This window comes from Rhinolophus hipposideros (assembly GCF_964194185.1).
Source record: "Rhinolophus hipposideros genome assembly, chromosome: 13".
Taxonomy (NCBI): domain Eukaryota; kingdom Metazoa; phylum Chordata; class Mammalia; order Chiroptera; family Rhinolophidae; genus Rhinolophus; species Rhinolophus hipposideros.
The window spans coordinates 66540697-66681782 of NC_138059.1; the positions used below are offsets into that span (position 1 = coordinate 66540697).

The following is a 141086-nucleotide window of genomic DNA, read 5'->3' on the forward strand; positions in this document are numbered from 1 at the left end:
GGAAATTTCCCCACATTGCATTTGTTTGCTCTGTATCCTTAGTCTCTTATAATCTACTACAGTTTCTCCAACATCAACACACACACACACACACACACACACACACACACACACACCATTTTTCCCCCATGCCATTGACTTGTTGAAAAACATGAGTCTGGCAATAGTGTAGAAGGTCCTACATTCTGGATTCCTCCACTGGCTTCTTCATGGTGTTCCCTAGCTCTTCTATTCCTTGTATCTCCTGTAAACTGGAAGTTAGGTCTGAAGGCTTGGTTATTCTGGGTTCAAACATTTTGGCAAGAATACTTGATCATGATGCAGTGGATTCGTGATGCAGGACGTTGGACACACATCTTATCCTCTCACTTTTAGTGAGATGAAAATTGATCAGTGGGTTCAGGGGAGGGCAACTTTATCCCTTTTCTGTAAAGATATACTTCTTCATATACGATCAGCAACCTATTCATGTGTTGATACAAAATGCTATCAACTATCAGAGAGCGCTACCTCTGCTGTGACTGGCAGAAGCTTGAGTTTCTGTACCGTCGCAGGTGGGATGTTATTTCTTGTCCCTGCCCTTCCCAAACACATATTTCTGAATGTGTTTGGAATATTTCTGAATGGATTCCAGCCTCCAGCCCCTATGTGCCTCCAGGAACTATGACAGATATCGAGATTTCTGGACAGGCCTGGGTACCTTTTGCTTTGGTATGAATTAAGTTTCTGCAACGTGCTACGGAAGCCTCTAGTTCTCTTCCTCAGGAATACAGACCCTGGTAAATCTTGCAAAGATTGGTGATGCCGGATGTTTGTTTTTTGTTTGTTTTGTTTTCCACAAAGCAATGCTAGTTGGTAGGAGTTCAATATTTATCGAGTTTTCTTTTTATTTCATCATTACGATATTTGCTTTCTTTTTTATCTCTTTCTCTTTTCCTCCCCTGTAGAACTTCTGAGTATTTTTTTTTCCTTTGCTTGCAGGTAAACATTATCTGCATGGCAAACCATTTATTATGTGAGCTCTGCTCCCCCATAGCTTGCAGACTGATAGACGATACAGTGAGGAGGTTTGAAAGACCCGAGTTTTGATCCTTTTTTACTGCAGACCTTGGGCAGAGACAATTTATGTTTTGCTGGCGGTAGTCACTCCATCTGAAGTAGTTAACTTTCTTTTGGAATTCTAAAAACGGGCCCTTTCAATTTTAGAGAAGAAGATACCTCAATACGAAGAATCCTCAGAAATTATGGCTTTCAATTGTGTTATCAAAAAAGAATTTAAATAACTAAGAAAATCAGAAATTTTGAGCTTACGTTAAACACAAATAATAGTGCTGCTTATCAGTCTCTGAGAAACAAGTTTACCATCAATTTTTAATAATTTCTGAAGTTTTCTACATACCTAAGTATTATGGCATTTCAGAGTTTTGAGGCATCTTAAGTCATCGAGTCTAATGATCCATCTTATCCAAGACCCTCACCTTCCTCCCAATAAAGAGTCAAGGACCCTCTTCTCTACCCCTTCCCAAAAGCAAGACCTCCCCGTCCTGTGCATTCCCTATTCACTGATACTGAGCATATGCAGGGTGCCAGCTGCTGTGCTCGGTACCCAGTGACCTCAAGAGACACCTTTGTGGGGACAGAGGATAGGAGGAGCACAGATAAGAAAAAAGAGATCCCTTGAAGAAAGTGAGATGGTTCTGGATTCTAAGAGTCAAACAAAAGAACACATACTGCATCCCATAACACAAGCCAGGTATTCTTATTTCCCCAAGCCCCCTCCCTGCCCCCAAACCTGGCCATCCTGGCAGTTGTTCCAGCGCACTCACATAATTGGTCTTACTTTATGTTCTGAAAAGTAGCAGTTCACCATTCAGGCAGTGTTACATTGGCCCACGTTCTCTGTGGAAAGTTGACATAATCTAAGTCCTGTAATAGATAGGATGACACTGAGAGAGATGGGAAGGGTTGTTTTCCCAGTTTCTGTTTTCTCGGGTCTTTATCGGATCTTACCCAGAATAATGCTGGGGACTTTGTGGGGTTCCTGAGAGCCAAGTGATGGTCAGTGTGTCCGTGTCGTTGCCTTCTCCCACTGGGACCCTGAGTATGGGCTGTGGACAGCACAAGGTAACCTGCAGACATGGTTGTCTCACATCCTCTCTGTCAGAGAAAGAAGGGGCAGAGGGGAGCGGAAAGAGGTGACAACTGCTGTCCTTAATGCTAACCACTCTGGGACACTCCACACTTCTCTCAGGTTTAAGATGATGGGTTTTTATCTTTTTTTAATTAAGTTTACTGGGGTGACAGTTGTTAGTAAAGTTACATAGGTTTCAGGTGTACAATTCTGTATTACATCATCTATATATCACATTGTGTGCTCACCACCCAGAGTCAGTTCTCCTTCCATCACCATATATTGGATCTCCTTTACCCTCATCTACCACCCCCCGCCCCCCTTACCCTCTGGTAACCACTAAACTATTGTCTGTGTCTACGAGTTTTTGTTTCTTCATTTGTTTGTCTTGTTCTTTTGTTTTCAGTTTTATATCCCACATATCAGTGAAATCATATGGGACTCGACTTTTTCTGTCTGACTTATTTCACTCAGCATAATAATCTCAAGATCCATCCATGTTGTCTCAAATGGCACTATTTCATTTTTTCTTACGGCAAGATGATGTTTTTGTCCCACGGGAACCAGACTATTAATCCTATTCTCTGACATGCTCAGTTATGGTTCCCAATTGTCCTTCAGGGGCTTCAGGGTCTACTTCCTTTTTCCTTTCTTTCTTTTTCTCTTCCTTTCCTTAGCCTTTCCTGTTTTCTGTTTCCTTCCTCTCCTTCATGCCTTTTGTTCTCTCTGTCTGTTTTTCTCTCTGTCTGTCCCTCTCTCAGTCTTTCTCTCTGTCTGTCTCTCTCTCTCTCTCTCTCTCTCTCTCTCTCTCTCTCTCTCTCTCTCTCTCTCTCTCTCTCCTTCTCTCCCTCCCTCCCATCCTCCTTCCCATACGTGAAAAAGCATCCTGGGCATGGATCTAGGGACTGTGATAAAAATGTTGAGGCAGCATAAGGAGGACAGAACATGGGACGAAGGTTCAGGAAACGTGGATTGTCTTCCCGGCTTTGTCATTAATATTTGCAACAGATGGGATGAGATAAGAGGTGTGACTGCTCTTTGAAAAATGACACAGAGTACAACTGTCTATTCTTCCCAAGCTACCATTCTCAGCGTCAGGTGGAAGATGCCCAGTGACAATAAGAAATCTGGTCAGTCACCTGTGGGTGTGCCTGGCCTTGGGCCAGAGACCCCATTCAGCATATAGAAATCTTTTGAGTTGAAAAAGGCCCACTTAGAGCAAGAAAACCTGAAGAATTTGTGCAATTTCCCAGACATGCAGTGAAACCTGAGAACACAGTAATTCCTGAGCTGGGTTTAAAATCAAGAGCACGGCTATCCTCTGAAGCCACTGCTCCATTTAACTCCATGCCGAGGGTAACTGCCAGGCTGAGTGATGGGCAGGCTGTTGATCCAGCTCGTACCATGGAAACCGTAACCCAGACACATGTTGTTATCTCTCATTACGTTCTCGAATGGCCCACTACCGATCTTTCTGATACGGGTCTGTCCCAAACATGCTATAGGGGATAAGAGGGGCTTTTACAAACTGCCGTGTGCATCGGGGTGATAATTGCTTTCTTAGGCACATACATTCAAGTCCTCTTTCACTCCTGGAATTCTCAAGGCAACAATACCAAGAAGGGCCAGATAAATATAACAGGACTCTTTAGAAGCTAAATGACCTACTGCAGTTAAGGGCTTAAAAAAAGAGAAGCATGCATGGTCGGAGTGGGGTTCCCAGTCCGGCGGCATCAACGTCTTCTGGGAACTTGGCAGAAATGCAAATTCTCAGGCCTACAGAGTCGGAAACTACTCGAAACCCTCATTGTTCCCATTGCGTAGAAGTCAGCATTTCTCAGTTGGCGTTTAGTCCCAACTTAGTGCTAGAGAGGCTCGATGAACTGAACCAGGTCCCACAGATTGGGAAAGCCTGGAAAGCTAGGGCTGGCACCTGGAATGTTCAATTTCCACTCCAGCACACTTTGCAGAACATCACGGGATAGCAGGGGTTCTCCAGGGGGATTATGGGAGTGGGGCCAGGTGGGGCATTTGAGGAAGAAAGACAATTGGTAATCGTTGGGTAGGGAGCAGTGTTTTCATGAAAGCTCTACGCCTCTACCAGAATGCATGTCAATGTGGAAATGCTCTTTCGGAAAAGGTCATATTTTTTGCTTCTCTAATGATAGGTTTTTCCATCCAGCCGTTGATAAGATATTCTGCACAAAAGATTGAGAACCACGGCCCTAATGGCCACCCAGGGAGAACAGTGCTGGATCCAAATGGTCAGTTTTTAGGAGTTTACCCATTCCTGAAATAGGCATAATACGGCAGCCAAGTGTCAGCTTAATGCAGAGTAAATTTTGAAGTGACAAATTCCTTTGAAAATGTGAGTCCAAAATTGAAATACTCACTGTGACCCTGAGATTACAGGAGATGTTAGAGCTCAATATAGGAGAAAAAGGACATTAGAAAAGACAAAAGAAAGTACAGGACTTTCCTCTTCCATGTGGATTTTTGTTTCATTTTGATTTGATTTTGGATCCAAACAGTATTCTTTACTGGAGGGCAGGTGTTCAGTAGGAACTGGGAATGGTTAAGTTCTACAGAGGGCATCACTCGCTTTGTGCTCAACACAGAGTCAAAACAAACGAACACACACACACACAAGGCCTCCCGAGAGCCTCTCTTTTGTGACTGCTCTCTCCAGGTGACACGGAATGAACATAGCCTCCCACACCCACCAAGTGCTATGTCTGGCGGAGGCAGCTCCAGAACATTCTGCAAAGCGTGGGCTGCAAGCATCCGGACTCTGCCAGGCAGGGACAATACCAGAGAGAAGGGTGGCGGAGCACTGCATTAACTTTTACAAGACTTTTACAAGACGTGAGGGCCTCTTTACAGGAAGTCATTTATGAAGGAACTCAATTCCAATGGAAATCCATCAAGCTTCAAATTTCTTTTTAAGAAGAACCCTCTAACAAGTCTATTTACCTCGTTTTCCAAAAAGCCTGTGGCAAAGCTTCCTGGATTTCTGTGTGTTTCTTCCGTTGGGCTTTTTCTTATATCACCAAGGGAGTAGACAGATCTCCTTCAGAAGGCTGGTGTGTGTAACGGATGAACAGGAAGTTTATGATGACACCCCTGGAGAGTTCCGAAGAGAAACAGAGCAGCCAGAATGCTTTCTTCTGAGAATCACTAAAAAGTGCCTGAAAAGGCCTCTCGTATCAGAAGTCCAGATGAGAGCTTTGGCCCAGCTTGCCTAGAGCAAACCGTCTCAACTCTCTAACCCTGTCTCCTGCTGATGAAATCTTTTTGGAAAGCAAATTGGATTTGGTCACGGATAAGTCAGGAACCGTGAAGGTGCTGAGATTTTCCCCTACTTCATGGGCTTTTCTTTCTGGGATGGTTCTGAAAGTTAGATACAAATTTTCTGCATTGCAATCTTTAACCTCAGAGCAGGTAAAACAGTGATGGTTCAATCTACAGAATATACTTGTTTTAGGGACTGGCATTTGCTCACTTAAATTGTAAATTAACTGTTAATCTGATTCACCATAATATAAATTGTATGGAATTATTTGTTCATTAGAGAAAATTATTCAGTCACCTGGGTCTAGTTTTTCTCTTCACCAATTTTGCAGTGCACAAGAAAAACAGGAAAGGTTTATAGCCAGCTCAAACCCAAACACTGTGCGAAGACTATCTTGAAAGCATATTATCCCTTTTACAAACACACACTATTATCATGCATCCAGGCGTCCAAAAAACACAGCCGATACTCCAGTCTTTCTGGTCCCTGGATGGAAATTTCTTTCAAAATCTTACGGATTTCACTTAATTTTGAACATTTTTAATGTAAACAATAATACAAATATTTTCTACTTTGCCATCATTTGAATTTCCCAAATATTGGGAATAATTTGAAGCTGTTCTACTATTTTTTTTTCCATTTCAGTAATATTTTCCCCTTTCCTCTTAGGGAAGAGACTAAAATTATTTTCCATTTCATGACTTGGCTGCTAGTAACACAGTGTTTAAGAACAGACACCAGAGAAAAGCTATAGGGCCAGGGCTAGGAGACCCCCTATGTGGAGAGCAGGTCCACATTCACTGTCTAATTATATAGTCATGTACCCAAAATGAAATCCCTTCATTCCAAGAAGCAAGTGACAGTCCAGTTACGAGAGGAACAAGTTAAAGGAGACACCTAAGTGCTGGTCTCAGAGGCCTGTGCAAAGGAAGACTGATTCTGTGGAAGGTTCAGTAGGTGTGTGGCATGGCTCATCTGTGCTACCCGGCCCACTGAGGTACCAGCAGGCTAAGGTCAGTGGGTGGGCTTCTTGCTGTGTTCATATCCATTAGATGAATGGCCACCGTTACACCAATGACAGGCTATTCCATTGGAAGTGACCTTAGGAAAAACAAACAAAAACCAGCTGCCTTTCTCACATCTCAGCTCTTTTGTGGAAAGGAAGGCTTAGTCTCCTCATTCTCTTCTGAAATTAGTAGATTTTCAAGATGTCTTTGATGTATCTCTTGGAGTAAGAATAATGACACTATTTGCTGAAGGTATCAGTCACTTACTACATGCTACATACTTTACATTTATTTTCTCAGCCAGTATTACTGTTCCTTTTTTATTATTATTTTTTTTACCAGGAGGTAAGGTTACACAACTAAGAAATGGCAGATCCAAGATCTGAACGCCCAGTCTGTGAGAATCCAAGCCCTAAGCCTCAGCACAACCTGTGCATTTGCCAGATGTTAAGCCAAGTAGAAGACAAGTGCATCTGCTGAGGGGGGAGGTGCTTCAGGCTGGGCAGCCATGGAAATAAGCCACCACTCGTACCACAGCACATGCCAGCATTCCCAAATGCCGGCCACCAAGCCTGCCGCTGCACCTGTTGGCATTCCCTTATTTGGTTCACACCGTGCTTGCTCTAGGAAGTATCTCTAAAAGTGGGTGCCAGGAGCAGGATGACATCTCATGCCACCTGTGTCCTCTAAGAGGCAGACAGCCTGATGGGATGACAAATACCAGAGATTTATGGGGGAAACGATCAGACCCCAATGCCAGCATCTCAAACACTGCACATGGGTCAGCAGATGGCCTCTGTGCTCCCCCAAACACCAGCCAAAGCCTTTCCTATGTCATATGCTGTTTGTTCACCTGTGTCTCTTCTCCAGGGGTCAACAAGCTCTTCGAGGTCGAGGCCAGTTTTTTGTCTCTGTTTTCCTAGCATCTGAAATATGTCCACCCACTTGGCCAACTGAGGGTAGTTTCAGGGAAGCGGTAGGGATGGGATTCTGGTTGAAATAGGTTGAGGAATTTAAAATGTGGCTGAATTTCAATTAGCGAAGTGGAGGGAACACAACAGAAATGTGGGAGAAACAAACAGAAAGAGATAAGCCCACAAGTTACATTTGACTTTGAACGTATGAGAAATCTGTATTCTTTCATAGATCCAGGCGTCCCTCCCCCAGCCGTGGCCCTCCTCTGATGTGGCTGGCCTTAATGTCTGCAGTTAAGACTCCCAGGAAAAGAAGACAGAGAGTAAACCCCCAAAGGGGATGAGCTCCACGATTAAGTGAGAACCGACTAAGATGGAAGGGACCTAACAGAACGAAGCTTCTTGTGAGTAAAACTGTCTGCGGCTGCAAATATCAGATAATCACAAGGTATACCCTCCTTATTCTTGTGATAAACAGAAGGTCTGAATGTTTGCAAGCCAATAAAACATTTTCAAGCCTGGAAGATTAGTATACTTTAAGATTTTGGAAGAGTGCCATTCAGAAAGTGTTTCCTTTATGAAGGTGTCATTATAATAATGAATGTTTTGCGTTTGGGGGAGCGGTGTAATATTTGGAATGTTCCGACAAAGGGAAAAAGATTAGTAGCTGATTTTAATGACTTCTGGAGAACATGAGAGTCTTGAGTCCTCCTTTTTTTTTTAACCCCAAAGTCAAATGAAGGGTGGAATGAGAAAAAAATGAAAACAGAAACAAGTAATTTGGCTCCGTCAAATGAAGGGTCAAATGAAGGGTGGAATGAGAAAAAAATGAAAACAGATGAAGGGTGGAAAACAGAAACAAGTAATTTGGCTCCGTCTCGATTACAAAAGTACTTCATATACCTAACTGTTGGTTTATAAAGTACAGTGACAAGCATTGTCTGATTTGATGTATATTTCTAAACATACAAACCAAAATTAATGCAAGTTAGCTGTGATAATCCCCATCACAGAGAGAGGAAACAGATCAGATACAGATTCATCCTTAGCAGCACCAGCCTTTCGAGAAAATGTGCGATCCTCAGTCCCTCCCTTCATTCCTTCCTATGGTCGGTGTGGGAAAAAGACTCACATTTGGTGTCAGAAGTAGTAGAGGGAGAAAAATGCAGTTTTGTTTTTAGCGATGTACTGTACATGGCACCACAGCGAATAAATACCTTATTATATAAACTGGGTTCTTCAAATAGACCTTCTTCCTGGACTTCTGTACGTCAGGAAGATGAGAGCGTGTGCGGTGGCTCAGGACATGGGTCCTGGGTCCACTTACAAGCCCTTTGACCTAGGGCCAGTTAATTCAACCTTGTGTGCCTCAGTTTCCTCACTGGTAAAGTAGCACCTCCCTCAGAGGGTTGTTGTAAGTATTAAGTGAATTAGTATTTGCAAAGTCCCTACTTGGCACTCAATAAACATTATTTTAAGTGTGTGTTTAATAAATAAATGAGCTGGGTTAGCTCAACGTCCCTTTGTGAGAGAAGAACTACTTTTGATTCCTTACCACCCAGCAACTTATTATAGCCAACACAGTTAGAGCCAATCTCCAAATACATGGGAGCGAGACATTTCTCTTTCTTGCTTCTCTTCTTTCCACCATCCAGAAGAAATTCCAGAAATGAAAGAGTTTATGAGAACCAAATACATAGCACCAAAGGGCTCGGCTCCAATGCCTACTTAAGGAAGAAGAGGGCTGCCCCTTCGGAGGGTGTACCCTTTATTCAAGTCCCAGGGGGCATTCCACAGCTGAAAGATACGGGGTAATGATTCCCAGAGACCACTTCTTGAGACTGTTGAGCTGATTGCGTCAGTGTGTGCCATTCGTGGGTGGGTGGGAAGATTTCACAGTCTGTTACCAATTCTTTCCAACTGCTGGAGAAGAGGAATATTCACTCATGGTTGCTTCCACGAAGGTCATGCGGTCACGGCATGATTTTTTTTTTCTCTTGTCCTTACAAGGAAATCTTGAAAACTTTCTTTAGACAGGGAACCAAAAATAGTGACGAGGAGAAAGGGTTGCCAAAGATGTGGGCCTTCCCTCCACCTTTATTTCATTTATAGTAAAATCTTAAATCTATGAGAGCGGTTTTGCACATTCCTCTCACTAGACACTGTTTATTTCAAGTGGTAATTCATGCTGCATTTACTGCATAGCTCTCAGGATATCTTATGTTTCAACGTCTACAGCAACTACTACTCCTTTCCGTTCATTTTTACTTACCAACAATTTTTCAGAATGCTCAACTCACCTCATTCGGTCTCAGCCAAATGTCCCAGGACGGCCATAGCCTCTGAGCGATGGCAGCAGTGTTGGTAAAGCACACGGGCTCTGGGGGAAGAAGACACGGGTTCAAGTTCTGGACCCACTATTGGCTGTGAACCTTGGGCAAGTCACGTGCCCTGTTTTCTCACTTCTGAAAAGTGAGATGAAACTGAAGGCTCTCCTTCCTTCCTCACAGTGCTATAGAGAAAATCAAGTTAAACAATGATATAGAAGCTCTCGCAAGCTCTATTTAAAAGTAAGTTACATTTAGGCTTTATGTATTTTTTCTATATTTATATGTCCCAATAAATAAGGTTAAAATTCTTGAATCTGAAAACTGTAACTCTGATAATTGTAAATAATTGTCAAATCTGCAAAACAAAAGGTGCCTATTCAGGCATTAGTTGGTACCCCACCTATTGAAATAAACATATACAGAGGATGCCAAAAAAAATGTATACACATTTTAAGAAAGGAAAAACACTGAATTAAAATTACACAGATGGTAACCACTTTGAGCACCTCTTATAATTGCAGAAGTCAAACGTGATTTGTAGTCATCTTTTGTTATGTTGGGTATATTTGGTATATATTGAGCATTACAATTTTAATACAGTTTTTTCGTTTCTTAAAATGCATATACATTTTTCTGGCCCCTTCTGTGTATATATATATGATAGAGTACTAGATACGTCTGCCTTCTCCCTAGGGCTACAAACTTCTGTTTTAGCACCTCTGAAATAGAAGGACCTGGGATTCTGAACACAGATTGTATTTTTTCCCACGGGTGACATTTTTGTATGTCTCTTCCATTCTTTTGGATCATTGCTTTGCTTCTGAAATGAGTCGAAGATAACGATGATGCAGTCAAGTTTGTGGCAGAGATCATTAGTTGCCCATCAAACATGCATCTTCCCCTACTCTTTCAAATGACCCGCGGCCTGGTTTTTAGCTGGGCACTGCGAGCCCAGCTACAGGACGACATTTCCCATTTTCCCTTCCAGTTCGGTGTGGCCTTCCACCGAGACATAAGCAGAGTGTTGTGTGGGATTTCTAGAGAGTTCTGTAACACAGGGAGAAGTTGCACTTTCTCCCATCCCTTCCTCCATCCTGCTGTTTGGCAAGTGGCTGAGACAAGGGCTGAAACTGCCAAACGCCACAGGAATCTTGGACGCAAAGAAACCGGTCACATCTGAGGGAAGGATTCGGGTGAGACGAGAAGGGCTTTGTATCTCTGGTGACAATGGAGTCACCCTACAAACCCTGGACTCCATTGTTCCAGATTTCTTATATGTGCAAAAAAATTAAACTACTATCTTGTTTAAATGTGTTTAAATTTAAACTATCTTGTTTAAATGGGGGGGGGGAGGTCTGTTATTCACAGCTGAACCTCATTTTAACTGAAAAACATCACTCCACGACCCATCCAATGCAAAGACAAGTTTGAATCTCTTACCTAAAGTCAGATGCTGAGGGGCAAAATATATTGCCTGACATGGTTACTTGGCAATTCACTGATGCTTTTGTGAGAAACCCTTCAACTCCTGATTCTTGGTCTTTGACAAACGATATGACTTCTACACGAATGTCAGCCCGAACAGAAGGGACAGAGTGGCTTTAAAAATATCTGTCTGGGGGAACAGTGAATTAAGCAGAAGGACACCTCCGAGTTGCATGTCACTTGCGCGTGGAAGCTGACCTGACAGGGCAGAGCCAAATTCCCCATCCCCGGTCTGCTGAAGCGTGGGCATGTGGAGGGAGGGGGATGGAGCATGCACCTGTAATGTCAGCCACAGCACAAGGAAATCTAGCTAAACAGTATTTATATCTATATTTGGAAAATGATGAGGTGCTAAGACACTGCATTCACATTTATTGGTAATGTGACATTTTTGCACCGACAAAATTGGCAGTCCCTTTGGGAAGGCACCTTGGGCTGTCTTGTTCTCAGAACGCGTGGTCCTGCACTGGCTTGTTTACTCACTCACTGACAAGTGTCATGGAGTCCCTACCGTATACCAGAGGACATAGTCACACCCTGGACCACCTTTGCTGACACAGTTCCCCTTTCTGGGATAACATCTCTTTATTCTCCTCTGGTCTAAGGCCAACATCTCTCAGAGGCCCAGGTCTGTTCCCAGAAGGCTTCCCTGACCTCCACGGCCCTCTGGGATGGCCCCCAGCTCTGCTCCGAGTTCCCACAGTGCTTTGTATCTGCACAACCAACCAGGCACTTAGCAACTGCTACCTCGAATCTTTTAAAAAATTATTTGTTCTACTGTAGCGTGAGCATCTTGAGTTTAGAGACACATTCCTGGTGCTTCATAAATGCTCATGGATGGTATCGTGTTCATTTAGCACTTTACATTCCATCAGTCAACATTGATTGGGCACCTTCTGCATGCCATGTGCTCTACTAAGCACCAGTGGTGAGAAAAGATAAAAAAGAAAACTCACACTCACAGGCTCCTGGAAGAACAGAAGTGTGAACAAATCGTTCTAATTCAGCATTATACACACCAGGAAAGAGCTTGGAGAAAGTGTTCGAGTAAAGGCTACTGATTTATCCTCGGCAGGTCAAAACAGACTTCACAGAAGAAGCAGCGTCCCACCTAGCTCTTAGAGGAGAAAAAGCCATGTGGGTGAGGGGACCACTCACATACATGCCATCAGTGGCTCTTCATCACCTAGCACGAAGCAGGCAGGGCACTTACTAAATCTCCACTTTACATGAAGAACTGGGAGCAAAGCGTCTCAGGAGCCCCTGGCTGTAAAGAGAAATGAAGTGGGCCCAGGCGCAAGCTGGCCCCTAATTCAGTTCCCTTTCCATCATGCCTCCCGACTTCCTGCCTGTGTAACATCAGTGACCATGAGTTTGGCCCTGGAGGAAGTCAGGTGTTTCTTATTTTCTCAGTTAAATTGAGTCAAGCAACCCAATTCATTTAATTTATTGCGTTTTCCCCTTCCATTTTTCATAATTCTCTCATTTATGAGGCCAGAGTTCCCCTTCCAGGAATCTTCCCTAAGGAAATAATCAGAGGCAGACATAGATTTATGTACAAAAACTTTCCTTGCAGAGCTATTTATAATAATAGAAAATAGGAAACAACCTAAATTTCCAACAAAAACAGACCAGTGGACAGGCCCTAAACATCTCTCCATATATTTTAATGACACTTTTAAAATGCTTACCATTAATGTTATTTTTTTTAAAAAAAAAAGAAAGACAGGATAAAGACTCGTGATTCTAATTTTGTTGGGTGCACATGCCAATATGTGCATAGAAAAAAAGGAGGTTCGGCAAGTTGCTGACAGTGACCATCTGGGTATTATGTTTAATATTTTCTACGTTTTCCACAGTATTGTCAGAAAAAAATTGTTTACTAAAATGCCAAAGTCATCAAGAGGGCAATAAAACAGAGACTGGATTTTGGCGTTAGTTAGGATGCTCGTGGAGGCTGGCATGTCCACACTCTACATGGTAAGCCAGCAGGCTGGAGATGCAGAGAAGAGCTGATGTGCAGTTTGAGTCCAAAGGCCGTCTACTGGCAGAATTCTGTCTTACTTAGAGGTCACTCCTTTTTTTATTAAAGCCATCCACTGATTGGATGAGGCCCACCCACACACATTTCGGAGGGTAATCTGCTTTACTCAAAGTCTACTGATTTAAACATTAATCTTATCTTTAAAAATAAAGCCTTCCTAGAAACATAATAATATTGGACCCAATACCTGGCTCCTGTAGCCTAGCCAATTTGTCACATAAAATCATCATCACCATTCCAGTAGACCTCACTATTTGAAGAAAGGCTTCATCTCCTCTCCATGTCCTTGTCAGCACCGGTCAGACTCATAGTAGATGTTCATCAGGTGTTGGAATGAGTGTGTGGGTGAGGGAGGGAATTGCGAAGAGGATAAGCAACAATACTACAAAACTATCAAGTTAAAATGCCACAAATTTATAGCTAGCATCCCTTAGCCTGGGACGTGGCCAGCCAACTCAAAAGAAGCCACATCACAATATAATCACGGCCACCGTGACGACCTCAAACGCTACACCACTCACCTGTCTAGACCTACCAAAAACTTGCCTTGAGCCCACAGACTAGTGAGGACATACAGTCCACCCCCGTGGGTTGCCCTGCCAAGAGCAATGGTCAGTGGGAGGCCTTTAGGACACAGTGTGGACTCCCAGGGGGCTGCCTTAACATCAGGTCCCCACTGGATGCCTCCGTCCAGGCAGGTGGCTTTGGGAGCAGCTCTTCACTGCGGACTACAGGTGGACAGTGGCCCCCGCTGCCCCAGCCCCTGGTGAGAGCAGACAGCTTCTCCAGCCACTGTTTGATGTGGGGCTTTGCCCCTCTGGGTTTCTTGTTCACTGAAGAGCTCCACCATGCCTGGGGCTAGAATCTCTCCTGAAGCGGCCAAGCCCCATATCCTTTGACCCTCTGCTGTCCCTCCCTCTGGAGCCTGAGTGTTTTGTCAGTTCGGAACAGCGTACAATAGTTATAATCACCAAAGGACAAATACCAAGAAGTCTGGGACCCGTGTGAGGTCATTTGAAAGAAGAGACAAGGAGCAAAGTTGGTTTCCTTATACTGTGGATGAATAAAAATCTTCTATTCAATGTGGCAAGCTTGTTCTACTCCGGCAAAAAGTATTTTTTATAAAAAAATATCTACTATGAGGAATTAGTTCTAAGATCTTACATATTTCATGGGGTAATTCAGACACGAGAGTCCTTACTGAGAGAAGGAGACTTTTCATCTAGGGGTTAGAAGCTGGGGTGGGTAGACATCTGAACAAGTCAACCCCTATCAGAGGCAGGTTTGAGGTGGGGTGAAGAGACTGGACAGCCCCGCCTAACGGTCCCCCTGGGCCCCCACAGAGGAGTGGGTCTGTTAGGTGAACTTGTCCTTCGTGTGCTCAATAGTGCTGGCATGCAATCTGGATGGGAGGGTGTTAGCTCTGTGTACAGCAGGTGAGAAGCATACCTGGTGGGCAGGAGTCCCAGAAAATCAACAGCCTGAGAAGTATGGGTCATAGATATTGTCGGATGTGATAACAGCTCACTTTTACGGGGCTCTTACCAACTGCCAGGCACTGCTCCAAGGGCTTTGCATAGATAAGCTCCCTGAATCCTCACAATATCCCCTATGAAGTTACTATTAAAAGTCCCCGTACTTTATAACTAAGGAATCTGAGATGTGGCATGACTTGATTTGCCCAGAGTGCACAACTAGTAAGGGATGAAGCTGGGCCTGGAGCCCAGCAGCCTAATTCCACAACTGTCACTCTTAAACTGTATGCTACACACAGACACACAGATTTCTTGGGATGCTAAAGTCAGATGCCTTTTCTTCTCTTAGACAAAAACGGCACACACACTCACTTTCTTACCTCCCCAGTCCTAGCCTGAAGCAAGTTTCTGATTTATCCCTGTTGCACCAGACTCCAACATTCCCAAAGAGCTAGGTTTTGGTCTCCACTCTTCTTCTTTATCTTCCCTGCTGTGACAGCTGCAGGCCAAGGAGTCACCACTACTGGCACTCTGAGCCCATTTGATGGCTGTTCCTGGACTCTTGTCTTTGGTCTTGGCAGTTGTGGGGCAGAGTGGAGGAGAAGCAGGCGAGCCCTGGATCAGGACTCAGGCGACTCCAACCCTACCTCCAACCAACAAGGCGGCCCCCAGGCACAGGTTTGTTATCTCCAAACTGAAGGAATTTGTCTCAGGGGTCCCTAACACACTAACACACTGTGTCTCTGTGGGCTCTTTCTAGGGATGCAGAACGGGTCGTTCTTCCTTTTGTAGCCACCATGCTTTCCCAGGGGGCTTGCTGGTCTACCTTCGGGCAACATAGTGGATTTATTCTAGGAAACTGGCCACACACACACATACACACACGCGCACACACACATGTTCTTGGTGTCCTTTGGGGCATAAGAAAGAAAACACGAACACTGACAGCCAATGTATCTTTACCAAGTCTTGGCAGTGGAGCTTTCTGATTTTCAGGTTCAAATTCATTCCTCAATTTAGAACAACTTCTTTCTCTCTCAGGATAACTGCAGAGGAGAACTCTAGGACTACTCACAGTCATTCCAGGAGCACGGAAATGGCATGAGACTAAATGACTAACCTTTTTAAATCAATAAGAGTTTCCTGGGACCTAGCTTTGAGAAAGATAAATATTTGCAGTCTATGCATTCTGTGCATTAAACAGAGCATTAGGAAAGCACCAAAGAACAAAAATGGCTTCTGGGAGGCAGGCAGGTGCCCAGGGGCATTGAGAAAGCTCTGTTGGAGCCAGGGGGCCTGTGTAGTTAGGCAAGCCAAGCCTCCCAGGGCTGGGGACAGCTGGTTTCACTTTGATGCACCACCCTGGCCTTTGGAATTCGCTGATCCTTCCTGAGAATGTCGGGATTAATGCTGTGAATCTAATCCTCTTTCATACTCTGCTGGGCCCACCCAAACCAAGAGAGAAAATAAATATGGTTAGTGGCTTGGCCGCCAGTGAGGTGGGAGGGGTGCTGATATTCTGTCATTCCTGACTGGCTGGTTTCTTGCTTTATGAAGCCCTTTTTCCAAGGTAGAAGCTCCCAAAATGACATTTCCCCGTTTCGCTTGGACCTAAAGTGTAGGCATTAACCAGAGCCAGCTACATAATTTGTGCGGCCCAGTGAAACATGAAAATGTGGGGTCTCTTATTCAAAACACAGCGAGGAAAACTGCAGTTAAAGGTTCTAAACTATAATCCATTTATTTTAAAATATTTTATTACTCATCAAATATACTACACAGTAATAGTAATATATTAATAACAACATAAATTTACAAGTGCAAAAAAAATGGGTCATAATTTTAAATAATATAAGGAACAATACTAATGTGGTATCTTGACTGATCTTCAGATTTTTCTAACTTCTTTTTCTGAAAATTCATTTATTCAGCCCTCAAAATTTATGCTTTTAGCAACATGATTGTCAGTCAATATAATCCAAATGATGGCAGTTAGCAAATGGAAGATTACCAATGATTTTTCCATAATTTTTAATTTTGAGAAGGACTTTTCTAATGCCACTCTCACTGGAGTTGTTAAGAGTATCTCATCGTCTATGACAACATTGGGATCAATTTTTGCTCAATTATTTTGAAACACAAATTTTAGTATATCTACAGCTGGTGATTCTTGCAGAACAAATTTTCTGCAAAGATTTAAGTCCTCATACAAATCAGTTCTGTGTAAGGCTGAATGAAATTTTAAGTGCAAATTCCTACAATGGCATGTTGATGTTTCTTCTGACACTTCCTGTAATTTGCTGCGGTCGTAAAGAAAAGGGAAAGTGGCCTCATGATTTGCACATAATTCAGAGCACTGATTTTTACATTCTGCCACTGGGTCTTCAGTTACAAAGAAAAATTAGTCATGAAATTATCTTCCTCGGTAATAACCGATTCATCCAAAGCTTCATCTGAAAACAGTGTTCTTTTCCGTCAAACGTGGCAATCTTAAATTTTAACTTCTGTTTCTCTCCCTGTGGATGTTTGCTTCGCAATGTTGCAGCGGTTGTCAAAACCAGAGGGTCTAAACTCTGTGAACAATTCTAACCATTCCCTGCTACACTCTCTTGCAATGGCTACATGTATGTCTTTATTTTATCGCTTTACTGCCACGTTTATGTGTATGTGATCAGAGTCCACTTTAAAGGAAAAGCACCATCAGTTCCTATCCTACCTCTCGGGCTGGAGAATCTAAATTAGGTTAGAGTCACTGCATTAATATTTGTACAGATACTGCAAAGAGGCACAGACCACCTGGCTGCCCACCACGGTCCCTGCCCCATCCCCACCCCATGGGGCCCTTTCTCTGCGTCCACCACCAATCGAAGCCCAGGTCCTGCCCAGCCACCACCTGGGTACCTCATGGTGCCCTGGACTGTCCCAAGTGAGGATGTGGGCATTGGCAGTGGAGACGACAGCTCGGTGCACACACTTCCCTCACCCCTGCAGGCCTGAGCCCATGGGTGCACGTGGGACGCCCAGTGCGTCTTCCCTGCACTCACACACACACTCCATTGTCCCATCAGACTTTGTATAAAAGCACAAGTTCAAGGATAAGATGGTTCAGAAGTTTAAGACAGCCACAGCGGCAGACCATCAAACAAGGCATGCCCCCCCATCCCATAGAGCAGAGCCCTACACGTGTGTGTGCTACGAAGCCAGCGTGCATTCAGTGTGGTTCCAGTGATCAGACACGCCCCTGAGAGAGGGGGGTTCAGAGTGAGCTGTGCGAGAATCAGGTGTGGCAGGGAACGTCTGTCGGTCAGCCTGGTGGCCAGTGGGGACGGCAGGTTTCTGGAGTTGACAGCAGGGCCAGTGTCCACACCAGTGCAGCTAGAATTGGGGGAGGGAGGTGGCAGCTCCTATCGGGCCAGTGGGCCAGAATGGCTCAGGGAATTACTCCTGGGATTGTACCCCAGAGTCCATTTCTCTAGATGCTCTGGGGGCCCTCGAGCCACCAACTCTCTCTCGATAAATCTCTTTCTGCTTGAACTAGGTAGAGTGCATTCTTATTTGCAACTAAGACCGTTGATAATACGGTAAGTAGTATTTTCTCCATTTTTGCAGATGAAAAAACTTGGGTTTGGAGAGAACTTGCCTATGACCACAGACTAATGAATGGGCCAGTCAGGGTTGAGAGCCAACACCTGGGCCCTTAGCCACCACACTGCACCAATTCTTCATTTGCCATCGGAGAGCTCACCAAACCACCCTCGGTACTGCGTTATCTCTTTGTACTGAGTATCTGCTAAGTTTTCCTTGAATAACTTCTTTTCCTTGGGGGAACGGCCTCTTCTACACCGGGTAGGACTGTCAATCACCTGCCTTGATTCCCCAGTGAATGGGGTGGGTCACACAGGCTGGATGTCAGAGAATCCCATCTTCTTAAACACAACGATGGGCCCAGTGGTGGACGTTTGACCCAAGCGAGGTCATGCAGAGTCTGCTCTGGAAGACCAATATGCATGCTGGGAAAGAGGGTATCTCCTTCTGAGAGGGTAATCCTCATGTACACTAATAAGGACCATTTTTCTATCCAAGTAGAGAGACAGGGTTTGAGTAAGAAGCTAACGTAGAAAAAAGCAGAGCTGAGGGACACTTCTAATGATGTCATTTGAGCCCCTGGATCTAGCCACTCAGGAAGCCAGTAAATTCTTCTTTTTACTTATGCTAGTGCGAGTTGGTTTTCTGTCTCTAAACATTAAAACAAGAACAAAGCACTACAATGATACTTCATATACAGAAGGGGCAGAAGACTTGAGTCCTGCTTCCTGGCCACCATCTTTGGCTGCCTCTGTAACTGCTTCTGGAGACTTCCACTGGAGACTTCCACTTCAACCCAAACAGCTCTCCTGAGGCTCATCTCTGTCCCATTATTTATTTTCCATTTCTGTTCACAACGGAGCTCCCACTGAGTAGGAATTACTGCTCCAACCGTCCATGCTATGTATCTATCACTCAGGCATTCTTCGTTCTCTTTGCCCTCTCTCCTTGGCCATGCGTGACTCTCAAATAAAAGTTATTGTCGACCCTTGCCAGAGACAGAGGGAGGCATGAAGGAAGAGCTTCCCTTTAAATTCTAGGCTGCCTGTACAATATCTGATCGCACTAGAAACAACAGGAAATACCGCAGATGATGTGACTTATTACAGATAATGTGGTTTGGTTAATACCAGTGTCTGGATTTCTTCAGAACCATAAACGAAAAGGTACTAAACAGAATTATGGAGATGATCTCATTCAGTGTCAGTCACTGAATGAGTGACCTACAGGTGGCCCTCGCTGTTACACAAGAGACGATTTCAGAGGAACACGGACATGACATTAAATAGCACTGAATCAGAAGCATGCCAGTCTTTCCTGGCTCTACTCTACATACCAGAAATTGAGGGTTGGTCTATAAAGTAACTAGCCTGCATTCTTCAAAAATGCCAAAGTCGTGAAATACAAAGAAAAGACGAAGAAGGTTTCCAAATTAAATAAAACCAAAGAGACATAACCACTAAATGCAATACATGATCTGAACTGTTTCCTGTACTGGGAGGGAAAAAATGGCTATAAATGACATTATCGGGTCAACTGACAAAATTGAGTATTTTGTCACTTGCCCCGATGGGCACAGAAGTATTGCACCAACACTAAATTTCCTTACTATCATTATCCTGTGGTTATAAAAAAAGAATCTCCTTAAGCTTAGGAAAGACATTCTGAGGTTTTCGGGGCATGGTGTATGCAAGCTACTCAGTGGTTCAGAAAAAAATTATAAGTGTATATAGAGAAAGAGAGAAAATGATAAAGTGGATATGGCCAATGTTCAAAAGTGGTTAAGTCTCGACAAAGGATCTACTGGAGTTTTTCTGTACTATTCTTACACCTTTTCAGTAAGTTGGAAATTATTTCCAAGTAAAAAGTTTGCTTACAAAAGAGTAAGCCAGTCTTTCAAGTTTCTTTCAACTCTCATGATTATGTCAAAAAGAAAGTATCAGTTTGGGGCTAATATATCTTTAACACTTTTCTAACACTTGCTAATCTGCCTTTTTAATAAAGAGAGAGCAAGCCCCAGGCACAGATTTTGGCAAGCAGCACTTAACCCGCTAGAATTTAATAATGTAGTTTTGTTTTCATTGTATTCCCTTTTGCATTGACTTACTATTTATGGCTAGTGGGGTAGCTTTCCTGATTGGTAAGACATAAAATCACCTTTTAAAGACATTTATATAATGAAAAAGGAGTTCATGTAAAGAAAAATATTAATAGAAAAGGATAAGTAGGGTACAGATGGGATGTTGAATCCCAAACTGCCTGACATTTAGGAAACACCGATCTACTCTAACAGCCTCGTTTTAAAGAAAGGAAACTGGAACTCTGAAAGTTGAGTGGCTTGTCTAAGATCACAGTGCCTGGTGATGAGATCGGGTCAGGAACCCATAAGAAGGAGACCTCCCATCCCACCACAGCCCGTGGTCGTGGGATTCAGGACCAGGAGTGCCACGGGCCATCCCGACAGTAAGAAACCCAGCTCAGAGCAGCAGCCGTTATTACTTACACAACATGCAAACCAGGTGCCCATTTTGCAAATCAGGCAATTCGTAGCAAAGGTACCCCTTTGACCTAAACCTCTGACATTGAAACAGTCTCGTTTCTTCTCATTTCCCAAGTGGTCAATGGAAGGGAATGTGTCGCTCCTACTGTTTCCCCCAAAATAAGACCTAGCCAGACCATCAACTCTAATGCATCTTTTGGAGCAAAAATTAATGTAAGATCTCGTATATATTATATTATATTATATCATATTATATTTTATATTATATTATATTATACCCAGTCTTAAAGTAAAATAAGACCCAGTCTTATATTAATTTTTGCTCCAAAAGACACATTAGAGCTGATGGTCCAGCTAAGTCTTATCTTTGGGGAAAAATAAGTCGTTTTTAGACAAATTCAAAGTATCATTTTTTAAAAGCAGTGACGGGACCCTAGGACCCTGGAAGCTCGAGAGCACAGCTAGCTCCATCTTCACAATAGTTTTGGAACTCGTTGAGGGGAGCAGAGCTGGGGTGGGCTGTCATACATCTGATGCACTGGCCCTGTACCCCAGCTCTCGCACTTCAAACTTCTGGAGTTGACAATTTAAATATTTCTCTTTTTCTCTTGTGCTCTTATTAGTGCTCAACGCTGGTTTTCGTAATTCTGCAGGTGGATTTTATTTGGCCTCCAGTGAAAAATTAGAGTTGCAGTGCTAACGTGTAGGTCTGATCTAGTCCCTCTATTCCTGTCAGGGAATTCAACCTCACTAGCAAGAGACGAATTCTCTCTGCTTCCAAGGTCATGAGAGGAAGGCAGGAGACTGCTTCCTCAGACCCAATCCGAGCTTGCAGGCCAGCCTTCCTCCCGCTACCTGAATATACCTGAGCAGGAGTGTGTGCCTGCATCTCCTTGTGCCGTCCTCCCTGGATAGCAAACAGCCTCCAGTCTTTGTAAAAGAACCTTTATGTGTTTGAGGATGAGGACCATTCCTCTCCTTGACAATCTCTCCCCAAAGTGAGCTCACCCCGTTTTTCCATCATCATGCCTAAAATAACATTTCCAACTCATTCATCAAATTCATGGCTCCGCTCTAAGCTTTTGTGTTGGTTGTTCCCTTTCATTCTGAAGTTGCTGAGTCTAGAACAGAGCACAGTACTTGGAGGGTGTGTGGAGTCGGTGCAAAAAGGCCCAACATTCCTGCGTCCTTGGGAGGGCCAAACCTCCCAGGTAAGCCAGGACCTCACGGACACTCCAAGCCCAAGCACACCTGTTTGGGGCCACTGGAGTCCTAGACGTGCCTTTGGTTGTTCAAGTTCCACCCACACAATATCTCAGGTAAGAGGTGTACCCGTAACTTCAGCGAATTACCTTATAACTTCGTGAGTGGAAAGTCCAGTTTAGTCCTAGGTCACTTGGTGGTCTAGAGAACTACTAAAATGTTGCCCAGGTTCTCAAGCCCCCTGAGAGAACCAAATTAACTATTAGGGGAAATCAGGCATACAAGTCTTTCCGGGACTTGTCAGACACCTACCGGACTAAACTACTTCTCCGACGTTATTATGTGGAATGATTTTTGGGACACTAAGAGATCACGGAGAATGTTTCTCTCCTTAGTAAAGTGAGAGAAATTCTACACTGTGCCCAAAAATGTCAATTTACCTAATACATTTGAGCTTCGTTTAGCAATTCTGTGTAAGACTCTTGCTCTGCCCACCTTGCGGAAGTGTGAGAACACAATAACACCTGGTGACACTCCAAAAACTAGAAAAACAGAGAACGGACGGAGGGAGGTAGGGGGTAGAGGGTCTTAGGAGTACTTGTTTGCACAGCGTGTGTCCGAGACCATCTCAGAACTGTCCCAGCCCCTGATTGTCATGAAGCTGGTTCAGGACTTCAATGACCCACCTCTCAGGTGCAAGGAGTCAGCCCCAAATTTCCCAGATTCCCTCAGGGGTGAAACTGGGGCTCATCCAACGGCTGCATCTTGGGCAAATCCACCTAAATGGCAGGAAACTTACTCTCTAAACAGTTTTATGCTGATGGTTGGAAGCTAGTGAGTCTAGGCTTCTCATTTGACACATGAGGAAGCTGAGCCCAGAGAGGGTGATTGTCCAAGGTCAGGCAACAAGCAGTGGCAGAACCCAGGCTAAAACTGGCTTCTCTTTTCTTGGCCATCTTGACCCTCTTTGAAACAGCTAGAGTGTTGAACCACTAAGGAGAACAGGAGAAATTCCTTCATCTCTCTATCTAGACCTTCGTGATAGATGGGGGGCACGTCAACAGCCATTTTCTGGTTCAGCTCAGATGGCAAATGCAGGGTGGGTAAGTGGGAGGCAGGGCTGAACAGTGAGTATGTGTACATTTCAACTTCTCTCTTTGCATGTTGGTTACATTTAACAATGTGTTACCTCTTCACAGAGTAGTTTATATCATCGTAGGATGCCAAGAATGACATCAACATCTATTAAAACCTAACGTTTCACATTCTCAACTGTAAACATTAACATTGCTTAGTTTCCAGATATAAACTCAAAGTCATTCTGAAGTTGGATGGTTTCTTTCCAAGAAAGTTGGTGTTGCTGTAATGAAATTTACCTAATTAATCTCCTTAAGGAGGGAAGGAATCCACTGATGACGGTTAATAAAGACCTCAACCTTCTTCTTGTAATCAAAGCAAGGCAATCTGTGGATTCATTTTGGGAGAGACCACAACTTTCCAAATAAATCTCAGCAAAGCTTTGCAGACAGGGCCCTTGAGCTATTTCCCCAGTTGGCTGGCTTGCTTTCAGACTTAACTGGTCCACAGTAAACTTCTCTACAACCTCGGGGTGTATTTATATTCACCTGCGACCTTGGACCCCATTGTCCAGGGTCACAGCTCCAGAGGCCAAGACCTCATATAAAAAGTAAATTTGAACGAATCATGGCTGGAAACTGTTGGTCTGCTATATGTGAAAGCCATCCCTTCCCCCTGCATTGTCTCCATGCTGCATGCATGGAACACCTCTCGATAACAGCACATTTCAGTTGCACCGAGTAGTGAGTATGGAGAAAAGTTCAGTCATCCTCTGCCGGGGTCTTCCCTGAACCCCAATAGAGCTGTCTACATATACTTGTATGTAACCAGGATTTCTTCTTTTCAAGGAGCATAGGGCTCATACCAGAGTACAAGAGGCCACACTGGAGTAAGAACATCTCCCCATTTCCTGGCCCTGAGTTCCAGAGGGCTGGAGAAGTGGCACCCACAGGAGGAGTCTTCTGAGAGACAATCTCCTGTGAAGATGTTGAAGGAGCGGTGGCGTTTATTGACCCTGGAACGGGCAGCCCAACAAATATAAATGGAGTCCCTGGTGGGAAGTTGGGTCACAGCAGTATAGGCAGGAGGACATGAAAAGTTTGGAAGCTTAGAGAGAAAGCCCTGGAATGTGGCAGGGACCTGGTTTTCAAAATTGGGACAGATGGTCATGGAGAGACAATTAGCCAAGGGTAACTGGATCCTCAGCCCTAAATGCAGAGCGGGATCAGTTCAAGCCTTTACTGATTCAGGACATGATCAGACTGGGAAGCCCAATGGGGCTGGGTTTTCAGGTGGCAGGTGAGATAAAGGATGTCAAGGCAGATAATATGCCAGGCCTAACATTTTCTCAGCAAAGAAGGCCCTAATGAGTCCCCGGATGCCGGTGACCCAAGTAGGATTTTCAAGAACAGAATCTCTCTACCAATCCCCACCTCATCCATGGAAAATTGCAGTTTAGGCCTTAACATGGTAACATTCTGGAGTAACTCATCCCTAAAACCTCACGGCAGCCATCCTATGCTCTGCAACCTCCTTGCCCAGTGTGAAGGGTCTGAAATCTAGGACTGGGTTCACTCAACCTTTATTAAGGTAATTGCTGGTTTCATCATTTATGTCCCACACTGGATTGCAAGCTCCACGAGGGCAAGGAACAGGTTTACTTCTGTTCCTATAGATTAATATCCAGCACAATGGCACTCAATAAATATGTGATAAATGAAGGAGTAACTGTGGCAGAAAGTGTTACTGTGCTCAAGGATTCACTTCCTCCTTCCCTGTAACACATTCCTTTGGGCTTGGCCATGTGACCTGCTTTGGCCAATGGAACACAAGGAGACATGCTGTAGCCATTCCTGAGCAGCAGGGAAATGAGACAGCTGGGCATGGCTCAGCCTCTTATGCTTCCGCTTTCTGCCACAGGCTGCGCGTTGCAGGTGGGGAACGCTCTTGAGGCCTGAGTTCCAGAGCAAGAAGGTAGGCGAAGCCAACACCGAGTCAGCCCACAGCCTAGAGCAGAACCGTGGCCAATCCATTGCTCTCATGTAGCGTTATGGAGAAATAAATGTTTGCTGCCGTAAGCCACTTGGATTTGGGACTTGTTTGCTATTGTGGCAAAAGCCCCAAGATTGGAGGAATAAGGTCTCTCCCACTGAATTTCACCCACATGCTGGCACAGCTGCCTTCAGTGCCTCCATCATGCCAAAGCTGGAGCCGATAGCAAATCCATTTGCCCTGCCTCCTGTCTTCTCCAAAAGGATGCTCAGAGCTTCCTCCACCCCGGAGAAACAGAGTGGTTAACTGTCAAGGCTGCTTACAGTGAAAAGGGGCCTGAAAGCGAGTTTATGTATCATAGTTTAAACATTTACACCGTTTTAAACTAAGTAGAAGGCTGAAGCTGACTCTAGTCCCCTCCCTTACTTCACCTACCAGTGAAGCATGTTCTCTCCAGTCCTCCAAAATTCCAGAGTGTTACTCAAGTGCTGGAGGTGCCGCATTGTCTAGAATCTGCAAAGGATCTGACCGAATCTCAAGGTCGTCTCCCTCCTCACCAGTGTTCGATTGATCTTGGGAAGAACTTTTAGTATATAATGTGCCTGGGACTTTGGGCATAAGCAAAGGCAGACCAAAAGAAACCTGGAGACACTGTATTCTTTGTTCAGTTCTGTCATTGCTCCCAAAAGCTGTCTGTATGACATTTCAACTTTTGATGAAAGGTGAAAAAAATGCAGACGGATCTATGAGATTCTAAAGAGCCAAACATTTGGAAAGAACTAAACGGTTTGTATTTTTATCTGAGTCTGTAATGACATCCACTCTCATGGTCTTGGCCTCAACCAATAGGCTGCTAATTCCAAATTCTGCATTCCAACCAAGGGCCAGATCCTTGCAGCCACTCAATGGTCCACAACACTTGCCACGCCACGGGTTTCAAATTAAACATTGGGTCCCTGCAAGAGCCAGAGCTCCCTTCCTTTTGTGCCCCATACTGATTAATGGCACCCTGCCCATCCAGCAGTCCAAACCCAAGGATGGGAACCTTCCCAGATGCTCTCCTGTCCCTCAGGTCCTGTATTCGTCTGATTAGCAAATCCTGAGTTTTGCTATCTCAGTTTTGTTATCTCAGTTCACCCGCACAATTGCAAGGACCTCCAGACTGGGCCCCACATCCCGTCCAGCCATTGCCCCCTGAGCTGTAACCCATCCTTTGGACCAGAGTCCTCTTCCTAAAACACAAATCGGATGACATCCTTTCCTTCCAGGCAAGCCCACTGTGGCTTCCCATTGGCTACGGAAGAAAGCTCCAACTTTGACTGAGAACTTCGTGGCTTGACCTCTGGGAATTTTCCAGGCTCATCTCCCAAAGTGTCCACACTCTGAGCATTTTGAACAGTCTGCATTCTTTACTGGGAAAACACTGTGTTTGCCTAGGGGACCCCTCTCATCTTTCATGACTCAGTCCACAAAGATCCTGTCCTCTGTGATGGCTGTCCTGACACTCCCCTGCCCCCCAATGCCCAAAGCTCTGTTATAGCCCCAACAGCTTCCCATAGTGTGTTTATATGTTTCTCACGTCTCCCAAGCTGTGAGTGACGTGAAGGCGGCAACGTGGCCTGAGTTATCGCTCCAACCTCATGACCAGGTACGTTGTATATGTTCTGTTAACATCACTAAATACGTGGAAGAATGAATATCAGGATAGATTCTCTAGCCATAGCCTACACATCCTTAAGTGGAGAAACGACTTAGCTCAGTAATTTTTTTTTATCTGTAAATGAAAAGTCAGAATGAGAATCAGCAGGCAGATTTATTTCTTTAAAAGCAATGTTCTTCTAAATAGAAAGACAAAGAAATTATGCTATCCCAGCATCATTTCTGTAAGACGATGACATTTGCTATAGAACCCAAACATGAGAATATTGGTACACTGTTGTAGAGCACTGATGTCCTAAGGTAGCAATGGTAAAGGGCAGGGGGCAGGAAGGGAGGTGTTTAGAACCTAAGCTTTTCCCTTTGCAATGAGAAAGCACAGAAGCTCATTTTGCAGAGCTCCTCAGACTTCTCTTTGTGGATAGCACAGTCACTAAGAGATGGACTTTGGAGGCAAAACGCAAGGTTTGAGTCTCAGCTCCAGCACTAGTTAGCTCTGTGACTGTAAGAAAATAACTTAATCTCTCCATGCCTCGTTTTTCCTGTCTGCAAATTCAGTATGCTGTAAGGATTAAATTAATTAATGCAGATAAAGCACGTAAGACAATACCTGGCGTAACATAACGGTTAGATAAGCCGTATATTTTACCCAAAATATTAGGATATATTTTCTAAGTATCAGAGAAGGTTTGATCCACTTTAAATGGTATTTCTCCTATATAATCAAGCATGTGTGTATTTCTCTGGATCCTTCTCATTAATTATTGTCCAGAGTTTTTTTTACAAAAGCCACACAATTTTCACAATGTGTACAATGAAAGATTTGAAGAAATGGATCCAAGATATAGAGTTTTAGGAAGATTACCCCAACTCCCAGCTTAACCTATCCTCCAGCTTTTGTGCAGGGACCATCATGCCAGGAAGGGTGAGTGCCAGAGACCCGGAGGCACCCCGTGATGTGTGTGCCCAGTGTCACTGTGCCATCTAGTGGACGCAGAGCTCAGCGCGGTCTGAAGCCCTCTCAGAAGAGCCGGATCCCAGGGCAGGGTTTAGCCGCCAGTGTTCTGGCCTGTCTGGCCAGCTCCCGGGTGACCTCCTAACACCACCCCTCATGTGTATCCCCAGCACTAATTGTCTGGGACGCCACGACCCCTTCTCATAAGCAGACAGCTCTACTGATGGACTCAGCTTGTCCATCCTCCATCACAGCCATCTTTGCGAGACCGGGCAGAGAAGCAAAGGATAAAAATGTGCACGGCAGTATTTATAAAAGCGAGAAAGAAGCTAGCCAACATTCACCTATGTTGTAATAAGAATATACCAAACAAACCAGCCAACAAGACGTGCCAACGCTGAATAACTTTTTGACCTCCATTTCTGATTTTAAAGCATCTTGGCACAAGCAAACCTGGGGCTGACAAGGGCTAAGCCAACTGAGGGCTGAATCCCACTTTACTGAAGTGTTTTCAGGGCAAGCCAACTGCGCTTGGTAGGTGATTAAAAGCTTATCCCCAGAAGGCGAGTAAACACTCCCCCTGCCAATAACCCAGCTCTGGCATGCAGGATAAGGGGTATTGAACACCATAATGGGGAGAGAGTATCCACATAAAACCCAGTCAAAGGCAAGGTTTGCCTTGGAGGGGCGTTTGGAGGCCAATAATCCACCTTGTCTTTATTTTCTATTCAAAGTTCTTGGCCACAGTGACCAGGCAGACCACTATTAAACTTGAAAGACAATGGGTTTGGAATCAACGACTAACTGAAATTACTTGCTTGGACCTAAGTTCAACACATTCTGGCCAACAGACATATTCACCAGTAAGATGGCAATGAGTTTAGCTGCGTCTTGTCCAAAACACAGACTCTTTGGGTGATCCATTTATTTCACGATCCTACGAAAATTTCATACTATTATTAGAAAGAATAAAGTCACTGGGACACCATTTGTCCCCAAACACTTCGTATTTGATGAAAAGAACAATTTCAAATCAAGAAGAGAATTCAAGTAGAAAAGATCTAAAAAGTTTTCAAAATAAAAGTTTTTAAAAGGAGTAGGGAGTAAAAAAGAGAATGGAGAGTTATAGTATGGGGAGACATGTAGGCAGATTCTTATTTCTTTCCCTTTTTGCTACTCCCCAATCCACAGCATTCAAGCCTTGTTCTTTTGAAAGACCAATTAGAGAAAAATAAATTGAGTCAAGACACCATTTCAAAAAAAAACAACACTAAGAAGCAACAGCTACCAAACAGACCCGTTTATACTGCAGAGGTTTTCTAGAAGGAGAAATGTATTGTTCCGTGTCTTTGGTGACAAGCTGTTCTGAGCCAGGAAGCTCTGTTTACATCCTCAGATGGCCTTATGTGGACCCAGGTCCTTGAGAGTCCAGAGCTAAGAGAACAGGACTGCAGGCCACACACTGCCCAACCCCTAACTCCTCGCCACACCCGACAAATAATGCAGGTCCCAGAAAGGTCAAGGTCACTTGGCTATTGAGTGGCAGAGCTGAAATTCAAGATTTTAAAGCTCATATTCTTTACTTCATCTCATTGCTTTTGCAACAGGCACCCATTTTGGAGGAAGTCCACTCAGTCATTCATTTTTTTCTTTCACTTCATTCAAAAAAATGTGTGAGCTCCCACAAAATGTGAAGATACCACAGTAAATAAAATACAGTCCCTGCCCCCAGTGAATTTGTCACCCAGTAATAAAAAACAAGTTACATCAACAGTTCCAAAGCAGTGGGGTGAGTTGCTCTAGATGGGGTTATATGTTACGAGTACATGACTGAGGACATCTAAGACAGTTCTGGAGGATAGTGGAAGATTTCGTTAAGAGACTTTACATTGGATCCCAAAGAGTGACAAGGAGTTAATCAGAAGGGAGAAGGAAAGGTGTTCTAGAAAGGCCTCCAGATAGGGGAGAATCTGATCATTCAGGGGACTGCAAAATTTGGATATAGTTAAAGCAAAGGGGATCTATATGCACATAGTGTGTGTGGGGGGGGGTTGGGGGGTATGTGAAGTGGAAGACAAGGTGTGAGTCCAGTGAGACGTCTGCAGCCAGATTTGAAAGACATACTAAAGAGTTAAGATTTCAGCCTGAAGGTGATGGAAAGCCACTGAAATATTTTATCTTGATGTAATTTAATATGCATTTAAAAAGAGAACCTTAGCAGTAGTGTGGAGCTTGAATTGAAGGGGAAAGGGGTAAAATTCAGGGTGGTTTCAAATAAGAATTAGCTTGTTTCCCCAACTAAAATAGTTTCTGTAGAGATTTCAGGTCAAGATGGTGAAGTAGGTAAACACGGTGCTCACCTCCTCTCAGGGCCACATCAATTACAACTAAACCACAGAGCAACCATCACTGAGAATCACCTGAAGTCCAGCTGAACCGAAGCCTTACAACTATGGACATGCAAAAGAAGCCACCTCGAGACTGGTAGGAGGGGCAGAGACGCGGAACGGGCTGGTCCCACACCCGTGTGTGACCATTAAAAATCAAGAGGGATACCTCAGCTGCGGAGGTCCCCCACACACCAAGCTCCCCAGCCCAGGGTTCCAACGCCGGGGAGAGAAGTCCTCATAATTTCTGCGTGTGAAAACCCGCAGAGATTGTGGTTGAGTGAGACAGAGGGCAACTGCACTCCCAGTCGCTCCTCTTAAAAAGACCACATACAAACTTATACATTGACAGACTCATTCACTCTGAGCTCCAGCGCTGGGCAGCAGCTCAAAAGGTGCCAGGGACATACAGGGAGGAGAGGAATTGTCTGGCTTCACAGCCAAGGCTAGAGGGGCAGCTTTCTCCCAGGTGGAGGAGCTGGCAGAAGCCATTGTTTCTTTGTTGAGCCCGCCCCCTCCCTGTGTGCAGCGCAGATGGATACTATATCCAATTCTCCATCAAACTGGCTACTGCCCTTCATTCGCCTCGCCCTGGTGATTCCGAGATCCTGCCCCACTGGTGATTCCGAGATCCTGCCCCACCCAACATTCAGGTACACCCAGCTTCCAGTGGTTTTTCAGTTAAACAGAAAAGCCTTGTCTCATGCTGTAGACTTTCCTAAAAACTCTCAAAGGTTCGCAAAATCCAAACAAGCAGCATCTGGCTTTGGTGTGTCCCATATCTCTGGCTGAGCAGCCCTAAACCCGACATTAGCAACAGCGGGCCTTGGGTCACAGCTTGGCTTCTCAGGGCACCTCCAAGCCAAGCAAAGAGAGCTTCCCAGACAAAAGAAAGCTAAAGGAGCTCCTCACCACCAAACCAGTATTTCAACAAATGTTAGAGGGACTTTAAGACAAAAAAGAAATAAAAGATAAAAAGTCTGAGTAATAAAATGGCAATAACTACATATCTATCAACAATTACTTTCAAAGTAAATGGATTAAAAGCTCCAGTCAAAAGATAGGTGGCTGGTGGATAAGAAAACAAGACCCTTACATATGTTGCCTACGAGAGACTTACTTCAGATTGAAAGGCACCCACAGACTGAAAGTAAAGGGATGGGAAAAAGATATTTCATGAAAATGGAAACAAACAAAAAAGCTATGGTAGCAATACTTATACCAGACAAAATAGACTTTAAAACAAAGGCTATAACAAGTGACAAAGAAGGACCCAGTAATCCCACTTCTAGGTATTTATCTGAAGAGACCCAAAATGCTAATTCAAGAGGACATATACATACATATGTTCATTGCAGCATTTTTTACAATGGCAAAGAAGTGGAGTCAGCCTGGGTATCCATCAATGGATGAGTGGATAAAGAGGTGGCACATATATACAATGGAATATTGCTCAGCCATGGAAGGGAATGGGTTCTTGCCATCTACAGCACATGGATGGACCTGGAGGGTATTATGCTGAGCGGAGTATGTCAGTCAGGGAAAGACAGATACAATGTGATTTTGCTTCTATGTGGAAGCTCAAGAATAAAATAAACAAAGAAAACAGAAACAAACTCATAGATACAGAGAACATTTTGATGGTTGCCAGATGGGTGGGGGTTGGAATGGGTGAAAAAGGTAAACGCATTACAAATTGGTAGTTACAAAATAGTCACAGGGATTTAAAGTAAAGCATAGGGAATATAATCAATAATATGGTAATAACTATGTATAGAGCCAGGTGGGGACTCGACTAGTCAGGGAGATCACTTCCTAAACGATATAAATGGCTAACCACTGTGCTGTACACCTGAAATTAATATAATATTAAACGTCAACTATAATTGAAAAATTAAAAGGGGGGGGAAGGTGAAGGGGAATAAGGTTCAAATTTCCAGATATAAAACAAATAAGTCATGGGGATGTAACGTACAGCACAGGGAATATAGTCAATAATATTGTGATAGCATGGTACGCTGTCAGATGGTTGCTGGACTTATTATGGTTGTCATTTCTTTAGTGAGTTGAACATAAATGTTGAATAACTACGGTGTACATCTGAAACCAACATAATATTGTATGTCAGATACATTTGAATAAAAATCTTTAAAAAGTAAAATAGTTTCTATAAATGTTGACTATTATTAGACATCTTTTATGGGAAGAAGGAGAAGCAAGGTGAATGGAGCCAGCTGAACTCTCCTGAGATGCACACAGTCTCAGTGATTCCAGAGGGTCTTCCCCATGATGGGGAGGAAGGGGCTGTCAATGCCTATGACCATCACCCTGGCCACAGCTTATTGGACCAGAGTGGCCATCTGATCTGAGGCCACCTACCCATGACCTACAGTGTCACCTAGGGTGGGGTTTGCTGCAAAACTGCACATCAGAAATGACATTGTACATGAATCAAATTCTACACTGAGGAGTTTGAACAGGAGACATAGAAAGAGGGTTGAACAGTGGTTGAAGGAGCAGAAGTCGAAAAAATGTGTTAAAACCAAGAGACTACCCGGACATGGTAACGGGCTGGTCGTGCTGCCCAAGGGACACCAGGATAACCTCGTCAGGAGGTCTTTCCATTCCCAAGGCACACGCATTCTGGGTGAGCCCCAGGTCTTTCTGGGCGCTCACAAGGCTGGGCCCTAAGGTGAGGACTCCTTCTTTCATCCTGGTCTCTGTGGTATCCTGACAACAACACCTGGTAAGTAAGTGAGTGGCTTCCACTCCCGATCATCAAGAAGGTTCCTAGGGAGACTGGTTCCTAGGGAGACGGAGCAAAGTCTAGGCTTGTTGACGCAAACTCAGGCTTGCCAGCATTTCCTGACTCTTATTGAATCTTCCACTGTGCAGTTTCCTAGTCCTGTCTCGGGGAAAAGAGTTAAGGGTCCATTAGTCCTCAGCCTGGGGTAACAAGTCAACAGAAGGTGTCACGGAAGCACCCTGAGCGGGGTCAGGAAAACTTGGAGCCCATTATAAGTGCCAGGGAGACAGCCTGTATGTACCAGAAACAAAAGGCTCCACTGGGGGCCTCCCCTGGGGCTGTGAAGAGCCAAGCACACGGGCAGTGACCTGTTTCGAGGCCACAGAGCCGGGCCCTGCCTCTCCTAAGGGCCAGTCTCACCATTTTTCAGTTTCATTACACAAGCCTCACTGAGTGTGTCTGGGTGTAGATAAGAGAGAAAGCCAGGGAACATTCTCAAGAAACGTGGGGTTTCTTTGTGGACATGATGCAGATTCAGGCATCAGTGCCAACGTGTAAGGTACAAACAAGCATCTGTTAGGCTCCCCCACTTTGCCAGGCCCTACTCCAGGCATTCTGTGGACATTACCACTCACCCCCACCACAGCCCTACAAGGCTGATGTTATTGCACCATTTACACCAAAGTACAAGATTCAGAGCAGTGAATTGATTTTCCCAGGAATAAAAAACAATGGGGAACCAGAGTAGATTCCCAGGAGAAGAGTAATTAATATACTAGCCATGGCACTTTGGGAAGATTAATTAGGAGATGGTACTCAGAGCTGTCCTAAGGGAGAAGAAAACACACATTTTATACTAATCTATGCAGAATATGAGACAGGAAGTTTTGCGGGGATAAGGGGAAGAGAAGGTTTAGAAAGAGAGATGCAGGATCACCAAGGAGCCAGAGAAAAGATCCTGTAAGAGCTGACCCAGTTTAAGTCCTGAAGAATGTTCACTAATGTCTAATTGTACATAGACACGCATACATACACCCTAGTAAAAGTCCCACATCTTCTATCGATAGTAAAAGGAAATAGACAAAGTGAACAAATGCCTGATAACGTTTAGAGGGGCAATGTCATTATATGAGACAAGTGGAAGTGTCCTCCCCAGCCCAGCCCCTACTCGGCCCCCATCTAGGGCCTCTGCTGAAGACAGCTCAGGTGGTCGCATTTGTACATGACCCATCTCCAACACGTGCCTATCAGCCAGGCATGGAAGTCGGGTCCACTGGCCAGCAACTAATCAATGCCCTCTCAAGACTCTTCTGTATTTCTGTTTTGTTTCTTTCTATTTTGTTGGTTCGTTGATTTTGTTTTTTAGAGTGGAAGCCAGGGCAGCTGGGCAGAGATAAGCTGGTAGCCAGTACTTGGAAGGTTACAGCAAAGGTGAGCCCTGAAAACAGAAATCTGTATAGGGAAGGATAACTTGAGGTGGCCGTGGTTAGCCAGCTGATAGACGTGCCAAGAGCATAACTCAGACACAGGCGACTTAGGAGCACCCAGTCCAGCTGCAGTGAAAGCAGCATTTCAATTGATTGTATTGTAACGGGTCTGAAGAAAGAAAGTGACCACAGAGGGGCTGGAGAGATTGCCAGGTATCCTGAAAGGGGCGGAGAGCGAGAGTCACGTGGGCTGTTTCCAGCCAATGGGTCCCGAAGAGGGAGCGGTCCTGGCCTGACCACTGGGCATCAGGTGTGCAAACAGTGACATTCAGGACACTCAGCTGAGTTCATGGACCGGCATGTTTTCTTCTTGGCTCTGAACCTCCAACTGCCTAAAGTATTTTATCCTATGTAAGGTGCACCATTGTTTTATGTACCGCAAGGGAAAAAACAATGATGACAATTACACTGTAACACAAGGCTTTCTTACCACTTTACCTTTTAATCACTTAGATGATTTTCAACTTAGTTAGGTATAGATTTTTATCGTACGTCAAGTCTGTGCATACCTGAAAAGAAAAATGTGAGGGAAATAAAACGGCTGAAGTAATCCCTAAAACGCCTTCACATTTGGTGTCTGATTCTGCTGACTCACTTTTAGACTTAGAGTCTTTGATGTCTGTGTTTTTTCCAACGTAATATGACCTTCTGCCTTCAACAATGTGGGTGATGCAGCATTTCTTAAAACAGAATACACTGATATCTATTTGAATATAGGTTGCATATCCGATAATATTAGGATATGAATGCTAATTTGGGGGTGACAATGGTATGTCGTTATCTAGAATAATGTCTTCGTTTTTAAAAGATAAGTACATGCTGAAGTATTTAGGAGTGAAACATCAAGTTTGCACATCACTTTCAAAATGATCCAGCAAGCAAACAAACAAAAACACCCAAAAGAACAGAGGGAAGAAAGGACGGCAAATGTCTCAAAATAACATGAACAAGAAAATCTAGGTATTCGTTGAACTACTTTTTAACTTTCCTGTAAGTTTAAATTTTTTTTTTAAATAAAATGTAATGGGGGGGGACTGTGCTCTACTAAGAAATCCACCCAGATTTTCTTCCAAGTTTTTCTCAGGCTGCCAACACTGATTCTGAAGGTTCTGATTCTAGTGCTTTCTTGATCTTACCAGATGGATGTCAACAGGTTTGAGACAAGAATCACAGTTCAGGCCGGCCCGGTAGCTCAGGAGGTTAGAGCTCCGTGCTCCTAACTCCGAAGGCTGCCAGTTCAATTCCCACATGGGCCAGTGGGCTCTCAACCACAAGGTTGCCAGTTCAATTCGACTCCTGCAAGGGATGGTGGGCTGTGCCGCCTGCAACTAACAACGGCAACTGGACCTGGAGCTGAGCTGCGCCCTCCACAACTAAGACTGAAAGGACAACAACTTGAAGCTGAACAGCACCCTCCACAACTAAGATTGAAAGGACAACAACTTGACTTGGAAAAAAGGCCTGGAAGTACACTGTTCCCCAATAAAGTCCTGTTCCCCTTCCCCAATAAAATCTTTAATAAAAAAAAAAAAGAATCACAATTCATATTCCTCCCCCCAAGTGGTCCTCACTGGTTTGTTGATGAAAGCATCAATGGTTGAAGCTTTCCAGACATGTCACAAGAAATAACAACCCAATTCATCTGTTTGCAGGCAATGTCAACTCTGTCAGAGCTGCTGTCTGGCTGACAGTTGCAAAATTAATCCCTGTGTCAGGGATCTTAAAACATGAGGGGGAAAGTGCATCTTAAAATTGGACAATTGAGACGAGTCTATGCCACTTGGCAGTTATGGGTCTCATTGTGGGCTAAGAGGTTGGAAATCTGGTTTCTATGTCAGACCTCGCAGGCGTGGTGGGCAGGAGTTACTCTCCTCAGCTTGACCAGTTTTGGGAATGGCACATCTGGGCTGTGTGACCCTTCCCAAGGAACCGCTGGTTTGTGAAACCCTTCCCGAGTACTAGCGGCTTTTTCTCCTGCTGGCATGTGTGTCTACTGTCTCTGCGGGTGGCAGGGACCATCACTGTCTAAACAGAGACAGTGGGCTTGCTACGAGGGATTTCATACCACATTTATCCCTAGTACTACGATGGTAACAAGGCACAGGTCTCATCCCATTTCTGGTTACACCATAACTGATCTGGTATCTGAGAGTGACGGTGACTGCATTGCCTCCTCTCGTCTGCAGTCAATGTTAAGTTGCTGCCTACACCTCATGGGATTATTGTGAGCAATCAAAGATGAAATGCCCCTCCCCCCCAAAAAAGTATGAAGTACTATTATTATAAAAACAAAGGCCTTTGAAAGGACTGATAGGAATAATGACCCCAAAATATAACTGAGGACACTTTCTTCTTTCACGAAGTTATTTCCTCTCATTCCTCTGGTGTTTGAAGGAAAGATAATCTTGGTAGCTTGTTTTCCTAGGCTGTCCTTTTATTTGCCCCTTTGGATACAAAACGCCTGTTCTCAATTACCCAAATATGCCTCGAACTCAAAAGCATGTTTGCGAGCATGTCTTTTACACATTTAATGTGGAAAAACCTCACTAACGAGAAATCAGGACGGCTCAGAGATACTGAGCCTCCTTCCCCCTGTGGTTTTGATGTATGTGTGTGTCACTCCCACTTCTGCAGCCCAGCTACCCCACAGTCCCTCTGAGGTGCCACCCCTGCAGCCAGCAGCCTGCCCCGTGGGGTACTTCTGCCCACACTGGCAGAGCCACCCGTGGAAGGCAGCCCCTGGGTTTGCTGACATTTACTCTATCTACAAAGGGAGGAAATGTAAGCAAGTCAAGCAAACAGAAGTGACTCAACAGCTCTAACAGCTTCTAGTTCATGACTTGGACGCCGCGAAGAAGCAGACGCAGGAGATGAAGCACTTTGCCCCAGGCCACGCCACTCCCACTCCTGGCACAGCACCCACCGTTTTGATCGTCTCCTCTTCACCCTATTGGTGAAGGAGGGGGTCCCACCCTAGGGCTTGGGGGATGGCCAAGGACTCAACGGCGACACTAGACAGATGCGATTGGCAGCAACTTATTAGTCACAGGGCTAGCAACTCCTAGCCCAGGGGAGGAGGTCGCCACCACTACACAAAGCCACATGGGGTTGCGCTCAGGAACAGACTGAACCAGCAGGGGCTGTGGAGGCAGGCTGTGTAGTTCCAGGAGGGTGAGATGCCCTCTGGTTCCCAGGGGAGGATGTGGCTGGCTTGTTTGAATAATTCTGTGGGCTAGCAGGGAAGCGAAGCCGAGAGTTAGGGAGAAGCAAGACGTGTGCCTGGTCCCCGTGATGTGGAGAGTTGTTTGGCTAAGTGTCCTTCGCAGGGACTCAGATCCTCTTGGATGCAAATCCCAGCTTCAGGATCAGACAGCTTGTGAACAGTCGTCAAACCTCCATTTCCTCATCTGTAAAATGAAGCTGCTAAGCGTACCTGATAAGGGTGATTTATAAAGATGAAGTGAGAGAAGGCATGTGCTGTGTTAATACAGGGCCCTGGCACAAAGCAGACCCTCAAAGAAATAGCTACTACCATCTCTTAATGAATACAGTTGGCCCTAGAGCAACATGAGTTTGAACTACGTGGGTCCACATACACGCAGTTTTTTCTACAAATGCCTGTACTGTTTTCCATCTGTGATTGGTAATCCGGGGCTGCAGAGAGCTGACTGTATGTATCGATCTAGGCCACTTTATGCAGGGGACTTGAGAACCCATAGATTTGGGTATCTGCAGGGGGTCTTGGAACCAATCTCCCGCAGATACCAAGAGACAACGAACTTTGGGGGAAGTCAAAAGTTATACGTAGATTTTCCACTGCACAAGGGTCAGTGCCCCAACCCTATGTTGTTCAAGGGTCAACTGTACATGCTAATTATGATAAGAACTAATCATAGAAAAATATCTCTGCCTCTAAGTAATTACTGTTTTCTGCCACTCTTGGGTTGGCCAGGAATGAGTATTTCCAGCTGTGGGCATGAGGCAGAGCTGACCCAGGACAGAAGCAAAGTACAGTAGGGCCTCCCAGCTTTCTAGGAGGCAGGTTAGGAAGTCTCACTTTAGTTGTGCAAACTTTAATTGTGTTCACCTTTCATTATCAATGCATCCTGACAGATTGCCAGGGAATCAAACTTTATACACAATCGTATTTTAAACACACAAGGGACTTTTCTTTTTGAATTGGTCCTCTGTAATTAGTCGTTTTATAATATCAGTTATTATAATTTGATTAAATACAAGTGACAGTTCTGTTTCTTGAAAACAGGACATTGTGAAATCATTTCAAATTGCTGTGACGTTGACAGCATTTTCAGAGATGTAACAGAGTGGAAGAAATGATCGGCAGGTCCCGGTGCTCTTAGGGCGGAAACTACTTGTTCAGGAAAACACGTTGATGTGCCATTTTGGAATGGAAGCTGAGACCCTGAAGATTCAACCCAATGCGAGAAGGAGCCAACTTCACAGTGTTGGAAACAAGCAGGCGTGGGGGGTGGGGGAGGAGCAGGGATGTCGGGACAGTGAGCCCCTCAGTGCAGTAGGACAAGACTTGTGAAAACTGGGGTAATGGCTAATTGTATGTGTGCCATGGGGTGCCTAGATAGGTGGCCAAACATCATTCCAGATGTGTCTGTGAGGGTGTTTTTGGATCAATTAACATGTAAATCAGTGGACTCTGAATAAAGCAGATTGCCCTCCATAATGTGATGGCCTCATTCAACGACCGCACCCCCAATGCCACCCCAACCCACAGCAAGAGGGAATTCTGCCAGCAGTGGCCTTTGAACTTGAACTGCTCCTTCCTGGGTCTCCAGGCTGAGGGCCTTCAGAGTAGAACTACAAACTTTTTTACTTGCCAGCCTCCAAAATCACGTGAGCCAATTCCTTAAACTCTCTCTCTCTCTCTCTCTCTCAAGATTCCATAAGAAAGGGCTTTCCTTCTGTGTCCCCAGGAATTTGCACACCTTTGGGGAGAGCAGTAGATTTTTATGACTTTCCAGCCAAACTAAAGGAACTCTTAAGAGATGGAGACGGAGCAGGGAAAGGCCCCCCACCTCTCCCCACCCCCATCAATATGGACATCTGAGTTCCACAAAAACCACAACATTTTTTTCTTTTAAGTTCACACTACCTTCATAGTAACCATCTTCATCTAACATGCTTAGATGCAGAGCCAGGTAATAAAACTTGGCTGGTGATCACAGCTTGCTTCTAATTATACATACTCCTCTTGGAGATTCGGGGTGGTGGGGGGGGGGGGTCACCAAACAAACCAAAACAAATAAAATACTAAGCGAGGCGGCGGCCAAAAAGAATGAGTCAGCATCTTGATTGTGTAGAAGGGAGAAGACGGAAAATGCCTCCCAGTGTGGTCACAGGTGCACCAATACACGTTGCATTGCTGGGCAGGGATGGAAGGATGGAGCAGGGAGAAGAAAGGCCATCTGGGATGTTGCTGGTGTGGAGTCCACCTACCACTGCGCGGGCCTGGTGGCCCATTCCCTGGGGTAAGCAGAGAGGACCAAGGTCCTTAAGCTGCTACGAGATGACAGAAATGCCCAAACTAACTAAAAATAATTATCAGGAAAAAATTACATTCTAGGTCCCAAGGGGAGGGATAAAGAGCAAGATGAATTTCAAATTTATGTGTCTTAAGGGAGACAAAAGAAAGACCACTTGGGACCCAAGCAGTGTCCTGCAGTCCAGCAGAATTCATGTCTAAAACATTTCTCAACAGGCACTTGGGTCAGGTTGCGGTGTGCTGCTGCCTGGGCGGGATGGTGGCCTTTTAAAATTGCTAGGAAACAAGTGGAATTTGTGCTTGCAGACAAAAACTTGCCCTCCTCCAGTCAGCTTGTCTCATCCTTCTCTCAGTCAGAAAGTTTGAGAGGGGCTTAATCTTGTTCATCCCTACTTGAAAAAAAAAAATCCAAACACACTAATATTTCATATTTTCTAAACCCTGCTACATAGTGTTCGTATGTGATTCAGGGACCAAAGAAATGTGAGGTTTCTGATTCATTTTTAAACCTCAAACAGCACCGTCTCAAAGTTAAGTGGAAAGGTTACACCAATAAAAGCATCTAATCAGCCTCATTAGTATGTTCCCTTAGCCACATTTCTCTTACTCAACAGAGCATATCTCCTCTGAAGAACCAGTAGATTTCACAACAACACATGCAAACACCAAAGAAAGAATCTGTGTGATGCAGCCAGGACCCATCTGACCAGGGAGCATAAGCCTCAGAGGGAGAAGGAGAGGCAAACATTGGCAAAGGCGCATCAAGCCTCTGACATGTGCATGTATCTGCAAAGCTTAGTAAATTTTCAGTAAAATACTCCTGCACGCAACTGCAAGAAACCCTGGTACTGAGCTCCAGGTGAAGGGTTCATTCTGATGCTGCGGGATTTGGAGCAAAGTTTCTTTTGAGAACCTATTAGACTTTTTCTGCAGTTGTTCTTGGAAAGAGATATTCTTGCCCACCTCGTACCGCCCCCAGCAAGCAATGGCCGACGTACGTTGGTATCGATGAAAGATCTGAGCCCAAGATTCCAGAAGCAATTGACAGTTTTATTTACCTAATAACCAAAATAATTTATAGTGTTATCTTAAGTTTCTCTTGAATGAAATACAGTGTTTTTGTGACTTACTGATTCCTACCAAATCTAGGTTAAAATCTTCCTTCAAGGAAGGAAGTCTTCCCTGAGTGTGATTGACCACCGCTTCTCTGTCTTGCTTATGCCCCTTCTCTCTCCTCCATCTTATGTCAAATGGGTGACCTTTGCTATCTATATCCTTTTGCTAGGTAACCCCATCCAGTCCCAAGACTTTAAATATCAACTCTACACAGATAACTCTCACAGGTAAATCGTCAGACCAGAGCTTTACTCTGAGCTCTGGACTTGAGTATCCAACTTCTGACTTGATACCTTCACTTGATCTAAAACTTTACATGTCAACATAGAACTCTGGACTTTTCCTCAGGTCTGTTTTCCTATCAGTAATAGCACCGATATTCATTCCATTATTCAAACTACGCCAAGGCCTCATCCTTCAACCCTCTCCATTTCTGACTGCCCCCATTCAGTCTGCCAAGAAATCCACTTAATTTACCTCTAACATATGTCCCGAACCCCTCCTTCTCCTCTTGCACCACCCCAGTCTAGGCCACCATTCTCTCATGCCAAAGTGCCTTGCTAGTGTCCTCCACGGTCTCCCCACTTCTACTCTTAGCCCTTTAAAATTCGTTCTCCACAAAGCAGCCACAGGAAGCTATTAAAAATGTAAATAAGATCATATCAGTCTGCTACTTAAAACCCCCCAGGAACCTTCAGCTTCACTTAGGATGCAGAAAGTCACAAGAGAATCTACCTCCCCCCACAATGAGAAAATGGCAGATAATCTACAAAACCACCATTTTTCTGGAACCCATCAAGGAGTTGAGGTCACAAAGCAACCAAGGAAACTGAATTACAAAGAGTGACAAGTCCTAGCAGAGATGGGACACAGATATTGTTTCACCTTTGATAGAGCAAGGAAAAAAGAGGCGGCTGCCAGAGAAGTGGGTAGAAATAAATTATCTAAAATTTGGACATCTTAAAAGCCAGTGGGGGCTAGCATGTCAGTTTGGAAAAGGTAGGATCACAAGACATAAGCGGAGATTAGACTCACTTGCTAGCTCTTTACCACTGGCCTCTCGCTGGTGCTCGTGAGAAAGACTGGGGAAAGGGCAACAGACCAGAGAGAGACCCTCTTAGTGGTACAAGTGGAGCTGAAACCTCCCAAAATACCAAAGCTCCACAACTTCTACGCCAAGGATCAAACCCTGAAGAGTAACTTCGTTAGGAAGCAGCACTCTTATATCTTGGTAGACCATGGCCACAAAGTAAACTGAATGTTAATAAAATTGTCGACACTTTCAAAAAAAAAAAAAGAGGCTGAGATTGTCAGACTGGATTAAAAAACAAGAGCCAGTTATACGCTGTCTATAAGAAACCTACTTTAAAAATAGGAAAACACAAACTGGTTAAAAGTGAAAGGATGGAAAAAATATATACCATGAAATTACTACTGAAAATAAAGCAGAAGTGGTTACATTAGTATTTGACAAATTAGATTTCATGGGGGGGAAAAAAGGAATATTACTAAAGAGACAGGGGACATTGCATGATAACAAAGTGGTCCATTCATCAGAAAGACATCACAATTCTGCCTGCACAAGCACCAAACAGCTTCAAAACACATGAAGCATAAATTGGACAAAAAGAAAAAAATTGATAAACATGCAATTATAATTGAAGATTTCAACACTCCTCTCTTAATAATTGATAGAACAAATAGAAAAATCAGTAAATAGTGACCAAAACTAATACACAAATTGACTGAGTTGATATTTAGAGAACACTACTTAACCAACAACAGCTGAATACATATTCACTTGACATGCTTATGAAACATTTGCCAAGATAAACCATGTTCTGAGTCATAAAAAAGCCTCCACAAGTTTTTTTTAAAATTAAAATCATGTAAAAGTCTGTTCTCTGAGCATAATAAATTAAAACTAGAAGTCAATAACTTATCTACAAAAACTTATCTAGAAAAACCACTAATTACTTTATATTAAACAATGTCCTTTTAAATAATCTTGGTTGAATGGGGAATTCACAAGAGGTATGAGAAAATATTTTAATAGGATGAAAAAGAAAACATAACATCAAAATTTGAGGGATGCAGTTCGTAGAGGGAAATTTATAACATAAATGCTTATGTTAGAAAATAAAAAAGATCTCAGAAAAATAATGGAAGCTTCAATTAAGAAACTAGAGAAAGAAGAGCAAAGCAAACTCAAGGGAGCAGAAGGAAGGACGGAATAATAGGAAAAGCAAGAAAACTGAACATCGATAGAGATCATCAAGGAAAACAATAGCTGGGTTTTTGAGATCGACCAAACTGATACACCTTGAGTCAGTCTGATAAAGAAAAGAGAGAAGACACAAACTACCAATATCAGGAAAAATCCCTTCACTGTAACCTCTAGATTTGGTTTGATTGACGAACTGAGAGAGAGAGAGAGAGAGAGAGAGAGAGAGAGAGAGAGAGAGAGAGAGAGAGAGAGAGAAAGAGAGAGATACAAAAGGCTATTGTTTCCCTTTTATTCTCCAACTCTCTAGAGAGATCATCTCTTGTAAACCACTCTATCTAGAAACACAGTAAGAAAGGAATTCTACATACAGCTGAAATTTAGCCCAACATATTTCACACACCAAAGAGCTACTATCACAATGGCTAAGAAAAAAACATGGAAGGAAAGAAAGAAGGCAGTGAGCTAATATTTATACATACACAGCAATCACCAATAGGCAGCACAGTATAGTTATCAAAATACCAGCACTTGGGACCAGGTTGCCTGGATTTGAAACTCAACTTGCCAATGATATTAGTCTTGGCAAATGAATTAACCTCTTTTTGTCTCACTTGCTTCTTCCATAAAAGGAAGGTGATAAAATAGCACCTAACTCACAGAGTGGATCAGAAGAGTCAACTGAAAAATCGTGTGGATTAAGATTAAATGGCATGTCTGGTACAGAATAAGCATTCACTATTATTACTGTGTGCTAGATATTTTGCATATTTTTTCCTCATTAAATAACTCACTTCATCATTGAACATCTACTGCACAGCCTGGGAACAGAACAAAAGACAACAACCAAAGCTCCTACCCTCACTGAACTTACAAATAAGTGGAGAAAAAACAAGAAGTCCTAACACAATGGGATAAGCGTTATAAAACTCACCATAACCCAAAGGGCTAGGTGAGTTATCATTCTTCTATAGATGAGTGAACCCAAACTTATAGATATTAAAGAACTACCTCCGAATTATATAGTGTATTGGTTTGCTAGGGCTGCTCTAACAAAATACCACAAACTGGGTGACAGAAACAATAGAGATTTGTCCCACAGTTCCGGAGGCTAGAAGTCCAAGGTCAGGGTGTACGCTGGGTTGGTTCCTTCTGAGGCTGTGAGGGAGAACCTGTTCCATGTCTCTCTCCGAGCTTCCGATTTGCTGGAAATCTCTGCAGTCCTTGGCTTGTAGAAGCATCATGCCGATCTCTGCCTTCATCTTCACACAGTGTTCTGGCTGTGTCCAAATTCCCCTTTTCATAAGGAAACCAGCCATATTGGATTAGGGACACACCCTACTCCAGCGTGACCTCATCTTAAAGAACTATATCTGCAATGACTATTTCTCAATAAGAGCACATTCTGAGGTCGGGGGGCTATGCCTGCAACATATGAATTTTGGGGAAGACACAATTCCGCCCATAGCATACAGATCCAAGTGGCAAAGTCAGGACCCAAACCCAAGTCTCTAACGTCTGCCTCAGAGAATGACATATGTGGGTCCTCAATAAATCTGTGGAGAATTGAACTGAATCCCCCTTATCTTTATGTGTGGAATGTATGTGAAGGTGAAAGAACAGGTTAAAATCAATTAAAATTCATGTATTAAGGATTGCTCCCCTGAAACCTTTTTAGAAAGAACTGAAGTATGCATCTAAAAAAACGAGTAAGTATAACGAATAAAATGTTTGTACTTCTATTTTTGTACTTTTATTTGCAACATTAATTATCATTTTAAAGTCTTCTGACTTCTACAAAAGTATGAATAACAACGGCTAAGTCTTTCAGTCAACATTTTCCCATTCCAACAAAAGCAATCTGGGGGCTTGTTTTACGCAAGAAGATCAAAATTGGATTCACAGATTTGCTAGCAGCTAGTCTTTTCTGTTGCAGACATTACCTTTGCTTTGGTCTTAACCTTGACTCTTCATTCGTTCTAAAATCCACAAGGGCAGGGCAAGTGTTTGCTGGATGGCTGCATGGAGGCCAGGCTTTGCAGAACACTAAAAATCCCACCGATTCAGACACAGGGGGGACGAGTTGAACCATACCACCAAAGCAATACATCGCAGTGGTTAAAAAGCCTGGGTTTGAAATCAGGAGGATTTGAGTTTGAATTGCAGCTCTCCACTCGCTGTGTGACCTGAGGCAAGTTACTTAACCTCTCTGAATCTCATCTGTAATATCAGGATCATATTTATCCTTACACGGGAAACATTAAGTCACATGATGCGTATAAAGCATGTACCCTCCTCATAAAATAAGGGTTTGACAAATGATAGCTATTATTAAATATTTAACAAGGGAAAAGTTTGAATTGTAGAATTTTTATTATAGATTTATTACTTTACATATTTAGTACCTAAAGACACATGATGACTTATTATCATGATCTTCAACATAATTACCAACAAACATTTCTGAAAACCAATTTAATTTAGAGTCCTCAGTGCCCTCGGCTAGAGAATAGAAGGGGGTAAGTAATGGTTTAGTTGAAGAAACAGATCTTAACCTAGTAAAGGTCTTGAAAGAGACCACTTAAATGACTGTTAAAATGACTTGAATTAGAATTTCAGTTGTTTGTACATTAGCTAGAGCATGTAAGTACTTGGAAAAACTATTTTCCTGAGTATTTTACTTACAATCTCCATTGTCCCACTAAAGGTCTATGAAAAGTCATTTTATCACAGAGAGTACAAAATGCTGAGTGGTATCTATGGGAGTGGCACAAAATTTAAAATGAGCAGGGTCTGAATTGATGTGGGCTTTCTCTGTGTGCGTCTGTATGTGTGTAGCACGACTTTTACAGAGAGCACACACAGACATAAGCACACCATTCATAGAAGACCCAAACATCTTGTGATCAGTCACTTTTAATCAAATTACCCCACTGGGTAAAGGCATGTGGTAAAGGCCGGTGACCTAGGCTACTGGGCTTAGAAACACCCTTCATCCACGTTACAACTAGAAACACCCTTTATCCACGTTATGACTGGCAGCTTCTAAATTCTCGGTTACTCGATGTCCTGGAAGGACTCTGTTTTTGCTTCCCTCCTGACAATTCTAGCTATGTCTCTCGCAAGGGGGCTTATTCTCCTGTAAGGTTCCCTGGTTGGCAGGTGGGAACATAGCCCTTGAGACATGTCTCTTATTTAAGGCTTAGGAAGTGGATCTTTCAGAATTCTGGATTAACATGGACTCCGCAGAGCCCCAGGACGGATAATAATACCATGCCCAGACGAAGCAGTTTACTTTGGCAATCCCGTGGCATGGTCCTTCCTTTGGATGGAGTGAGGAATTGGGAATCCAAGTCAGGGCACAAGTCCGCATTCATCAGGACCGAGCAGGCAGTGGCGCAGTACTCAGGGATTTCCACACATTCTCATGACTGAGACACTTTGAGGGAGCCTGGCTGACTAATAGAGAACAGCCTTGACCTTGCAACTCTACAAATTCAAATGCCATTTGTCATCCAATGTAAAATGAATCTGGCCGCGTATGAGCCTACATGATGGGGAAAAAGAAAAATTCAAGAACATAAAAGGGGGGCATTCAAAAATAAAAGTCTACAAAATGGTTGAGAAGACCCATTGATATGCTAATAACAAATTCCTTTTACACAATAATGGACAGCCCTGTGATTCCAGGGCAGGACAGATTCCCTTAACACAAAGGGGATTAAAGTGGGAAATTACTGCTCATTTTCTTCTCTCCTTGGAATTTGAAACATGTTTTTATATTTACTTCTCACTATCTCCTTTTGTCATTTAAAATCAAGCCGGTTTGTTATGATTATTGTGTTCCACGTCTCTTTGTGATCACCAAAGAAGAAAGGTTGAATTGCAACAGTCTTCTCTTGTTCCAGAAACTTCTTTCGCTGGGGACTTTTCTAAGTGGGTCAGGAGCCAGGACTGGACACAACTCATCCTGTGGAGGAGACTCAGAGAAACAAACCTGAAATTAAAGCACTAAGTCGCTCAAACGCCATGAGGATATATCTGGGGGTTCCAGCACCTCCCCTGTGTCTTCCACCCAGGAGTTCTGACGGCCTTCGCATCAAAGAGCATTCTTAAAGTAAACCTCCCTGTCTGTGTACTTTCTAACTTACCTAAGTTACCATCAATTTGGTAGCAGATGTGAAGCCTGGACCGTGTGACAGCCCTATCGGTTCTTTTGGACATTTGAAGTTTCTTATGAATGTCCATTTGAAAGTTTACAATTATGAACTAGAGCAACCATGTAAATACCTACAAATAATTTTCCAGTGGATTCTTTTTGCAGCACACACGTATCTCTGGAAGTTACTTGGATGATAAGAATAAAGAAACAAAAACTTCTGTGGATTTACTCTTTGTCCTATCTATTTTTTCTTGACGTGTTTTTAAAAATTTCTTCCCTTGAAAAATCAAGAAAATATTCAGAAGTCCCTCACCAATCTGCCAGAGAGACTTCTTAAGCCACCGTAAGTTATCAACGGCCTTGTCCTCTCATTGTAGAAGGACTGTCTCTAGAGTTCTACTTTCTTGGTAATCCAGTGGCTGAAAATTGACCATGACCCAAAGGAGTTATTTTGCTCTTGAATATTTGGACATGTGAACCTTTCTCTAAAAGGAATGGTGATGAACAGTACACTGCAGCGATCTCTTTCCCACTTGTATTGTTAGGAAACAGGAGGAGATTTGCTGCATATCTTTGTCATAAAGCCTATTTATGGGGACCCCCTCCACACACCTTCCTACCTGCCCCATATACATCTCCCGCTCCAGCCCCAAATTTCTCACTATTCCGCAATAATGACATACACATTCATACCTGTACCCCATCGAAAATGGTGTTTCCTTGACTCGAGATGACCTTTTTTCTCTTCTCTGCTTAGCAAATCCTGTAAGCAAATCCTGTCCTGTAAGCCTCAGCAGCGCATTAGCCTGTCCAATTCTGTGCTCACACAGACCCTGCCACTCGCTTCCATTTCTGCACTTGGACCTCGGTGTTAGAAGTGGTCCTGTGGGTTTGCCTTTCCCTCCACGAAGAGCCAAAGAGACAAATGACTTCTGCGTTCCTAGTTTCTATCCCAGTTCGTACCCTGTTACCTTCCATGACGCGGCGAGAGGTCAGTCATTCCCTGATGGGATATCTGCAATAACTGGCCAACCCATCCCTCTGTCACACACTGGGCCCACGACTGCCACCCCTCGAGAACACCATACTCTTCGTTCAATGACACATTGGGGTGTGTCTGCAACATCTCACAAGCCAAATGGCTCGCTCATGCCCAGCCCACCCTGTGCCAGGCCTCCCCCTCGCAGGGTGGAACTGGATCGAGTTCGTCCTTCGTGCTTACAGAATAGACAGTCACGTCTCCATGTAGCCGCCTTTGGGGAGAGTGAGTCTAAGCCACACACGGGGGTGTGAATCTGCGGCGTGATTCTTCCCGCCCATGACAAAATCAGTCGCTACGTATGTTCTGTTTCGTAAACAAATAGTGAAGGTGCAGCATCGAGATGCAATGACACACATTCCAGTTCCTTCGAAACAAGAGGCTGCGGGAAAGGGCAGCCTGTCTTTTCTGTAACCCCACGGAGGGTCCCCTGCCTCGAGGGCAGCATAGTGGTTCAGGGCACGGGCTCAAATTTCAGTTCTGCCGTGAGCTAGCTATGAGACCTCAAGAAAGGTACCTAATCTCTCTGAGCCTCATCGCAAAATGGGGTTAATCATGATCAAAATAGCACCTCGCTCATGGGGCCACTGTGAGAAATAAACGAAATAATGTTGGTTAACTTAGTGCCTGACACAGATTGGTGGTGGCTCACCTGTGTGTCCTCTAAATGTCACCTGCTTTGGCCCTAGCCTCATCTCTTTGGTCTCCATGGAAATGTCACACTCCTGCTTAGTGATCTAACTACTCCGATGGTTCACTGGTCTCAGACTTCTATTCCCTTGACAACTGGGTGGTGCGGGGATGGGGGACAGACAGTGAAAGTTGCTGTTTTCAAGTTTGAGCCAAATACACAAGTCACTCACTGACTGATGCTTTCGAGTGCACGCCCCATATGTGTCTTTCGAGTTCAGCATTGGGCAACAGGGCTCTGAATAGAGCGAGAAAACACTGGAAGGGAGGAGACAATCACCATGGGGCTGGCAGAAGGAGCTGACAGACTTAAAGGCTATGTTTACACAGTGCTGTTTGGGCAACAAGAACAAAAAGACTGATGACAGCTCTGCCTCATGACAAGTCAATTTCATTTAATGTAAATGTATTTTAGCAGATTGAAAATATTCACCAGTTGATCTACCCATTAGAAGATTTGGCACATACACTTGGAACAATTTCTGAAGACTGTCCCTTACCCCAACTGCAGGTCTTGTTTGTACAGTCTTTCTGTGTGTGTGGTAAAATACACGTACAGTTTACCATCGTAACCATCTCTAAGTGGACGATTCAGTGGCGTTAAGTACATTCTCTTGGATAATCTTGAGTTCTGTTGGTGTTTTGTTTCAGACTGACTTCCTTTCTTCTCCGCGATGGCATTATTTCACCAGATCCAGTTTGTGGAAGAGAGATTTTTGGTCTCTCTTCATGTTCCCGTTATCTCAGATGGTACTCAGGTTTATAGAGTTGTAGAAAAATGACAGACTGACACCTCTTTAGTTTCAGATAAAAACAAGGCACAAGCAAAACACTGTCAATGAATCCAAAGCACCCTTCTCCCCCCACATTTACTTTGTGTAGATGACCACTTGCATTCCAGGGAAAGTCAGCTATGCCTGTAACTCTGAACTCACACATTTTCTGTGTTTAGCTGAATACTGTGGTGGAATCACCAGGCACTGGTGGCGATCTCTATACTTCTTTAAACATGAGCATCAATCAGGCTACACACCATAAGCATTTTGCAAAAGCCATACATTAAGAGGCAAGGCCTGCTCAAGGAATCACAAATATTTATTCTAAAGCAGGTCTTGGTTCAGCTTTCTTCTGACGTGGGGCTGTCAGCCAACATCAGATCTTTATTCAACACCTCAAACCCGTTCAAATAGGAGCCAGCTCTTCATAATTCCAGTTGGCAGTCTTCCCTTATTTCCAAAGGAGAAGAATCCAGATAGAAAAACCAAATAAACGTAAAGCCCTTGAAATTATATGGTTGATTATATAAGTCTACGATGGATCTCAAGGAGGTGTATAAAAGTATTCCCGGTGACGGGGTGCTGTGGGGAGCTGCCTCTCCATAACCATGTGTGGCACCGAGGGACCCACTTGACTTGGGGATCCTCTGTTGTCCTCATCCATGAAATAAATCATCCGCAGGTAACATTCCTGTCTAACCTTGTCTTCCAAGGATCAAATGAAATCGTGAGAGTGAAAGGGCTTGGTAACCCATACATCACTGTAGAGATGTCGATTATTATAAAAAATTCAAACTATTACTTAGGGCTCCATAATATTTCTATTTGTTTTCTGAAGTGGGACCGTTTCCTCCCCCTGAAGCTTCAGGCCCTAAATGAGGTGAAGAAGGAGGAATTAATGACAATCGACTTTGTATCCACAGTCCTAACCCAATGACCCGTCAATTAAATGTTGTTGATGGATGAGTCCGAGTGGGGCCAGGAACACAGAAGGGCACTTTTTGAACTGGAAGGACATTAGCGTGACATTGTAATGTGATGGAATGCACAGGGACTCAGGGTTCAGGCAAGCCCAAGTTCAAATCGCAATCTCTTTGTCTACAAAATGGGAAAACAGTACCTTCACCTTGCTGGGCATAGTGAGGATTAGAAATAATGCATGGAGGGCATCTGTGTAGATTCCTGGGACCACCAAAAGAATCACCAGAAACTGGGTTGTTGAAAACAACAGGAAATTGTTCTCTCACAGTTCCAAGGGCCAGGAGACTAAAATCGAGGTGTCAGCAGGGCCATCTTGCCTGCCTAGGCTCTCGGGGAGAACCACCCCTCGCCTCTCCCAACTTCTGGTGGCTCCAGCCAATCTGGCTTTGCAGCTGCCTTGCTCCAATCTCTGCTCCGATTTTCACATCATCTTCTCTTCTCCGGTGTCACTCTGTGTGTCTTTTATGAGGGCACTTGTCATTGGACTTAGGGCCCACCCCCATGATCTCATCTTGAGATCCTTAACTCAATGGCATCTACAATGACCCTTTTTCCAAATAAGGTCCCATTCCCAGGTTCCAGGGATTCGGATCTACCTTTGGGGGTGGGGGCGGCCACCATTTAACCTGCTACAGCATCTAATATCTACCTGACATAGAGCAGCCATTCAGTTTATGAGCTACTGCTCAATAATTAGCCCCTAGAATAGTAGTTATTATGACTATTTTCAGTGTGGAAGGATGGGGCTTTTCATCTCCCTCGTCCCTTCCTTCCTTCCTTCCTTCCTTCCTCCCCGGCCTCACTCCTGGTGGAAGGGAACTTTCCCTGGATGACACATCAAAGCAGCTAAGGGAGTGGTCGCATTTACCAAGAGGGAGGTGTGTCTGGCAGGTACTCCTCTGTGAAAAGTCTAAAAGGCCCAGCCTGTCTCTAAAGAGGAGGAGGGTTTACAAGCTGCCGTCTTCTCATCGTCTCGGGAAGAATGCTCTCCAGAGCCTCGGCCTCCCAGCCCCAGGAGTGAGCCAAGACAGAGATGTGGCGGAGGTCAGCTACGGGGACTACAAACAAAGAGAGAAGATCAGGGAGGAGACAGGCATTCCTGGATGCCTGATTCAAGCCAACTGTATGGGAACAGGAACAAATACTGGCCACCACCATGTGAACTCTGTGTGTGCAGTGTCAGACGCTGGTGATTTTTAGGGGATGGACTAAGGCGGCACAACCTTGCATCATCTCCATCCAATTCAACCCCCTCGCTTTAAACGTTTCCTGCTCCCTCCTTTCCCTCCCGACGTCTCAGATTTTTCAGGCTGCATGGTGCACTCAAGCTGCCCTCCTCAGGTTCAGTCACTCAAATGCCACTGGAAGGCAGATCTGGTCCTTCCTTCGATCCCTGTGTTGGAGACCTCAGCGGGAACCAAACACAAACCAGCAGGGCTCGGTGGGAGTGGACGCGAGGTCAGAAGGCCCCTGAATTCTGGGGGGGTTGGTGGATTTCTTGCTTTCTTGGGCTTCACATTAGCCGAATTCTCCTATGTCACTCCGGTCCTTCCCTCTGGGACCATTTGTCCCCATCTTCTGCTCCACATTGTCCCTGTACTTTGGGTCCAAGCCTCACATTGGTGACCTCCCCAAAATTCAGTTCCATTCCAGACTCTAGGTCAGCCTCAGTCTTTGTCAGTAGAAACGTCTGGAAGGCAGAGCAGAGCAGCACCTCACCCTTCGCCCTGAGTTCTAATCCCTGGACTGTTTTGGACTTGTACTCTTTGCTGGTTGTTCTCCATTTGCTCACCCCAAGTCCATCCTCTGTTCACTCTGCTCTGAGCCAAGATACAGACACCAGAATTGCCTCACCCAGGCTCTGTTACCAAGTGGCTTTCAACTGGTTGGCCGATGAGAGGCATTGGTGGGAGGTGGAGAGTCAGGGACTTAGTGGCTCCCCTGCTGCACCTCCTTGTGACTACAGCTCCTACCAGGCAGTCCTTCGTCCCCAGCTCCTGCCCTCGCTGGGCTCGGCTGGCACTGTTTTCATCCCTCAGCCCCTCAGCCCCATGCATGGTAAGCGCCTTCCCCTGCTGGTGGTCCCAGGTACCTCAGCAACCCGTCTGCTTCCCTGACCACGCCCACAAAATCTCCCCACTTGAACCGCTTCCTACCAGGCACCTTCCCAGGGTATGGTCAAGCCATCTTCTTCCTCCACTCTTGAGGGCTTGTCCTCACGTCCTACCTGATACTTGGGTTTCTCTGGGGAGAGGGTGGTGGGTTCTGTCATGTGCCCCCCAGATCTCCCTTGTGGGACTGCAGTACTCGCCCCCCAGTGGCTGGGGTATTTGTGCTCTCAGCTGAGTCCTCCTTCCGGAATTTCCCACAGAGAAGACAGCCACCTTGTCCAGGTCTCAGCCGTCCCCACCTGCAGTTCACATCCAATGACTGGTCAGCAGGACAAAGGGCGTAGCTTATAAAGGTAAAGTCTCCTTGCTTCAGGGTTTCACAACCCTGAGGGGGCTTTTCCAGCATCACAGCTCCGTGCAGGACTGGCTGAAGCTCTCACCGAGACTGCACTGCCCCTTCCTTCTGCCAGCTCTCCCTCAGGAGGGCCGCTCCTGACAGCGTCCCCAGTAAACTTACTGTGCACATATCTCCATCTCAGTGTCTGTGTCCCAGGGACTTGTCCTGAGATGATGGGCTCCTGACTGCAGACTAGGAAATGCTGCTAGCCGCTGAAGACACTGCCTGCCAGACTAGACCCAATTTCCTTCTGTCAGGGCCTAACCAAAGTTTGCCACTTACCTGTGCCCACTTCTCAGAAATTCCATTCCTTGGTCGTGTCTCCCCCTTTTGATGAAAAACTCCAGTGTCTCTGGTCTCAATTATCTCATCACCAACTGACCTCTAGCTCTGCATTCTTTCTCACAAAATCATAAAGAGGCTTCTCACGGAAAACAGGAAAAAAAAAGAAAAGAAAAGGGAAGAGGCTTCCCAGTTCACACTACATGCTGAGCACAGGACCAGGTACGAGGGACGTAGAAACGGATAAGCAGTAGTGTCCACCTTTGAAGGTTCAAATCCCAGATATGCCACTTCACGAGCTGTATGACGTTGTGAAGGAGACTGAGAAGAAGGAAACACATAAAGCGGTAGATCGTAAGAGGGTAAATGTTTGTATGTTTGTTTAAGACAGGAGATTTCTGCAGCAAGTGGTGTAACGATCGTGTCAGGGAAAATGTTGATGATTTGGAGAGACAATTGCTGGGGTGAGAGGAGAGCGAGATGCGTGGAAGTGAGGAAGTGAGCGGCTGCTCTCAGGAGCATGGACAGCGAATGTTAGAGCAACGAGCAGTTTCCTGGAGGAGTGAGTGCAAGTTCTCTTCTGATTGCTCCTACGTTCTCAGCGAAATAAGGGCAGAGGTCATACGCTAAGAGTGAGAGGTTGGGGAAAGGCACTAGTGATGTGAAGAGAAAAGAGAAGGCGTACAATAGTCACCCGGGGAATGGAGTGAGGATGACTTTACTGGAGCTTGTAAAACTAGGGCGTTGGGATGATTCAATAAGATAGATGAAAAGCGTTTAGCACAATGACCTGTAATGGTGAACATGGAAAAAAATTTAGTTATTATTGTCATCGCTTTTTGGTGACTGTATTTACTCAGGAGTACAGATTACGCAGTAGAGGGTTGCTTGATGAGCTTAGAATTAGAGAAAAGGCAGCGAGTCTTAGGAAACGCCTTTGGAATTATCATTGACTAATCACTGGTCCCTTGCTGAAGTAATTATTCTTTGTAAAGAACCGTTTTCTCATGCAAAAATCAGGACTGTGTTTCCACCCTAAATATTTGTCATAAGGTACAGACTCCCAAGATTCTGACTCTGTGGAAAACAGTATGGAGGTATCTCAGGAATCTGAAAATGGAACTACCCTATGATCCAGTAATTCCACTCCTAGGCATCTACCCGGAGAAATCCAAAACTCCAATTCAAAAATCTGTATGCACTCCTATGTTTATTGCAGCACTTTACACAATAGCCAAGATATGGAAACAACCGAAATGCCCATCGGTAGATGACTGGATTAAGAAGCTGTGGTACATTTATACAATGGAGTATTACGCAGCCATAAAGAAGAAAGAAATCTTATCATTTGCAGCAACATGGATGGATCTAGAGAACATTATGTTAAGTGAAATAAGTCAGAAAGAGAAAGACAAGTACCATATGATCTCACTTATATATGGAATCTAAAGAAAAGACTATGTGAATGAACTAATCAGAAACAGTTTTGGGGACACAAAGAACAAACCGAGAGTTGTTAGATGGGTGTGGGGGGTGGGTTGGGGATAAGGGGAAAGGTGAAGGGATTTGGAAGCAGCTGGTAACCACAAGATGGCCTCAGGGTTTTTTTTGAAAATTAATTTGGGGAAGGTATTCAATAATGTTGTAAAGATTTTGTTGGGTATCCGATGGACATGCGTCCTATTTGGGAGACCACCTCAGGGATACTGTGGATACCTGATCATGGCATTGTACACCAGAAGCTAAACATTAATGAATGCCAACTATAATTTTATATATATAATGTGATGGTTCAGTGTGAGGTCGGAGGGATAGTGGATGGGGGGAGGGGGGTTCACAGTGTGAGGGATATAAATGATGAACGTCTAAGTATTACCTTGTCTCGTACACCTGAAACTAATCAATAAATAAATAAAATTAAAAAAAAAAAAGATTCTGACCGATATGGCTTACACTGGAGGAACTTCCAAATCACAGATACACAATGGTCATTTCCGGCAAGACTGTCTTCAACCCCAAACATAAATTTAACGTCCATAGTTGTAGCTACAAAATCAGAGGTTGGCATCTCATCCTTATCTCTTAATTGTGGGTGTATCTTACTTGGGGGTGATTTGGGCACTACTTCTGTGTACTACATACATGCTGGTTTTTCCAAAAAGCTCACAAGGAACAAAAAGAGCAAATGCAATGTAAGGAAGTAGAGCCTGCGGGTTTAAAAAAAAAAAGATTTAATGAAAAACATGAGTTAAATTAAATTCAACCCAAGGCTAAAAAGGTGATTAATTATTGTCAGGATATCTCATTTATTAAAAAGAAATAAACATTCCATTGCTTTCTTGAATTGACTTGAGTTGAACTCTTTCATGGGGGAGAGGGGGGTGAGGGGGGTGTCTTTCTACTCTACTGGTGTAAATGCTCCAAGATGTGTTCGTGTCATAAGTCAGAAACTCAGCTCAATATTATGAGATATTTTTCTATCTTGCAAGTACTATCTTCCCCTAAATGTTAAAAAACCAAGATGTATCAACTAAATTTAAGGTTTTTAAAAATCAGTATTCCATTAAGTTTATGTATATGGGCTTTGGAACCTAGTAGGTTAGAATTTAGTTCTCCTATTTTCTCGCTAGAGACCCAGTGTAAAACAAAGGCCTTTTATCTACTTCATTTATACTAAAAAAAAAACAACAAAAAAAAAAAAACAGGAATACTGTCACCCACCTACTTTTTAGGGTTTTCATAAGATTGACAAATAATATTAAATGTGTAGAGTATATAATAGGAGCTGAATTAATGAAATCCATTTGATAACCAAAGGTGCTTAGTAGTGCTCACCCAAAGAGAGTTCGTCAAATTTTTGTTTGAGAGTATCTTTTCTCCCGTTTCCCATTTCTTAAATCGTTGACCACACTTGGAGAGGATTATCAGAAGATAGAAAAGGTACAGGTTAATATCTAAATCATTCTCAATCGAAATTCGAATGTAATCATAAACATATGCATTTAAGTTTATTTAATTATCCCCATAGGAACTAATGCATTGTGACAATGCATACAAACACATAATAGTATATTTTATACATTAATATAAAGTCTTCAAGGACATGGAATATGTTCATTCTCCTACATCTGTGATGCTTTTTTTTCCCCTTCTATTGTTGTCTTCTTCCTATTCCCTCCCATCCCTTATGAATCTGGGCTCTCTTCTCTCTCTACTTTTTTAGCAGGAAAACTCAGCCTTTGCTATGCAGGTGTTTCTCCGAGTTCTAACTCTAGTCAGTATCTTTTTTCCAGAATTACACACCTGCTTTCACCTACCTGTTTGGATTTCTGTGTGGATGTCCTGATAGTACCTTAAACTCAATACTCCCAAAGTTGTATTCACCCTGTTATTCCCCAAAACCCGCACAGCCTCCTGAAAAACCTTATGTCTAAAAGTGGAAATGAGCCGGTTTTGATTCTTCCTTTCTTGAGACCCTAGACCCAATCGTTGATCTTAATTCCTTGCCTTGATGTCCTAATAATCTAATCTGTCATTCCCATTCCTGTTTCTACCTTTCTCCTGAGAGCTTCTTCCTTTAATTTTGATAAACATTTCCTTGCTGGTTTTCCCACCTCCAGCGTCCAACCATCACAATCTAGCCTACCAATTATACCTGAGTGAATCTTCCTACAGCACAAAAGCAATAATTCACTTTCACTCTGAAAATCTCCCATAGTGACACAGAGGAAATACAAACTCATGCTCAGGGCCTGAGTCTCTCCACCAGATATCATCCAATTATCTCAAGCCCTATCACCCTCGATGCCTTTGACCCAGAGGCTCCGTAAATAAATGGTCCCTCAAAGCCAGATCGAGCTCGCACGTGTAACTTTCTTTGGCCCACACGAGGGCTTTACAAATTTTGAATTAGCTTCTAATTTTGAATCCATTGGTAACATTTACACATTGGAAGATTTCACACAAAAATCCAGAGTCTGGCTTCTCGTGAAAAGTTGGAACAGCTGGCCACTTTGGGCCTACATTCCCCGCTGACACCAAGGGCGGAAGCTGGCAGTAAGCGCCCCAGTGCCCACAGACTTCATCTGCTCAGTGTCACGCAGCGTGGTGCTGGCGTGTGGTTTCTGCCGCCTGCCCTATCCTACCACACGCATCCAGCCACATACATCACTCCCAAGTGTACAGCGCATCTTTGCTTATGTTATTCCGTCTCTAGAAAGGCCCTCTCCCTCCATCTTTCCTGTCTTTAAGGCCCATTTCTAATACTGCATCTTCCATGAAACTTACCTGCTGGGTGTTACTGCCCCGTTTCGGAACCTCTCTAATCCTCTGTGGTCTCTTATGGCCCGATCCCACTCTCCACTGTATCAGTCATTGGGGCCCAGTATTTCTCCTGGTTTCTTGGGAGGTGCACTGACATACACTTCTCCCCCACTCCTCAGGCTTTCTTGAGGAAGGGTTTTCCTCCTGACCTAGACCTTCCTCCTCCTCCTCCCCGTCTCTCCCCACTTCTTGCCCCCTCAGGGATCTGTCTATCTACACACTGCAGAAGCCTTGTTCTGCTTGGCGGTGAAGACCCTGACTCCGCACATGAGCCTGAGGTCGTCAGCACCACTTGGGTGCCTGCATGGGCTCAATTCTGACGCTCAGCGTTTGCAGGCTGCCACACATCTAAGCTAGGATTTCCCTTCCAGGTTTTATCTGCAAATGAAGCCAATATTTTCATCTTCATCTGCTTGAATACTTAGCTCACAACTGTTTCAGACTCCAGCAGGGTAAAGGAGGGGTTTTATTTGGGCGCCTTCTAACAACAAGAACTCACTTTTTCTTGAATCTTCTACAGCTCCTAGCAAAGGTCATTGTACAGATAGGCACTCAAAGAACATTTATCAAACTGAATCAAAAAAATAGAATCACATTATGTTAAGTGAAATAAGTCAGACAGAGAAAGACAAGTACCATATGATCTCACTTATATGCGGAATCTAAAGAAGAGAATAAGTGAATGAACTAATCAGAAACAGTTTTGGAGACAAAGGAAAAACTGAGGGTTGTTAGATGAGGGAGGGTGGGGGATAAGGGGGAAGGTGAGGGGATTAGAAAACAGTTGGTAACCACAAGATTGCCACGGGGTTTCCAACTATAATTTTATATATATATATAAAAAAGTAGTTATGGGGATGTTGGGTATAGCATAAAGAATATAATCAATAATACTGTAATAAATATGTATGGTGTCAAAAAATAGAATCAATGTGCATAAAATGCATGGAATATAATTTTTTTATGCTTATGTCCCCATAAACCATAACTTAAATGTCCTTTTATAATGTTGACAAAATACAAATTATTCTGTATGTAACATAAAATATTTATTTCCTATTTACATTCCCATTTTAATGTAAATCATTGCACATCATAGCACATATCAAAAAAAAAAAAGAAAAGAAAAAGCAAAGGGAAGTGAAAAAGTTTCAACCTTAAAAGTCAGTGAAGAAAGTATCCATATGAGAGTTAGCAGTCGCGTAGCTCTTGTTTCTTACCCTTTTTTGATTTTCTGGTTGTTTCTTGACAAATGGTATCATACTCCAGTATGGCCATTTGGGAAAGTCTTTGTAAGTATTCAGATGATGCTCCGTTGAGAGGATCGCTGAAGCCAGAACCTGTGAAGAAAAACGTCAGTCTTTAAAATTAAATTAAGCGCACATTATTGATATTCTCTATAGTGTCAGCAAAATATCTGTTCCTCAGATCACCATCAACACGATTAGTTCTTCATATAACACATTCCTTGAAGTAGAAATGCCACGACTGACGTCCTAAAGTGACTGTGATAGCAAGTCATCTCAAAAAAAAATTTAATTTAAAAAACCCTGCAATGCTTGCATTTAATGATAGAAAACTAGTTCTGTGTCTACCTTGTGCTTCTTAAAACATGGGATGGCTGAGGAATTTATTCTTAAGTGAAAGGCACAATCTCTAGAAATAATTAGCTCATCTAACACTTTACATGCTTATCAAGTTATTGTCTCCAAATAAAATTGTTTCTCATAAATGTTAAGTGAAGTAAAATAAAATTGTAAAGCAGAATGAGTCATTCACTAACTGAAACAATATTAATCCAGCCTCTATTATAGGGTGGTAGTGATACTAACAATAATAGATAACGTATCTCTCTAGTCTCTCTTTTCATCTATTTCATCCATACAACATTATGAAGTAGGGAAATAGTGCTAGCTTGGATTACAGATTTAACCAAAAAAAAGATTTAGTGAAGTGAAAATACTTGCCCAAGAGCACACACCTACTAACTGTGACGGACAGGATTTCAACCTAGATCCACCAAAGTCCAAGTTCCCATATCATCACTACGCATTGCCCTAAATATGTAAATGTGGATAAATACTTCTACTTAGAAACATACAAGTCTTTGAAAATAACATACGGATCCACACAGCTTTGAAATATTATTATTTAACTTCAGTTTCAAGTGTCAGAAAAGCTGTTTTCAATTTTCCAATGTGGTTGGGTTTTTTTGTTTTGTTTTAGTTGAGTATATATCATGCGTGAGAAGTTCAGAGAGAGAGTAGAGGGTAAAAATATGATCAGGATTCTTTTTCTGAGCAATACAATGGACTTGACACTTAGAAAGACCCTCGGGCTGCAAAATCACTAGATTCCAGGCATTAAACAATAATGCAATACTAGAAAAATTTCAAAGAATTGTTATCGTACAGACCAATCCAATTAACTTGGAAGTTGTTCACAATAAGTAAAAATTCTCAAATATTTAGAAATTTATATACACATTCTAAATTATTCATCAATCAAAAAACAAATCACACAAAAAACATTTAACTAGATGGTAAAAGAAACATTACAAAACTTGGGTGTGCAGCAAAAGTTGTACACACCCTGGAGGCTCATAGAGAGGGTTATAGCCTAAAATTCCTATGTTAGAAAAGAAAGCTGAAAATGAATAAGCTAGGTATGTGATATACATGAGGGAAAGAATAAATCAAAAGAATATGGAAGAAAAAAAGATAATACAGAAAAGAGGAGAAACTGATGAAATAGAAAACAAACTTACAATAAGAAAGATTTTTAAAGAATCAAGAGTTCTTCACTGAAAAGACTAATAAAAAAAGAAAGGTCTTATTTTCAGGGAAACACGGTATTAAAATAGATGATAGTTTCCACAATGATCCTTTAAAAACGTAAATCAGATCACAGTGAAAGCACTCTTTTGTTAAAATCATTCAATGGCTCCTGACTTCAACCAGAATTAATTTAAATACACATCCCTTCCAAGGCCCTACATGGTCGGGGGTACTCCATCACCTCTCTGACCTCGTCTTCCACACTCTGAGACAAGCCACGCTCGACTCCTGACACTCTTCCAACAAGTTTGGTACTGTCCTGCCTTGGGACCTTTGCTAGCTCCAAGAGAATAACTGTTTCCCCAGGGTTTAACTCCCTCACCTCTTTCAAGTCTTTGCTCAAATATTACCCTCTCGATTCAACCTATTCTGATCATTCTATTAAAAACTATAAATTGTCCTTCTCGCCCCAGATCACCTGACCTACCTTACCCAGTTCTACTTGTTTGTTGTGGTTTGCATTGCATTTCCACCTTCTAATATACTAGGTCATGGACTACTTTACTAGATTTAATATTGAGTGGCTGTATTTTCCCACTAGGACGTAAGCTCCACAGGTGAAGGAACTGCCACCTTGCATGACTCTGAAGGAAAATCAGCAAGTATTTACTGAACACTCAGTTTGTTGCAGAAACTGGCGTAGGCACTGCAGGACACAAAGGCAGGTAAGCATAGCACCCGGCCCGACAGAACCATAAAATGGGCCTGTTGGAAAATAGGTCGGCAAATGTTAATTTGGGCCAAAATGCGAAACAAATGCCTCTTGTTGAAATGAACACTTATATTTTTATTTTATGCTGCCCGTTGATTACAGAACTTGTTTATAGTATATGGAAATTCACAGAAAGAAAATACCCAAGGAGAAGTTCACGGACATTTAACCTTATGAACATCTAGAGACAGAACTTGCAAAGCTGCTAAGAAGTCAGTTCTGACTGCTACCAAAGATGTCAATAAAGGTTTTACTTAGTAATTTTGTGTCTGTGGTTTGTTTGGAGGTGCTCTATTTACTCCATTATTCCATCAGTACAAAGTCATGGAAGTGACGAATGCACTAGAAGAAGACAACTATGATAATAATAAAAAGAAGGTTTAAAAAAAAGCTTAAATTGGTAAGGAAATAATTGTTACACATAGGTAAAGAAGGAAACACTTGAAAGTCTGAAGAACAAATAGTAAATAACGTAAAGATGTTATATTTAATCCAGGGATTCTCGACTGGGAATGACTTTGCCATGCTAAGGACATTTGGCAACGTCTGGAGCCATTTCTGAAAACCACACTTGGGGTGGTGGTGCCAGTGAGTAAAGGCCGTCACTGCACAGGACAGACCCCCACAAGAAGGAATGATCTGGTCCAAAATGTTAACACTGTTGCCGTTGAAAACCCTGGCTTGGATAATAACCAACAAAAGTCAGGAAAATATTGTGGCAAAATGGAAAACTTTTGACTGTGTGGCTGAAGAATATTTACCATTAACTTTGGGTAAAATTATTTCAAGAAATGGTTAAGAATTTATTGGAGAATTTAAACGCTAGACATATGCATTATGTCATATGCCGTATATTGTTCCCTTGGCATAAAATGCCCAGGAATCTGTAATAGATGAAAGCTACAAAAAGGGATAAAGCAGTAAGTCTAGATACCAGAGCTGCCAAGAAATTCTCTTATAGACATCATTAAAAGTGTAATTACCTGGCTCAAGAGATTTTTCAGTGTCTGTTTTTGAAAACCAAAATTCTGATCAAACATATCAGAAATGTAGAGGTGAGAATTCCTGATTTTAAAGACTCAAAGAACAAACTCATACTTCAAGTAGGTGGAAATACACCTTGGTGCTGCTATAAACCCTTTTTGTCACTATGGACTTAGGACTAAACCAATCTAAGAGTAGTTTTTATGAATCCAAAACTGATGGCGTATAGATAATAAGTTTCTGTAGTTGGTATTATAGATACACAGGATTCATGAAAAAAATTCATTAGAAGGTAAGGCCAGAAAGGAAAGTTAGGGGAAGATGGTAAAGGGTTCAACACCAAGCTATGGGGTTTATACTTTAGTCTGTGGGTAATGAGGAGTCACTGTTTTTGAATAAGGGAGTGATGTGATTAGAAGGCAAGGTTTTAGGCTTTTGTTGCAGTGTTGAGGATTTCAAAGGTCAGAAATTCAAAGCCAGCCTACATTGCACCACCCATGGGAGGTGATGAGGGCCTATCCCAAGTCCTGAGATAATAAAGATATATGCATATTGAACACAACATGTACTAAGTTTATAAAATAAACAAAGATTTAAAAAAGCATTAAAAAGACAAAGACAATTAAATTAGTGGAAGTAAAGGAAGTTAAAAAAAAAAAAGACCTGCGGTAGGAGAAAAAGATTTACCTTTTGATTTCTCATGACGTGGTACCACAGAGCATGTCCCCTTAATTTTCTTCATCCTAAAATTATACATTATCATAAAATCAATTCTCTAGAAATCCAGAGCGTATTCATTCTTAAAACTAGAATAAGAGACAAGAAGCATGCTTTCGGTGAAACTTACTTGTTGAAAGATATTACATGGAAATTAAATCAACATTAAAGAAACAAAATTCCTTCCACTATGACTAATCTAATCAGAAGCAGATATGAACCAACTTAATATGTCTGTTTTTGCTAATACATTTCACCAGTGGATGAGTGTTATGTCTAACTTTTCCCATCTTTATCTCAATTTACCTCTCACTGATCATCATTCGGGGAATGCTAAGAGGAAGGGAATCAAGATTAGATTCACTGGGTATCTGGATATGCCAGTTACCAGCTCACGTATTAGTGTACTTTTTACCTATCCATCACCATAATCCGATTTTTGTCATAATTAAGTTTTGTTCCTTCTGGAATAGACCCAGTTAGTAAGTAGGTTATTAGAGGAAGTACATCATGATTGAATCTGCTGTGGGTGAGATAGTCCACAAAAATTTTTGTAACTATATTAAACGTTAGAAGTCAGCTAAACTTTTAAATACTCTTTACCTCTAGAATTATTTTAAATACTCTTTACCTCTAGAATTATTGTAGCACATTACTACCAGAATGTGCCTTGAGATTCACTGAAAATTTCTGATTATCATTAATCTGAAAAAACGTTAGACTTTTATCAGCATTTTAAAATCAAATATTTATATCGGGAGGGAGCAAAAAGAGGGTAAGAGGTTGCAAAAAAAAAAAAAAGAAAGAAAAGAACAAAAATAAGTACTTCCCTGCTTTGCCTGGTTTCCTCCTGGGTAATATGCAGAGGAGAATAAAACACTTGTAGGCAACTCACCAAGTTCTCACTAGAATGGTTAAAATAAAGACAAGCAAGAGAATTAACATCTATTTACACTTGCCAAGCACTTCGTAAACATTATGGCACTTTGCCACTTTGCATATAAAGAACACTTATCATAACCCGAATGTAATATAGTCAAATTATACTTCGTTGAGTTAAATAAATTCACACTCAAGTCAATGCAAAATATAAAGGGATCATCACACAAACTGCAAATGAAATTGCAAATGAAAAAAATAAAAAATAAACTAAAATAGAGTGTAAACAGTAGGAAGCAAAATAAAGACTGAACATTTAGAGGCAGGATGGACTCATTCAGGGGGTGCTTTCCAGGCTTCCAGTTTCTTTAAGATGATCATGTGCATTGAAAGATGGGTAACAAGACCGGTCTGTACTGAGACAAGTCCATTGCCGTAGGCAGCCCTCCACACTCTTAACCTGCCCCGGCCCCACCGCCATCAAAGGGCTGTGACTCCTGGTGAAATGACACGAGCGAGCTGAGTGTCAGGGATACAGGTGTCTTGGTAACCATGGAAATTGTCCTTAAGTAGATTTTATACCCATGTTTCCAACGGTCCTTCTTCTTTCTACATCCCTTCCAGCCCTCCTCTTTTAACTCTTACCTTCTATTCTACTAGCAACTCACTCTCTCTCTTCTATCATCTCTGATTCTTACTTCACTGTAATCTCATTTCAGAAAGAGTAATTTTGCTTTTCATATTTTTAGAGGTTGGCAACCTATCCTCAGATATATTTAAAAAAACGATGGGAAAGACTTGATGTGTGCTATTGTTCCTCGGAGTGTTATTTACAAAACCGAAAAAGTCCAAGCACCTTAAGAGTCCAACGATAGGGACTATTAAATAAACTGTTATTAAACACAGTTAAATAAGCTATGGACCCATCAATGAAATATAATGTGGACAGTAAAGACCATTTGAAGATTATGTAGTGACATGAAAAAAGATAGTAAAAAGGCAGAATAGAAAAGTTGTAAGTACACCAAAACCACAATTAAAATTAAAATCCATGACAATGAAGGACAGAAGAGAACACCCAACAATAAAAATCGATAAGTTAGGATGGGTAAATTATCAAATAATTGTTTTTCTTTTTTTCCCCAAATTTTCTTCAAAATTGAGATATAAACTAACCACAACTTTTCATTTTTAGTATGTTCTAGTTTTCTATTTATATTACCAGGATTTATTTCAAGAGTTAATTAACAAGAACAATAATACTAGTGGAAAACTCAAGAAATAGATTCTGAAATTCCAATTCTTGTGTGCTATGCATAACTGGATGACTTTCAAAGCTCATTATGGCAGGAGATAATATGAAAATAAAAACCTGCCCTAAAGAGAGTTGCAAGTCAGACTGCTATAAATGCTTCATCTTTTTTTGTTTTTTTTTAGGCTGCCACATTCAATTGATACCTGATAAAAAATGCAATAAACCAAATAAAATAGGAGACTTACTAATTTATAAATCCCTTTGAAGAAAGGGGTTTCTTTTCATGGTAAGTCAGTCTGATTTGCAGTAGGAAAGGTATTTATAATAATATTTTTAAATGCCAGTATGCAAAGTCAGTGGGACATGACCGCCTGACAAACTCATTTCTGATGTAGTAGATGCAGGGTTTTCATTCGGCTGACATCTCATTCAGAATCTCCCCTTACACCACTTCAGTCAAACGAGAAATGAAACACAAAAGTTCTGTAGTCAGGGTAATGAAATCTGTTAATATTGCAGAGAGTTCGTTTGTTTTTATTGCTAAAAATTCCAATATTCTCATGAGCAATCTACACTCGGGCCATAAAGATTTTTACGAGAAAGCCCTTAAATCCTTTCTGGCAATGTCACTTGAAAACCGAGAAAAACACCTACTGGTCAAACTGAATAACATCGCTAACTTGGATTTAAAAAATTAATTCCTTCATGGAAAGAAATATATTAGTAGGCAAGAAAGAATTAGATTCACTGGCCAGAAAGACCTTTATATTCAGCAGTATTACTACAACTAGATATTCAACAAAAGAGGAGTGAATAGACGACCTACCTGGCTCGAGGCATCTCAGTATCAGGACCCAGCAGTCTACCACGAAACGCCAGGGGAGATGAGCTCACACTGTTTTGGCAACTTTGCAGTCCTGGTAAATATGGCATTTTGACACGTTTTCTGAGCTCTTCCAGACCAAATGTTGTGGTGTAGTCTAATTAAAAATAGTATCATAATTTTGTTCATTATTTCTTAAGTAAATGTATATACCTTCTTTGACTACATACTACTACAATGCATAATAAAATATACTAACTCAGTCATTAAGGAAAGAAAATGAAGCTACTATGATTTATCTAGCATCTTTCCCATGAGGATACCTTAGAATCCCTAGTATAGGGACTATGGAGAAGAGTGATTAAGGGGATGATTAAGAATTAGAATAAGGAATAAAGGACAGTTTCACAGATCACCCACCGTCATCACTGTCCTTTGCCTTCATTATTTTATACAATTATAATTTTCTGAATATTAGGTGCATTCACACTGAAAGACTTTAAGAGCACTTTCAAGAGTCTTGTATTATCTGCTACTTTAAATCTTTCCACCTTCTGGGTTTTAATGCAAAAACTCAAAATGTGTAAATACATGATCATCTGAACTAGCAATGAGAGATAAAAGAAATCTATTTCAGGGATTGATTTTAATTATCTCCCTGCAAAATTCCACACCTAATCTATAAACAACAACATTGAAGCCTTAAGACTGCCTCTTCTACTGAGCTCACATGATTACTGGACATAGAGCTTGTCAAATTGTTATTGTTTTTAATTCAAAATGGAGGCCATACATGGAAAAAGCAGATTAAGAGGTCTGGGTGATCATTAAACTAAACATAGAGAATTGCGTTTTAAGCTTTTTCTACTAAGCAAGTCTAGCACAACAATAACAAAGGTATTTAATGGGACTGGAATTATGTTAAATACTCAAAATATCATTTTGCAACCTCTTATTTTTTTTCTCTTTTGCAAAAAAACAATAGTTTTTCTTGATCAAAAAAATATATAGCTTCTCTTTTCAGCAACTAGATTTAGGAGTAGGAGGGTAGATAAACTGGTGTCTTCTGAGTATCTTTAATGGGAATCTAGTGAAAACCTTGAAAAACTATAGCAACACATTCAAAATCAGAAGTGATGAAATGTTTGGGGAGTTTGAGCTTTGCTATTTTCAAGAATTATATCTCCATTAATAAAGCTAAAGGCAGAATTCAGGATAAATAAAAAATACAATTATAATTTGAAATTAAGGGAGGAAGCTATTAATATACTCATTTACATGTCAAAAGTGTCAAACTAGTCTTTACTAAGCAACTATAGAATACAAAATACTTTCCACATAGCTCACTCAAAAAGTAACATTTTGGTTAGAATTACTAAAAAGGTACTGTGAAAGATCTGGGGTTTTTTAAATATAAAAACCAACTTGAGCTATTTAAAAATAAACACTATGTATGAAAAGTAGTATGATCCAACAGAAAGTACTACACTGATATCACAATAAATAGTTCTTTAAAATTTGTTTCTATCATGAGTTACAGAATTACATTAAGTAAATTAATTTTAATTTGCTTCCATTTTCTTTTCCATAAGCTTAAGATATTATCCTTACTGAAAAGTGGCAGAAATTGTAGTCTCGTTGCTTAAAAATACACAAGTAAATACATATTCACTATTTCTATATTTTCTTAAGTAAAATAAGAGTAAAATTGAAGTCACCTTTCCTCATCTTTTGTGTTTCTAAAACTGCTTTCCTCCAACTACTCTCAAAAAGAAAACAGCCGTCAAGGGAATTTCTGGTGACATAAGACGTCTTAAATTTGATTTCAGGAGACAGCACCGGCATTTTTCCTTCTTCCAACAGTGCTGATGAAAGTGAGATGCTAACCCAGGTTCAGAACACAGAATACAAAAAAAAAAAAAAAAAAAAAAGTGTTTCAGAAATACACACTTTTCTAATTTGTTTTCCATCGTACACATTAAATACTAACATAGATTTAAATGAAAAGCTCACTTGTAACATGTCAGTACATATTCTTGGGATTTTAAAGCAAGAGGTCTTTAAGAATATAGCTAAAATATACAGTAAGAATTTTTTTCTTTTATGGATTTTAATGAATACTTTCAAATTTCAGGTAAGATACTTGGCAACATAAACAAAAAAAAAATTGAAGTCCAACAGCAAGTTAATCATGTATAAGAGAATGCTTAGGAGTCTCTCAAAAGTATTGCCATTATTCACCACGACAAAGTGGGATTTATCTCTGGGATGCAAGGATGGTTCAACTCACAAAAATCAATGAATGGGGTACACCACATTAACAGAATGAAGAATAAAAAAAAAATCACATGATCATCTCAATAGATGTAGAAAAAGCGTTTGATAAAATTCAACATCCTTTCATGATAAAAAAAAAAACTTTCAACAAACTAGGAACAGAGTGAAATTATCTCAACATAATAAAGGCTATATATGAAAAGCCCACGGCTCACCTCATAGTCAATGGTGAAAACCTGACAGCTCTTCCTCTAAAATCAGGAGCAAGGCAAGGATGCCTACTCTCAACACTTATATTCAATGTAGTACGGGAAGTCCCAGCCAATTAGGAAAGAAAGGGAACAGAAGTCAGCCAGATAGGATAGGAAGAACCGAACTGTCCCTCTTGACACTGACATGACTTTATATATATATATATATATATATATATATATATACACACACACACACATACATATACAGAATACATAATACCTTACGACCTTACGACTCTACCCCAAAAATGTTAGAACTAATAAAGGAATTCAGTAAAGTTGTGGGATACAAAATCAACAAAGAAAAATCACTTGCGTTTCTATACACTAATAAACTGAAAAGGGAAAACGATCTAATTACAATAGCATCAAAAATAATAAAATACTTAGGAATAAACTAAGGGAGTAAAAAACTTATATACTGAAAAACTACAAAACATTGATGAAAGAAATTAAGAATACACAAAAATATGGAAGGATATTCCATGCTCAAAGACTGGAAAACTTAATATTGTCAAACTATCCATACTATGCAAAATGATCTACAGATTCAATGTAATCCCTATCAAACTCCCAATGGAATTTTTTACAAAAATAGTAAAAATAATTCAAAAATTTATATGGAACCAGAAATGACCCCAGATAGCCAAAACAATCTTGAGAAAGAAGATCAAAGCTGGAGGCATCAAATTTCCTGATATATTACAAATCTTAAGTAATTAAAACAATATGACAGACATATGGCATAAAGACAGACATATAAGCCAATGGAACAGAACAAGGTCCAGAAATAAATCCAACATATACAGTCAAATGATCCTTGACAAGAGTGCCAAGAATACACAATAGAACAAGGACAGTCTCTTCAACAAATAGTGTTGGGAGAACTGAACGTACACATGCAAAAGAATGAAATTGAACCCTTTCTTCTCTTACGCCACACACAAAAATAAACTCAAAGGGGATTAAAGACTTAAGCCTAAGACATGAAACTATAAAACTCCTAGAAATAAACATAGTGGAAAAGCTTCATGACATTACTTTTTTGTTTGTTTGTTTTGTTTTGTTTTTCTTTTTTTTTTCATGACATTACTTTTGGCAATGAATTGATGGATATGACACCAAAAGCACAGGAAACAAAATAAAAAATAGACAAGTGGGACTACATCAAACTACAAAGCTTCTGCACAGCAAAGGAAACAATCAAAGAGTAAAAAGACAACCTACAGAACGGAAGAAAATATTTCCAAAGCATATATCTGATACGGGGTTAATATCCAAAATATATAAGAAACTCCTACAACACCCTAGCCAAAATAATAATAATAATAATAATAACCCTATTAAAAATGGGCTAAGGACTTGGATAGACATTTCTCCAGAGAAGACATACAAATGGCTAACAGGTATACGAGAAGATTCTCAACATCACTAATCATGAGGGAAATGCAAATCAAAATCACAGTGAGCTATCACTTCACACCTGTTAGGATGGCTATTATAAATTTTTTTTTTTTAAAGACAAGTATTGGTGAGGAGTAGAGAGACTGGAACCTTTGCACACTATTGGTGGAAATGCAAAATGGTGCAGCCACTATGGAAAACAGTATGGAGGTTCCTCAAACACTTACAAGTAGAACTGCCCTACCAGCCAGCAATCCTACTTGTGGGTATTTATCCAAAAGAATTGAAATCAGGATCTCAAAGAGATACTAGCACTCCCACATTCTTTGTAGCACTATCACAATGGCCAAGATATGGAAACAACCTAAGTGTCCATAACCAGGTGAATGGATAAAGAAAAGGTGGCATAGATATTCAGTGGGATGTTATTCTCCCATAAAAATAGAAGGAAATCTGCAACAGCATGGATGAACCTTAAAGACATTATGCTAAGTGACAAATACTGCATGACTCCACTTATACGAGGTGTCTAAAGTAGTCTGTCTCATAAAAGCACATAATGGTGGCTGCCAGGGGCTGGGGGTTGGAGGAAAAGGGTAGTTGCTTGTCATGGGGTATAAAGTTTCAGTGAAGCAAGATGAGTAAGTTCTAGAGATCTGTGTACAACATTGTACTTACAGATAACAATACGGTGTTGTACACTTGATGTTAAGAGGATAAATCTCAAGTTAAGTGTTCTTACCACAATAAAAACAATTGTTTAAATTATTACCATTATAAAATGCATTTGTGCCTGAAGAAAAGATCATTTCTATGCTCCGTGAAAAACACGTCCTCAAGATAGCCATTACTTTTATTTTAAAATGGACACCGAAGAACAATTAATCATATATCCAGGTTACTTACTACATGTATATTCAACTCAGTCATATATATTAAGTGTTGATTATGTACAAGGTATTACTACACTCTGAAGAGAGTACAACTCTCCTCAGACGTGGCCCCTACTTAGGACAATGAAACCACCACAGTGACAATTAACTAGAAGCGTATTCATTCGTGCTCCTGGCTGGTCATCTTAAATTCATTTTCTTCAATCTTCACAACATAAGGATTACAGACACCCAGAGTCAGCTGTGCTCGTTCCTTCATACAAAATGGTATTTACTGAGGGTTGATTCTATACTGAGGATAGCACCAGGCGTTGGAGAAACAAGATAAACAAAATAGTTCCTGCCCTTGAGGAGCTTAGAGTCCAGTAAAGGAAACACAGACAAGAAAACGGATAATGCGGCGTAGTAAGTGCTAAAAGCAATACAGGCTCCTAGTACAGGAAAAGCATGTAAAAAGACTGAAATAAACAAAACAATAACAGACTCGTAGAAATAGGGACCAAAGGGATGGTTATCGGAAGGAAGGAGGTGGGAGGGTGGGAGAAAAGGGGAGGGAGAATACAGTCAATAATATTGTGGTACGTTTACATGGTGACAGATGGTTACTAGAATTAGTGGGGTGATCACATTGCAAGGTATAACAATGTCAAATCACTTATACTGTTCACCTGAAACTAATATACCCAATACAAGATTGCATGCCAACTATACTTAAATAAAAATAATTTTTAAAAAGGCTATGCAGTGAGAGGCAACATGGCACGTGTACATCCTTATGCATGGGTACACGCCAGCAAGCAAGGAGAGGGAACGAGGAGGACGTGGGAAGTGAAGGGAAAGGAAAGGCGAGAGAGGGAAGAGAGGAGGAAGAGGGAGAAGGAGAGGAAAGAGGAAAGGAGCGGAGACACAAAAGTGGCCTCAGAGACAGAGGAGTGGTGAGCAGTTAGCACCTCCTAGGTAGGCCAGCCCTAAAGAGCCAGCTGTGTCATATCCTAGAGAGGTTATTTATTGTAATATGAGAAAATGGGTAAGAATACAGGGGGACAGTCTGGATTTGGTGATGAGGTCTTCGGTCTGCTTTGAAATGGCAGTGCTGAGAGTTAAAGGTGAGGGTGGAAAGCAGACAGGAAATGGGCTACAGATGGGGGTGAAAAGCAGTAGGAAACGCAGCCAGAGACAGAAAGAGAGGGGCGAGTGACAACCTCAGTACCACGCCAAGGGCCCGCGTGGGCATCTCCAACCGACCTGCCAAGTCCTCTGGCTTTGAGCCACCCTCTTTCCCTGCAACAGGGCTCAGAGGCTCCCACTGCTTCCCAATACTCTCCACTGCTACCACCACCCTCTCTCTCTGGACTTGGGCTTCATTCCCCTTCCAAGCAACAAGAAGAATGACTCATTCTGTCTTTGATGCTCTTGAACTCTCTGGATTTTTATAGGGCTTATTGCTAACGACTTGAGGAAACAAGACCACCATAACAGCAATAGCAATAATGAAAATGACAACAAATCTAAACTAAAATATGGAGTAAATTAAATTTCCAAAGTCTTAAAAGACTCTCAGAATGACGATCCAGACTCCCTTCTAAGAACTTCTTTTTCCTTTTACTTGTGAAGGTGAAGATGACCTGACAACTTTCTTGCAGCTCCAAGGCAGACCCTTCTCTCTACCAGCAGAAGAAACAATCAGGGACTAACAATAAATGCCTCTGCGGCATTTGATCAAACCGGGTCAAGAGAAACACTTCTGAAAACTGAATACTTGGGGGAGGGGGAGGAAGGGAAAGCCCAGAGTTGCAAGAATGTACCACTTAAGGAATGTGCTGAAATAATTTTTAAAAAACAAATGTTTTTGATCTGATGTTTCCTGACATCATGGTCACCACCGAATTCTAGTGGAAAGAGAAAAATTAAGGATATGTTATAGGACTAAAAAAAAAAAAAATGACAAAAAAACACATGTAGAAAGAGATAATAAAAGGAACCAAGTACTTATGGTCTAGGGCAGGCCATAAATAACTCACTCAATACAAAGCTTTCTCAAATTAACAGTGAAGAGACCTGGGATTAAGATAAACTAATTGTTTAGACTAAGGAGTTATCGAATAATTACTATATTTTCAAAGCCACCCCAAAACTATGGGTGCATGTAAGCATTTTTTTGTATTAAAAATATTCCAAATATTTTAAAATTAATGTCATCTTTTTATCACCTAGTTTAGAACCAGAGGACAATGGTAATTGAATGTTCGTTCACTGTTTTGTTCATTATTTATCCATCCTTTCATGTATTCATTTAACAAAAGTGTATTGAAGGACAATCATATGTCAGGCATTACAGAGGTACAAATGAACAAAACAGGCGGGGCAGGGCGGGGTGAGGGGGGTCCCTGTCCTCCTAAAGCTTAGGTGGGGGAGATAAACACAAAGTAAGCCAAGAAATGAACAAAGTTTATTTCAGATAACATACAACGGAAGTAGAGCTGATTCTCACTATTCGCGATAACCACATTCTATGAAGTCACCACTAATACTGAATTAACGAACACTGAACTATTGCTCCCAGGGGAAATATGAAACTAGGTTCCTGTGAACCTCTGGTCGCCACATTTTCATCAGCTGATCAATACATAACCTTGTTTTTGGTGTGTTTCTGTTCAAAGACCCCTTATTGAATACATATCACGGATTGATTAACATTGAGCTCACCGCTAACAGCATGGTAACTCATGCCTGAAGGAAGCTTCTCTGACACACATACTTTCTCCATAAGATACAGCACATTCATCTTGCACTTAGGCACACAGGGCGGGAAGTTAGCACTGCACTTATACCAAAATCACCAAGAGGAAGCACACAACTGTGAAGTACATGGCACAGAGGAGATGGTGAGAAGGACCTTGCTTATTATAGTGTAAGAGCTGCGACAAGAAGGCAGAGCAGCACCTTGCTTGACGTCAGCGGGGAACTGTGTGTCAGCAACCCAAATTTTTCACCACTCTGCACATGTCTGCAAGTGACCAGGAATGCACTCTAAGTATTGATTTCAGAGTTATAAATAAATTGTAATGAATAGGTGAATTAGCAAATACTGAATTGATGGCTAACGAGGGCTGACTGTAATTCATTGTGGCAATGTGCCAAAGGGCCAGAGGTATTTCAGACTGGATGGATAAAGAAGGTCTCATAGGTCAGGTGATATTGGGCTGAGATCTGAACGAAGCAGAAGCAGCCAGAGATATCCGGGGAAGATGTAAGGAGAGAACATTCTAAGCCAAGAGAACAGTGAGCGCAAACGCCCCAAAGCCAAAATATGGCCAACGTGTTCTGAAGCAGAAAGACCTATGTCAACACCTGTGCTGTCCAGTAGAGCAGCCACTTTGATCAAGCCTTTAGAAGTAACTCCCAATTTAGAGGAAATGCAGAGGACAAAGGATCACACTACATGACATCATAGGGATATGATCAGCAAAACCAGAATGTGCTAGCCTAGACCTCTCCTGTCCTTTTTCTCCTGTTCTTAACTTGTGGTTTGCACACCTTCATCTCCTAATTTTTTCCCCATCATGTCCTATTATTTTTTAGTTTTAGGGTACAAATATCCCATTTGCTAAATCTGCCAAGTCTCCTTCCTTGTGATTCATTTCTTTATATAATGTGTAATCTTTGACTGTGAGCTCATCTTTGAGATTGCTATCTTCAAGAATCCAATGTTCCCTCAGCTACTGAAACTTCCCTATCCAGAGAGGTTTTCCATTTCTCTCTGCCTGGACCTGGGTTTCAGATGTGCCAGACCAGTTACCATGTCAGTTTCTTGGACTGTGTTACCATAACCATGTAGTCAGATGAATTCAGACCCCAGACTTGAGCTGTGCAGGATTTGAAGCTCTAATGTCTAGCTGCTGACTCATTTCCTAGTTCAAGGGGATGGCAAGCTTCCTTGCAGCCTCCTTAGGAAATGGGGGGTATTTTTCTAGTCATCATCTGTGTCAAGGTACTTGCGGAGGGTTGTATTTTTCAAAGAAAAATGAATGCACTGATACGTATCCGTTCCCACAAGTTCTTCCTTCAATGTAATGTTGTCACGCCTCCTTCAATAGGCGGAGTTTGTGTTCTCCTCCCTGAAACTAACTTCCTCGGTCAATAACATGCCGGAGAAGTGACTGTGTGATTTCAGATCAGAACAAGTGATACAACTTCCACCGGCTCGCTCTCGGGACACTCACCTTAGAAACCCAGCGACCATTTTGTGAGGAAACCAGGTGACAGGAAAGATCCACAGCTAAGGTCTCAGTCTACAGCCAGCATCAAGCACCAGACATGGGAGTGAATGAGCCTGCAGGTGATTCCAGCCCCAAGCCTTCCAAGCATCCATGTCAGGCCCCACACACAGGAGGAAGCAGGGCCTAGTTGCCCCTGGTGTGCATTGCCCGAATTCCTGACCCGCAGAATCCAAGAGCACAATAAGTGGTTGTCTTCCATGACTCAGTTTTGGGGAAATTTGTGATGCAGTCATAGAAACTGGAACAGTACTCCTTTGTGACCTCCAGCTTTCGGCAGATGCTCAACAGTGGTTTTCTATGAGAACATTCCTTCATTTCTGCCACCTGGGGATTTCCTTCCCTTGGTTCCTAGCTTGGCCACATATCCATAAATTATCTTATTATATTTTACCCAGCATTTGAAATGTAACGAAGCAGAATGGAGTCCCTTTCATATCAGCTCACTGTGCCCAGGAGTTCCCAGAATAACTTTTCAAATGAAGACATAAAGAGCTGAAGGATTTAAATTCTTTTGTAAAGATACTTAAAAATAAAAATGAAGCCTATAGAATGTACATGTATTATAGAACAGATAACCCATTACAGAAAAAAAAAATACATGGTCAATAAAAAATATAAAAAAATATAAAAAATACATGGTCAATAAATGCTCACTAGTATCAAATAAAAGCAATGTAGTGACTGAGTTTCACCAAATGGCCAAGGATTTTCTTTAACACTCGACAGTGTACGATGGGGTTTAAGGAACATAAGGTTTCAGTGTATGTATTGGTATAACATCTCCAGAGAGCAATCTCTCTAAATATATATCCTTATAATTTTGTATACTTTTGACCGTGTAATTCCACTTCTAGGAATTTATCCTAAAGAAATAATCATTGATATATTCAAATATTTATCTTCGCGGATGTCAAATCCTATATATTATTTTTAGAATAGAAAAGAAAAAAGGCTGAAAATAACCCAAACATCAAGCAGCAGATGGTAAGATTACCTTGAATTTCAGCTTTGTTTAAACCAAAATAATTATCAAGTGAACATAAAGACAAGTTGTAGGTTCATTGAGAAAGCTAGTTATTTATTTATCCACAATGCCAGGCATTGTCCTAGAAGCTGAAATATAAAAATGATTAAGAGGCAAAGGCATAGAGTCTACGGGGCGGGGGGGGGGGCGGGCAAAGCAAACAATTACAGTTCATTATAAATATTAATGATAAAGCTGTTTAAATTCCACGTACAACAGAGCCTTTGCTAACCTAACCAGATTGGGGAAGTAGGAGAGTTTTGCTTCTGTTTTTAAGCAAGGTATGTTCAAGCTGAGTCCCACGGAGTTTGAGTAGTAGAAATTAACTGTGGCAGAGAAGGCAGAATGTGTACTCAAATCCTTGCTCCTCCAGAGAAGAGAGTGGTTCCCAGAAAGTGGCTACCTCTCTCCCTCCTGTGATTGGAACGGGAGTGCGTATGAGGTGTAATACTTTCAAGAAGCAGACCTGCTCTCTGCATCCTTTCTCCTTCCCTGTCTGCTGGCTGCGGTTAGACAAGAGTGAAGAGCTAACGAACGAATAGCAGAGGCTGGATCCTACGACTAGGGAACAAAGCTGCCTTCTGACCAGAAACACCAGGTCCTTGAAGGACGTCATTTTGCTTAAAGTCCTTTTGTTACAGTGTTGATGAGAAAAATAAATGATTCCCCATGGAGCCACTCTCTGAGTGGAGCTCGCACCAGGTCTGCCTGGATTTTCTCCGGGACTCCGGTTTCCTCCCACATCCCAAAGATGTGCACGTGAGGGGAATGAGAATTTACTGTATGTGGGTTTTGTTGGTGGTGGTTTGTTTTTTCATTAGTTTCAAGTGTACAAAACAATGTAATAGTTAGACATTTACACCCCTCACAATGTGATAACCTCCCTCCCCCAATCTACTACCCCTCTGACATTGTATATAGCTGTTACAGTTCCACTGACTATGCTGTACTCCACATCCTGTGACCAAATATATACATATATATAATTATAGTTGATATAAAAATATGGAACGCTTCACAAATTTGCGCGTCATCCTTGCGCAGGGGCCATGCTAATCTTCTCTGTATCGTTCCAATTTTAGTCTATGTGCTGCCGAAGCGAGCACTACTGTATGTGTTAAATCACTAAAACGTTGGGGTCTGTTTGTCATTATAGCTAACAATACACTAAGACATGTGGTTGTTATTCCTAAATGTGAGTGTATTCGCTCACTTACTCAAATGTATTCACTAAGCATGTACTATGTGCACATGGGTATTCCACGTGCATAACAAGTACAAAGGTGAACAAAACAGAGGTCCCGCTTTCACGGAATTTCCTGTCCAAAAGAAAAAATAGTAGCCACTCATACAGCTACAATATAAGGCATTGTGGCATTACAGCCCTGGGGGGACGTAGACATACATATATACGTACATATATGTTATCTATACATACATATGTATGTATGTATATCGCTCTCTCATATTAGAGGAGTTAAAAGAAGGGAGATACTTGTTTCATATGGAGGTTAGAAAAAATATTTGGAAGACACTAGAAAATGACCCTAGAAAATTTAAATAAAATTCGAACGGGCAATAGAGTAGTAGGTAGAGGCATTCCAGGAAAAGATACAAGCGTCAAAGACGCCACGGAGAATGGAGAGAGTTCAGGTAAGGGCACTGTGAGAAATAATGAAACGATTGACTGGGGCGAGATCACAGACAAATTTGAATGGTGGCCAAAGTGGTCTGTGCTTTCTTCTTTGAGCAATGGGAAGGCACTGAAGGTTTTTAAACAGAGTCATGGCACAGTCACAGCTATTTTGCTTTACAAAGAGTAATCTGGCAGATCCTGGAGCCAAGTTAAAGGCTACCATCATGGTCCAGGGTGCTTACGGTAGTAGCAGGGAGAAGGCACAATTAACAGTTGAATTTAGGAGGTTCGACAAAGAAAAAGGGAGTCAGAGATGATGAAGGCTATGGATTAGGGTGACTAAGAGAATAATGGAAGCATGCATTAAATTCAAAGAGAAGGTGCTTCTCTTGGGGTGGAGGGCAATAAGCTCAGTATTAAAGTGAGTACAGGGAATCCCGGAGGAGAGATAGCCAGGGATTAAGCTGTATGAATTGAGGTCTACAGGTTTGGTTGATACATGGAAAATTTTCAGTTATCTTTTTACTGGTGAGAATGAAGACCGGACTGGATTACAGTTGCCAAGAGAGAGAAGACAGCTAGATTCCCTTAAAATATGTGCAAGGCAGGAAGATAAAGGAAAGGCAGAGAAGTGACTGGAGAGAGATTGAGAGGAACTGGAACAGCAGGAAGCATTGGACCATGTCCAATTCTACAGGAGTTAGTAGAGAAAGGAACTACTAGTAGTACTACTGAAACACCAAATACACAATCTCGTTGCATCGTCAAACAAGCCAATGAAACACAATTCCCAGTTACTGACCAGGAATTCAGACCCGACAAAGAACATAAGGAGTAAAATGAATTTAGATTCTAATCTAGGCTCTGCCCTTCAATAGCTGCATAACCATAGGGAAGTAATAACCACAAAGAAAATAACAGTGCCTGTGATTCTCATTGGGTTAGTGAGGATTAAATTTTAAAATGCATGTAAAAGGTTCAGCGCAGTGCTGGGCATGCAATAAGCCCCAGGTAAGTGGAAGCTATTGTTTTGTTTTTAAATAACGAGTAAACATAGGTTTTTCCCAACACAGCCTGTTAATGGAAATGTAAGTCAGTAAAGACTATTTGGAAGGCAAGAGTCCACCAAATTTTTAAAGTACATACTCCTGACCCAGCAATTCTGCTTCAAGGAATTCATTTTGTTGCACTGTTCCCTGTGTAAGAATGTTCACTGATGCGTTGTTTGTAATAAGCAAACAGTGGAACCAATCCTAATACAGAATGGTTACATAAATTACGACACATGTCTACCACATCATACATCTGTATGATACAGCCATGAAATATTCAATGTAGACCGAAGTAAACCGATATGAAAGGTATTTGCCATAGCTTACGTGAAAAAGGCAATTTCTCAAAGGAATCCACATATGATTTCATTGATGATTAAAAAACACCAATGAAAAAAAGAATGGAAGGATAAACACTACATCAAGTCTCAGAAGCGTTTGAAAGTAGAGTAGAAAGAGGGCTTTCACCCTGAAGCTCTGCTTCTGGGCTGTTTGAATGAGAAATACTAATGTATTATGATGTAATTTCCAAAATGTAAGCACTTAAAATAGGAAATGTCAGAAATACTTTTAAAGAAATGCCAGTGTCACTGGAGATTGAACTCACCCTTCGCAAGGCAGATAAAAAGTCAATAAAGATGAAGAACGGGGGTTCTTGTGATTCGGAGGACAATACCCTGAAAATGGTTGTAAAAGTTCATTTGGATAGAAAAAGGCTCCACTTTTCATGTCTATGACGCTACAAAGTTTGTGGGGGGAAATGACGGGTACAGTAGAACAGATTACCTGCAGGACACAAATCTTCTCTGGTATTTTTAACCTCTCGAGAAAACAGTAATAAACACAGAAATCATAGGCAAATCATAAATGGAACAAAGCAACATTGGCAATGAAAACGGGGCCAGACCCATCTACGTCACAGGGTCAGCGGCCCAAGTCCTGCTCCATCCACAGGGCCGGGTGCAAGTGTGGGAGAAAGGGAGAAAGGAAACACCGTCTCGTGTCTTCAGCTGAAACCTGGAGGGCTGAGGGCGCACCCGCAGGGGTGCGTCCACTGCAGGGACGGACGAGGGTGCCGGCCTCCACCTGCAGGGCAGGAGTGCGGGCAGGCGGGGAGCTGGCGAGGGCCCCCCCCCTGGGGTCAGCGCCATCCACCTGTCCGTGCCGACCCAAACCCGCAGCTGAGTCCCGCCGTCCTCCCGCCTCCCGCCAGGTCCCGTCCCCGTGCAGGACCCTGGGAGACCCTGTGCCCAGCCAGGCGTTTCCCCTCCTGGGGAGGGGCCTGGCTGCCTGTCGGCCCGCCCCGGCCGCCGCCCGCACTCACTGTCCCCGCGGCTCCGCGGCGGAAGGCAGGCGCGTCCTCGTGCGCCCAGGCGGGGGCGCCCAGGCGTGCGCGGCGGGCAGCGGGGGCAGCGCGGGCGGCGAGCACAGCCCCGGCTCCGGGCCGCCCGAGGGGCAGGAAGGGCGGCCGCGCGCTCGTCCCAGCGCCACTCTCGGGGCCAGCATGCTCCGCCGCCGCAGCCCGGAGACTCGGGCCCCCGCGGCGCAGCCCCGCCCGCCCGACGCGCCCCGTTGCCAGGAGCCTGGCGCTTCCGGCTGCCTCCGCGCGGTCGCGGGCGCCGGTTAGGGCAGAGCCAGGGCGGGCCTGGGGCGAGGAGGTGCCCGCTCTGCAGGACTCGGTCGGCCACAGCTCCAGGTGCCGCCGCCTTCGGGTCCCAGCACCGGGACGGGACGAGGGGATGCGGGGGGAAGAGGGTGCGGAAACAAGGCCAGTGGACAGGCGTCAGTGGTGACGCAAGACCTGCGGGACAGGGCAGCTCACAGGGTGGGCGGGTGGACAAGGCCGGCGACGTGCAGTTGTCTGGGTTGCATTTCTAAGATTGAAACTACCCAGGGTCTCCTGAGTACTGAGGAGCAATACCTGACGAGTCCAGTCTTGGGGAAGTGGCGGTCGCCCCCACCCCTCCCGCGTCGGAAGGGATTCCGTGTCCCAGGCCTTCGGCTAGGTCCTCTGGCGAAAGGTTACATGTGTCCCCGCCGGAGCTGGGACGCCTAGCGCGCCCTGCACGGCAGGACCTCAGCATCTGTCCTCTTGCTGACTTGTATTCTAAACCCTCTTCCTTCATTTCTTGACCCCCCACGGCAGGGCTGCCAAGGTTAGCCCGGGTAATATGAATATGGTTTCAGATCCCACAAAACTCCTGAAACCACTCTCAAGTTCACTTCTGTTTTCATTAAGCTGGACGCTAACCTTTCCTACCTAGCTCCTTTGGTTAAGAAAACCAGCTTCAAGTTACACTGGGAACCTCATACTAGCCCTACCAGGTACTGAGTTGTGTGAGCCTGGGGAAGGCAAGTTAAGTCGTCTAAAAAGTGGGATAGTGGTCCACTTACCTGAATGAATGGGCTGAGCATTAAAATCACACGGACAACTTCAAGGGGACAGTCTAGGACCATCCCAAAACCAAGGAAGAATTCAGTTCTGGGCTGCTCTCAGTGAGGAACCGCAGACCTAGGACTAGTGGAGTGTGCACTGCACCCACTGCACGACAGGCCCAACGTTTGCTACACCATCTGCTTTGGAGTCTGGCTATCATGTCCTCCAGGCCATCACACCCCCACTGACAGCTCCTGCTGTTCTAGCTCCTTTGTGAACCTCCCCAACCCTCACCCCATAAAGCCACATTCCAGCCCCCACTCCTCTCACCATTTCCCATCCCAACACTCAAGGACTGCAATGAATCAACAACTGGAGATAAAAAATTTTAAGTGGCTACTGCCCTTTAAGAGGCAGGATTCAAAGCAGCAAACAGCATGCAATGCAGCAGGCGCTGTGCTAACTGCTGGAATAGGAAAGGCAAAGACAAACCTTGCGGGGGTTTGAGTACATACACTCAATCCTTGAGTGGCTGTGAAAAGCAACAGACAAGTAAATGAAAAAGCATTTCAGATAGTGAGAGGTGCCATGGAAACAATCAAGGTTATGTGATGTGTCAGACCCCTTTTTCCAGAACGGTAAATCCCATGAACACACACCTGAGGACTGAGTGTTCCAGATGCAAGATTACAAGCACCAAGACCCTACAATGGAAGCTTGTCATTATTGAGGAACAAGAGAAAAATGACTGCTGGGAGCCACAAGTTAAAAGATCAAAGAATGACCCTCCCTCCCAAAGACTTCCCTGTCCTAATTCCTGGAACCTGTGAATATCCTGCCTTATGTAAAGACTCTGCAGATGTACTTACAGAATTTGAGATGGGGAGATTTATCCTGGTCCAGTGCAATCACAGGGTCCTTGTAAGAGGGAAGAGGGAGGGTCAGAGCCAGACAGATGATGGAAAGATGGAAGCAGAGACTGCACATTGAAAATGAAGGGGCAAACCAAGAAATGCAAGCAGCTTCTAGAAACTGGAAAAAGCAAGGCAACTGAGTCTCCCCCAACTCCTTCAGAAGGCAGGCAGGCCTGTTGACACCTTGATTTAGCGCAGGGAAGCCGATTTTGAACTTCTGATCTCCAAAACTGTTACAATAAATGTGTTTTAAATCACCTAAGTTTGCTGTGATGTTACAGCAATAGGAAACAAACCTAAGGCCTGCCATAACATGCAACATGCCTCAATACTGTAGGATCAGGTCCAGACCACTGCAACAGCCAGTACCACAATAAAGCAAGTCCTAACCTTTTTGCTGGTGGAGGGTCTTGCCTTCAATTTGTAAAAGTAACATCTATGAAGCACAGTAAAGCGAAGCGCAATAAAACAAAGTATGGCTGTGTGTGTTACATGTCAGAAACGGGGCATGATAAAAGGCCGGCCTTAGAAGGCTTACTACCCAAGAGAAGGGAAACACGTATGAGAGCAGTGTTTCGGCTGGTTTGGTACCAAATCTGTAGACTGCGGGATCAGAATGTTGTCAATCTTCTGCAAGAGCCTGTCACATCCCAGACGTCGCCGCAGTGCTTTAAAATCCTATGAAGTTAGGTATGACCATTTCCCGCAGTTTCCTGATAAGGGAAGTTTAAATAATGTATTAAGCTACTAGACAGAGGCTGTACGTGACCCCAAGCAGTTCGGCTCCAGAGCTGGCACTCTTGATCCAGCCTACCAGAGGAACCTTTGAAGATACACAAATGTTTACGAGGTCCTATCGCTGAAGGCCCGTAAGTGCAACAGGTCCCTTACGAAGACAGACAGCTAGGGGAAGACTGAGAAAGCCGGCATACTATGAAAGGCACAAATGGAAATGTACACGTAAGGTGACTTTGCACAAGTACAACTTGCTGAGCGGCCCACTTTCAGAAAGGTAGGTGGGTTAGCCTTCCAGTAGACGGCCCCTTGTAGAAGGGACTTTTAAGAGGTTGGCTTTCTAAGTAAAATCGGTTGCTTTGAAATAGGTTGTAACAGTTCACAAAATCATTTTCATACCTATTTCGTCTTTACAATTGTGGGTGAAGGCAGGCGATCCCACTTTAGTTACCAGGAAACTGACAGCTGAAATTGTCACCTGGACACGTTTTCTATTTATCCCCCCTCTGCAAATTCCCTAGGTTACTTAATTCTGAAGCAAGTGCCTCCGACTTCTCTATGGCAGTCCTCGATGTCTGCAATTCCTTCCCACTCCCCAACTCTCATACATGTCACCATTTGGTTCTCTAGCCCCCACTTGGGAAGTTACTTACACGGACAGTTGAATTTCTAGGACTGAAAACAGGAATGTGTCTGCACAGGACAGATACAGTCAATATACTATCCATTTCTTTATCCTAGAAATACTGCCAGAATTTCCTACCCCTACCAGCTTTAAACGCTGCGCTCCTTTGGTGACGTCAACGTTCATGGACCCTAACTTATCGCTGTCAATAATGGGTGTTTGGGGTAGGGGCACATGGGAAGTCGTGTGTGGTAGAACCCCATTAGCCATGGTTTGTTTTCCTTAATTTCAGTTACCCGGGTCAACCAGTCCAAAAACATTTTATGAAAATTCCAGAAATGAACATTTATAAGTTGTCAAATGCACAGCATTCTGAATAACGTGAAGCCCCATGCCGGGCCTGGGAGGCAATCGTCCTTGTCCGGCGTCTCCATGCTGTATACACGCCCTGCTCCTTAGTCACTTAATTGTCTCCTAGGTCCAGGATCACAGTGCTTGTGTTCAAGTCACCCCTATTTTTAATGCCATACCCCCATTACTTATTACACTAGTAAGTTTTAATTCCTGTTAATCTCTGTGCCTCCCTTGTAAACTAAACTTTATCGTAGGTATGTATATACAGGAAAAAAAAACAGTATATATAGGGTTTGGTACTATCCACAGCTTCCAGGCATCCACCGAGGGTCTTGGAACATGTCCCCCATGGATAAGAGGTGGGGGGGCTACTGTACTCTCCCCTCAATTTTGCTGTGAACCTAAAACCGTTTAAAAAAATTTTTTTAAAAAGCTTTGTTAAACACCAGCACTTCACACATATAGAGTACCACTTCTATTTACTATCCCCATTCCTTTCGCCCCCACCCACCCATACCTGGGTAGTTAGCAATATGCCACCTGTACTTGGTTGCAATGGGATTTTCTTTCTTCGGAGCCACTTCTATCTTTCAGAATACTGGACGAGCAAAGGTTTACCGCTCCATCTACTGAAGCAGTAAAACATAGGTAATTTCAAAACTTACACTCTTAGACTCCACGTAAAGATTAATTTTTTGTACATTAATCAAACTGTTTGTTTACTAAGACACTGAATTTCTTGTAAAACAGGGTTGATACCCTGAGTTTATAAACGAAAGGACATTAATTTCTTTCCAGAATTCACTAAACTCACTAATCCAGAGAAGTAGCTTCAAAGACCAAAGAATTTAAAGAAATTTCTTAAATATATAGAAGTCTAGCAACTTCCAAATACTAAAAAGTACTGATTCTGGTGCAACAGTATCAAAAGAATTAAACAGGCCATCCTTTTCATACCCACCAATGAGGACTACAAATGTTTTCCATTTTATTATTCGTACTGCATGTTACACCCTACACTTAAAACTTTCAGTTCACTGGTCTAGGTGAGCTGATACATAAAACATACAGGAATGTTACTTATAAAATACTCAAACTTTCTATTTAAAGTTTTTGCTCACTAGTTTCATTAGGAGTGCTCCAGGTACTCTAAAATAACTTGCATCAATGGGTACAAATTTCATTCCTTCCTTCAAAATATACAATTATTAAAACTTACCTAAGTAAGGACATAAGATACAAGAAAAAGAACATAAAAATGGAATGCAAAAAGAAAACGTTTATATGGTATTTTATAGGCAAGCCAAAGCCTGTGAAAACGGCATTTCAGCAACAGAATTTTTATTTGTAAACTGCTTTTAACCACCTTACCTATAAAGCATGCACAAAGGCTGTGAAATAGCCTTTCTTAGAATACACCCATTTGGGCTAACTCAAAGGCACAATTCAAAAGTGAAAAATAAATGGAACCTAAAGAAAAGAATAAATGAATGAACTAATCAGAATAAAAAGAGATTTCTCTTTTGTACGGAAAGGTCCTTAATAAACCCAAGGAATGTTTTTCCAAGATACAACTGAACCCTAGTTTTGCATTCAAGAGCTGTGGACTTGGCTTAATTTTAGCACACACCAAGATTTTCCGTAAGAGTTAAGGGACAGCAGCGACAGGCTAACAGAAGTCACCAAGACAACACATTTCAATTTGAAAACAGTCGCTGTTTATTTTATTAACTGACCAGATTACAAAAATACCCATGGTAGATACCTGAAAAGAAAACAAATAAACCCATTAAAGAAACCACCTTAACAGCTAAGAATTAACATACATCAGGATTATAAGAAAAATACTAATTCAGTTTCCATTTTTAAGTAGGAAAAAACCTGGCCTTGCCTCCCTCCATAAACGTCTTCAAAAGGAGCAACCGAACTAACCATAGTAATGTAAGATGGCTGATTGTTTTCCACACTAAAAGTATCGATTAGAACTCAACCATCGCCTTACTGATATTTAGTGGGAGAAGTATGCGCGATTACGACTTATCCCCCAGTATTACTGAGCAGTCCACTTCTCCCCAGGCACCGCTGCTCACCTCAGTTCATCCTCCTAATCAGCCTGTTGATCTGGTCTTCCCTGTTGCCAGCATCTCCTCCTTCTACGAAGTGGGTGGTCTTTTTCTTCATGCCACCTCGTGGAGAAGACAATTTGAAGGGCCAGAGGAAGTTGTTTGCTTCTTTGAAGCGTTTTCCAACAGTGTAGATCTCATGAATCAGATCCTCCATGCAGATGATGCCATATTTACCTGAACATGTTAAGGTTATTTGATGAGAATTGTTACTTTGTGGTTGTTAACTTTTTAAAAGATTACTAAATTTTAAGGCATTCCGCAAGTACAATTATAGGATGGAACGTAGAAATAAATAGTGTAAAGAGGGAAACGCATGGTTAAGATTAGGTTCGAGCCAATAAAATCATACCTTACATTTTCCAGCCTTAAACATTGTAGGGAATATGTGAAGGCTCACAAGTAAGAAATGCAGGGCCACAAGAGGTCAGAAAATACCAACGTTGTCTAATATCACACTTTTCCCCGAATAAGCAACCTACCAAGAGACCGAGCAATCAATGTGTTATCTGTCAGGGCAATTCGCTGTTTGTTGATTTTGCCATAACCACGCTTGTAGATCAATTCATTTACGGACTTCAGGTTTGGGTACCTGACATAGGAAAGACAAATGTAAGTGAACAAAGACCTACAGCTGTCGAAACACCTAAAATTCACCTTGCCGACGCAGTCAATTTCCCAAAAGGAATATCGAAGGGACAGACTTACCCCCATGCGATGTATGGCTCCACGATCCTCAGCATGTTAATGGAAGCCTTGTTGAGCTTGACAAAGGTGCCATTGAAGATCTGGCGAAGGCGAAGCAGCTGCAACACCTTCCGGACCTTTGGGCTCACGCCATTGATGCTGCCGGGAAAAGACCAACACATTTACTGGACGTTAATCAGAACTTTCATTAACAGAGGACAGGAAACTCAGCTGCGTAACTTCGGACAACACAAGCCCCACCGAAACAGACAGGAACCCTCTCTGTTCCGAAGACCACTGGGGGCTTTCCCGTAGGCGGCTAACCTTTTCCGTCACCTGTCCCAACCTGCCACCTCCTCCAGTAAGCTGTCTTTGGACACATACCGGAGACATTTAAAACTTCCCCTGAGCCTTTTACCACTTCTCGTTTTGCACACATCTTTGCTACAGCACGTGTGTGCGGCTGCCTTTTGCCTCCTTCTGAGGTTCAACTCCAGGACACTAAAGTCAGGTGCTCCGTGAGGGAACGGATAGCAGCTCTGGGCCCAGGGCGTGCAACTAAACTGTTACAAACCAGCCCCCTCTCTTGCTCAGACTGTCCCCCCGATATTTTTATCCCCACCTTTAGGAACCCAGGCCCCCACGAGTGACGCTTGGCTGGGCGGGGACCACACCGCTTCCCCTTGAAAACCAGCAAGAACGGCACGGACCCTCTGATCCTGATGACAAATGCCAGCTTGGGCTCCGCAGGCACGTAGAAGTTGCCGGCTTTCCTTGCCATCCTCGCCATGCGAATCTCCGTCCGGTACATCTGCCTGTATTCTTTGTGGTAGTGCTTGGCTTTTTCATAGATGAGCTTCCTCCTCGCCTTTCGAAGCTGAAACACAAGTGTTCCGTGACCGGGTAGCTCCCCAACACCCCCAGCGCGGTCCCGAGAAGAAAACTAACCTTCCGGGGAGGCTTTCCTGCCGGGGGTGCATGAGCACCCATCCCCCAAGGCAGGGCCACCGTCTCCGGGGAGGCCACTCCCCCGAGCTCCCCTGCCTCACCAGTGCCACCGGGGAAATGGGTGAGCAGGGCCTCCTGGTCGTCAATCCCCAAGCCACGTCTGACGCGGTGGGGGCCTTACAAAAAGCTCCCTTACCATCTTTTCGGCGAACTTCTTTCTCAGGCGCTTGATCTTCAGCTCCGCGAAATTCCTGCGCTTCTTCTTGAGGGTTTCGGGCACGGCGGGGACCTTCTTCTTCTTCTCCCTGGCGCGGGCCGACATCAAGAGGCCGTCAAGCTCCCCGCCCCACGCTTCCCGCACGCGCCCACGTCACAGAAGGACGGTCGTGGACTCTCTGCACCCTCGTCTCGCTCGCCGCTCGGACACGCCACGGCCACGCGTGAAGCGGCGGCCTGGAGGGCGTCTCCGTGCCCACAATCACCTTCCCCACTCGGCACAGCTGTCACCGGGCTGACAACGGCACGTCTAACCCCCGACCAGCCCCGGCCTCCCGCAAACACCTGCACCCACGCGAGGCCAGCAGCACGCGCAGCCCGAGACCGCTGCGAGGCACGGGGGCCCTAGACTCGGAACCAGGGCCACGCAGAGCTCCCACGCCTCCCTCCAAAGACAGCGGCCGGGACAACAGCCCGGGCCCGCGCACCTTACGCTCCCACGCGTCTCCCCACTCCCAGCAACTCCGAACCCCCCGCCCCAGCTGGGGCCGCCTGCATCCGGGGCCGCAGAGCATCATAAACACACAGACACGTGGGGAACGGTCCAGGCTACAGTCCCATCCAAAGAGCGTGACGCTAAAGGTCTCCGGTTTAGGGGATGGAAGAGGATTCTCGAGAGAACGAGGAGCAACTTACGGTGCAGCCTCCATGGTTCCGGCCGGGAAAGCTAAGAGGAAGTCGGCGCATGCGCACTGTTCACTTAAAGACGGCGAGAGGGAAGCCCCACGACTCATGGGTGTCCCACGATAAGCCAGAAAAGAACTCTGAACTCAGAACTCTCCCTGCGGACTCCAAATTAAGACGTGCCGGATTCAGCCTCTTAGGATCAAGTTTCTGGTAAAATGTGTATGGGAAAAATGCGTGCACCGATTAAACTTTAATCAATACGACGAGAGCAAAGAGTGCCGACAGCTCGACTACTCGGGGTCCTAGGGCTTAGGTTGAGTAGACCGGGTACGGATCGAATTGCGCCCAGTTCTGTGGGCAACTGACACGCCGCGGGGGTGCGAACTACAACTCCCGGCATGCATCAGCTTCGCGGCCCGCCCGCCCGGCGGGAGGCCAACACTTGCCTGGGACGGGACGCGAACAACGCGGTGGCGATTCCAGCCAGGGAAAAGGAGAGCCTTTGGGCCCACGTTACAAAGAGCTGCCTGCGATTCTAAGTCGCTCCCGAGCTGCGGCTCGGACCCCTTTGTCGGCTCCCTGCCCACCGCAGTCGCCGACTCCAGCGCCCCCATCGCCGCGCCGCCGGGGTCCTTTCGTTGCTCCGCCCGACGGGGCTGTCCTTCGCGGCGCCTGACTGCAGGGCGGGCCGTCCCGAGTCCCCGGGTTGATCCAAGTGGAGGGACAGGGACGAGCGAGGATCGGGCGGCGGGAGGAGGACGGTCGGGACACCCCCGACCTCCGGGCGGGGCAGGCCGAGGTCGGGACGCCCCACGGCAGGGGGCGTGAGCCGCGCGGGGAGGTGCGACGCGGGATGGGGGCAGCGGCCACGGCCGTGTGCGAGGGGCTGCCCGGCCGCGGTCCCGCGGACGGCGGGCGGGCTGGGGGCTGGGCCGGGGGCGGGGTGCGCCCGGGGGCGGGGAGGGCCGGGCGGAGGGAGGGCCGATGCCGCCGCTGGCTCTTCCCGGTCGCGGGTTATATAGCGAGGAGCGTGGATCCCGCGCAGAAGCGGCCAGGAGCGCCCCGACCTGCGAGTGGCGCTTCGCTGCGGAGCCCGGGGCCCGAGTGACAGCGGCGGGGAGGGCGGCCAGGGGCCCCGAGACCGCGGGGCAGCTCCGGGCTGCGCGGAGCGAGCCGCCTGTGCCGGCGCCCCCGCCGCCCCGCACCCCGCTCCGCCTCCTCGCAACTCGGGGCGAGTTGACAACCGCCGCCGCCGCGCGCCCCGCGCCGGGAGACACGGAGCCGGCGGCCCGGCCATGAGGGCGGCGCGCGCCTGAGTCGCGGCTGTCAGCGCTGCGGGGCGGGCGGGCGGCCGCCGGCAGGAGGCGCCGAGCCGGGCGACCGCCGCAGCGGGCACAGCCCGGGGCCAGCGCGCGGAGCACGGACCGGCGGGCGGGCGGGCGGGCACCGCGGGGGCGGGCGCGGGCGCGGGGCGCAGACGGGCGCCCCGGGGCGGGGAGCCGGGCTGCCCGGGCGGGCGCGGGGCTCGCGCGGGGCCGCGATGAACATCGTGGTGGAGTTCTTCGTGGTCACTTTCAAAGTGCTGTGGGCGTTCGTGCTGGCCGCCGCGCGCTGGCTGGTGCGGCCCAAGGAGAAGAGCGTGGCGGGCCAGGTGTGCCTGATCACGGGCGCCGGCAGCGGCCTGGGCCGCCTCTTCGCGCTGGAGTTCGCCCGGCGCCGCGCGCTGCTGGTGCTCTGGGACATCAACACGCAGAGCAACGAGGAGACGGCGGGCATGGTGCGCCACATCTACCGCGACCTGGAGGCGGCGGACGCCGCGGCGCTGCAAGGTACCTGCGCCCTGCGCCCGAGCATTGTTGGCTCAGGCCCCGCCCGGCCGCGCTCCCCACTGTCACGCTCAGCCCCGCTCTCCACGCAGGGAGCCCCCCCCGCCACGGTCTGCTGCGATCGGATCGGGTCCCCATAAAGGAACCCGGTCACCTCTGCATTCGAAGGGGGCAAGTGCCAACCCCCGGTCTGCACCGAGGTCCTGTCCCTTTGGGGACGACGGGTTTCTCCGTGGGCTTTCCCACGCCCTCTGAGCGCCGAAGGCAGAGGGAACTTGTTACCACGAGTTTGACTCCGACCAAAGAAATGCCTCGGCGGCCCTGGGGAGGGGAAACTAAAGTGCCTTCGGGAAGTTCTCGGGGCCGATTGATGCACGAATCTACCCGGGGTGCCGAAACATGTAGGCACGTTTTCAGAAGCGTTATCTTAAAATGTGTATCGTTTTTTTTTTTGTTTTGTTTTTTTTTTTGTTTTTTTTTTTTGGCTCCCTCCGTATGTTACTGTGCTGTGAACCTCTTCAACTGGGGCCGCACGGATGATTTCACTATCTATAACTTTATCCACGAGAAAATTACATTGTTTCACCAGAGATAAGTCCTTGAGTTACGTACTCGGCCCGACTGAAAGGATACCGTGCCTCGTAAGGCAAAGCGCTTGAAGGACTTAGCCTTCTTTGTACATGTATTCCATGTTTTTGGTAACCTCAAGAAATCTGCATTTCTGTGTATTTATCAATTACCCTGAATCTGAGACTTTTTTTTTTTTTAAAAGAAACCCAAAGCAGAGACCATAACCAACCATAAGGATGGGTCCAGGAAATTTGATAGTGGCAGTTGCTTTTCGACAAAATTTTTTGTTTCCCGGGAAAACATTGAACTCTAACGAGAAGATTAACTTGGGCACCAGCCCTCCCCCATATTGGTCATTTGTCACCAAAATTATTGGCACCTGCCTTTTAGGTCAGAACATCAAAGGTTAATAAAATCGTTGCATTTTCAACGCTGGTGTGGAGGGTAACTAATACAGATTGTTGTTCTCCCTGCCAAAACTTAAGAGATAGTTATTTGTTTTCCAGGGGACAGATTTTGGTTTTTAAATTGAGTTCTTGTGTGATAAAATTGCATGTTTACCTATGAACTTGATTTCTGTAAGGGTGCTTTTCTTAGAGGAGGTTCAGCTACTCCAGTTAGAACCAACCCATGTGACCTCCACATTTCATGAGAAACCTGAGGTTCATTTCTTGGCTTTGGATGAATTCAGATTATTAATTACAGTTTTGATTTGTCAGCCTTGAGATGAGTTTCCATTTTGAGGGTTCTCCTACTAAAGCCGAAGAGCTGCTTCTGGCCACTGTTCCCCACAAAAAGAGGAGTGTATAATGTGTGTGTTTGAGGGGGAGGTGTTACTCTCTGGGCTGAGATCAGTTCTTTCCAGGTGTCTTTTGCTCCAGGAAGCCGATCCCATGAGGTCTGACTTGTATTGGGCTTGTCACAATTACATGATTTCCCCCTAAGCAAAGTTCTCCAGCAAATTGCTCTAATTCCCCAAGACTTTTAGGGGAGGAAGGCAGCTGGAAGTTCAGTCATTGGCAAGCCTTCCCGTGTGAGAAACTTGAAGCTCACTGTAGAATTTTTGTTTTGTGTGATCTTTGTCCTACCGACTGCCGTTGTGACTCACGTTTTGCAACCCCCCCCCTTCTTTGTTCCATTTTCCCCCCCCCCTCATCTGGACTTCTGAGGACAGCTGGGAATGGTGAGGAAGAAATTCTGCCCCACTGTAACCTGCAGGTTTTTACCTACACCTGTGATGTGGGAAAGAGGGAGAATGTCTACCTGACGGCCGAAAGGGTCCGCAAAGAGGTTGGCGAGGTCTCAGTCTTGGTGAACAATGCCGGAGTGGTTTCGGGGCATCACCTCCTGGAATGTCCTGACGAGCTCATTGAGAGAACCATGATGGTCAATTGCCACGCACACTTCTGGGTAAATATAAACATCCTTATTTTCATTTCGGGGCCCTACTCAGTGAGAAGGTTGGGAAGGAGGGTATTTTCAATACCAGCCTGAAAGCCACCTGCACACTTTCACCACAAAGCTTCCTTCCAGTTCACTATTCCCCATGGTGAATTACAATGTATGCTAGTTACTATTAAAGAGCTGTTTGCTCCCCACCGCCCCCCACCCCAATTCAGTATTTCTTGAGAGGGTAGAGGACTGAACATTTTGAACTAGTTTGAAAGATTGCCATTAAAATAACAAGGGGAAGCATAAAACCCCGGGTTTGTTTATTTTACTTTCTGTTGAGTTTGTAAAACATTGGTTGTTCTTATGAATTCCTAAAGTCAGAGTTTAGGCTTCCAAATTACTGCTCAGCCACATTTTGGAAAGTGCCAGAGATTCTGAGATCAGCATCTGTGGTCCCCTGGGAGCAGTCAGGCCACCCTTGCAGTCACTGAACGTCCACTGACCATCTGCAGTGTCTGTGGCATTGTCCTGTGGGAGTACATCTCCGCTGAGAAGGTGCCTCTCTTAGGAGAACAGAAGTCACCCTGATAGGACCGCAGTTACTGTGTAGGGAGCCGGGGGGCTATAAGACCTGGTGAACCAGGGGCTTCAACCATATCCGCTTCTAGATGACGGTTAGGACATCAGAGCCACTACAGCATCTAAGGATGAGAGGGAAGCGCTTCCTACTGCTCTGGGGACAACACTAAACCAAGCCCAGCTTTTCAGCTGAACTGATTCAGTAATTGCGGGTGTGAAACTCTGCCCTATAACTGCACACTGTTGATCCACCTGATGCTTTTCTTCCTCCATTGTATTTCCCCCTTTAGTTTTGTAGACAGAGTAAGGAGATAGGGTGGTGTGTTTTGTTTTGTTTTCCCCCATAGGCAGATTAGCCTTCTAATCAAACACAACAAAGAACTGTTTCTCCTAAATAGGTCACATTAAACCTCATTAATTTTTTAGCAACTGCTTAAAAACTTAATCTGGCTTTAGAAATACTTCGTATAATGTTGCCCCTTGACTATCAACCCATTCCTCTGCTCCTGGAAGAAGCTTATTTTAATGTTTTATTACTGTTTTCAAACCTGAACTTTATTTAATTCATTTCCAAACCTCTAGAAATGAGCTTATAAATGACGTAAGCTAACTCATATCATGTTTTAAATGAAGATTACCAGATACAGTTTGGGGGAATTTAAGTGTGTGTGTGTGTGTGTGTGTGTGTGCAGGGGGGTGGGGAATGGATGAAAGGTCTTGCTGCCGCAGGGTCCACAGGAACAGGTGGCAAGTGACAATGGGATAGATCTAATGAGTAAAGGTCAGTACCGCTGAATGAACTGGGCAATACAGTTTATCAAGAACCTTGTGTGTAAAACACAAGGTAAAGAACCTTGTGTGTAAAACACAAGAGTAAAACAAGCACCCTTTAAAACAGAGGACACACATAAATTCCAGGTGGGCTGTAGTCTTCCCATTTGAAGAATGGTAAGGATGAAGGTGCCATAGAAACTCGAGCTGATTCCAGCCAACTCGTCATCCTTAAACACGTGTCCAGCCATCAGTAGGCCGCTATGAACCGCAGACATCAGGATTGGATTTTTCCAATATCCTGGACGGAGATGATGCTTGGTTTCCAGACCATAAACGTTTACCTACACAAAATACTCTGGAGTTGGACCATCTTGCCTGCTTTCTCTGCATGGTGATTTTGCTAGGTTGTAACATTTCAAATGCAACCAGATTTTTAAAGAAATCCCATGCAATCTGAAGTTAAATGCTTAGAAGACGAAAGCAGCTTCTCTTCACTGGCCCTCCTATAAAATGAGAGCCAGTTTAGAGTATTTTAAGTGCAGACAAGCCAGAGCTTCAGCTTTGAAGATGTGCATGAGTTGATGTCTGTGCCTTAAACATTGGGCTACTTTCTAACCTAAGCAGAAAAGTAAATCAAATCTCCAGTAGAAATATTATGAAGCCGAATCGATGGAGACAGAAGGAACAAACCACCTTCTCCGAATCCTTCCTTTGCTTTGAGATGTTGCTTAAGTACACAATTTAGGGAGTTCTTGGAAGCCCTGCCAGTAATGACGTCACTTCATATTAAAATAGGGGAGGCTCCTGAATTCTCCAGCTGTTTTTCCCCCAAGCATCTAAACTTAAGAATTTATTTTCAATATTGCGTCAGAAAATTCATTTTCAAGTTGGAATTTCTGACTTTGTGCCGAGACTTAAAAACCTTTTAAGAAGTTGAGATCTAGCAATTAAGATGTAAAAGACAACTCACATAATTGGCAGGGAGTGATGGGGGGAGTAGGGGTGGTTTACATGGTCTCAGAATGCAGCTGCCCTCCCAGTCATGCTCTGAGGTGAAAATGTGCGTGGTCACTGTTCAAAGATGCACAGTATGGGCACGTGCTGCTTTCCTTCCAGAAAAAAAATGACCAGGGTGGCTTTTCACTGTGTCCAGGTAGGGAAAAGAAGTTGCCCCCATAACCTTTGGAAAATAAAAAGTAGATCAGCAGAGCAAAGACATGTTCAGTCATTTGGACAGATCGTCATGAGCCAGACTTTTAAGTAGCAGTTGTTGTCTGTTTTCATGAACCACTCACTAGTGTGGTGGTCCTGACCCAGAGTTAAAGCGAGATGAAAAACCATGTGGACATCCGCCGCCAAGCTGTGGATGCGGCCACTTCCAAAGCTTTCCCCCAAAGCCCGTCCCCCTGCCGGCAAGGCCGTCTTCCTCCACTCCAACTACCTTCAAAGGCCTAGCTCAAGTGCTTACTGGAACCCTCCCTCCCCACGCCAGCCCTTTTCTGGCATTTTTGAACTGCAAGGGTCCCTGGGGACCATCTTGCCCCGCCCCTTGTTTTCTGATGAAGGTGCCTATGAAGGACTTGTCTAAGGCTTCTTCCCTTCCTGCCATAAATCTCTTGCAGCACTTCCTGTCATTACCATCCGTGGGTGGATAGTATGTGCTCTCTGGTGTCGCTTTTTAGACGTTATACCCTGAAATCCCCAAGTCGATGGCAAGCTCTCTGAAGGCAGTTTATTACATGCATCTGTTTGTTTTCCCCTGCCTGGCACAGAACTCCACTCATAAGCCGCTCAATAAATGTTTGATAATACAGGCTAGGCTTCTGCTTAAATATTTAGAAGATAACCTATTCAGAGACTGCTCACATGTATCTGCCTTCTGAGGTTTCAGAAGGTAAGCATTATGCTGGACTCATTCAAACAGGGGAAGATTGATGTGATTTCAAAATGGGGCTGGCTCACCTTCGTTATTGTATGTATCTCCTTTTGTTTTCCGACTCAATTTTTCCATTCTCCCTGCCCCGCCTGTATGCTCATTTTTACTATAGTATATTAACTGTGCTCAGCGATACGAGGCTAGTGACTTTGAGAAGGCTGGTGTGGATATACCAATGTGAATCAAGCTCCAATTGAGTGCCTGGCAGCCATTCATATTTCCTAATGACGGGGCCTCAAGGAGAGGATTCTTACTATTTGTGTGCACGCTGGAAGTTTCTGCACTCCTTGGCAGTATTCTGCCCTCCGTGTTGCTGCAATACTGCATATGCCGGTACCCTCCCATCACCAGCAGCTCTTAGAGGAACTTTCTCTTGGTGCCCAAAGAAGTGATAGATTTGGGGTAGGTCCCCGTCAGCGTTACCTGCTGAGCCACAGTCGTGGTTAGGACAAGACCGTGGAGAACGTATATATGAGACAACGCACCTCGAGTTTGCCATAATCATAGACATCATTCACTTAGGCTCTCTGTGTCTTTGTGGGATGCAAAAGCTTGAAAATACCTCTCTGGTCTCCTTTGAAATATGGCAAGTGGGCCTCCATACAGGAACTGCAAACCCGTGTTTTCCCCAAAACATTAACACTTGTTATTTTTCAGGAGGTGTCGGACCTTAGCTTGCCATTTCTAAAACACCAGGTTTATCTGTAAGATCCTTTCTGACCAAAGAGCTGCATTTGGCCTTAATACTTGAGCAACACATTGATCCCTGATTAACCAAAAGGGGGAAGCAAAAGCATTTAACTGCAGGCCTTTTATGTTCTGAAGAGATTTTGCATGGCAAAGGACTAAATCTGTCAAATAGCTAGTCGGTAATTTACTTCTATTGATATGGTAGTCAGACAAGATAATTGGTAGTTAATTAATAGACCACTTAACTTAAAAGGTTTCACAGTTTTAAAATACTAATTACTGAATTAGGCATTTATCTATATCCAAATGTCTAAGGTCTATTTAGTTAAAATCCATCCAGGAGAAGTAAAAGCCCACCAGCTTAGATCTGAGTAATGTAGCACTTAAAGACATTAGAACCTAATATCTCATGAATGGTCCCTAATCATTACTGTTCAAGTTCTTTTGTGATTTACTAGTTTTTAATCTCAAATACTGTAATCCTCTGTTCTCTGGTTAAAGAAACCTAGTTTTGTTCAAGGCCTCTTAGATTTAGATTTTTTTTTTTATTTCTAAAGTATTCATGTATTGGCAAAACTATATAGCCAATAGTTCTTCCTCCGAACCAGAATATTAAGAATTGTTCGACTGCGTATTTTATAGAGCATTGTTTGCCTCTCTTAGGATAGCCCCTAAAAACTTGCAATTCCAGGCCTATTTTTAAGTCCATACCAGATCTGGCTTCTGTTATTCAATAAATATCGTATGCATAAAAATCAAATGTTTGAGCTTAGAGATAAAGACATTTTATGCCTTGAACTGTAAATTGACATGGAGTAGACACCCTTGGTCTTATTAGTTCTTGTGGTCACAGTGAACAACTGAGTAAAACATCTCTTTAGATGGCAACTGTTCGGACACCTGAGACCAGGTACCTAACGGTCATTTCATAGCCTCTTTCCTAATATAAGGTCACGTACTCCTTGAACTTGGAGTGTCTGTATTTGATAGATGACGTGCTGGGTCCACATCGATTGCTATTGGCAATCAGCATCTATGACGTGATAAAATGCACTTAACATTGACTGGTGAGAGCAGGAAACGATCCTATAAACACCTGCCCAACATCTTTGCTCCATGTTCTCATCGGTGTCTGGTTATCTCAGTTGTTTAGAAGATATTACTAAGTAACCAATGTCCTGAAAAAGTCACAGTGCTCCCCTAGGCACCATGTCCAATGTGCAGCTGGATGTTTTTTTCAGAGTGTGACCTGTCAGCCATCCCTTTGAGACTCCGCACTTTCGCTTCCCTAAACCCACTTTTTCCTGCTTCTCTTCGCATCTTTCTGTCAAACCTCTTAACCTCCTGACCCTCCGAAATATAACGAGTCCTTAGTATTGCGTGCTCACACCTCTTCTCGCCGTGGACCTCTAGCTGGGTAATCTCTTTATTTCCATGGCTTCCACTGTGACTTCTGTGACAGTTCCCAAGTGCACACAACTGTCTTATCTGTTCCACTCATCCCGCAAGTAACATCAGCAAGTCACAAAACTGAACTCCTTTTTGACCCTTGTTGAATTCCCAGGTGTAACCACTCCCAGGTTTGGAGACATCAGCAATATCTTTAACTCTCCATCCTTCGTGGGTCACCAAATCCAGACTGTTCTGTCACTTCCATGTACTTTGACCCAGATCTTTCCAGTCCTGCCTCCACCTGTGTGCTTCCATCACCTCTTGCCTGGACTCTGGAAGGAGTCTCTGAATGTCTTACCCTGTTTCCAGCCGTCGCTCTCCAACCTAGGGTTATCTAAGCCGACTTGCATTTGTGGTGTGCCTGCCTGCTCAGAGATTATGCCGACCAGAAACTACCCCAAACCCTCGCGTGACTGTGTTGCTCTCAGCATGAAGTCCAGGTTCATCAGCCTGGCAGCTTAGGCCTTCCAAAGCAGATCTCCACCTGCCTTCCAAGCTCATCCCCTGTATGTCCCCTGGTGTACCCCAAACTCCACTTGGTCTGGACACCTCACAGTGCCCTGAAGGAACCCCGCACACTCAGCTGTTCTGCCACTGAGTACTGCCTTACTGGGAGACACAGTGAAATAGTTCAAAGTGTATCACTGCTCCCTGCTCCCGAGAGAGCAAAACCAGCACAATCAAAATATTTTCATGTTGACTAAATAGTGTCTTTAGTATAAAGGGCTGTCCTTGTAGAATCGTCGCAAATCCCTGGTTCAGGGCATGGCCCTCTTGTTGGATTATGTGCTATTTATCTCAGTTCCTGGAAACAAAGTTGGCATGTGTTCGTTTCTCCCTCGTTATGTGTATATACAGGGCCTTATCGGTTATGTGCCTGAGTAGAAATTAATCTGTAGGACATGGAAGCATTCTTTTACCTGTGCTACTGCTAACACTGATTGAGTAGGTGCTTCAGAGGGACTGAATGGGCAGTGACCTTGGTGGCGTCCTTAGCCATTCATTGCAGGATTGGGTCCTGGGGGCCCGGAGAGGAACTACAGACCCCAAGGCTAACTGCTTAACTGCTCCCACCCACTTGCTCAGTTTATTCTCTTCCTTTAAATTTGTTTTTACCAGAATCATTTTTCAGATTTCCAAGATCTTTGGCAAATTCCGGTGAACTGACTTTAGTCACTTGATTATATCTAAGATGTGGCAATCAGAAAATTCCTTTCGAGCAGTGCTAACCTCACTTGGGAATTACAATACATTTTTAAAGCAGGAAGTCCCATTTTATTTAAGCTTTTTTTTTTTCTTGAGTTAAGGAATATTAATAGTAGATTCATCTAAAATTTTTGTTCTCGGTCTTTCAGAAACTACAATTAAGCCTGTTTTGATTATGATAAGTAGCCACATTGCCTCTGTCTAATCCAGATATCTGCCTGTGTCCACAGATGTGTAGTTGGCATACTTGGCTTGTGTGGGAATGCTCAGTGAATGATAGGGAGAAGGTGCGGGTCTGGGGTGCAGTTATAACCACTGCACCGGGAAAAGTCCATTCCAGCCTGGGTTAGAGTCCTCCATACCCAGGTGTTTTTGGACCCCCAAATTGTACTATGCTTAAATTCCACTAGGGGGTGTCCTGGCAGGGTGGATTTGTATCTTATTTCCTACACACACAACCAGTAATGTTCCCAAGATGAAGGGCCTTCTGTAGCTAATCTTTGGAGTATGACAAACGCTGAGAGTCCGTGAGAAATAGGGGACCATTCCCTGCCTCCACTGAACGGGTTAAATCCAGTGTTTTGAGCCTGTAACTCCAGGGATCAGATTAAAATGTGTTAAATCTCTCTTGGCTTAATTAGCGATGTCTTATCTCAAGTTACTGTAATAGTTAGCTATTCAAAGAACTAACCCCTTCTTAAGGTTTCTATTAACTGACCTAAAAACTCCTTTTAGGCCGAGAACCCCTCGTAAGCATAACTGGAAAATAACTCAGAGGATGGAGTCTTTTCATTCTTTCTTGAGAATGTATAGTAGTTAAAGCCAATAGCTGGTCCCGTAGGGCGGCCTGTGACAATGGCCTGTGCTGTGACTACACTGTTCAGAGCGGAAGTTTGTGGGAGCATGGCCTGGGGACTCCCTCACATTCCCCCTGCCACACTGGCCGGCCAGCCCCGGTCACCTACGTCTCTGGGTATACGAGGCTCCATCGCAGCCCTCGAGGGGATGCCTTTCAATAGCAGGAATGCTAATAGCTTTACCCAGCATGGCCCATGCTTGAATTCCTTTTTCTTTTTCACTTTATTTGTCGATTCTCTTAAAACTCAAGTTCACACCTGTCAGGGACCATTTTCCTAAATGCTCTGAAAGTAAAATTAAGTGAACCACGGGAGGGGGGAAAATTGAATATCCTCTCATAATGATCATAAAACTTTCAACACTTCAGCAAATGCTGCTAGAATATTTAACAAGTAAGGGCAATGACTGCTGCAACCTTGAGTGCTGTCAAATCAGCCCAACTGACAAGCCACTTACGATGAATTCACATTTGGAAACAAAACATTACTTGGTCTGTGAAACTCGCAGAGATCACACAGAGCTGTGTGAAAGGTGGCGACCGTGTTAACACAGAACACGGGCAGTTTGGGTTTGGGGAAACCACAGTGTTTTCTCTCATTTGCCGCTTGCATAAAATGTGAATTTCGTGCCTTTCCTTCAAATAGCTTAGTACTGGGATTTTTGAATATTAACGTAGTTTGGCTTCTTAGTGTTATTCTAAACAATGGGGCTCAAAATAACACTTCCCAAATCAGTGTAACTGGGAAAATATTTGTGGTGTAACTTATGTAAGCACATGGGTATTTTGAGGACAAGTGAAACTTAAAATTCAAAGCCTGAATTTTCCCACCTGCAAATTGTAATTAACATACTGCCCCCTACTGATTTCTCAGGGATTTCTTTAAAAACAAGCTAGTTCTACAATCTCTTGGGAAAGAGGGAAACATCAGGTATACTAAATTATTTTCAAGTAGTTCTGTGCTGTTTGTGTTTTTACATTTGCTGGGCACTTTTCCATCAGGCATTGTCATTTATTACATTTTTAAAACAGTTGCTCTCTGCTCCTGCTAAAACAGGACTAAAGAAAAGGGTTGGAAAGGGCTGTTATTGGAAAGCATTTTGGGATTTCCCAGCACCATCTAGGATTCTGGAGGAGAGGGCTGGGCAGCTGAAGCAGCTGCTCAGCAATGTTTCTGAGGTCTCTCCTAGTGGTTAGGTACTGGTTTTTTGCAGGAAGTGTGGTCTGGCACTGAGTGGAGGGCAGGAAGCCTGGGAGCTATACATAGTAAGAACCAGGAACTGCAAGAACTTGAAGAAACAACAGAAACAAAAATAGATAGCACTTTTAACAACCAAAATAGCCTATAAATATATGCTTAATGAGTCTTGTGTGCACTTTCTGTGCTTCAACACAGCACTTAAATTTCATAAAGCTCTTTCATTCACACTCTTCTGAATTAAGTAGAGCCCATTATGCCATTTTTATGGATGAGGAAACAAACCCAGAGAGGTTATGGCACTTGCCTGAGGTCACTGCTGGGGGAGGAAGAGGTTAGGACCCAGACTCTCATCCTAGGCTTTAGTTAGAACCTCAACAAACACAGCCAGCCCTCACTTGATACGGTGGATAGATTCTGCGACTTCGCGCAAAATGACATAACGAAATCAATTTCGCCATAGACCAATTGATATAACCAAGAGTGACGTTCCTAGGGCATCTCATCAACATTATAATGAAATGAATGAAACGACATTATTCGAGAACCTCCTGTACTTATCTGGGCCACATGTTCAAAGCACCTAGACCTTCCTGGGAGTCATTTATGCCTGTGCCCTGTGATATAATGTAAGAGTCTACCTTCAAATGTTGATTTTTTTTTTATTAGCATGGTTAGGTTAGCAATGACTCATTAACTCTAGCTTAATATCCCCAGAAACTTTGCTCTTTAAATTAGACAAGCATGTAAACGTCTAGACTAAAGAGCCATCAGCACACTAGAGTTTTATTGCCAAAGCCCAAGTCAAGTGTTTTAATCTGTGCCTTTTCGGGAATTTTCCATGGTCCTCATCTAAGGTGGTTACTTCATCAAGACTCGTGTAATACATACTTGGTCACTCAGCTTCCTTCTCTTCCTAGTGTGCATGTCAACATTGGCAAACTGGACACGAAAAGTGGGGAATAAAAGGACCCTTCTCCAAGCACAGGCTGAACAAAGTTCTATAAATACTCAGTACCAAACTCAGTAACAGGGTGGTTTCCTTTTAAGGTCGCCTTGTTGTTGTTGTTTTAAACTTATTACCTTCTGGGAAATATAAAGCCTTCATTCTGTTCCCTAATAATCTATGGGATCAGAATTCCAGGTAACTCCATGCGCTTTGCCTTTGGACATGCTAATCATGGATTTTCAAAAGTGTGCACTTTGGGCCAATTCATGGCACCCAGACTTAGGGCCCAAGCATCTGATTTTTAAAGAGGCGTTTTTTTTTTTTTTAACTGGGTAGGGTTTTCTCACAGGCTTACCAAAGCATGAAAGCTTCAGAAAGGTAAATGTGGAAGATAAGAAAGATACACACTGAGGCTAAAAAAACGGTCTGAATTTCCTGTCTTGAAAGCTAAGCTTTCAAAGCCTCTGTGGATGAGGGAAAAGGATTTTGAAGTTTTCTAGGTATCGTTTTGAGAGCTTATTTTCACGTGGGCGAGCACGTCTGAGTGCTTTTGGGCTGTTATCACAGAACACCGAAGCCTGGGTGACTTACAAACAACAGAAATGTGTTTCTCGCAGTTTGGCAGATTTGTCCAAGATCAAGCCTCCGGCAGATTCGGTGTCTGGTGAGGACCCACTTCCTGGTGTGTAGGCAGCTGTCTTTACTGTAACCTCGTATGGTGGAAGGGGTGAGGGAGCCCTCTGGGGCATCTGTGATGAGGGCACTAATCCCATTCATAAGGGCTGCACCCTCATGACCTAGTCACCCCCAAAGGCCTCACCTCCTAATACCGTCACTTTGGGGGTTGGGATTTCAATATCTGAATTTAAGGGAGACACACCACTGAGACCACAGCAGAGGGGCTGGCTAATGCTAAATATCGACCCAGGGCCAACGTGCGTGTAGTCAGTCTGTAAACTCCCAGAGTCGGTCATAAAGCTCAGCGGGCTCTTGATGTTGGCGTGAACTGTCCTTTATCTGATAAACATTGTTGGGGGAAGAGTGTGGGGAAGGGGGGATGGGGTTTCCTAACCCCTGAAATCCTGCTCCGAAGAACACGGGTGGGCTAGAGGGCGGAGAAATCAGTCTGCCTATTTTGCGGAATTTCTAGGAGAAATTGATCTGAAGCCACTTGAGGTTTGGCATAGTTTCCCCCGCTCACGCTCCAGCCTTATGCTCAGCCGCTGGTCCAGAAGCAGCTACCCGCACGCTGGCAAAGCCACCTCAGGCCCCCTCCCAGACCTGCGGGGTCAGAACCTGCGTTGGATTCAGGTCCCACCTTATGCACATCAGGGTTGAGGAGGAACTGCTCTTGGATACTTATTTCCCTTCTCGCTTTCTCAATAGTCTTCCCCCTACCTTTTTTTCTTCCCCCCTGAGCTTATCAGCCCATTAGAGATCTTGTCAGCCAGGAAAATGCCAGTCCGTGCACTCTGGGCTCCGCCCCGGTCTAGCTTCAATTCTTTGATCTGGGTTCCAGTCCAGTGTTAAAAGGAAGAGCCCTGGTGCTCTCTTGTCACTATTCTTGGTGGCTGTGCCCAGGGTGGTGTTTCCGAAGCACAGGCACCTCGGCACAGAGTGGAGGTCCTACAGTGGCACTAAAGAGCTCTGTTCTTCCTGCCCAGGACCCGATTGGGCCAGGACCCCCGCCCCCACTTTTGGCCGCTGACACGTTGTCAACATTATTATCCTCCAGAGATCTTTCTTACCTTAGTAGTGCAGTCAGTGATGGTTTGAAGGTGTTGGCATACAAACGAAAAGTGATGGGCTTTTGAGCCCAATTTTAAGTTGTGATTTTTAAATTTTTTTTAAAGCCCAGAATGTCCTCCAAACCTAGAAAAATGTCACCACTGTGAGAAAACATCATTGCTGGGCTCTGTGGAACTTGACTTGCCAACGTGCACGTTCCTTTTAGAGAGTGACTCTCAGGGGGACTCCTCCCCGCTCAGGGGCACTTGGCAGCATCTAAAGTCAGTGCTGGTCAGGTTGTTGCTGGCATCTTAGGTAGACCCCATGGACGCTGCTAAACAGCCTGCAAAGCACAGGACAGCTCCTCGCATGACAAAAAACTGCCCAGCCCCAAACGTCGGTGGTGCTGGGGTTGAGATACTCTTCTAGAACACTGGGTTCTCATACACGGCTCCTCTTGGCTCCAGGGAAGGTTGTCTCCTGATGCCTGATTCCCTCCCTGGCGTAATTAGCCTGGGATGTGGCCTGGACAGCTAGTGAAAACCCCTTACGTGATTCCCATGTGTAGCAAAGTTTGAGAACCACCGATTTATAGAAAAGGTGGCTTCTGCAATCCTTCAATTTCTTTAAGAGTTTCCCAAAGATCTTTTTTTTTAAAAATAAAACAATGCATAAGACAATATAGGTACTTCATTGATCCTCGTGCCTAGTGAGTAAACGCTAAGTTGTGATTGTGCGTGCTTGGGAAGAAAACGTTTTCAGGAGTAACCTCTTGATTATCTTTCATTTAGGTAAAGATTTTAGTTTCTTGTGAAGACTCCACAGTAAGCAAATTAGAAAGCAGAGAATTTGAACGGTTTACACATAGGAAATGTGGGGGGGGGGGGTGATGGCAGGCGATCATGCGGACATTGCTAAGCGGGGCTGTTGGACCGGGTGCGGGTGGGGAAGGAGTCCTGCCACCTGGCTGAGCCTGCGTGCACGCGCTCACGCCTCATGGAAGTGGTTACCGGTCACTAGAGCAGAACGAAGCTTCTGCCCTTTGCCAGAGCTGTCTTCATTACAATGTCTGAGATGTGATTTGAGTTTGAGGCAAAGCGAAGGGATTAATGACAACCTGTTGTGCAGCAGACTATTTGGCTGCAACTTTGTGGGTTATTTCCATTATTCTATAAAGAGTTATTAAATGGGGGAAGGGGCCTGAGCTTGAGGGAGATCTGGAACACTCCTTTGATCATCCAGGACTCAGCCAGGGGGCAGAGCAGAAACAGTGCTCGGCATTCATGGTTTCTTTTAACGCACTGAGCTTCCATGGGCTCAAGTCAAACACAGAAACGTGATGGCTGTTTCACTGACAATTTGTAATGTTTGTAATACAGAAGAGGCGTGAATTCAAGTTACATTATTTTAAAAGGCACAACCATGACACCATATAAATGTTTAATGAATAGTTTTACTGGTCACCAGCTGCTGGCAAGTGCCCTGCTGGACTTCATGCTTTATTGAATCATTTACGAGAGTCTCAGGCAAGTACTACCTTCGCGTTACGACTTGTATTTTGAAAGTGTGGTAGGAATCGAAGGAAAAAAACGATTGGATAGAAGTCGTAACTTGGAGATCTCCTTTTCCTCTCACAAACAAGTTAAGAGTGGTCAGGTAACAGGAGGTTAAGTGATTGGCAGTTGGGACCATGTGGTTCCTGGACTCCCAAAGCCATTGTACCTTCCAGATTGAGTTTTGAGTCGCTCCTTTCTGGTATTTCTACATAGCAAACTCCAAAATATACGGGAATGTTGATATCTGAGTTTCTACCTCAGGGTAGATTCCTCCCACGCTTTACCATTGGGGAGGCAGTTCATGAAGCATTAATTTTGCTGAATAACCCATGGTGTCATCATCTAGATGGTCGTTTGAAAAGCCTCGCTCTTTTGTTAGCTTCTTGGTCGCAGGCAACTGTAGGACTAGACTGGTGTGTGTGTGTTAAGTATTAACTGCTGATACCTGCAAATGTCAGACTGACCCCTGTAGCCTCCACATAATAATAAAAAGGATGGTAGATTAACATCTTCAGTCTCTTGTCTCTAGCTGAGAGAGGACATTCGGTGTGGATCTGGTCGAGATTTTGGTGAACATGTGCAGTCTGAGAGAGTAGTTCCAGGCTTCAGTATCTTGGGGCTCTATTGCTCAATTTGTCCCTTTCTGTCTCTACAAACACACCCAAATAGAAAAGGGGAAAAACCAAAGCTGAGATCCAGTTACATGAATTTCAGAATTTGTGCTGTCGACTGCAAATAAAATATTTAAAGTCAGTACATTACCAGCAAATATAGATTTCGGTTTTACTTCCTAACTGAGGGTAATTTTAGAATGACAAATGTTCAAGGAACCCTTTCTATGGTCAAAGAGAAATGCCTAAAGTTTGGTGGTCAATATATTTATTAAGCAGTTACCTGTAAATCTACAGAATGAAAAGTAAATATTTAGCCACATGTTCCTTTCCTATGTTAGCTTGGAGGTATGTCGCCACTTTTTAATCTTTGAACACACTAATGATTTATCCTATTAACCTTTGTAACACAGTTCCCTATTTTTTTTTCAGCGCTTTCAATAGTGTGTACTGTTGAATCAGTAATTTTCCAGGAGCAATGACTGAATTTTCAGAGAAGGGTGCCACCAGATGTCATGGTATCCTCGTAAAGATGCAGCATGTTCCGTTGTGAGGCTGACAAAGATTCAGACAGACGGAGCAAGGCCCCAGGGAGAGGTGTTGGGCCACCTGGAGGGGTGGGCACCACGAGGCTGTCCACTTAGCAGTTCTTTGTTCAGTGGAGTCTTGGTTGTGTCTCTTTCAAATTGTGTGTATTGTTGTTATTTGGAGATTCTGAAAACCCTTAAACATACGTCAGAAAACTGTACTATATATGGGCAGATGGTATTAATCCTCTTATCGTAATATGATTTATGGGCCTCTTTAGAAAGCCTACTCTGTTTCTTGGATGTTCAAATCAGAGATAAACACTTCAAAACAGTTCTTTGAAAAGATGCCTTTTCTTGACGTGACCACAGGACGGTTGTGAAAATGCACAAATGCAAAAAAATTCAGTGTGAGGCCCTTTTGTACTGGGAGAAGCTAACTTTGCTTTCCCCTTCGTATCCACGAACCTGGAATTGCTTACAAGTATGGAGAACACATTTTGGGTGTTTTACCTACACCTTTAAAATGTCATCAATCTCGAAATTTCAAAAGTCAGATTGCCGGATACCACTTTTCTTCACATTCTCTTTTGTTTAACTTCGGGCTCATTTGCCCCCGACAGTGCCGCTGCACGCTCTGCGTTGCCATCTGTCATTAAGAGAACCAAGAAGGATCTGGAGCGTTGGAACTGTGGGAAGTTAATTTGGCGTAAACCTAATAACATGTCAGAGATTTCTCAAGATATGACATGGCTCGTCTATGTGACGTCACGCTCCTGTTTAAGAAGTTCTCGTTTACATTCTAAATAGGATCTTTACAGTTATCTTTCAAAGTGTCCGGTGCTTTCAAGAGGACCCCTGAGGAGCTCTGGAGATATTAGACTTGTTAGTTTGTTTAGGAGGAATTGTCAGTTTCCTTGTGAATGTCCTTTTTCCTTTTTTTTTTAGTCACAGCAACCCTGTCAGCTGGTGGCAGATTATGCTATTGGGGTCTTGTGATAAAAATTAATCATGGGGAATCACAGGTCCATCTCCACACTTTTTAGCCAGGGTCCATTATTAAAGAGTTTTCTCCTTTGCAGATAAGATAATCCTCAGGTCCATCCCAACTCGAAATGCTCTCACTAAACAGACCGATTAGTGTATATTGGTTACTGACTGAGACCCCCCACGATCAAGGGTCAACCCTGCGTATTTCCTTGGTGAGGACTGGGTGTCCTCCCCGTGTTTCCTAGACATTTCAGTGAGAGGGCACAGCAGTGGAGCACAGTTCTCTTACATAGGTCGGGATCCAGCCGACCACCATGGGCTCCCGTACTTCCCGTAGAGATCCCTTTCTCAGGTGCTAACTGCTGGTCCAGGTAATCCATCCTTAGAGTGGAGAACTCATGGCTGCCCTGGCCTTCAGTGACTTATCTGAGATGCCACTCTCAGATTCACTGAGGGCAGCCCACACGTGAATTTGGACGTGGGCTTCAGGTCTGCCCTTTGTGTTCTTCTAATGACTCTTTCAGACAAAATTAAAGATCACGAACCTTAGCTTGAACTGACTGGTGTCATGGCAACTAGCACTTCCCCTTTCACTGCTTGTCCCCATCGCGTACATGCTCCAATATTTGTGCACATTAATAATTCATTGCAAAGTGCCAGATTTCTTTGTGCTGTCAAACTGCGTCAAGGCCGGAATACGCTGTGCTATCTCAGATGTCATCTACCAGACTGTTGAGGGCAAGAGTAATTAGGAAAGAAAACCAGTCACGTTACTTGGGAAAATTCCTGAAAGGGCGATGCTTTCTAGCCACCCATTTATGGCATTTTTCTTGTAAAGTAAGGGATAGAATTAGTGTTGATCAAAGTTTATTTGGTAATGTGCTCCAGACGTAAGGCAGGAGTTTGCTTGTGGAAATAACGCACGAGCAGTAATTGCTCACCTCCACTCAGGCAGCAAAGGAAATGATTAACAGCCTTAGGCCTCAGTCACATGGCTCGGGCTCCAGCGTGAACCCTGAACACTCAGGTTTGAAAAGAAGCCTCGAGTAGTCCGATGTGCAGGCTCTCATCCCGGGCTGGCCTTCACCCGGCACACAGTAGGAGCTGAGCAAGTGGAAGCTTTGGAAGCCCAACAGTCTGGGTACCAAAGCCAACCCCTCCCAGTTTCCTCAGCACCTTCTTTTTCCCCGGACTGTTAGACCTGTCATTGCACAGCTTTTCTAAATAAAGGACATAAGACTTGTCTTGAAATGGAGCAAATACAGTGACACATTGGATTTCATTCATACAGGAGCCATATTTGTCCCTGATCAGGCAACAAATTGCATATTTTAAACAAACGGTTGACCTGACACTACTTTTTTATCTTTTAACTAACCGCCCCCCCCAAAAAAAAACCTTCATATTAAAACAAACAAACCTACGTCACACTTTACAAGCTACGTAAAGTGAAGTATTTTTCCCTAAAAAAATACATTTACAGCCCACAATTGGAAAAGATTTTAGTCACTTAGCCCTATTTTGATGGATTCTTTCGTTTTCTCTTTTCTCTTTTTTTTCTTTAAATACAAACCCAGTAAGTTAACTACTGGGAGGGCGTGCAGGAGGAAGAAGCCCAAATCTTGTTTTTTGTAGAAGCTGGGAGCCACCATGCCCAGCTTCTGTGAAGGAGAAAACTAGAACTGATGTCGGATTTAACACTGTTAAGTGCTAAATTCTGCCTCGAGACAGGAATAGGAGCCACAGCCATTTTACCCATCCCTGTTTGGCCAGATCGGAATACAGTACCTGCACGTAACAGATGTGTGAGACACTTCTGAATGAATAGTGAATACCACCCGACTGATTTCAGAGGAGGGGACGTTCATTGGTTTCAGAACCTTGCAACAAATTAAACTTAAAAAACCGTTAGGAACTTGTTAATCTTCTATCACCTACTTTTATGTGGTGCCGGGCTCTGGATTAGTCATTTAACACCTGCAGGCGACAATGTGGCCCATGAATACCAGGAAATCATTTCAGCCAGCCCACTCGGTGTCTGTGTTTCTAGTCAGGGCCAGCCGCCGGCTTGAGTGAGAGGGGACACTGGCCACGTGAGCCGTCACAGTCAGTTACTCGGATTTGTCGGGTCACCAAGTAGCCAATTCTTTCTGGGGTTTTATACTGTGTGTGATTTCTTGGGATTTCATACTGAATTCTTATCCTTAAGAACTTACAAACATGGATGGCCCTTTATGCTCAATCTGTCCCTGTCTCCCAGCACTAGGCAAACTTAATGCTTAGAAATGATCTCTGGGTAACATCAAGAGTAAACGTTACGCTTTTTAGCTCTTCTGGGAACAATCCGTCCTAACAGATACTTAAGACTTGTACACTTGATTATTTAAGGGTAGGATCTTCTAGTTTGGATCGGAATATATAAGCTTCTTTGTGACGTTCATGTATTGTGGTTCTGTAATATAATAGCCATCGATAAGCTAGAGATCCTAACGGTGAACTTGTAATGACCTACAGTACCACAGCTTGCCCCTTTTTTGGCTATCAAGCAGACCAGCATCAATTATTATGATAATTACCCTAACCATTCCCACGCACCACTACAAAGAAATAACGCCAAGCTAAAACGTGTGTCTGTCGTACATACTGCAGTGTGCCAAGTCTATAAAGTACGTGAGAAGTACTGATCACTTTCTTCCTCAGCGCCTGTCACAGCACATCCTCCCCTAATGGTTGAAAGAATCTGTATCTTCCAGCTTAGTCTGGGGTAGCCAGACAAAGGAAAACAATCAAAATCAAAATACCATAACACGTACCATTATATGTTGTGATGAATGGCACCAACCGTATGTCTTAAAGAAATTCGGACAAAGTCAAGGTGAATAGAATAGTGTTAGATAAAGGCTTCATACCCCTAACTACCTTTGATAGAGAAGCATTGGGAGACTCCAGGACGGAAGCACTTTGAAAAGCGGAAGAGGCTCTGTAAATAGGTGATGGATATTACACTCGGAATGACATAGGAGGGCATGGGGGGGTAGATTGTCAGAGAAGAGTTAATGGGTGGAGCTTCCAGGTGAGAAGAAGCATGCACGAGGGTGACCAGAGTGAGGAGGCCCCGACACATGGGGTCTGAGTTGGGGGCGAGGGGCAGGAGTCAGACTGGAGAAGACCTGGGGACGCGTCACCAAGATCCAGCTGGCAACTGGATGCGTTACGGATCACAACGTGGAAAAACTTCAGAATTACTGGAATGACTGTTTTTGATCTTGTGCATGCCAAAGTTATCATAGCAAATTAGATATCTATGTAAGGCTTCAGTGATCCCCTGGCCAGGAAATCCTCTGAGAAGGGAATGCAGCTCTTCCTGAAGTCCATTGTGGAGTGTTTGGGTTTTTTTTAACTTCATAAATCATGGGAAGCTGTGTTGGCAGTGGGTTATAACTCAACAGTAGACAGATTGCTCTTTGCTGCTTTCTTTTAAGAAGCAGGTTATAAAACTGTTGGGAGCCTGGCAGAGTAGTTCGTAGATCATCTTAAGCAATTTGAAGTAATTTTTTTTTTTTTTTAAATATAGCCTTGCCTCTTGAAGGCAAGAGAGCTAGACAGAGGGAGAAGAGAATTTAGTGAATAAGATCCATGCCGCCTCTGGGCTCACGGCCCTGGAACTTGTGCCACGTGCTCTGCTACACGGCGTGGCCAGTCACCTGCCTCTGTGGGAATGTCACTGACTCCCCAGCATACCCCACCGTGGAGCGTGGTCATGCAGAAGTTTTCCTCAGTGCAAAGTTGGCATAACACAGTGTTCACTAAAATGCTTCTGTACTTTGACCCTGTTTTGCTTTCCTAAACTACTTTACCTTCTGTTAGTACACTTTGGTCATAAGGCTTTGGATGCTGGAAGATGATGCTAGAACATCTTTTCACGGGTTTCTCACTGTGTAGATACAGCTATCAGGTAAACATTAGCACAGGTCACCTGTAGGCAGGAGGTGCCTCACGGAGCGGGAAATGCCTGCGCCAAAGTGCTAGGAGCTTAAAAAGATCTCTGACCTGGGAGTCATTTAGATTAGCAGATAGCTTTCACCTGAAAGGTGATAAAGAGCCTTCTCCTGATGCTTTCTTTTCATCTGGACATTGTCCCCAAAGGGTCTTGTGTCACTGTCTTGTTGGTCACGGCTTCTAACAGGCCTGCCATGCCAGTGACACAGTGGGATGTTAGCCAGACACTTAAAGGATCTTCTCTTTGATAAATTCATTTAAAAATAAACGAATTGGGAAGTGTAATATCGTGTGGATAAAACTTGGTTTTGTGATCTTGGGTTGGGTTTTAGATGAAGCATATCACGTCAGTTCTGAAGTTTGTGTCTCCCTTTTCTTTCAGACCACGAAGGCTTTTCTTCCGACAATGCTGGAGATTAATCACGGTCACATAGTGACAGTTGCAAGTTCCTTGGGATTGTTCAGTACCGCGGGAGTAGAGGTTTGTCGGATGGAAAGCATTTCCTGCATTCAGTCGCTTTATCGCATGACAAATACGCTAAAACCCTAAAGAGTACCTGCCGCCTATCCATTCACGAAAGCCCTCTACCTGTGTGCCTGGTGGGGCGCTCCAGTGACCCAGGGCCCGCTGTTGAAATGCAGCTCTGCGTCTTCTGCCATGAAATCCCTTACACGGGCTTCAGCATGCAATCAGGGGGCAGCGGCCGGTCCTCGGGATGCCCCCTTTCTGTTAGCAGTTTTGCTTGATGACAGTGGGGAGGGACAGGGTTAAAAATAAAGCCATGGAGGGCGGTGGCAATGCCATAGGGACAGATAAATGAGGTCAAAGGTAGACCTTCTGTTTTGGTCAACTTGCCAAAAGCGAGCTCGTTTGTATGAGCTCCTCAGATGAGATGGTTATGGCATCTCATGGGAGGTGGGAGGTGTCCTGCATTGTACGTTCTTCACCATATTCAGATTATAAAACATGCGTATGTATGTATATTGCCCTGTGCGGTTTGTCCTGTAGCGTAAGATTGAAAGCATTGCCTCGTGCATACACCAAAGGACACAGAATAGATGACTTCCATAGCCCACATTGCCGTTCCTAAATTTAAAGTTAGGTAATGGAGAAGAACTTCCTTTTATACCACGTGTCCTTAGGTTACATCCTAGTTTAAGTTCACAAGGTATAGTTATCATTTTCATTTGTTCTTTCCCCTAAAATGAGAATCAGATCATAACAACTTACAACCTAAGCTAGGCTTGTCTTTGTTCTCCTAGCATTAATTTAAACAAACTGGCTTTTCAGTCTCCGTTACTGAACAAGAGACCATTTGTAAATTTTCCAGACACTTCAAAGGGAAGCTGTCTCCATTTTTAACTCCAGCTTGTTAGCTTTCATAGAGTCCTTTGTGGTAACTTCCCCAGAGTAATACGATACTTCGTTGATGTGGCAAAAAGTGTTCATCTGTTTCTGCTGTTGCTTTGAAAATATTATTTCTGCACTGAACCACATCAGATATCTGTCTTTTAAAATGCTTTCCTTTTCTTTGCTTAGTCACCTGTAACCTTTTGTAGCAAACACGTAACCAGAGTTAGACCAGGGAAGAAGCTTGGGTTTGGTCTGGGATCTGTGCATGTACCTACGACTGTTTCCCTCCTCTCTCCCTCTAACTCAGGATTACTGTGCCAGTAAATTTGGAGTCGTGGGTTTCCATGAATCCCTGAGCCACGAGTTAAAGGCTGCTGAGAAGGATGGAATTAAAACAACGTTGGTTTGCCCTTACCTGGTAGACACTGGCATGTTCAGAGGCTGTCGGATCAGGTCCGTGAAACCTATCTTACTACTGATAAAAGTTGTTTTAAAAGTCATCATTGCATAGCAGGAGAATACGTGGAATGAGGTCTTCAACGTAGTCAGCCTTGTGCTTTCACTGTCACTTGCCAGGGAACCTGTAGTTTTCATTGGTCAACATTTGTGAGATTGATTAACAAGCCAGCGTCTGGTGCCACACTCGTGTCAGCCTGCAGAGGTATCAGCGAAAGCATGGCTTCTGTCCACATTCAAGGAGAAAACAGAAATACCGGGGGTTTTCCTCAGAAGCTATTTCTTTGGCAGTTCATTTCTTTGTAAACATTAGTGTTGGTAAATAAAGGTGACTTCGGTGTAGATGGGAAACAGTGTCACTGCCACAGAAGAGTCATGGCCTTCCTTCTGAAAAGACCTTTTGACTATTACAGTCCAGATTTGGGAGCCTTTTTTCTGCCAAGAGTGTATGTAGCTAGAGTCACTCTGACAGGATGAGAAGACACGATTAGATTTACTAGAAATGAAATGAAATACCCACCCACTTTGAAAGGAGGCATATGGGAATATAAATGTCAACTCACATCTGCCTTGAGCTAAGCAGAATAAACAAAACCATGAGTCATTAAGAGGGTACTTGTGAAGACATGCTTACTTTGAGATCTTTGCTTGGATGAGTTTGAAAGGCAAAGGCAGATAACCACTGAGTTCCCGAGTTCCTCAAGTTCCCTCTGGTCACATCCTGAACCTGACCAAGCTGCCACGTAGGTGGAGGGCGCTTTGAGTCACTGCAGTCTCGGGCTCACGCCGTCCGTCCGTCTGCCTGGGAGTGGACTCCAGCTCTGCCTCCTTTCCAGAGTGTGTGTGTGTGTGTGTGTGTGTGTGTGTGTGTGTGTGTGTGTTTTCCTCTTAGGTACTTAGGGACCAGTTCCTGAGGGTCTGAGGAGCTGTTTCCTATTTAGCATCACAGCAGGTGTCCAACGCTGTGGTGGGACAATGAAAAAGTGAAAGAAATAAATTATATTATTAGGATATTTCAACGGGGAACTTATTGAATTCAGCTGAAGGTAGGATGTCTCAATGCACTTCACCTCAGAGACCCCCTCGAGAAAAATACCTTGGCTTTCCCTATGCAGGCATCTGGGAAAGTACATCGCCAACTTTTATTTCACTCAGGAAGACTCTGCCAGTGTTTACACACCGTCGTTTGAACTAGACTTCATACTAAAAGTTGGCATCTTGTTTGGGTTTAGTGTTTGCCATGCCAAACATCCTCTCCTTTTTCTGTTGAAAGAAAAAAAATGGAAACCTAATTTGAAATACCTTTCAAGGCATTTTTAAAACATGACTCACTTTACAGAAAAGCAGACTGAGTTTTTGCCTTTTTTTGTTTTGTTTTTTCACTTTGTTTTCCAGACGATGCACATAAAATGTGTTCATAGGGAAAGTTGGAAAGCACAGAACAGCACGATGCAGTAAACAAAATGGATCCCAAATCTTGTCGCTCAGATAACATCACTGTCAATGTTTTGATATGTCTTGCTGGTCTTCCCGATTTCGTGTTCTTGCCTAATTGCATTGTTGACATATATGACTTGCAGGAAAGAAATCGAGCCTTTCCTGCCCCCGCTGAAGCCCGACTACTGCGTGAAGCAGGCCATGAAGGCCATCCTCACCGACCAGCCCATGATCTGCACCCCGCGCCTCATGTACATGGTGACATTCATGAAGAGGTAACGGGCCGCTCGCGCTGGGTCTCCCCACATCCGCCCCAGAACTAAACTGACCCCCCACGTTTGCTAACGACTGGCTTTCCTTTGCAGCATCCTGCCTTTCGAAGCTGTCGTGTGCATGTACCGGTTCCTAGGAGCGGACAAGTGTATGTACCCCTTTATTGCTCAAAGAAAACAAGCCACAAACAATAACGAAGCGAAAAACGGCATCTAAGAATCTTCTTTTGTACGGAATATCACTTCTCTCCGAAGACGATCAAGACGTTTCAGTCCGGTCCACATCCACATTAGCGACCTTCTCTGGATTCTAAATCATGTCGATTTTTTTCTTTTTTTTTTAATCAACTTTTTTAAAAAATAAATAAAGGGTAAATTCACTGACTAGAGGTCTTGGAAAATGTGATCTGCAAATGTGAGCTCAAGTTGTTGCCAACAGGGTCCCTTTTAGGCAGAACCCCCAAAACCAGTCTACTCTTTTAGACAAGCACTGTGTGTCATCTCCAGGCCACCGCTACTATTCTTTTTTTAATGAGCAGAAAGTCTAGAGATGATGACGACAGTGTGTTTCATGTGCGTGGTTTTTTTTAATTCCCGTAGAGTTTATTAATTCTTGTCATTAGACTCTGTAGTCAGTTGACACCCTTGTAACTTCAAGGACTGATAGCACTCTATTTTCTCATGTTTTCTAAGTTTCAGCTTTGCAAAGCCTGTGTGGCTTTCTCATGGTGTTTGTGAGTACAGCGCTTTTCAAAAGGAATTTTGAAATCTCCGTCAGTTGGAATTAAATGATATTTGATTGTTACAGTAACAGTGATCAGGTCCCTTTCTTAAAGTCATAGTGACTGAGGTGTTAGCCGAATTTTAAATTGTATCTCTGAAATCTGTCCTTAAGTATCTATTACTCTGGAGACCTAGTTATCAAAAAAAAAAAAAAAAAAAAAAAAGCATACATTTTTCTACCTATGAATTTTGCTGCATCAGAAAGTGCCCTGTCCTCAGGAAGTTGCTGTGTTTCATTTCTTTGGATGGACTTTAATCTAGAATACATAGCAGCTCTGCAAAAGAAAGAGTTTCTAAAAATGGGAACTTCGGCATTTGAAAAAGTCCCCATTTTTGTGCCAACTATGATTAGTGAGGGGGAAAATCTTATCCTATGGAGTACGTATGGAAGGGTGTAAAGATTCTTTTAAAAGTTTTATTCACATTGTAGAACAGCAAATGACATTTTTACAGTATTTTTTTGTAAAGCAAACTATTTTGTGCCTTGAATTTGGTAAATGTGTATTAGTGAAACATTGTAAAAGTGAACTTCTACCTCTGTGTCTAAATGTATACCATCCACTTGTAAATTACTATAAACTATTATGTGACTGCCTTTTTTTTTTTTTTTTTTTTTTAGAATGTCTTGTTTAAACAGCGACCAATGTTTAAGGCTATTAAGATAAGCCATCTTTTACTAATTAATTGGGAAGTTTTATAAAGGACTGATTAAATTTAAAGAATTAACTTACATACAACTGAGTGTGTGCTTATTAGTTATCAGCAGCATTGTAGGGAAAAGCATCGTGTTTTTGTTGTTGTTCTTGTTTTCTCTGTGCCATATCACACCTTAGTTAAAGCAAAGTATCTGAATGCGATAATGTTCAGGAACAGACATTAACAGGCATAGGGTACCATTCACTCAAATGTCCAATGTTTCCATCTGCTGAGATGAGATCCTTTATCAGGGGCTTGTTTATACTAAAAGTGGGAAAACAGAAAGGCTTCCGTGACCTGTGTGTTTGCACCACAGATCAAATCTGCACTGTGTCCACGTCCACTGGAGTCCTGGCTCGCTGCCAGTGTCCCCATCGCTGGCCGTTATAAGGAACGGCTTCATGCTATGTTTGAACTTCTCTTTGTAGATGAGAACCAAGCCTGAGGCCATTAAAACAACTGAGGCACTGGCTGCCTCTTCATTTTCCATTTGGGATTTAAAGAAGTACTTGGAAGTAGAATCATCACGCTGTGGGCAGAGACATTTCAGAGGGGATTCAGGTCACCTCTGCGTGAGCCCCCCACCCCCAGCACACTCAACACCCCCGAGAAATCTGTTCTCCTTTCACCACCCAGTTCTCCATCTCATGACGAAGGAAAGTCTTCCTTACATTTACATTTTATTCTCATGTGTTGTAATTTAAACCTCTTTCTATTTTTGTTTGTTACTGCCCTTGTAAGATTGTCCGTCTCTGAGTTCAATAAACCTAATTCATTTCACTTTTTTGTAGAAGTCTTCAATTCCCATGTCCGGGCCTAGTTTAATTACGTCGGTGGCGCTCCCTTGAACGCTGTCCAACTTCTCTAGCTGCGGAGACGGGAAGGAAGGGGGTACAGTTAACGCAAGTGTAGGACGCCGGGCCCTTACAGGTTGTATTCCTTCATCCCAGCATCAGGCTCAGTATGACGCTGTAGCGATGACTGTCGTTCTCCCCCAAACGTGAACTCCTGGCCCAGCCTTTAGACTGCTCTTGCTCACTTAGGTAACCGCCAAGGTTACTTGTCCTGCTGATTATTCATCTACACCCCCCACCCCACCTTGACTTTGAATGTGTTCTCTTTGCTGTCGTCTGGCCCATTCAGACGAATGTTCCAGGCCACTGAGCTCAAGGCTGACTCCCTAGGGAGACCACTTATGTCTCCCCATGTAGAACTTGCTTGTGAGAGTGTTCCTCTCTCTCTCTCTCTCTCTCTCTCTCTTTCTCTCTCTCTCTCTCTCTCTGTCTCTCTCTCTCTGTCTCTCTCACCTTTCAACCAATTTAATGATAATCATATTGAGTGGGACCCAGGAATCCAAAGTTTTGAAGCTGGCAAAGATGAATTCCAACTATTGTTTTCCCCTTGATCTGCCAGGTCTGCTGCTCTGTCACAAAAGATTAGATTAGCTTGACAGGATTGAACTACATAAAGCCAGGCTGGGGTTTTTTTTGTGTTTTTTTTTCCTTCTTTTTTCTTTTTTTTAAGTATCCTGTTTCCTTGAAAGGCTATACCTTTCAAATTTTCCCCAAGTAAAAGGAAAAAAAAAAGGCGAATGTCTTTTTCAAAGTTTTCTTTTCCGACTGGCAGAAACACTTCTAAATTGGTGTTGCCCTGAAGCGTGGATATTAGCTTTTGCCTCCAACTACATATAAAGTCAGTGGGGGTTGGGGAAGCAGGGTAGCTGTTTCAGACATGCCAAATCTATTGCCTGCATCTGATTAAAAAGGGGAGTAGAGAAAGCAAGGCTGTGATGGGTCAGCAGGGCAGGGACCCTGGGCTGGGGAGCATGTAGTCAGCATTTGCCCTATCAGTTTAACAAATACACTAGGTATGTACTAGGCCCAAGGGCCTTGCCCAGGAACTCAAGTAGCTTGCAGTTAACTCACCAGGTCAGATCCGAGTATCTTATGTGCAGAGGCCACAAATGAAGCCCCAGTGTGTGATGAGATCTCAGCAAGGTGGGGAGGTAAGAGGTGGCAATTAAAATAAGCCTTGAAGGTTGGTGTTGCAACAGATGGAGACAGAATGAGAGCTTGGGCATTCCAAAGAATGAATTATCAGGAAAGCCCGGGGGTTGAAAAAGAAAAAGTACATTTTTGTGCCTGGAACAGGACATGGGCCGAGAATGCCATGCATTCCCTAAGAAAAGTCCCATCTTGAAAATAGCCTTCATTCCCGGAGGAAGAATGGGTGCTTCATTTGACAAAAGGAAGAGAGAAGCCCTAGGACAGCTACGTGAGCAGTTGTGAGGTTAATAGAATCAATGAAGTTACTATGGAGAAGTTTGAGACCCTCGGAAGCCAGGAGATGAGTTGAGAGGGAAGCCAGGGCAGGAGTCCATCTGAGAGGCGGTAGGGCCTGCAAGAAAGTCCAGCCTGGCAGTGACGACGGGAAGCAAGAGGTGGCTTCAAGATGGCGCAGAAGGCCTCACAACCGATGTGCAGGAGGTTTAAGCATGAATGACATGCGTGGTTCATAATGAGCTAGGTTGTTTTTAAGTGGGAGCAGCAGCACAAACAGTGAATCTGATGTTGGAAATATTGCATCTGAGAGAACATAACTGGTGGGGGGTGGGGTGCACACCTAGCTCCTGTTCTCAGGAAAGAGGCCCATGCTAGGATTCTGGGGTCCTCTGCAGAGAAGCTATGACGTGAACGCACCTGGGATGGGGAAGTCAGAATGAGAAGGTCCACGGACCCAAACTTGTGGAATGGGAGGAAGCAGCCGGGGGAAAAAGGGCATGAAAGGTGGAGCAGAGTAAGGAGGGGAACTTCCTTCTCCTGGGGAGAAACCCAACTAGAAACAATTATCTCCTGTGCCTGGACCTAATCTCCAGTCTGAGTCACACTTAAGAAACCTCAGTCTGACCCAAGAAAAAGAGTCTGTGTGGCCAGTCCCGGGGCCGAGGCCCAAAGGTGAAGGGCAAGGCTAACAGATAGCACATGGAGCTTTCCTGACACTCGGGTTGCTAGTAACTGAATCCATTGTTAAAATGACCAAAGGAGAATGTCTTCCTAAGGGAAACCTGCAAACTTGTTCTTTGGCAATTTTGTTGGCTTGGCCTCAAAAGCACGCCTTTGCTGAAAAGTGCAGGCCGAGGTTCCTAAGAATCCCAGGGAGAAACAAAATGCATGTCAGTATCACCAAATGGATACGTGTTAATTCAAATGAACTGTTTCCATGTGCCAAAAAGATGGGGCACCACCAGTTTCTATCAGTCTGTGCAACGGGACAGGCTCCTATCTGGTTCCTTCGAGTACTGAACTCACAGAAAGCCAAGAACTGCTCTGGCCAGGTCCTCAGATCAAGAGGACATTGCTGCCCTCCCAGGTCCCACAGGAAAGGTCAAGGCAAAGCCGTGTGGGACCACAGTCCTCCGTACTATGAATTGAGGGCTTGTAGTCCCTTCGTTACAGTAGCTATTTAACAGCACTTAACATGTTTTCATGACTATCTCTTCCGGAAAGCCCTGAGAATGAGATGCAGCCACTAATCCAGCATCCTCTTTGCCGAGTAATTTTTTCTCCTCTAATGTACTCCACTTCTGTAGACAAGTTGCACAATGTCTTCCAGGAGCTTCTCACAATCTTTTTAGCTGTAATTGTTGAACCCTTTCTTACTACTTGCCAAAAGTAAGAGAATTGGTTAGCAGGAAAAACAAAGCATCTTCAGCCCAGAATCTGTTTGAGGTTTTCCTGTCAAGGTGATTTAAACTGTGCTGGGAGAGATGTGTGTTCATAGCAGCCATGAAAAATGCTCTCTTGCCTCGCCCACACATCCTGGGTGGTCCACCTGGATGCCACGGGTCAGCCTGCCCTCCCCCACAGGGGAGCAGCCCAAGCCTGACACCACCAACCCGGCCCTCTGCCCGCAGGGATGACGTCTCCCCATCGAGCCTGGCTCTGTGTAGGGTCTGCATGGACCAGGAGACCAATGGACAGGTGACAGCCCTGGCCCCCACGCAGGCACACATATGTATGTGGACAGCACACAGCGTCCTGCAGCCATGGAGTTCCCACCTAAGAGGTCGGCATCGTAGGTTGAATCCCGTGCTTTAAAACGGTAATGTCCTACGCCCCCAGTTCCTGTGAATATGACCATTTTTGGAAAAAGGGTCTTTGCATATGTAATCATGATGAGGTCATATGGGATTCACTGGGCCCTGAATCCATTCACAGGCAACATCCTTTTAAGAAAAGAGAGAAACACACAGAAGAGACGGGAGGGATGCAGCTAGCAGCCAAGGAACATCCTTCCCTGCCTGCAAGGACGCAGCTAGGAAGAGGCAGGGGGCAGATTGTCCTTCAGAGCCTCTGAAAAGGAAGCAGCCCTGTCAGGACACGGATTTTGGATTTCCAGCCTCTAGAATTTCGAGAATAAATCTCTGTTGCTTCGTCTGCTCAGTTTGTGATACTTTATTTCGGCAGCTCGGGGAAACCAACATTCAGGCTCTGCTCTCAGTGCCCTCCCTCTCACCAGCCATATAGCCTGGGCCTTTTCCTTAACCTCCAGGAGTGTTGGTCTCCTTAGGTGTAAGCTGGGAATCGAAGCACCTATCTCAGGAGTATTGTGAGGGATATGTGAGAGGACACACATACAGCACTTGGGACCGTGTCTACTCCAAACTAAATGTTGAAGAGATTGCATTAGGTTTGGCGACGTAAGAAATGCCCAACTGGAGGGGATTTTTATGAGCCAAACTGACAATTGACGCGAAGCAAAATCTCAATGGATAGAGAATGTGTTCCGGAGAACGGCAGTTTTGCAGCGTATTTTATATGTTAGAGAGAAAGGAAGAGACGTAAGAAGGGTTACATGAAATCCATTGGTGGTAGATTAGGTGGGAGAAAGCAAAGCAGAAGTCTCTGGGATTGGATAAAAAGTAAGAAGGAGAGACATATGAATCTTTTACACTGGTAGGTAGAGGAGAGTAAATAAGTACCATCTACTGCACACAAAGATGGTATTCGGGGAACCAGATAATGATGGGTCCTGTGGTCTTGAGCTCTGTGCAGTGGGTTGTGCCCTGAGGGATCTGGAAAAAGAGATTATGCAGACACTTCAAAGTCTTAGATGCTTCGATTTCATCTTAGATGCCAAAAGACAATCGGCGGCTCACTTAAGGTAACGACTGACCCTAGTCAGGGAAGCTACAGGCCTAGGACGTGACTATCTGCCACGACCGGCTTTTAGTTAGGAATTTCAGTAACCACATCCTATGAGGTTACTTTCGGTCTCTGTAAGGCCCGCCAGGCAAGCCTCCCCTGAGCGTGTCAGGTTTAGTATGTGGCCCCTTTTCCATCCACAGGTCGAATACACTTGAACCCCCTATTACGCAACCCTTTTTGACCTACAGAAATGGCCATTTTGTGTGGGTCAGCCTAACTGTAATGATGGTGGCCATGGTGGGGATTGCTGTATCAGCACTAGGGAGCCTGCTTATAATACCGTTTGGATTTTACAAGAATTCTCAGTCCTCTGACACCAGTTGGGTGTCCTCAAGTTCAGTTCAGTTCCGAAGCTACTCAGAATTAGCACCGACCCCGCAGGTGACGGGCTCAGTCCCATAAGACTGCCCCCGCTTCAGAGGCCAGCCGCAAATGTGGGCCCCAGGCTACTGACACATCTGCCCAGCTGACTGCAAAGTGGGTTCCCACAACCCCCTCCTCAGCTTTGACGAGTCCTTACAACAACTCAGAACACCGGCCAACACTATACTTGCAGATTATTATTAAGGCTACAAATGAACAGCCAGATGAAGAGGTAACAGGAGGGGACAAGGGGAGTTGGCCGCCGGCGTCCCTGCCCCCTGCAGACACACCACCTCCTAGCTCCTTAGTATGTTCACCAACCTGGAGGGTCTCCCCATCTCGGAGTTGCAGAGCTTTTATGAAAGTTTTGTGACGTAGGCATGCTTGACTACATCATCAGCCACTGGTGTTTGAGTTCAATCTGCTGCCCTTCTTCCCGCCCTGAAGGCGGTGGTTGGAAATTTGAATCCTCTAAGGTCGGCCAGGCCCTCAAAACTGAGTGTCCACCCCGTGTCACCTTATTAGTATAAACTCAGGCATGATAGTGACAGTGATAGAAAGAGTCTCGTTACGAATCATGAAAGACACTCCCATCACTTGGAAATCCCAAGGGGTTTTAGGAGCTTTGTGCCAGAAACTGGGGGCAAAGGCTGAATATATGTATATATTTTATTATACCACGAATACTGTGTTACGATCAGTGATTTATACGCCTGAGGCCAACGGTCCTTACCCATCTCAGGAGGCCTAGTCCTAGCACCTCACATAGAGCTGAGCACACAGTACATGCTCAGTCCACGCTGAGCTGAACGTCCCTTGTGCTGTTCAAATGTGACCTGCTAATCGGCTCATTGTGAAATCAAAATGGACTTTGCCAAGTCTTCTGTGCACTAGAGGGTGTTTTTTTTTTTTTTCTCTTTTCTCCTGCTCTGTGGCTTCTGAAGGAGCTATGAGGACAAAGGAATTTTCCACTCCTGTCCCCCTGGCTCTGAGTAACCTCACCTGTGTGTGAAACTTACTGAAGACCAGAAAAGTGTGGAAGGCACCCCACCCCACAGAGGCTGCTCCCAGAAGCTGGTCCTCCCAGCCTTTGAGAACATCCAGCCACTCTTGGAAAGTCAAGAGAGGAAAAAAAAAATGTTGCCCGTATTCTGAAAAGTTCTCGACACAAAGAACTCGAATCTGACCTTTCTAACACCATTGTCTTCTGGCTGGAAGTGACAGTGGAAAGTTTATCCTTTGAGGTGGGAGGAAGGATAAATAGAAGTCTATTGTCCAGATACTGCCTTTTCTTTTCTCCCCTTTGCTCTGACTGTGGCAGGGTTGTCTGATTCTCTGGGATTTGCTGCAGGACGCTAGAGGTCTTCACACCATCCCTGGAAGTGGACCTCTCTCTCCACGGCCTCAGGAGCCCAATCCTGCCCTTACATTCCTGAAGTGGACTGAGAGCTGGGAAACACAGAACCTGGCCAGGGAGGGAAGAAATGAATACGGCTGTCACGGAACTAGACGGAGCAAAAGCTGCAGCCCCAGGGGACATTCCCCAACCACAGTTCCTCCAGATGCTCCGACTTCCTGTTCCACCAGCGCCTGGAGTTTGTCCCTGAAGACATTCCCACCGCCAGCTGAAAGCCCAGGAACCATTTCTGCTTACCTGCTACAGATGCAATCAGGAACTTGAGCTCATTCTGGAGAACAGGGATTGGCCACATTTCTCTCTCTGGGAACAAGCTTTTGGGAGCGAGTTTTGTTCACGCCTCTAGGTTTTAGCTCAGTGAGCCACAGAATAACAAGCTTGTGTGATTTGGGCACTTCTGGTCTATTCCCAGTGATGAAATGTCAGTTTGGAATGATTTATCTTAGAAAGAAAGAAGGAATAGTTTATGCATTGGGAGGGGAAAATCAAGTAACTTCAATGAACAGTGAAACGTCAGCTAAAAAGGAAAGAATATGGCTAAGGTGAACTTGAGAAAAACACACAAAATTGCAGGATCCCCCAGGCCAGTCTAGGCTGACACAGATTTCATAATCAACCTTAGGGTTTCTAGTATTTCCTCCTTGTTCCAGACCCCTAAAATCAGATTCATTTCGCAATCAGCCCATTTATACATGGGAAAATTCCGGAGGCAGGAAAATGAAAAAGGAAAGGAGGTGCAACGGGTTCTATATTTCCAACTTCAAGTGAGCTCCAGCTGAGAGAACACACGGCACCCTTAGAAGAACAGTGATTTAAAACACTAGAACCCTTATGCCCTGTTGGTGGAAATATCAAATGGCGCAGCCGCTAGGGAAAACAGGATGGTGGTCAGTCCCTCAAAAAATTAAATTTAGAATCACCATATGGTCCAGCAATCCCACTTCTGGGTATATACCCCAAAGAACTGAAAACAGGGTCTCCAAGAGATATTCGTACAACCATGCTCATAGCAGAATTATTCATATAATAGTCAAAAGGTGGAAGCAACGCAACTGCTCATTGACAGGTGAACGACTACATGAAACGGAGGATATACAGGCATACAATGAAATGTTATTTGGCCTAAAAAAAGAAGGAAATTCTGACACACGCTCTGACACCACATGGATGAACTTTGAGGACATTATGCTAAGTGACATAAACCGGTCACAAAAGGACAAAGACTGTAGGATTCTTCTCACGGAAGGTGCCTAGAATAGTCAAACTCATAGGGATAGAAAGTTGAATGGTGGTTGCCAGGGGCTGGTAGGGCAGTTGAGGGAATGGAGAGCTAGTGTTTAATGGATCTAGTATCAGTTTTGCCAGACAAGAAAGTTCTGGCGGTTGCTTGCACAACAGTGTGAACACACTTAATGCGATTGAACTCTCACTTAATAAGGATCAAGAGGATAAATTTTCTGTCATGCGTACTTTACCACAATTCAAAATAAATAAATAAGTAGCACTAGAACGGCCCAGAGTTTGGGAAGGTGGTATTCTATCCCTAGGTAGCATAACGCATGATGACATCCTTGCCTGTGACAAGAGAAAGAAATCACGGACAAAGAGGCACTAGAAGCTGATGTCACATGCTGACACTAAGAATGCAGAGGTGACCAGGACACACATCTTGTTCTCAGGGGACCAAAAGTCAAAACATTTGGATGGAGTCATTTTTCTACAAAAAACAGTACAAAGACTGTTTGTTGCCACAGGGGCCTCCTAAGCAACTAGCAGTTCCCGTGCTGGGTACCACGGCCTCTACAGCTCCCAGGCTGTGCCCCATTCAGGGTGTCGAGCCTATCCGTGAGGAAACCTGGCAGCATTTCCCAGGTGTCTCATGGGATACTACCAAAAAGTGCTCTATGGCCAAGACCTTTGCCCTCCCTCGGTACTGAGTGTTTATGCCTCACAGTGTGTTTCATCTTGGCCAGACCCAGGGCTCTCCTTGAATCATGGTTGAACCTTGGTTTTCTCCCTCCCCCTTGGAGTGCTGGGCACCCACTAGGCATTTAGGACACACGAGCCACTGCTTTGCACACTTGTTTCCCTGCCAAAGCTAAGGAAGGAGTTTCCCGACTTGGGAACCGGTTCTCTCACTGGCCTGGGGTGGAAAGTAATGACAGCCAGAATGACTTTTCCAAGGTCACCTACAACTGAGGTGTAACAAGAAACCACGAGGCTGAGGCCGTAGCGGGGAACTGGCCGCTGTCAGGCAGCCCGCGGAGCCCTCTGTGGCTCAGACAAGCCAGGGGAGACCCCGGGGCAGTGGCAGACTACTGGTAGTCCCGGCACATGGGCCTTCGTGCTAACGGACGCCACCTAGTAGGAAACAGAACACCTCTGGGCTCCAAGGGCTGCGGGCCCCCTTTCCTCAGCCACACTCACACACGTGAGGAATGGCAGACAGAACACATATTGCTACAGCCCCATTGCTGCATCTAGGAGCAGTGCTTGCATCGTCACTACTCAGGTTCCAGGCACTTAGAGTGGATTCAGGGGATTCAGGAGAGTACAGTAATCCCACCCACCCTTACACCGTGAACATGCTCCTGAGGCTGGGGGACCCGTCGGAGAGAGATGGAGACGCCACGAAAGAGAATACAGATCTGTGACGCTGGATAAAGAGCCCTGTCCCTTTCCATGCGGAGCCCTGGAGTGGTGGCAACAGGCAAGACGTTTGGGGGGTATCCGGGTATAGAAGAGCCCCGAGTCCCTCTCCCAGGCACCTGGCCTGTCTACCTGCCACCTTCGTGTGGCGTGGAGGCGTAAGTGGGCTCAGGGCCCCAGCCAGTCTCTAGCATGACTCTGTGTTCTGAGAGTGGAGCCAGACAAAGCCCTTAGAGAAACACGGATTCCAACAGGGGTTGTTTTATAGCTGTATGAGCTGTGGTCCTAGAAGACAGGAAAACTATATGGGGCTCCTGTACAGGTTGGGTAATAAATGAATAAGGGAAGCAACCTGGGTGTAGGGAGTTGCAGACTCAGAGCCCACGACAGACCTGGTGAGGGTACCTTGACCTTGGAGATTCCAACACCCCTCCCCCCACCCCGAGGGCCTGCAGCTCCCATTATGATAGTTCACTGGGTCTGTGAGTGTGCGAGGAAAACTGGAGACTGTCTCCCCAGTAAAATCTGTTTGCTGTATCGCCTCAGTCTGCTGAGACGGAAAAGACAATTTGCTGAGTTCAACTGGACTGTTTCCTCTTTTGACCTTGGGAAGGGTTCAAATATTCATATTTTTCTATTAGGTTTTGCAACCATTTGTGTATATTGGGCATGCTGAGTGTTTGTAATGTTTAAGGGGAATTGGCATGAAAGAATCTGATAGATTAACATTAGCCTTGTGATTCCAATTTAAAGTGTGTAATTGAGTTATTGTTTTGGTTTGTAATTTTACTAGGTTTGTAAACAATATTAGAACGTTTCTGAGAACTTGAGATGCACTATATTTTAGTTTCCTTCATTATACTCATTATACTCAGAATTGCTTTGGTATTCAGGGATGTTCTGACTGTTAGGTATTTGAAGTGCTTATAAATAAAACCAAATACATCAAATTTATAAATCAGTTTAAAATATATAAGGGGACTTAATTAACAAAATGTGAAAAGCCCCTTTAAGAGCGATTGTTAAAATTTGCTAGATTTATAAATAAAATAATGGGAGCTGTCAGCTTAACTTAAAAGCTTAAGCAAAATTTGGGTGTTTTCCCGGTAGGTTACTTAAATAAATTGAGTATAATTTTTAAAAAGTAACCACAAACAGTGTCTCTTTTACACACAAAGCTCCCCTGGACATTACAAAAATCAACTTAGTGGCCACTGAACCTTACAGAAGTGACAGAGAGAACTGCCCAGGGCCCTGTGGGTGACAAGGGAGGACACACAGGATCACAGGATGGCTGATGTCAGGGCCAAACAGCCCTCTCCACAACCGCTGCCACTGCATGAGCATAAAAGCTCCATGGATGTTTTCCCCCCATGTTTTTATTATCAAAACTTCAAACCTACAAAAAGGTGAAAAACACATAGTACAATGAACACCCATATACCCACTACCCAGTGGTTCTCAACTTTTCGTCATAGTGATTTATTTACATCTATCTATTTATCTATCTATAGCTATCATCTATCTGCAGAACCATTTCAAAGTAATTTGCTGATATCATGATTTCTCTCAAAACGCTCCAGTATAAATTTCCCAAATTAAGAATGTTCTCTGCTCTTTTTTTAAAGGATATTCTGTTCTGTCACCACAATACTGTATCATACCTGATGTTTTTCCTAATACCATCTAAATCGCAATCCATAGTCAAATATTCCCAAAGCTATGTCCAAGTGATTTGTTGTTTTCTTTTGAGCCTGGTTTACTTAATTCATGTTGTGTTTTTAAGAAATATTTATGTCGTATGATACGGTGATATTCTATTTCACTGCTGTATAATATTTCATTATAAATATACACATTAATGAAACATATGCATATATATCCATTCAACTGGTTGTATGTATTATTGTCATTTCTAGATTTTGCCTATCCAAGTGCTGTTTTTGGAAAGTTACAGTCCAAGCAAGAATCACGCAATGCATATCTCTTTATATTATTTTAATCTAGGCTAGCTCTCTGCCTTTACGTTTACTTTCATGAAGCTAATGTACTTGCAATGGATAGGCCAGTTGTCTTGAAGAATGTCCCAAATTCTAAATTTGTTTTTCCTTCATGGCTTTGTTTTCCTCTATTGCTGGTTTTCTTGTAAACTAGAAGTTAGGCCAACAGTCTTGTTTAGGTTCAGGTTAAATATTTTTGGCAAGGATGCTTCCTGGGTGATGCTGTGTGTTGAATATTGCATCCTACCGGGAGATTGCCAAGAGCAGGCCATCCCATTATAACTTAGTTAAGTCACAGAGTGAATGATTCTCCCACAGTCACATGATGATGAAAGAGGAAAGGAAGGAGGTGCACACCGTGTCAGAGAAGCGCAAGAGATGGCACAGATTTGGATGTGGACAGATCAGAGCTTTGGAGTCATTGCCACGTACAGGAGGAGCTGGGCGGGCCAGTCACCCCCTTCCCATCTCTGAGGCTCTCAGGCCTCTTTGAAACCCACACGATGGTGTCAATTTGCCCCACCTCAGCCTGCAGCCTTATTGGTTATTCTTGGTAGACAGCAAGACGAGAGCCGTGACTAAGAGGCCTAACAATTCACTTGCCCAAATCAATAAGCAGTTAGAGGTGAGGCCTAGTAGAGGAACTTGAATTTGAAGCTATGAGAAGTTTAGGTTTCCAGTCTTTGCGACCCCTACCCCCGATTTACCCAACTGGAGCCTGGTAGACTCTCCCAGGAAGAAGCTCTGGAACTCCCCGAATAGGGAGCCCCTGAAAGGCCTGCGCGTGTCCTGGAAGTACCCAGGGATCTTCTTGCCTTGGCCTTTCGTTCTCCAGACAGGATTTCCACACATATCTATTGAATTAGGCTCATGGGCTGGACTCTCTTGGATCAGTCACTGAAAGCGTCTGCTTCAAGTTCTCCTGAAACCAATGAAAACCTGTGTGGCACCGTGCTGATCACGGACGCCTTTATTTAACTTGAACCCCTCTGTGCAGACCAGGACACAGCGACAAGTATGGAGCCAGGATCTCAACCAGAGCCCTTGTTCTCAGCTAGATAAAAGGCTCATTCCTCCTGTTGGTGTGAAAAACATCCAAACCTATAAGGAATTTTTATAAGAGTTTATTGGAGCCCAAACTGAGGACAATTGCTGAGAAGCAAGATCTCAAATGCTCCAGAGAATAACAGTTTTGCAGTTTCTTTTATGCATTTGAGATTAAGGGAGATTACAGGAAGGTGGGAGAAAGCAAGGCGGGCATTGGATTACAGGATAGTTAACAAGATTATGTGCCCTTTTGAGGGTGGTTCTGCCTATTTCAAAGGTGTGTTAACCTAGATGCACAAGAACAATGGACAGGGCTTACTTAAGGCAAAGATAAACCTTTTACTAAAAAGGTTATATGCCTGGGGCGTGACTACCCACCATGACCTGCCCAGTTAGGAATTTATGATCAGATCACCCTGGAGGTTACTTTCCATAGAATCCCTTTTTCATCCACATCCCTAAGTGGTTAACCTGTCCTGCCATGAGCACGAATGGCGCCTACCCAGTGTCCCAGACGCTCCCTTTGTGTCAGAACTGACAACACTGCCACAGACAGCGTCCCCCCACCCCTCTCACACCCCATTCTTCTCCCAGGCTGGAAGGGTTTCCACTGTCTAAAACAGTATTTGCTCATTGGAGCTAGAAAAAAGGCTATGAAATGGATCAAGTCGACATTCGAAGTGACTTTCTTCTCATCCCCAAAGTAAAAGCTTTTCTGCCTAAGGCTTTCGTTGTTGTTGTTGTTGTTGTTGTTGTTATATTTTGATGCTTTATTTAGTTGTAAATGACATAACTAAAACTGACTAAAAAGTACTGCTACACCTAACTGAAATGACCAGTGTCTCCGATGAGGCCAGAGGATTTGGAAACACATTCTCCTTTTCCTTGACTCCACTTTCTCTTCCAGGCTTCATCCTGAGGCGTGCTACTCCTCTTTGTGGCAAGTTGTTCCATCTTCCATGCATTCCACTCAGTGACTCAAGAAAAGGGAGCCCTCCCTTCCCCATGGATTATTGTGAATAGCCTCTGATTTATCTCCCTGCTTCTATCTTGCTCAACCTTAGACTATTGTCCACCACATTCAGCATAACCAGTTCTGGAGGGTGGGAAGTCCAAGAAAAGGTATGGGCAAGGTAGGTTCATTCCGAAGACTCTTCTCTTGGCTTGCAGATGGCCGCCATCTTTCTGTGTCCTCATATGACCTCTTACTTGTGTGCACACACGTGGAGTGAGAAAGAAGATTTGTAAGACTCATCATGTGGGTGTGAGAGAATCAAGGGAGCTGAAGGAATCACAGATGTGTCAGAGGAAGTCGTAGTTAGCAAAGGTCTGAGGTGGACTCCCTAGAAAGATTTTCCAGAGTGTTGGGATTAAGTTGGCTAAGCCTCATGTCAAAGGGACTGAGGTCTAGTGCTGGACAGGGCAGTATTCAGAGATGGTGTGGGGAGGTGTGAGTCAGAAGGAGAAGCAGATTTTCCTTTCTGTCTGCAGCTGTGGTCTAGAGGACTCAACTGGCCTTTCAAATTCTACATCTTCCATTCTGTGTTCCTGACCCTATGTCTGATGATCAGACGTGCACAGTTTTTAGAGTTTCATCAAAGTCTTGCTTGGACACAGGAGGAACTATTAACTCTTTTTGCTTTGAAGACTGATGCAGACAAACAACAGAGAAGAGAATTCTTATGTAGTTCAAATGGAAGACGGTCCATAAAGAACTCTGAGGAGGCTGGCGAGCAGAGCAGAGCGAACATGAGCTTGATAGGCTGTGTCCTGCTGAAGCTGGAACACAGAATTCTGAGGATAATAATAGCAGACCCTTATTGTGTGCTGGCTTCCATATATTAACTCATCTAATCTCCACAACAACCCTGTTGAGACAGTTACTATTATTAAACTCAGTTACAGAAACGAAGGCGCAGAGACATTGAGTCATTTAGCCCAAGGTCACGTAGATGGCGTAGACGGTGTAAGAGCCAGGAGTGGAACACCTGCAATCTGGTTTCAGGGTCTGCCCTCTTAGCTACTCCCCTTTCTCACTTGCCCTCACTCTGGATCAGGGACGGGTATCCCTGTGTAACAAAAGAAGGTGGGCTCCAATTCCTCCGCCACACGTGGAAGTAAAACAGGACCCAGGAAGCCAATCCCAAGGCTGGGAAAACCAAGCAGGAGGGATCATATGCTCCACATGCATTTTCCTGTGAAATACAACCGCAGACAAGGCAATCAAACCAGATCCTCTGGTTCAATGTACAGTAAATAAAAAGATGCTGAATGTCATTCGTCATTAGGGAAATGCAAATCAAAACCACAAAGAGACACCATTGCACACCCATTAGGTTGGCTGGACACAAAAAGAAAAAAGATAAGTGTTGGTGAGGATGTGAGGAAGTTGGAGCCCTCATACATTGCTGCTGGAAGGGAAAACGGTACGACCATATTGAAACATAGCCTGGAAGTCCCTCAAAAAGTTAAACACAAAGTTATCATAGGACCCAGCAATTCAACTCCTACATATATACCCCAAAGAATGGAAAACGGGGACTCAAACAGTTATGCGCGAATGCTCATGACAGCATTATTTACGATAATCAAAAAGTGGAAAAGAAAAATAACAAAGTGGAAAAGACCCAAACGTCCGTCAGAGGATAAAGGGATAAACAAAACACAATATATCCTTACCATGGAATATTATTATTCTGCATAAAAAGGAATAAAGTGTTGATACGGCTGCAATGTGAATGGACCTCAGAAACATTATGTTAAGTGAAAGACGCCGGACACAAAGGTCAGTCATATATTCTATAGTTTCATTTACATGATAAATCCAGACTTGGTAAATCCATAGAAACAGAAAATAGATTAGTGGTTTCCAGAGGCTGGAGGGAATGGGGACTGAGGAGTGATTACTTACTGGATACAGGGTTTCTTTTTGGATAGATGAAAATGTTTTGAAACTATATTGAGGGGAAGGTTGTGCAATAGTTTGAATGTACTCAGTGCCACTGAATTGTTCATTTTAAAATGGTTAATGTTATGCTATCCGCATGGTTCGTGTTACGTTAGATTATAACCTCAATGTTTTTTTTTTTCTAAAAAAGCAGAAACAAAACAAAGTGGGGAAAAGAGGAGAAATGTAATTTGGTATCTGTGGCTCTAAAAACCTGTGTGTGACTAAGTCATGTGTGAAGTATGAGCCACAGGTGCCTTCCCAGCAATGGCTGACATGCAGTGGCCTTTTCTGCCCAGCACAAACCTGAGCTTCCCCCAGATAGGCCGCACAATACCGTGAGGGTGAGACAAGAACCGAGCTGGTATTTGAACCCAGACACTGTGCTCTCGAGTTCATGCCCTAACCCCAAACACTCTGCTTTTCCATAGACGTGATGATCAGTAACAAAGAGAGTCACAAAAGCCAACATTTAATAAGTCCCGATTGTGTGTCAGGTATGTGCTAAGAAATCTGTTTATTCACATACTCATTCCATAAGTATTTGTCAAGTGCTTACTCTGTGCCACTTACTTTTCTAGGCACTGAGTCACATCAGGGAACGAGACAAATGAGGTCGCTGTGCTCATGAAGCTTCCATTCCAGGAAGCAGAGACAACACTCTACCTTTTCTTGGCCCCTTGCCCTCAGCCCATTGGCTGTTGTCAATTCCTGCCAGGCTGCCTCCAACCTATTCATTCCTCATCTCCACACCCAGTGCCCCACTGACTCTTCCGTCCCTCACAAACCAGGCATGCAAAGACAATTAGACGTGGCCCCACGCTCAAGGAGGTTACTGTTCAACAGAAACCAATGAGTCGATAATTCGTCTACGGTAAGTCTGTGGGAGAGGAGGGCACAGGGTCACACCTACAAGTGGGGGGATGAGGGTGGACATCTAGGTAAGCTGAGGAAGTCAGAGAAGGCTTCCTGGAGGAGGTGATGCCTGAGTTGAAACCACAGGATGTTAGGGACAACAAGCGCTAGGCAGCTCGTTCACAGTTCTCTGTGGTTCAGCCCTGTAACCCACTCATCCCTCCCCAGCCCCAACCCCCACCTCCCAATAATCCTGTGCTCTGCACACTCTCCACCCTACAACTTTTGCAGAAAGCAGCTGTTGAGAGACCTGGGTTCAAATTCCCATTCTGACACAGCCCAGCAGCCTTGGGCTGGTTGTTTAACCTCTCTAAGCCTTTCTTTCCTCAGCTGTGAAACAGTGATAATAATACCTTCCCCATGTAGCTGTTAGAAGAATTAGCAATAACACATGCCAAGCTGACACATGGCAGTTATTTAATAAATGGTTGCTCTTAATATCATACAGTTTCTCCTGCTTAAATACCTTTTCTCCTCCAACCTCCATCTCTTTAAGAAATCACCTGAGATCCAAGAGTTGAGATTCGTAAGGCCTACTCCGGACCTGGTTTACTTCCGTGATGTGCGTCTCAGAATCTGCCTTGCGTTAGTGATGTGTGGCATGTCTGATGCTCTTACTCCACTCTCAGCTCTGGAGAGCAGTAACTGTGCTTTATTCATCGTTAACTCCTCAGTGCTCAGCTGAGAAATATGAACCAGACCCTGTCCTGAGCATTGTCTGGGGCAAAGACGGGTGAGGGTGGCTTGCGAGCCAGAGGCCACAGCAGGGACAGGCCAGGGGATCAGGACCCAATGATTGAATCTGAAATGGGGTGGGGGAGCGAGATGGGGAACTGGGGGCACAACATAGGTAAGACCCAGAAAAGGTAGAAAAATACAGGAAAGGGAGGTGGAAATTGACAAAACTAACATGCTTCAAACTGCCTGAACTTTTCAATAGGAGTCATTTTGCTTCACATTAAGAAAAATCTCCCACACATAAGCAATTCCCCAAAGAAGACATTTAAAGAGATCATAAATATGTGAAAAATGGCCCAAATCTCCAAAAGTCAAGAACTAAAATAAGACAAGATCTCAGACTGGTAAAGACAAAACAATGTGCCCCACCGGCGGGCTCCCACCCACTGCTGGCAGGAGGTAAATCGATCCAACCTTACGATGTGCGTGTCCTTCGATTCTATAATCTTACTTCTCGGAACTTCTCTTAAGGAACTTATCCAATAAGTGTGTGATAGAATGCTCAAGAAGGTTTTATTACAGCATTGCCTATAGGTATAACAACAAAAATGGTAAACTAAATACCCAATAATAGGATGTTACTAATATTACATAAATTAGGGGACAACATTATACAGCCATAAAAATGAATGCAGGAAATCTGGGTTTCTTAACATGGAAAGATGTTCATGATTTAGGAAAAGTGAAAAAAGCAGGTTACAAAATGATGATATGATCCCATGTATGTATTTGTGTGTGTGTGTGTCTGTGTGTGTGTGTGTCTGTGTGTGTGTGTGTGTGTGTGTGTGTGTGTGTGTGGTCTGACAATTAAGTTTGCAAACTTGTTGCAATGATGTTGCTAACCTTTTTTGATACCAGAGGGATTACTCATTATGAATTTGTACTGACTGGACAAACAGTTAACCAAGTTTACTACGTGGAAGTGCTGAAAAGGCTGCGGGAAAAAGTTAGACGATCTGAACTTTTCACCAACAATTCATGGCTCTTGCATCACGACAATGCACCAGCTCACAGGACACTGTCTGTGAGGGAGCTTTTAGCCAGTAAACAAATGACTGTATTGGAACACCCTCCCTACTCACCTGATCTGGCCCCCAATGACTTCTTTATTTACCCAAAGATAAAGGAAATGTTGAAAGGAAGACATTTTGATGACATTCAGGACATCAAAGCTAATACACAACAGCTCTGATGGCCATTCCAGAAAAAGAGTTCCAAAATTGCTTTGAAGGGTGGACTAGGCGCTGGCGTCGGTGCATAGCTTCCCAAGGAGAGTGCTGAAGGTGACCGTCGTGATATTTAGCAATGAGGCATGGAGCACTTTGTCTATGATGAGTTCGTGAACTTAATTGTCACACCTCGTCTATAAATGCATAGAGAATTCTAAGTCTGGAAGAGTACGTCCTGTTACAGTGATTATTTATGCATACTTTCTAATTTTTCTGCAGTAAAATAAAATAAAGTTTGTGTCCCCTGTGGGCTCATGGGGAGCCAGGCGCTGCCTCCCTCTGTGCCCTGCACACCTGGCTGGCCTGGCTGACACTCACCAGAGACCCCAGGTACACAGTCTGCAACAGGGCATGAGTCTAAAGCCACCGCAGAGAAATTCTTCCCAGACCAGAGCAGGTCAGACAGGGTGGGAGGCCCTTTCTCCCTCTTGCCTGGGAGAGCAGAAAAGGGAGTCTCTTCTCACATGAACAGTTTTATGAGAACAGAGGTGGGGCTGTCCCCGCTCTGCTCTGGAATTAGGGGTCACACACTCAAATGAGCAGTGGGGGCAGTGGAAGGGCCTACTCCACAAAGCAGGGGTGGGCCCTGGGGGAGGAAGGAACGTGAGACCCTTTCCCCCAGGAAGTCACCAAGTCCAGATCTGATTGTCATGACCGGTCCTTACAATGTCAGACTTGCCCCACCTCTGAAAGGAGAAACCTGAGGTCAGCTTTGGGATTGACTGATCATCAGCCAGCGCTGGAATTCCTCCTTGCCCCATGCACATGCCTGAGCCAAGGAGTCCCTGGGAAGCTGGCTCCAGGTACCAGCACATAGGAAGTAAACCCTTGGGCTTGAACTTGCTCAAGGCTGCAGGAAAGCAGAAACCTCTCTGTATGCACGGAGAAGCAAACACGAGGGAGTTTTGAGGGAAAGGCAGAGGACTGCCCCTAGAGATAAGTACTATTCCTCTCAGAGTCCACCAGAACTTTTTCTTTCTTTTTTAATTCATCGACAGTTAACACCTTCTACTTGGTACTGTTGTCTTTTCATGTATTTCCAGGCATTTCACAGCTTACCTCCTCTGTTAGATTGACCTGAGAAAAGGGCCAATTACACTGGTCTCCTTATCTCATCCCTTAAGTACCAAGCATGCCATCTTGTGCAATGATATAATTCCTTCAATACATAATTAGTGTGGGCCTACTAGGTGTCAAGCATACTTATAGGCACCAGAGTCTGTAGTGTACAGAGCAGACAGGCTTCCTAACTCATTCTAGTAGACGAACACCAGACAATAGACAAATAAATAAATGTGAGAATATGACACTAAATACCCATTGGGTTTACATAATTTCAACCACATTTGTTCAGCAATTCTCAGCAAGAGACAAATAACAATTTAAATCGGGCAAACAACTCCACCTGCCATTCCACTCAGTGAGCCCATGTCCAGAGAAAGCTGAGCTGGGTGAGGTGAATCCATTGCTCCCTTCTGAGTGTCTCACAAGACGGAATAGCATTCTGATGTTAATGTCGTTTTTCTCCTCAGTAAAAGCCAACTGTTTCATCTGGTGTCTGACCATAGGACACAGTGATCTGTTCCAACTTGCAGGAAAAATGGTCTGTCAAACTTACTGAGAAGGTATGTGACTTTTCAACATAGAGTCTCCCTGGTGAGGTTTCAAGGGTTACATGGGTCCCATGTGAATTCTAGGGTACGTGTGAGCTTTAAACCTGATTCCCGATAGAGTTTGACTCCCCTGCACGTATGCTATCTTCTAACTATCCACTAACTTGATATCTGACGTCCACTAAACTCAGTCCCATTTTTTATGCAACCCCCGCTATGTGTCAGTAACTATTTATACACTGAAACTAGAGAGACGAACCCAGAGAAATACCACTCCCAAAGAGTGAACAATATCTGTATTGGTATGATGTTTTACATCTACAAAGTATTTTATAATGCTGACCTTATGTTTTATCTGCCCAGCATCTCTCCTCCTTTCCTGGGACGGTACCCAGACTTTAGGAAATGCTCTTTCCCACACTACAACCCTGAGTTTTGGGTGGGAGCGACCATCGGTTTCCAGCTGCTGCCTCCCTGCCCACACGTGATTGAAGAGGGGCCACCAGACTCATATTGAGCCAATCACAGTATCTCATCCTAGTCCCTATTGACAATCAATGGAAGAGTATCCTGCTTCAGCCTGGTCAATCAAAGTCCCAGGATTTGCCCACCTGAAACTAACAGCAGAGCTGCAGACATTTCCAGTGGGGAAGCTCTGAGATCTGAGTGTGGGAGCAGCAGCCAGCCGTGATCCCATGGCCATGTGAAGGAAAGCAACCTCAAAGGCTGCCCCCGTGTTCACACGGGAGTAGGAGTGAGAAATGGAGAGGGAGCCTCCCAGCAGCGAGACTTCCCACAGCCCGGAGTCGTCCCCCCTCCTCCACCAACATGAGATTTCCTATAAAATTCTTCTTTTTTTGCCTGAGCTTGTTTAAGATGGCTTTCGGTTACTTGCAACACAAGTGTCTAAGATATTGTATCTTATTTTATCATTTATCCCTGACCCTGAGGACGGAGCTCAGAGAGGAGAAGAGAGCTGTCCAATGTCCCAGTGCTACTAGAGAGAGCAGCAACAATTGAAACGTTGCTTGGGACCACGGTGCACGTCTTTGACCCTTAAAAGAGGTTTCCCCGCTTGGGATCTCCTGCCCTCTCACGTGCATTCTGTGCGCTCTGGTGGGTGTCTTTTTCACAATGCACAGCCGCGTGTGTCATGGCACTGTGTCAATAACTGGGGTCACAGCAGACACACTTCCGTGGGGCTCCTGCCCACCTCTCCCTCCCTCCCTACAACTCTGAGTGAGCATGCTTCTCCCTCCGCCAGGAGCCCACCTCGGAGGCCTGGCACAGTCCTCCCGTCCCCACGCATCTGGGAAGCCTTGTGCCACCCACCACCCCAGGTGGAGCCATGCCTCCCCTCTCTGCTCCTTCCTCGGATCTGCCTCATCGATTCTAATTCTCCTCCTCTGTCTTCCAGAATAGACCTTCATGGGGGCAGGGACAGCAATGTCATCTATCTCTAGCCCGTGGCACAACTCTGGCACATAGTAGGGACTCAATAAATGTTTGCAGAGAAGACAAACAAGAGCAGCAGGAGCATGAAAGCTGATGCAAATATCAAGCTTGTTCATACTTGTTAATTCATACTTGTTAAAAATCAGCATCAGTTTGGGGGTCAACTGATGAGATGTTTTGAAGCCTGGGATAGCTGAACAGGAGAATCTGAAATACCTTTGCAGAGATTCATCACTCCATGTACCCAATTAACGCCAAGCCATTAGTCCTTTCTGAAGCTGCCAGAATCTATTAAGCCATTTAACTTATCCACAGACACTACAGGATCAATCCCAAGGGCAATTTTTTCAGGCCTGGGCAGCCAAAGCTTAAATGACTTAAGTGGTGAGCTTTCTATCACTCCCACTGGGAACCCATCCACTGAAGCAAAGCTTTAATGGGTCTAAAACACTGGAATAAGGAAGTGCCTGAAACTCACACTGGAATCAGCCTCAACCGTTAGAGAAATACCGGTGTGGTGCCCTTCCTAAGGGCTGACCTTCTGAGGAACTGGAGCAGGAAACCACCCTCTGTGGGGTGATTGGAATGGTCCCAGGAAAATCCCCAGGCCTGATGGATGGCCCTCAGCAATTCACTACAGTGCCTGAAATTCCCTCCATTAATCACGTAACAAATATTTATTGAGCACCTACTAAGAGCCAGACACTTGGAGATTCTGCCTCAAATCATTACAGGTTTGTTCTTTTGAGATAAGTTAGGCTTTATGCGGAGCTCAAAAGCAAATGTCTCTTGGAGGGTAATCCACCGAGCATTATAGTCGTTAATACCACCCTTGCAAGAAGGTGCTGAGGCAGAGGACGAATGCATGGGTGGGGTCCTAGGACAGAGAGGAATGCAAGTTGGTGGGGAAGAAGAGGCATGGGCCCTGTGGGGTATAGGCTAACCCTACGTACGGTGAGTTGGCACCACAGGTAAGGTGACTATTTCTACTTCCTCACCCCTGGAGCCCTATGGAGTTGCCAAATCAGAGACCCAGCCTAGTGGGCGTGTCAAATATACCTTGTTTGCGGGATTCGCTTGTATGCCACAGCCTGTTCCCATGTTTAATTCCAGCGAGGAATGCCCCAGATTTGCACTGGATATACAGAAGCAGATCTAAGCTGCCTGGCTTGGGCATTTAGTTTCGTCTCTGGGAGCAAAATGTCTTTAGTCAGGGCCAGCCAGCTGAAAGCTGCAACAATAACAATAACGTGACAACTATAGCTATCATTTATTAAGTACGCACTAGGTACCAGGCCCTGTGCTGGCTGCTCTATAGACTATAATCAAGTCTTCTCAATAAGGTCAAGGGCATGAATTTTTATGAAACCAAGGCTGTGAGAGGCTATTTGCTCCAGGTCACACAACTGGTTGACAGCTGAGATCGGGTTGCAGCACCGTCTCTGCCCTCCCCATGAGAAACCAGGGACAATCTGTCACCCACAGGAGTGGGTGGGTACCTTGTCAGACTTCTCTCCCATCCCCTTTGGGCTCTGCCTTCGAAACTTTCATGCATCTTCACCTGATACCTTTCCCAGGCATTAAAAATAAAAATCGCTTCTAAAACTAAACATCATTACAATTTTTTAGTTATACAAACTATACCATGTGTTGGTAACTATATTATGAAATATAGTACTGGATATTATTTGTAAATGTTATAAGTAAACATTTTGTAATTATAATTAAATTCTGGAACTTTTCAATATATAAAAACTCGAAGAATACAATGAACTCCCACCTCCTCAGCACCTAGTTTGAACAATAATTCAATATTTTCTCCATGGGTTTCATCTATCTCCCACGCTTTTTTACTCTGAGCATTTTAAAAGTCAATATCAGAGGACATATGATTTCACCCCCAAAATGTTGGGTATGTGTCCCCAACAGATAAGCACATTTGAAAAGATATAACCATTATAGCCATTATTCCTTTTAACAAAACAAGCAATAATACTCAGTCCCAATGTTCAAATTTCTCAGATTGTTTAAAGAAGGTTCATACACTGCACTTGGTTGTTATATGTTTTTCTTTAAAACCATCCCTTCTCCCTATTTGTTCTAACACCATTTATTTGTTGAAGAAAATAAGTCATGTATGTGGTAGAATTTCCCCTCATTCTGGACCTGGCCGATTATTTCCTCGTGGTATTAACTAGTTCCACTATTGCTGGCATTTTCTGTAAACTGCTAAGTAAGATTTAGGGCAACGATGTCCAGGGAAAATAAAAGACAAGCCCCAGATGTAATTGTATGTTTTCTTAGCAGGCACAGTAAAAAAAAAAATCAAAGAAATGGGTGAAATTACTTTTAATAACATTTCATTTAATAGGAAATAGCTAAAATATTATCATTTCAAAATGTGATTAGTATAAAAGTTCTAAATGAGCTATTTTGTATTCTTTTGTATATGACATCTTCAAAATCCGGTGTGCATTTTACACTTGACACACAACATGATTCAGAATGGCTACATTTCAAGTGTGCAAGACCCACCCTATTGAATAGGGCAGATCTACAGACTTGTGCAGAGTCAGTTGTAAATTTTTTACGTAAGAAGAATACTTTGTACGTATTGCCCCCGCATGTTAGGGTTGAACATAGCATGTCTCATACCCATTTCACGGATGATTTGAATAAGTTCAGTATACGACTGCCATTGACTCACCGTGTCTGGCAGCTCGCCAGCCTGTCCCTATACTGTGCGTACCGCAGCAGTGAGCCACTCCATTAGAGAGTGGTTGCCCTGGTTTTGGGCCAACCTATGGCAATTCTGTAACCTTTGTCGCAGGGACAGATGCACTCTTACAAAGGCTAGCTTTTCCATCTCGCCTGGGGAGCAGAGAGTGTTGTCTGCTCCCTCATCCCATAAACGTAATAGCCAAACCCAGACGGGCTCTCCAGGGCGCTGCTGGCACCGCCCCCCCAGCTCCTGCAACTCAGTGGGAGTGTAAGGGGTGTAGGTTGTGAACTCAGTCACAGCTGGGTTGCGGGCAGCAATGCCCCCCCCACCCCGGGCCCAAAGGTTGCTCACGTTTTACCCTTTGCTTCA

The 141086-nt window shown here is 44.1% G+C and overlaps 3 protein-coding genes across 5 annotated transcripts; 1 reads left to right on the plus strand and 2 right to left on the minus strand.

Moving 5' to 3' along the window:
- Positions 1-49309: 49309 nt before the first annotated feature.
- On the minus strand, positions 49310-80453 carry LOC308506653 (uncharacterized protein C8orf89). Its single transcript, XM_081070373.1, has 7 exons — positions 80237-80453; positions 67811-67974; positions 66096-66249; positions 63965-64040; positions 63106-63160; positions 59106-59225; positions 49310-53883 (listed from the first exon to the last, which is right to left on the minus strand). The coding sequence occupies exons 1-7, from the start codon at positions 80416-80418 to the stop codon at positions 53855-53857; spliced, it is 780 nt and encodes a 259-aa protein (XP_080926499.1). The 5' UTR covers positions 80419-80453; the 3' UTR covers positions 49310-53854.
- Positions 80454-85589: 5136 nt separating this feature from the next.
- RPL7 (ribosomal protein L7) lies at positions 85590-89499 on the minus strand. 3 transcript variants are annotated; one of them, XM_081070376.1, is made up of 8 exons: positions 89025-89499; positions 88588-88785; positions 87872-87980; positions 87438-87604; positions 86749-86886; positions 86523-86632; positions 86008-86217; positions 85590-85682 (listed from the first exon to the last, which is right to left on the minus strand). In XM_081070376.1, exons 2-7 carry the CDS (start codon positions 88683-88685, stop codon positions 86009-86011), a joined length of 831 nt encoding a protein of 276 aa, XP_080926502.1. In that variant the 5' UTR covers positions 88686-88785; positions 89025-89499; the 3' UTR covers positions 85590-85682; position 86008. The 3 variants fall into 3 exon arrangements, with proteins under 3 accessions (XP_080926502.1, XP_080926503.1, XP_080926501.1); XM_081070377.1 differs by lacking the exon at positions 88588-88785 and having other exon boundaries at positions 89025-89491; XM_081070375.1 differs by having other exon boundaries at positions 88588-89491.
- Positions 89500-90082: 583 nt separating this feature from the next.
- On the plus strand, positions 90083-117195 carry RDH10 (retinol dehydrogenase 10). The gene is made up of 6 exons (XM_081070374.1): positions 90083-90407; positions 92149-92384; positions 111800-111898; positions 113079-113224; positions 114808-114939; positions 115030-117195. Exons 1-6 carry the CDS (start codon positions 90119-90121, stop codon positions 115151-115153), a joined length of 1026 nt encoding a protein of 341 aa, XP_080926500.1. The 5' UTR covers positions 90083-90118; the 3' UTR covers positions 115154-117195.
- The last annotated feature ends 23891 nt before the right edge of the window (positions 117196-141086 follow it).

Bases quoted from the DNA above. Each gene is read 5' to 3' on its own strand.
- LOC308506653 (XM_081070373.1), bottom strand. From the start codon at position 80,418: ATGCTGGCCCCGAGAGTGGCGCTGGGACGAGCGCGCGGCCGCCCTTCC. The intron at 67,975-80,236 runs GTGAGTGCGGGC...AACCTGGGTTAG, and splicing joins GCCGCGGAGCCGCGGGGACA to CATCTCACTTTCATCAGCAC. The intron at 64,041-66,095 runs GTAGGTCGTCTA...TAACCATTCTAG, and splicing joins ACTGAGATGCCTCGAGCCAG to TGAGAACTTGGTGAGTTGCC.
- RPL7 (XM_081070376.1), bottom strand. From the start codon at position 88,685: ATGAGTCGTGGGGCTTCCCTCTCGCCGTCTTTAAGTGAACAGTGCGCA. The intron at 87,981-88,587 runs GTAAGTTGCTCC...GGCCCGCGCCAG, and splicing joins GGAACCATGGAGGCTGCACC to GGAGAAGAAGAAGAAGGTCC. The intron at 87,605-87,871 runs GTAAGGGAGCTT...CTTGTGTTTCAG, and splicing joins AGAAGTTCGCCGAAAAGATG to CTTCGAAAGGCGAGGAGGAA.
- RDH10 (XM_081070374.1), top strand. From the start codon at position 90,119: ATGAACATCGTGGTGGAGTTCTTCGTGGTCACTTTCAAAGTGCTGTGG. The intron at 92,385-111,799 runs GTAAATATAAAC...CTTTTCTTTCAG, and splicing joins ATTGCCACGCACACTTCTGG to ACCACGAAGGCTTTTCTTCC. The intron at 111,899-113,078 runs GTTTGTCGGATG...CCTCTAACTCAG, and splicing joins TCAGTACCGCGGGAGTAGAG to GATTACTGTGCCAGTAAATT.